This window comes from Bemisia tabaci, chromosome 9 (assembly GCF_918797505.1).
Source record: "Bemisia tabaci chromosome 9, PGI_BMITA_v3".
Lineage (NCBI taxonomy): Eukaryota > Metazoa > Arthropoda > Insecta > Hemiptera > Aleyrodidae > Bemisia > Bemisia tabaci.
Genome location: NC_092801.1, coordinates 42,289,348 through 42,433,526, shown reverse-complemented (window position 1 = coordinate 42,433,526; position 144,179 = coordinate 42,289,348). Strand labels below are relative to the sequence as shown.

The 144,179-nt window shown below is 37.9% G+C and overlaps 4 protein-coding genes and 3 long non-coding RNA genes across 20 annotated transcripts; 5 read left to right on the top strand and 2 right to left on the bottom strand.

Moving 5' to 3' along the window:
- Nucleotides 1–2,306: 2,306 nt before the first annotated feature.
- On the top strand, nt 2,307–12,159 carry LOC109041552 (thioredoxin domain-containing protein 12). Its single transcript, XM_019057936.2, has 4 exons — nt 2,307–2,596; nt 5,456–5,572; nt 8,873–9,019; nt 11,537–12,159. Exons 1-4 carry the CDS (start codon nt 2,512–2,514, stop codon nt 11,785–11,787), a joined length of 600 nt encoding a protein of 199 aa, XP_018913481.2. The 5' UTR covers nt 2,307–2,511; the 3' UTR covers nt 11,788–12,159.
- Nucleotides 12,160–25,706: 13,547 nt separating this feature from the next.
- Nucleotides 25,707–45,273, bottom strand: Dip-B (Dipeptidase B). Of its 2 annotated transcripts, none has more exons than XM_019057915.2 (13): nt 44,862–45,273; nt 42,527–42,583; nt 39,899–40,040; nt 37,581–37,723; nt 37,071–37,179; nt 35,239–35,366; nt 34,376–34,551; nt 30,898–31,091; nt 30,094–30,276; nt 29,152–29,244; nt 28,486–28,612; nt 27,079–27,191; nt 25,707–26,373 (listed from the first exon to the last, which is right to left on the bottom strand). In XM_019057915.2, the coding sequence occupies exons 2-13, from the start codon at nt 42,580–42,582 to the stop codon at nt 26,248–26,250; spliced, it is 1,590 nt and encodes a 529-aa protein (XP_018913460.2). In that variant the 5' UTR covers nt 42,583; nt 44,862–45,273; the 3' UTR covers nt 25,707–26,247. The 2 variants fall into 2 exon arrangements, with proteins under 2 accessions (XP_018913460.2, XP_018913461.2); XM_019057916.2 differs by having other exon boundaries at nt 44,783–44,921.
- On the top strand, nt 32,106–77,347 carry LOC109041545 (alaserpin). Of its 12 annotated transcripts, XM_019057922.2 has the most exons (9): nt 32,106–32,302; nt 46,311–46,444; nt 47,826–48,005; nt 48,780–48,981; nt 50,268–50,476; nt 51,721–51,891; nt 52,386–52,521; nt 65,218–65,411; nt 66,714–66,826. In XM_019057922.2, the coding sequence occupies exons 1-8, from the start codon at nt 32,281–32,283 to the stop codon at nt 65,373–65,375; spliced, it is 1,212 nt and encodes a 403-aa protein (XP_018913467.2). In that variant the 5' UTR covers nt 32,106–32,280; the 3' UTR covers nt 65,376–65,411; nt 66,714–66,826. The 12 variants fall into 12 exon arrangements, with proteins under 12 accessions (XP_018913467.2, XP_018913468.2, XP_018913466.2 ...); XM_019057923.2 differs by lacking the exons at nt 65,218–65,411; nt 66,714–66,826 and adding an exon at nt 76,615–77,347; XM_019057921.2 differs by lacking the exons at nt 65,218–65,411; nt 66,714–66,826 and adding an exon at nt 74,826–75,774.
- On the bottom strand, nt 55,217–76,732 carry LOC109041547 (uncharacterized). Its single transcript, XR_002009968.2, has 2 exons — nt 76,592–76,732; nt 55,217–55,501 (listed from the first exon to the last, which is right to left on the bottom strand). It is a non-coding gene; the product is annotated as an uncharacterized lncRNA (long non-coding RNA).
- A 16,829-nt stretch (nt 77,348–94,176) lies between the features above and the next one.
- LOC140225497 (uncharacterized) lies at nt 94,177–107,007 on the top strand. Its single transcript, XR_011900570.1, has 3 exons — nt 94,177–94,309; nt 100,401–100,556; nt 106,345–107,007. It is a non-coding gene; the product is annotated as an uncharacterized lncRNA (long non-coding RNA).
- An 8,341-nt stretch (nt 107,008–115,348) lies between these two features.
- On the top strand, nt 115,349–120,976 carry LOC140225376 (uncharacterized). Its single transcript, XR_011900496.1, has 2 exons — nt 115,349–115,608; nt 120,410–120,976. It is a non-coding gene; the product is annotated as an uncharacterized lncRNA (long non-coding RNA).
- Nucleotides 120,977–125,510: 4,534 nt separating this feature from the next.
- LOC140225416 (luciferin sulfotransferase-like) lies at nt 125,511–132,489 on the top strand. Of its 2 annotated transcripts, none has more exons than XM_072304275.1 (4): nt 125,511–125,679; nt 127,423–127,703; nt 129,755–129,854; nt 132,070–132,489. In XM_072304275.1, the coding sequence occupies exons 2-4, from the start codon at nt 127,502–127,504 to the stop codon at nt 132,404–132,406; spliced, it is 639 nt and encodes a 212-aa protein (XP_072160376.1). In that variant the 5' UTR covers nt 125,511–125,679; nt 127,423–127,501; the 3' UTR covers nt 132,407–132,489. The 2 variants fall into 2 exon arrangements, with proteins under 2 accessions (XP_072160376.1, XP_072160375.1); XM_072304274.1 differs by lacking the exon at nt 129,755–129,854 and adding an exon at nt 129,573–129,672 and having other exon boundaries at nt 125,513–125,679; nt 132,070–132,474.
- The last annotated feature ends 11,690 nt before the right edge of the window (nt 132,490–144,179 follow it).

Sequence of the window (144,179 nt, the reverse complement as noted above, 5' to 3'; positions counted from 1 at the left end):
TATGGGATTTTAATTTTTATCAGTGGCGTGGCGTGCTATGCGGTATATCGATTGAGTTAGCATTTTCAACCTATGAGAAAGGATCCATAAACAGGGTGTGTTTGCAACGAACCCCTCAATAATAGATTCGTTACCATAACTTCAATCGATAGTCAATCATTTGCGCCTCGCCACCGATATCATCACATCATTTGGTCCAAAAAGGCCGATTTTAAACGATCAACAAAATGAATCCCATGCGGGAGAGAGTTAGGCAGTTTGCAATGCAAGCAAAATTGGGACTTATATTTCTCAATTTGATTGCAATACATTTCAATACACCGAGCTCCTTCAATCCAGTGCATAGACAACATGCACAACGATCTGGCATCAGCACTAATTTTACCATGTAATGGAGATGTTGCATGTGTGAGGAATTTGCGATTTGACTATTGATTCTTATGTGAAAGTTCGCGAGAAACACGATGGTGCCACTGGTTTTCTCTGAAATCATCTCCCAAGCTAAAAAAAGCTCTCAAGTTGAGGCGAAAATGGAAGGGATATCCCACGCTATCCTGAGAGTCCAGCACTACAACAAAACAAACCCTCCATGCAAAGATAGGGAGCAAATACATTAGCAGTGTTGCCGTGTTTTCAGTTTTGGAGTCCCCAAATAAAGTGGCAACCCTGCTAATGTATTTGCTCCCTATCTTTGCATGGAGAGTTTGTTTTTATGTAGAGGTGGACTCTCAGGATAGCGCGGGATATCCCCTCCATTTTGGCCTCAACTTGAGAGCTTTTTTTGAGCTTGGGAGTTGATTGCAGAAAAAACCAGTAGAACCATCGTGTTTCTCGCGAACTTTTACATATGAATCAACAGTCAAATCGCAAATTCCTCACACATGCAACATCTCCATTGCAATTTGTGCTACTTGGATGAAACGATTGCAACAGTTACGTGAAACCTACATGAAGTGTCAACTCTCCTCTCTTTTAAGGATTTTCGAAGGATGAGAGAATGAGGCTTAGGCGTCATGTCGCAGAGCGCCAGAGAGGATTGAGAAAGTGGCAATTACGTATGTATCAGAGAAAAAAATAGCGGAGAAATTTTCAGTTATAAATGTTGAACAGTTTCTAATCTAATAATAAAATTTTCGAGTGGAACTCTTGAAACGTTGAATTAGAGTGAAGTTGAGTACCTTCCATACAGAGGAGGTTACATTTTAAGTTACATATGAAAAGGGGGGAACGAGCCATCGAAAAGAAGCTTTGAGTAGGAGAAAGGTTTAGAGTAAGTCCTTGTAATTGAAAATTTTATCATATTGCCACTGAAAAAAAGTGCCTGGCTCATGGCCCAAGCATGATGATTCTTGAATTTGCCGCCAAGAATTTATTTTTTCTTGATTTAAGCTAAATTTCTCTTGATAAAAAAAAAAAAAAAAAAAAAAAAAAAATATTGAGTTAAGCAAAAATGTAGCGTTTATATTATGCAGAAAATTCTCGATACAAGAAAAAATACTACTTGGTGGCAAATTAAAGGTTATTTTTTTTTTTAGAGGTTTTTTTTCGTGGTGGAATTTTTTTTTTAGTTTTTTCTTTAGTAGATGGTGTTTGGTGAGTGGTTTTTTTTAGTGGTTTAACAGGAGTAAAAACCACTGAACTCAATGGTATTTGGAAAAAATACATCTCGCTCATTCTTGTTTTCTTACGTTTCACTGCCGGAACAGCTAGTGTACAGTCATTGTGAACCCTGCCACTGTGCTGGGAAATTTGACAATCATGCAGGATATAAAAATGAATACTTTTTTATTGTATGATCTACTTCATTAGCAATATTCGTTGAGGACGTGAGAATTTAATTGACTGCACAAAGAGTGTCAGTTATGCCAGTTTCTCGTTTCATCGCAGTTTCCATTTTTGCAGTGTAGTCTAGCAACGGCAAGTTTCAAATCACCACGTTTCGTCAGTTTAATCGCTTTGTAACGAGAGAATTACAAAGGAAAATAGTAAACCAAGGAAATGCGAAAATATTCTCGCTGCTGGAAATATTTCAGTCTGATAGTGGGCCTTATTTTATCGCATGCTCCAACGCAGGGGCAAAGAAATTAAGCAATTGCAATAATGAATTGACTAGAAATTCGGGCGCGGATGTGAGATAATTGAAAAGATGACAAAATGCCGTGGAACAATGCAAAATTTCGGACGATTCCTCAATTTTGTTTACGTTTTGCGAAGAATTATCGGAGGAAGAGGCCGATTAGAAACTCGAACTGTCAACAATTTAAACGCCACCGTGCAATTTTCAGAATGAGGTTAGTTTAGTTTTGTGTTGCTTTCTCAGTAAGAATTTTCATTTTCTCATGACTGCTCTTAGCCAGTTTTCCGTCTGCTGAGTTGCAGTGCGTCACCCACACATAGTGAGAATCATTTTCAGTTCATTTGAATTTCGAACCGCGGTACGCGCTTATTTTTAATGATCTGCACTGGTTATTAGTTCCTCTGGTTACATTAAGGCAAAAATAAGCAACAGTCATGTATACTAAGTATTTATTTGCTTTAGCTTTAGTTAGTGCTCTTATCACTTTACAGGATGCAGCAAGAGAAAGCATCGATGGAGGTAAGCTTTTTTAGGTATCAGTGCTTTAAAATTAATCATCAAGTTTTACAGTCAAACTCACTATTTTATTGTCTCAAAAACTTTGTGAAGGGATCGTGATGTGGTTTTGGTTTTGGTTTGGTGGGGGGGGGGGGGGGGGGGGGGGGGGAGGCACCCCAAAGAAATGAGATTATAATGTGAAGACATCAACGATGACTTCCATAATTTCAATGAATATACCCGAATCAAGCGATTGCTAAATCAACTTTTTGCTATTAACACACTTTTACGCATATTAATATCACTTTTATTTATTCAGACATAGAAATTAGCTCTTGATTTCAAAATTTCTAGAATTTCTAGAGATTATAATAGCCATTCAACCATTTATTTTGCTTTTTTAAACTTCCCAATTGGCGAGCCGTACCTCTATCTCGGAGTGCTAATTGTATGATGTGAATGGACGTTTAAAATCTCGTGACATAATCGGGCAGATTTCGAGAAATTGCTCCATTACAAGCTTCAATTTTGATCATCGTAGTAGAACTTAAGGCAATTTAATAAAAAGGAGGGCTGGGGAATTTTTCTCTCCTCCTTCCATATAGCACATAGAATAATTAAAATAAAGCAGGAACTAAAAAAGAGGGGGGGGGGGGGAATTGATAAAAAGTCCCTTATTTGGCCAATAACCGTCCTCTGCGTAAAATAAAAATCTGTTCGCATGACTCAACTCTGATCGAACCCTGATCAGTGACGCTCCTTTAAAGTTGGTAACACTGCGTTTCGCTCATTTCAATGTGCGTAAAATAATCGATATTTTGTCAAAACAGGCTGCTTTACTTAGGATTGGTCGTTTTTAATGGATTTAAATGGAAGGAAAACGGGCTTTGGCAGGTGCTATTTTCGAAATACGCGCTTTGAAATTTTCATAGTAAATGCAACTTTTCTACTGATCTTGATCCACTTTTTATTTATTTGTACATTGAATCGGTGTTGATCGGTTCACGTTTTTATTTTTTGTTCGAATCAAGTCGATCGAATACATGCCCTCTCTTTACACGCACACTTCCTTTCATACTCTTTTTTTTAACCGAAAAATTCGCCTTCTGCTGCGTCTGCGGCAATTGTTGTTACGAGTATGCGGTGCGTGCTGGTTTCAGGTAGTTACATACTCGACTCTTTGAAGGCGTTTTGTGTGCGAGAGCAATTCGCCAGTTCTCCAACAGGGTACGCCACTTGCGCACATAAAACGCCTTCAGAGAGTCGAGTATGTAATGACCTGAAACCAGCACGCACAACATATTCGTAACAACAATTGCTGCAGACGCAGCTGAAGGCGAATTGCTCTCGCACATGAAACGCCTTCAGAGTTTCGTGTATGTAATGACCTGAAACCAGCACGCACAACATATTCGTAACAACAATTGCCGCAGACGCAGCTGAAGACGAATTTTTCAGTTAAAAAAAAAGGGTTTGAAAGGAAGTGTGCGTGTGACGAGAGGGTATGTATGATCGACATGAATCGAACGAAAAATGAAAACGTTAACCGATCAACACCGATTCAATGTACAAATGAATAAAAAATCGGATCAAAATCAGTGGAAATGTTGCATTTACTATGAAAATCTCAAATCGCGTATTTCGAAAAAAGGATCAGTCAAGATTTTGATTTTTCGCAATTTTACGTGTACACGTGCCATAGACTTGCCCCCTGCAAACCATTTTTGGATACAATTTTGTCGTTTTTTTTTTTATCTTTTAGATAAAAAATCTCGGCAGATTTTGAATTTTCAGCAAAAAATAGGACGATAGCCCCTGCGCAGGAGTCTAAGGAATCATTCTAAACCCAAAAATCGGCAAAATTAAGAGAAATGATAGCAGAATAGTGTTTGGAAAAAAACCTCACATTCGATACAGAAATCGGTCAAGGGTCAATTCCAAGCGAGCTTACTTGGTTCCGACCCGATCGGCGAACTTTTGATTTTGACGCTAATAATTTAGTCCATGTAACCCCTGTCGATTTTTCTCGATTTGGGATAGAGAAGAAAATTTCGAGATTTCAGTCGCATCCTAAGTAGTTGGAGGAGTAGAATCGATTCCGCACGGTCCCGACTCTCGGCGAAGCTCCCTGAGCCGAGAAACAGTCAAAAACTGGTCAAAAACGAGCATTTCTGACCACTTTTTGACTCTTTCTCCGGAGCGTTTTCAGCGGATAGCTCTAAGCGAGGGACTCGCGGAGCTTTTCGGACTCGAAAATCGCACTCAGCGGGTCAATTCCAAGCGAGCTTACTTGGTTCCGACCCGATCGGCGAACTAACGATGCAAGTATCAAACATGCTCATTATCTGACCGACCTCAGAATGCGGGTATTAGTATGGAACTCAGGAGTTAAGAGGAAACAGGAGATATACCAGGGGGAAAGCGGGAAACAAGCCTAAAATAAAACATTAAAAGCCCGAGACTTTTTGACTCAAAATTGAGTCATTTTCAGTCGGAAAATAAATCATTAGTTAAAAAATATCTAAGAAAAAACTTGGGACCTACATGTTATTGCGGCCGAGATCCGAGAAAAAGAACCATGGGTATTTAGTGTTGTATTTTAGCCTTGTTTCCCTTTTACCCGCCTTGTTTCCTCCTGTTGCCATTACCTCAGGCTGCTTCGTAAAAATGTGTATCTATGTTAAGAGGAAATGGCCATTTCAGGTTTTAGCATCACCGATTCAGTTATAAACGGATCCTAGGACTTTTTCCTGAATCAGCCCGCCTTGCCACTTCGGGGTGACTGAATCTACCTTTGCCGCAGAGAGCAAGAAAGGAAAAAAAGTGATATGATAAAAATTGTGAACCAAAGTTAATAAGCACCATGTTCGCATTTCTCAGGATTCGGGCCGAATATAAAATGGTACAACTCTCTGGAGGAAGGAATACTGGCAGCGCAGTCAGACATGAGACCGATCATGGTCATCGTTCACAGGTCGTGGTGTCCTGCCTGCAAGAGTGAGTACTGCGTTGACATTATTTTCACGATCGTTAGAACAAATCTAATTATAAACGGACCGTAGGTATTTAGCAAAAAGGAACCGGCGAAAATGGTGTTTCTTCATAATTATCTGAAAAATCTCCCATGAATAGCAAATGTAGTTTTTGCTTCCCACCAAAAAAATGGTTAATTTTAAAGGAACTAATCTTGTAAATTTTAACACTGAATAGATATTAAGTATTTATGAAAGTAAATAAGAAGTTGCACGATTTTGAAAACCGTATCGCGCTTGTTCCTTTTTGCTAAATACAACCAGTGGCGTGGCGTGAATAATCGATTATCGATATCTCGCCATTTGAAGCTATGGTAAAGAATCGATTACTAAGGTGTTCGCTGCGAACACCCTGATAATCGATCTTTTTTCATAGGTTTAAATGGTAGGTCAATCGATGTATCGCAATTCACGCCACGCCACTGAATACAACCCAAATAAAGATACAGTGCAAATCGAATATAACGATCTTGAAGGGACCAGCACTTCCCGTCGTTATTCGTAACTGATAGTTAGATTTTACGCATTCACCTCAAATTTAATAGCAAAGAGTAAAGCTCTGCTGGCACCAGGACGAGGTTTCCTTATTCGCAAGAGAAGAAACACCATTATTTTTAACACTACATTTTCATTTTTTTTTTTTTTTTTTAAAAAAAAATGTATTTTATTTTATTTCATTTGTGTGTACACTGGTGTTTGTCACACGCGGTGTACACTGGTCAGAAACTGTGCACACTGCGGGTGGTAGGTCTGACACCGATAAATTACGAATATTCAACGATAAAATTCTCACATTGGTGTAGGCGCAAAGCGTAAAGCACGCGCACAGCCTTAAAGGTGCTAATATGCGTTTCACACCGATCGTGCTGTTTTGCGCAATGCGTGAAGTATCCTTGCAGTCATGTAGGCGCTAAAATACGTTTCAAGCCGACGGAGTGGACCACATTGTGTTTGACGGAATACGTGAAGTATTCACACGGTCTTGTAGGCGCTAATATGCCTTTCACGCCGAACGCACTGTGTTTGGCACTTTCATTCAAACGAGCGGGGTCGAGCAGTTCTCATTTTGCTTGGTGGTTTGTGCTGATACACGAAGGCCAAAACCCCATCACAAGGTGAAAAATTAAAAATAAAACAATCAAAATCACTTGTTGCTAAGGTGGAGTTTTCGCGCACATTGAGTTAGTTAGTTATTATAATTTTAAGACATTCAGCGACTCAGGCTATTAATGTCTTTACAGATAATTTTGAAAATAGGAGTATAAACGAAAATTTAGATTTAATTGATTGAAATTCTCTTGATTTACATATGTATGGATAGTCTTAAACTGAGAGTATCGCCTCGTTGGGCCATTTCTACCGTGCTAAGGGAAAACGCTGTATAAACATTCGATAGTTGCCAAATTTCCCCAGATTAATCGTGCATTTTTAAGGAGTGTTACTCATATTTTTTTTTTTTTTTTTTTTTTTTTTTTTTTTTTTTAATTTTCAGGTATTTTAGATCAAATTACGAACAAAATCGTCTGAAAAATTTGAAGCAAAACATTCAAAAAATTCCAGTGAATTTGGTTTTTATTGAGGGGACTCTGGCAACATCTGAAGACTTAAGTTTAAGACTTAAGACTTAAGTTTTTCCTTAACACGGCAGAATGCTCCGGTCGTTGTAGTCGATAGCCTAAGCTGAAATTTCGAGGAAAGTTTGTCACTATGGCCGATATGTCGCTATATGCGGTGTCGTCATAAACAACACGTAAATACAATGGTTATAAACAGCGGGACCGGTAAAATTGCGACGTTATGTCCGAAAGGTCGATATACCAGATGTCGTTATGTTCGATATCTACTGTAATTAGAATGGATATGCATTTTCAAGCATTGCCTATTATTAAAAAGTTTGTCCGATCTGCAAGTTGGACGTATCCGTTACAGCCTACCGGGTGCGTGGCGTGCTATGTGATACATCGATTAATGTGCCATTCACGCACCTCTGGAAAAGGATAAACAGAGTATCCGCAACGAACACCTTAATGATCAATTCTTTACCATAGCTTCAAATGGGGAGGTATCGATCGAATTCACGCATCACCACTGCGGCCTATATACGCTCAGGAAAAATTTTCGCGAAATTTCCGTTAAAATTTAAGTTTCTATCAAATCTGTACGAAAAGAGGTCCAGCGGGCTGATTGTTGAAATTGATAGACAAAGCCATAGACAAAGGAGACAACACGGATGTGGAGGGATCCTATGGGTGAAAGTGGGTGGTTGCAATGAATTTAGGAGGTAGGTAATAGACTAATTAACGGGGACCCACGAGGGACCCTATAGTTAGTCCATCGTTTACTCCCTTAGTCTGTAAGAATCACCCATTTCAACCAATAGGATTGCTTTATACTCCCTATGTCTTCTTTATCTATCGCTTTGTCTATCAATTTCAAAAATTGAACTTCTATTGAAATGAATTGAATTCTATTGAAAGTGATATACAAAGCCATAGACAAAGAAGACAAAAAAATATGGAGGGATCCTATTGGTGGGAAGCGAGTGGTTGCAATGGACAAAGGAGGTAGGTAACGAACAAACTAACGGCAACCCACGAGAGACCCTTTTGTTAGTCCATCGTTAATTCCCTTAGTCTATGAGAACTACTCAAATCAATCAAAAGGATCGCTCCGTACTCATTATGTCCTCTTTGTCTATCGCTTTGTCCATCAGTTTCAACAATCCGCTGGACTCTGGATCCGAAGGACTTTTTTCATAGGCCTTGTCTCCACGAGCCGTTTCGCGAGATTTGTCCCTGGGAAAAATCCCACTTACGAAGTTGGGAAAAATATTGAGTTAATCAATATTTTTCCCAGTACCAAGTATGGTACTTGTACCCCTAGGATCCACTGAGAGAAGAAGAAGAAGTGAAAACGAATTGTGCGATATTTTATTCATTACAACATTGTTCATGTTTGTTTAGTTAAAAAATGTGTCTAATTGTCAATTGATTGCAATTATTATTTTAATCCCGGTTAAATACTCGACTCTAACTAATTTATCTTCCCGCGCAAAATCAGTCGCAGGACTGAATGAGCCCCGTCCCATGGAGACGGTAACTGGGAAAAATCCCAGAAGTTTCATTCCTGCGATTCGAACTTGGGAAAAATCCCATGAAAACGTCCCGTGGAGACAAGGCCTCAGTGTTTCTGCTAAACGCAGCCATTTGTAGTACACGTAAAATCGTAGCGCCAACACTATTTTCACAATGCTTTTTTCTTGCAGAATTGAAGCCGGAGTTAGTGAACTCTCGGGAGTACTTTGATCTGAGCCAATACTTTGTCATGGTCAACCTGGATGATGAATCGGACGCCCAAGACGCCAAAAGACTCGTCCCCGATGGTGGATACGTCCCACGTATCTTGTTCCTTGGTAAGAACACACCAATGCCGTCTTTACGAAATAAGTATTGCAATACGACCGGAATACATTTTACTCTCATTTTAGGATCAGCATATCGATGGCCAAATCACATATGAACTGCATTTTGCAATTTGGAACTATAAATTCTGATTCTTTTGGAAAAACTCTTATATGCATAGGGAAACTAATGGCACATACGTCGTTTTTAAACCGGGCTAGAATGTATAGTTCCGAATTGCAAAATGTAGTCCATATCGTCACCTTCCGGCCAAAGTATCACAAGCGCCATGCGACGTTTCAAAATTTCCGCCACTTCTTTATTTTCTTACCAAGTTATTGTTCGACAAATCGGTCCGAAACTTTCACTGATTTTCTTCATGCTGCCGATAAAATTCAGTGGAATATTCAAACAGATTCAACCGACAATTTCTCTGTGAAAAAATAAAATGGTGGTAGAAATTTTGAAACGTTGCATGGTGCTTGTGATACTTTGGCCGGAAGGTGACGCTACCTCCGTTTGCGACGTTGCCAACTTCCTATCATACTTCATTTTTTCTATGGAGAATTAGTTAACGTAATTTCTTGAAAACTTCCTTGATTTTTGGAGAATTTGCAAGGGTCTGAAATTTGATGAATTTCCTGTTTAAGTGGAATCCTCTGAGTGAACTGAACACGAAGATACCCTTGATTCATAAATCGAGCAATTATTAGAGGAGATATGACAAAATAACCGATTCTGCTAAAATACATGTGTTTAAATGGGAAATGCCGCCAGATGACGTCACAAGGCGGCACATTTTCTCACTTTTAAATCAATTTTTCTCCAACTTCCCGTGTCAGAAAAAAATTATGAAAAATATTGCGAACTCAGCTCATTAGGCACTTTCAGATGAAGCAATAAAAAAATTGCGTGCAAATTCTCCAAGACCAAGTAGATACAGATGGATTGCATTTTGCAAAAAGGAACCAGAAGCAATGCAATGTCGGTAAGATTGTACAACTTCATCCATTGCAATATAATTATTGAAATCCTGAAAAAATATGAAATTTACATGATGATTTTTGTCCTAAATTTACAGTTTTCAGCGATTAAAATAGAAACTGTTTTTAGATCGACGTCTTCTTCCAAGACAAGAGAAGCTGCACAATCTTGGCAACATTGCAATATGCTCCTGGTTCCTGTTTGCAAAATGCAATCCAAGTGTAACAAATGGCTTATTACATTTCTAGGTGCATTTTGGCCCTAGGGCCTGTCATCAGTAGTACAAACAGGCAAACAACAATCAACATAAACCACTTTTTTATACCTGAATCTATTTGGTCTTAACACCGATCCAAAGTATAATTAATAGATTCAATATGTGATCCCTCGAAACTTAATATTCTGCATACATTTTGAGCAATGAAGCTGCCTTGTTTGTTGAAATGGCAATAAATAAAAATAAAATAAATAGAAGCTGAAATTGTGTAATATTGCAATGGATATACGTGGCTCCGCACTTTAGCCATTGATATATGTTCCCTAGTTTCCCTACACAGATAAAAGATGTCATAGATGGTCTAAAAATGTACGTCGTTTTCAGTGGCGTGGCGTGAATAGCGATATATCGATTGCTATGCCATTTAAACCTATGGAAAAGGATCGATAAACAGGGTGTTCGCAGCGAACACCTTAATAATCGATTCTTTACAATAGGTTCAAATGGCATAACAACCGATATATCGCAATTCACGCCACGCCACTGGTCGTTTTACAATAAGAAACTACTATTTCTAGCTCCTTGGCGAAACAACGTATATGCCAGTAGCTTCCTTTTGCAGACACGTGTTCTTAAGTATGAGCTAGAAATAGTATAGTTCCCTATTGCAAAACATAGTCAAACTATAGAAGAAACCAAAAAACAGAAGTAGATGGGTCCTCAGCGCTTGGGAGAAAGATTCGATAGTTGACAGATTGATTCACAATTTCTAGATTTTTTCGCGATTTTTTTTTCATATTTGGACGTATTTCTACCAAAGAGACCTATGTGGAGGTGAGAAATGTGGGGTGTGCTCGTTAGTTCTCTTTGCGTAAGAGTGAATGGGAATAATTGTGCGCCAGTGACGTCAGCGGCAATGATAGTGCGCACTCTAACGACGGGGAGATGGTCGTCGGGGCGCTTTAACTCGTGAGCCCTGTCCACAACGCTCTCTTGCCATGCCCGCGGCTCATGAGTTCCGCATTCAGTTGCACATAGGTCTCTTTGATAGAATGCAACATCCCGCTTTTCCAATTCTTCAAAAGGAACCACACCCACTTTTACATTGCTTCTTATGCACCTTCCACGAGCACACCCCACATTTCTCACTTGCACATAGGTCTGTTTGGTAGAACTACGTCCATTTCTTTTTGAATTTTTTTTTACTTAAAAAACAAATTTCTTTAGATAATGAAGCATTTTTTAACTTAATTTTTTTTTCTCTCTCTCTCTCTCTTTAAGTGAATTCCTTAAAAAAATCTTTTAATTCTGTTATTGAATTTTTCAGACTGGAACGGTGAACTGCGACCAGAATTTTGGAACAAATATGGCTCCGGCAAGTACAAGTACTACCACTCGAGCGCCCAAACCGTGACGTCACTAATGAGGAGCGCTCTCGAATACTTCACCCCTATTTCCGACTACTACAAGCAGCAGTACTACCAACAGCTGCAGCAACAGCAACCCCAGTACCAGCCATATCAGCAGTACCAACAGTACGCTTACCAGCCTGTCGAGCAGATCAACTCAGATCTGTGAAATCTGTTGTTTCCTAATAATATGTGTGAAATAAGACGTATTTGTGCTGAAAGGACCTTTGCTTAAATTAACTAAATGAAAAAGAGCTACGAAGCGCGGATATCCAATGCACTTAGTTCCTTTTTGATTTGATTAATTTTTATATTGTTCCTTGGACATAAAACTTAAATATTAAAAAATGATCACAATCGGACCTCCCAAACAATTTCGTTTCGAAAAGCTTTTGTAAATATTTTTAGATTGTAAAGATCTCTTAGATTGTTTTGCCTGAAAAACATTCATTTTAAAAACTACTGTAAGTTTATGTACAAAATATTATTTAAATAATTTATTCGATCGCTCTAAAATGTTAAATAAATTTAATGAGCTTCATTTCCTCGTGTTGAAAATTATTTATCTTGACTTCCCCTTGAGGATAGCATTAAAGGACAAATAATTTTAGATTTCAAGGTTTTTTTAAGAAACATGTATGGCTTGGTGTTGACTATCAAATGATACCTACTGTAATTTTCGATTTGAGAAAGAGTAAGAACTAATCTGTGTACGTAAGTTCATTTGATTTCAATCATATTTCATTAAATAATTATTTTTTTCTCATATTTTATTTTTTTCATGCAAAATTCAACGAGACCAAGAATAATACATTTAAAAGCAAATTATAAGGAACAAACATCATTCATGCAAAAGGAATAAATGCTATTGATTGCACTCAAAAGAAAGGAAAAAAGAAAGGGAATGAGTATGTAACTTGTATAAGTTGAGGTTCCATTTAGAGCTATCTACGTCGATTGTTTTCTAGTGCCTTCAATTCGGTGAGGTGCAATTTCTAATACATCGCCGTTAGTTAGATGTTGACGTATCGCACGTTGCTTTTCCGATCATCATACAATATGAAGTTTAAAAATGAACTTATTGAGTAAAGAGTAGCGCTATTTCATTTACATCATTCTTGAACACAGACAAATTCTGCTAAATTCTTTGTAGATTCTCAAACAAAATTTTTGAATAAAAAAGCATAATACTTTGTAACATTATAACCACTTTGTTTAAAACACACTTCATTAGTAAATGATGCCTCACCGATGTCTAATTAATGGGGCGCTAATATGCACCATATCAAAAAAAGTCATTACTGCACCAAAAAAAGATATACCCACTGGATTGACAGTCAACTTCATCCTCCACCGGTTGATCAAGTGAGTCAATGGGTTTTAACTGAGATATATACATATCGACGGTGAACATACGGGACCACGTTTCTCGGTTTGCGACGATGCAGACTGCCTGTCATACTTTAATTTTCAAATGGAAAACCACTCATCGTCGATTCTTTAAAACTTCCGTAGTTTTTATTCTCTTAGCAAAGAAAACTCTGCGAAAATTCCAAGGCAGAATGTTGGTTTGTCAATTGTCTTCTTACAAAAGAATAAAATGAAAGGAAGATTTTAAATCACTGTAAACGAAATACGTGGTCCGGTAGTTTCACCGCGTCGATATTTTACTATTGTGCAGATTGGTAACCCGAAAAGATAATCCTGAGTGGAGTTTGTGCAAGACTAGGAGTCCGAATCAGTCCCCGCTACCCACATGAATATTATCCAGGATCCAGCCGTTTAGGAGTAGGAAGCCGACTACAGGGGTATCTACGCCTGAAGTCGGTGTTGGTCTTCTACTTCTACCTTCTACCTTCAATTCCCGAAAAAATTCCTAATCTTTATCGTACATGTCCCAATAATAATCAACCCTCAAACGGAAAATGTGTCTATAGTTGACAGTAGGCTCCTCAATAAATTGTTGAAAAAAAAACTATTTTTGAAAACCTTTGCTCCACTCATAATTCTTGATGCTACTAGATTTCATTTGTTGAACATTTACTGAACATTGGTCAAATTTTCGTCTCCCAAATTTATACGTGAATTCCAAGCCCATTTTTTTTTGAAAATGGGCTGATTATGAGGATTTTTTTTCAAGCTAAATATTCACATACAAGACACTTTTTGCTGATTCTTCACGTAAAATACTTCATTCATACTACGTAGATGGCACCGAAAAAGTACTGAATTTTTTCTGCTTTAAAGGCAATGAATTTATTAAAGTGCGTTCAAGCTAGGTTCGTATAAAGCAAATAATAGATTTATAAAAATAATTACAAATAAACAAGCGCGGTAAGAAATAAAAATAAAAAAAGGAACCCGAATTAACAATCAACATAAAAGCATAGAAAAAATACTGCATTCTTTTTGGATTTTAAGGAGCTAAATTTTTAGTGCATGTACTGAAGAAGGGCTGCAAACGTGCTTAATATTTGCCGACCAGATTTGGTTGACGCCAATCAATGCGACGCAAGGTTGCTGATTTGGAAAGTTGGCAGTTTCGAAAACGCCTTCAAATGTGGCGTGATACCTCACGCGTTCCGGAGAGTACGTATAGTTGTATCACTGCGCCTTAGCAATGCGATGGAAGATTGATATTAATCAGCCTCCACGCTGCGGCCCTGTCAGTTTTCCTTTACCGCTGTTGCACATTTGACCGCAAAGACTACTAGTGTTTAAGCTAGGTTTGCATTAAGCAATTCGAAAATTTTTTTAGAAGAATTAAAAATAAACACGCACGGAAAGAAATATAACTAAATGTTAGAAACTCAATTTAACAATAAACTTAAAGGCACCGAAAAAGTACTGAATTATTTTTCATCTTATGTACTGATTCCTTTGCAAAGATGCTTAAAAAGTACTGTTAGATTACTTAATTTTTGCAGGTCAGTTTCAGTAGATACCCTGTCAGAGCTAAACTGATTCACTTATGAGCTTATGCCCTCTAAAATTGCGTGTCCTCTGAGTGTGCCACCAAGTTACAATCATGGTAATTTAGCTCTCATCGTATAAATTGAGAAAACTGAGTGTTATTTTGGGTTCCTATTATTTAGTTTAACTTTAAGTTACACTTTAAGTCCTCGCGGTCAAAACTGCAACAGCGGTAAAGGATCACTGACAGGGCCGCAGCGTGGAGGCTGATTTAATATCAATCTTCCATCGCATTGCTAAGGCGCAGTGATACAACTATACGTACTCTCCGGAACGCGCGAGGTATCACGCCACAGTTGAAGGCGTTTTCGAAACTGCCAAGTTTCCAAATCAGCAACCTCGCGTCGCATTGATTGGCGTCAACCAAAACTGGCCGGCAAATATTAAGCACGTTTGCAGCCCTTCTTCAGTACATGTACTAATAAATTCAGTTCCTCAAAATCCAAAAGAATGCAGTATTTTTTCGATGCCTTTAAGTTGACTGTTAAATTGAGTTCATATTATTTAGTCATATTTCTTCCTGCGCTTCTTTATTTTTAATCACTCTAAAAATTGGTCGAATTGCTTAATAAGAGCCTAGCTTGATCACTTTAAGTCCTCGCGGTCAAAACTGCAATAGCGGTAAAGGAACACTGACAGGGCCGCAGCGTGGAGGCTGATTAATATCAATCTTCCATCGCATTGCTAAGGCGCAGTGATACAACTATACGTACTCTCCGGAACGCGTGAGGTATCACGCCACAGTTGAAGGCGTTTTCGAAACTGCCAAGTTTCCAAATCAGCAACCTCGCGTCGCATTGATTGGCGTCAACCAAAACTGGCCGGCAAATATTAAGCACGTTTGCAGCCCTTCTTCAGTACATGTACTAAAAATTCAGTTCCTCAAAATCCAAAAAGAATGCAGTATTTTTTCGATGCCTTTCAGTTGACTGTTAAATTGAGTTCATATTATTTAGTCATATTTCTTCCTGCGCTTCTTTTTTTTTAATCACTGTAAAAATTGGTCGAATTGCTTAATAAGAGCCTAGCTTGATCACTTTAAGTCCTCGCGGTCAAAACTGCAACAGCGGTAAAGGAACACTGACAGGGCCGCAGCGTGGAGGCTGATTTAATATCAATCTTCCATCGCATTGCTAAGGCGCAGTGATACAACTATACGTACTTTCCGGAACGCGCGAGGTATCACGCCACAGTTGAAGGCGTTTTCGAAACTGCCAAGTTTCCAAATCAGCAACCTCGCGTCGCATGATGGCGTCAACCAAAACTGGCCGGCAAATATTAAGCACGTTTGCAGCCCTTCTTCAGTACATGTACTAAAAATTCAGTTCCTCAAAATCCAAAAAGAATGCAGTATTTTTTCGATGCCTTTAAGTTGATTGTTAAATTGAGTTCATATTATTTAGTCATATTTCTTCCTGCGCTTGTTTATTTTTAATCACTCTAAAAATTGGTCGAATTGCTTAATAAGAGCCTAGCTTGATCACTTTAAGTCCTCGCGGTCAAAACTGCAACAGCGGTAAAGGAACACTGACAGGGCCGCAGCGTGGAGGCTGATTTAATATCAATCTTCCATCGCATTGCTAAGGCGCAGTGATACAACTATACGTACTCTCCGGAACGCGCGAGGTATCACGCCACAGTTGAAGGCGTTTTCGAAACTGCACAAGTTTCCAAATCAGCAACTTGCGTCGCATGATGGCGTCAACCAAAACTGGCCGGCAAATATTAAGCACGTTTGCAGCCCTTCTTCAGTACATGTACTAAAAATTCAGTTCCTCAAAAATCCAAAAAGATTGCAGTATTTTTTCGATGCCTTTAAGTTGACTGTTAAATTGAGTTCATATTATTTAGTCATCATTTCTTCCTGCGCTTCTTTATTTTTAATCACTCTAAAATTTGGTCGAATTGCTTAATAAGAGCCTAGCTTGAACACTTTAAAGTCCTCGCGGTCAAAACTGCAACAGCGGTAAAGGAACACTGACAGGGCCGCAGCGTGGAGGCTGATTTAATTTCAATCTTCCATCGCATTGCTAAGGCGCAGTGATACAACTATACGTACTCTCCGGAACGCGCGAGGTATCACGCAACAGTTGAAGGCGTTTTCGAAACTGCCAAGTTTCCAAATCAGCAACCTCGCGTCGCGTTGATTGGCATCAACCAAAAACTGGCCGGCAAATATTAAGCACGTTTGCAGCCCTTCTTCAGTACATGTACTAAAAATTCAGTTCCTCAAAATCAAAAAGAATGCAGTATTTTTTCGATGCCTTTCAGTTGACTGTTAAATTGAGTTCATATTATTTAGTCATATTTCTTCCTGCGCTTCTTTTTTTTTAATCACTCTAAAAATTGGTCGAATTGCTTAATAAGAGCCTAGCTTGATCACTGTAAAGTCCTCGCGGTCAAAAGTGCAATAGCGGTAAAGGAAACACTGACAGGGCCGCAGCGTGGAGGCTGATTTAATATCAATCTTCCATCGCATTGCTAAGGCGCAGTGATACAACTATACGTACTCTCCGGAACGCGCGAGGTATCACGCAACAGTTGAAGGCGTTTTCGAAACTGCCAAGTATCCAAATCAGCAACCTCGCGTCGCATTGACTGACGTCAAAGAAAACTGGCCGGCAAATATTAAGCACGTTTGCAGCCCTTCTTCAGTGCATGTACAAAAAATTCAGTTCCTCAAAATCCAAAAAGATTGCAGTATTTTTTCGATGCCTTTCAGTTGACTGTTAAATTGAGTTCATATTATTTAGACATATTTCTTCCTGCGCTTCTTTTTTTTTAATCACTGTAAAAATTGGTTGAATTGCTTAATAAGAGCCTAGCTTGATCACTTTAAGTCCTCGCGGTCAAAACTGCAATAGCGGTAAAGGAACACTGACAGGGCCGCAGCGTGGAGGCTGATTTAATATCAATCTTCATCGCATTGCTAAGGCGCAGTGATACAACTATACGTACTCTCCGGAACGCGCGAGGTATCACGCCACAGTTGAAGGCGTATTCGAAACTGCCAAGTTTCCAAATCAGCAACCTCGCGTCGCATTGATTGGCGTCAAAGAAAACTGGCCGGCAAATATTAAGCACGTTTGCAGCCCTTCTTCAGTACATGTACTAAAAATTCAGTTCCTCAAAATCCAAAAAGAATGCAGTTTTTTTTCGATGCCTTTCAGTTGACTGTTAAATTGAGTTCATATTATTTAGTCATATTTCTTCCTGCGCTTCTTTTTTTTTAATCACTCTAAAAATTGGTCGAATTGCTTAATAAGAGCCTAGCTTGATCACTGTAAGTCCTCGCGGTCAAAACTGCAATAGCGGTAAAGGAACACTGACAGGGCCCGCAGCGTGGAGGCTGATTTAATATCAATCTTCAATCGCATTGCTAAGGCGCAGTGATACAACTATACGTACTTTCCGGAACGCGCGAGGTATCACGCCACAGTTGAAGGCGTTTTCGAAACTGCCAAGTTTCCAAATCAGCAACCTCGCGTCGTCAACCAAAACTAGCCGGCAAATATTAAGCGCGTTTGCAGCCCTTCTTCAATACATGTACTAAAAATTCAGTTCCTCAAAATCCAAAAAGATTGCAGTATTTTTTCGATGCCTTTAAGTTGACTCTTAAATTGAGCTCATATTATTTAGTCATCTTTCTTCCTGCGCTTCTTTATTTTTAATCACTCTAAAATTTGGTCGAATTGCTTAATAAGAATCTAGCTTGAACACTTTAAGTCCTCGCGGTCAAACCTGCAACAGCGGTAAGGGAACACTGACAGGGCCGCAGCGTGGAGGCTGATTTAATATCAATCTTCCATCGCATTGCTAAGGCGCAGTGATACAACTATACGTACTTTCCGGAACGCGCGAGGTATCACGCCACAGTTGAAGGCGTTTTCGAAACTGCCAAGTTTCCAAATCAGCAACCTCGCGTCGCATTGATTGGCGTCAACCAAAACTGGCCGGCAAATATTAAGCAGTTTGCAGCCCTTCTTCAGTACACGTACTAAAAATTCAGTTCCTCAAAATCCAAAAAGAATGCAGTACTTTTTTCGATGCCTTTAAGTTGACTGTTAAATTGAGCTCATATTATTTAGTTAATTTCTTCCTGCGTTCTTTTTTTTTTAATCACTCTAAAATTTGGTCGAATTGCTTAATAAGATCTAGCTTGAACACTTTAAGTCCTCGCGGTCAAACCTGCAACAGCGGTAAAGGAACACTGACAGGGCCGCAGCGTGGAGGCTGATTTAATATCAATCTTCCATCGCATTGCTAAGGCGCAGTGATACAACTATACGTACTTTCCGGAACGCGCGAGGTAATCACGCCACAGTTGAAGGCGTTTTCGAAACTGCCAAGTTTCCAAATCAGCAACCTCGCGTCGCATTGATTGGCGTCAAAGAAAACTGGCCGGCAAATGGACAGCTTTATGCAATAAGGAACTAGGGTCAAATTTTCGATTTTTTTTTTATGATGAATTCCGTATCAGGAGGGTATTTACTTACTATTGAGAAAAAGAAAATCCTCAAAAACAATTTTTATCCCGCTTCAGCGACCCCGCAAAAATTTGCCGTCGCAGGATCACGCGAAGTTCATTTTGCAATTGGGACCTATACTATGGTTCCCTATTGCGTAATGCGAAACTCGGATTTCCCATTTTGCAATTCGGAACTATAGACAGGACGGCATAATGCTTTCTCGGCATTCTCGGCTCCTGTTCGACCGATCTTGCTGATTTTTGGTATCCGGGGTATTTTTCGACGGGAAACTCGAATTTCTGGTCAAATTTTGAAAATTCAAAAATCCAAGATGGCGGATGTGGCCTAAAATGCTATCTCGGCTCCTGTTCGATGGATCTTGCTGATTTTTGGTATCCGGGGGTATTTTTCGACGGGAAACTCGAATTTCTGGTCAAATTTTGAAAATTCAAAAATCCAAGATGGCGGATGTGGCCTAAAATGCTATCTCGGCTCCTGTTCGATGGATCTTGCTGATTTTTGGTATCAGGGGGTATTTTTCGACGGGAAACTCGAATTTCTGGTCAAATTTTGAAAATTCGAAAATCCAAGATGGCGGATGTGGCCTAAAATGCTATCTCGGCTCCTGTTCGATCGATCTTGCTGATTTTTGGTACCGGGGGTATTTTTCGACGGGAAACTCGAATTTCTGGTCAAATTTTGAAAATTCAAAAATCCAAGATGGCGGATGTGGCCTAAAATGCTATCTCGGCTCTTGTTTGATCGATCTTGCTGATTTTTGGTACCAGGAGGGTACCGTAATAGCACACCTAGTCTTAGAGATGTTTTTAAAACGTGTCAATGACACCAAGCCTCATTTCTGAAATGTTTCACGTGATACTTTAAAAACCCGAATGAAGTGTCAAACACGAAGCCACTCTGTGTTCAACACATTCCCATGTCACCACATTTTATGTGTCTGTGAAACATTTGCAGATTGTGTCACCGAAATGTTTCGAATTCATTTTTTACATATTTCAATGACACAATGGGCAAAGGTCTCCGTTGGCAGTGCATTTTTGACACATTTCTGACACATTTGTAAAACAATGAGCCTTTAACTCAGATTTTCCTCTGATTTTCTAAATGTTTATGACACATTTTCGGTATAATCACTACAGTCCATGTAGTGTTAAACACGAGCCCACTCTGTGTTGAATACATCCGCATGTCACTACTTCTTAACCGTAAAAAAATTTTCAGACATCTGTTTTAGCAAATGTCGTGGAGGCATTATAGCTATCAAATCAAGTGCCTGGGCGGCCTGATTACAGACTATGCCTAAGGAGAGTATGGAACTATGGGTTCACTCCATCAGTATTAAACTATCAGAGGGATTAGGACGTCCTCACTTTAGAAAAGTATACGCAAAGCATGATGTACGGTTTCAATATTTTAGATAATCCATAACTTATAAGCTCTTATGGAGATAAATGCGATGCATACCAAGAATTTAAAACTATTTTTAACTCTGCATAATTAAATAGCCAAAAAGTAAACCTTGAGACAAAAAAATAAACCAAAATTTGGTAAAATTGGAAAATGAAACGTCAACGCTCTCTGGTGGGTTCAGTTTGATCTAGGAAAATTTTTAGAAAGGTCTGAGAAATGTTTTCAACTTGTGTTCACCAGGTTTTAATGACAATCAAGGCACTGTTTTGTTTAACTGATATATTCCTGACACATTTCTGAAATAAATTTCCTTACCCTTATGCGTTTAAATTAATTTTATAAATGGTTATGACGTACGATCGCCGCGGATCAATTAAATGAGAGTGATACGAGTATTTCAACTGGAGAGCAATGAGGGAAATTCGTACACGAAAATCTGAAGGCGTTTCAAATACCATTCCGTCACGTTTCATACATAGATTCAACATATAGCTGTACCTTATCAGATTAAAAATACGAAATATCTGCCAGTTGTTTCTGAAACATGTTTTTGAAGGATCTTGGAAACGTTGCTAAATTGTGTCAGAAATATGTCAGGTTTATTTCTCAGAAACTTCGAACTTCCAAGAATTTCTGCAGCAACGTTTTAAATATGTTTTAGAAATGTTTCCAAAATATTTAGTTGATCTCCTTTCCCAACATATCGTACACAAATCTAATATGAATCTGTGCCTGGGTCGTTAAAAAAAAATTGACACAATTACAAATTTTTTCCGATAGATGTCAATAAAGGTTCATTGATTTTCATATAAATTGTGGCAGAAATGTTCCGTAAATATGTTTCAATCATAGGCTTAGCTGTGGCAATGGTTTTGAAATGTTTTTGAAACCTTTCTGATATAGTTTATTGAACGGACTGCAATATATTGACAACACATAGCTGACACAATTCTTACACATTTTTTGGGTGGGTTATTTATGCCTTTTTGAAATAAGTTTGAAACGTTTCCAACTTATTTTTAAAAAAGTTTGAATGACCGCAATTAGAAACATTTTCGATTTGTTTTCAATACGTTTCAAAGACACGCCAACTTGCCCATTTCATGTATTCGTTTTGAAAATTTGTTGGAAACATATGTCAATGACTGATCCGAGATTGACATAATTTGAAACATTTTAAAAACATTCCATTGTGTAACTGTGCTATTAGGGATTTTGGACGGGAAACTTGAATTTCTGGTCAAATTTTGAAAATTTGAAAATCCGAGATGGCGGATGTGGCCTAAAATGCTATCTCGGGCTGCTCGACCTATCGTGGTGAATCTTGGTTGTATAGGGGGTATTTTTGGCCGGGAAACTCAAATTCCTAGCCGAGTTTCGAAAAATTGAAATTTTTCAAATTTTGACATTGAGCTTGTTCAGTGATTTTTGATTTTTGCGTTTTTTGAAGTATTTACTACGCATAAGCCACAAATAATTTCTCCGATATTTTTCGCATTTCAATCCACGAAAAACAAGTTTGAGGTTGCGTCTTCTGAGCTCCCCTTTAAACGTGTGTCCGAGGAATGAAAGATCCCCCAGGGGATACTTACTCAAGTAAGGTCATTTTCGGCCACATCCACCATCTTGGATTTTCGAATTTTCAAAATTCGATCAGAAATTCGAGTTTCCCATCCAAAATACTACCTGGTACCAAGATTCACCGCGGATAGATGGAGCACGAGCCGGGATAGCATTTTAGGCCACATCCGCCATCTTGGATTTTTGAATTTTCAAAATTTGACCAGAAATTCGAGTTTCCCGTCAAAAAATACCCCCGGTACCAAAAATCAGCAAGATCGATCGAACAGGAGCCGAGATAGCATTTTAGGCCACATCCGCCATCTTGGATTTTGAATTTTCACAATTTGACCAGAAATTCGAGTTTCCCGTCGAAAAATACCCCCGATTACCAAAAATCAGCAAGATCGATCGAACAGTAGCCGAGGATAGCATTTTAGGCCACATCCGCCATCTTGGATTTTTGAATTTTCAAAATTTGACCAGAAATTCGAGTTTCCCGTCGAAAATACCCCCGGATACCAAAAATCAGCAACATCGATCGAGCAGGAGCCGAGATAGCATTTTAGGCCACATCCGCCATCTTGGATTTTTGAATTTTCAAAATTTGACCAGAAATTCGAGTTTCCCGTCCAAAAATACCCCTTCATCCCGAAAATCAGCATGGTCGATCGAACAGGAGCCGAGATAGCTTCTTAGGCCACATCCCTAATCTTGGATTTTCGAATTTTCAAAATTTCACGATTCACGGGTTTGTTGACCTATTCAAGGGTTTATCGATCAATTCACGGATTTTTTCGAACGAATCACGGGGTTGTCAATCGATTCACGGATTTGTCGGATCGATTCGCTGGTTTTTGATCGATTCACGGTCGTCAATCGAATCAGTGCCGATCAAATCACGTCAATCGGTTCATGTTCCAACTTTTCGATCGATTCATGTCGGTCATGTCGGAATCATGACACCGGTTTTTCAATAATTTGTCGATCGAGTCGGTGTTGATCGATTCATGCTTTCATTTTTTGATCGATTCATGTCAATCAAATCTATAAACCCTCCGTCCAAATTGCATGTTAATATTTAGCCACCATTCTCGAAATATTAGCAAGTCGGTAGGTATCCATATTTTTGGCACACCCTGTTTTTGGTAGAATATCTTTCCGCAGGGAAAATGCACCTCCCCCCTTCCTCGTATGATGGGAGGAAGGGGTGTTTTCTCTGTTGGGGTTACCTTACAGTGTGTAATAGTGACACCAGGGTCGTCTCCCCTATGCAGTCAGTGCTAAAACAATCTATAGTTCCTAATTGCAAAATGAGCTTCCCTGGATTCTTCATTTTGCAATAAGGAACTATAGCCTTTTTTTGTAATTATTGGCAACAGTGTGATGTTTTTGACGAATCTGTCAACACAGGGTGTTAAAGGAACTCCATAGCTATAAAATGAACCATCAAACCGCAACATTGATCGTTTTGATGAAAAACGCCAATGGTTTTTGCAAAAGTTGCTCTCCTGAAAACCTACCGTTCTGCCTATAGTTCCGAATTGCAAAATGCTATCCAAATATTAAGCACGTTTGCAGCCCTTCTTCAGTACATGTACTAAAAATTCAGTTCCTCAAAATCCAAAAGAATGCAGTTTTTTTTCGATGCCTTTCAGTTGACTGTTAAATTGAGTTCATATTATTTAGTCATATTTCTTCCTGCGCTTCTTTTTTTTTAATCACTCTAAAAATTGGTCGAATTGCTTAATAAGAGCCTAGCTTGATCACTTTAAGTCCTCGCGGTCAAAACTGCAATAGCGGTAAAGGAACACTGACAGGGCCGCAGCGTGGAGGCTGATTTAATATCAATCTTCAATCGCATTGCTAAGGCGCAGTGATACAACTATACGTACTTTCCGGAACGCGCGAGGTATCACGCCACAGTTGAAGGCGTTTTCGAAACTGCCAAGTTTCCAAATCAGCAACCTCGCGTCGTCAACCAAAAACTAGCCGGCAAATATTAAGCGCGTTTGCAGCCCTTCTTCAATACATGTACTAAAAATTCAGTTCCTCAAAATCCAAAAAGATTGCAGTATTTTTTCGATGCCTTTAAGTTGACTCTTAAATTGAGCTCATATTATTTAGTCATCTTTCTTCCTGCGCTTCTTTATTTTAAATCACTCTAAAATTTGGTCGAATTGCTTAATAAGAATCTAGCTTGAACACTTTAAGTCCTCGCGGTCAAACCTGCAACAGCGGTAAAGGAACACTGACAGGGCCGCAGCGTGGAGGCTGATTTAATATCAATCTTCCATCGCATTGCTAAGGCGCAGTGATACAACTATACGTACTTCCGGAACGCGCGAGGTATCACGCCACAGTTGAAGGCGTTTTCGAAACTGCCAAGTTTCCAAATCAGCAACCTCGCGTCGCATTGATTGGCGTCAACCAAAACTGGCCGGCAAATATTAAGCACGTTTGCAGCCCTTCTTCAGTACACGTACTAAAAATTCAGTTCCTCAAAATCCAAAAAGAATGCAGTACTTTTTCGATGCCTTTAAGTTGACTGTTAAATTGAGCTCATATTATTTAGTTACATTTCTTCCTGCGTTTCTTTTTTTTTAATCACTCTAAAAATTGATCGAATTGCGTAATGTAAGCCTAGCTTGAACACTTTAAGTCCTCGCGGTCGAAAACTGCAACAGTGGTAAAGGAACACTGACAGGGCCGCAGCGTGGAGGCTGATTTAATATCAATCTTCCATCGCATTGCTAAGGCGCAGTGATACAACTATACGTACTCTCCGGAACGCGCGAGGTATCACGCCACAGTTGAAGGCGTTTTCGAAACTGCCAACTTTCCATGTTGGGATTCTTTTGTCTAATAGATATCATAATATAACTGGGCGGCAAATATTGAGCACTTTTGCAGCCCTTCTTCAGTACATCTACAAAAAATTCATTCTCCGACAAGGAAAAAAATCAGTCCTTTTTCGGTACCTGTATGCAATTGCGAGAAAAATGACGAAGGCAGGAAATTTGAAGCTAATCGGTGACCGTAGGATCAAGTGGCTTTACAATCTGGATGTAGGGGGAAAATACGTCATTAAGAATCATTGCTTATCCGATTTCATATTTTCCAGGCCGTTTTAAAAACACCTGTGCCATGAGGCAAAAAATTCCAGCCCTTCATATAGAACTACTGTACTTTTTTGGTACTTCAAAACCGCCCTTAAATTTACTGCTAATTCCGGACTTTCCATATCAGTAGATACGTTGTTTGAAGACTTGAAAAGCAATAAACAAATCCCTTGATAAAAAGAAGTCATCGCTTTTGAAATCTGTCGATGTGGGCTTTGGCCCATGTGGCTTTTCCTTGAAACTGGCTCGAACTGACCTTATTGTCGTGTTATACAATTAGGAATCATAGATTAGATGAAGAATTTTTTTCATTTTAAAATCGTACGTGAAGTTGAATTAAATAGGAAAATGATAGCTGGAAATAGGATATTTAAATTATGTTTTGTCTTATTCAAAAATCATTCTCTTATGACACAGTTTTCTTTTGAATAGGTTACATGACACGGTTTTCTTTTGAATAGGTTACTAAATGTTTAAAATGTGATTGATAACCTTTACCTTACTGGAAAATAAGAGCAAAAGAACACAAACAATTTTAATAAATGTAATGATGACTTTTCGCTACTATGTAGTTTTATTTATTTGATAAAGTATCTGAAAATTTAACTCCAAAAACGGCCGTATCAAAATTACATTCACAGTAGACTGATTTTTTAAAAATACATAACAAATAACTAACGAAAAAAAGGAGTTAAGGAACCGAATATTACAAAAATATATGATTGACTAATTTAAGAATGTAACCTAGGAGGCAGTAAAAATTACAAAATGGAAGTTCTAAGAGTAAGGAATAGATTGTGAGCATTTGACTTGATTTTATAAAAAATCACAGATTCAGTTACCTAAATAAATAAAACAATACACTTCAAGATTCTTCAAAACTACCGTATTAAAAATAAAAAAAAATTGGAATACACAACAGCAGATAAAAGTAAATACTTAAAACTTGGATGGATGTGTTAAAAAATGAGAGGGCAAAGTTGGTAGGCGGATACACGATATAAAGACACAAGCAAATGAAGATTAAGCAGATGACACCTCATAGTAAGTCCTCCACAGATTGTTTCCTGATGATTACAGCAGGTAATTTTCTGCGAGCGCTAGAATTGGAGCTCCGGTTGGATCATACGGGAAATCGCCAGCACTTCCAGCAATGTCCAAATGCGAGTATTTCAATGGAGTTTCGGCTTTTAAACCGTGCTGATAGAATAAAACAGAGAACATTTTTTAAATAAATAATAGGCCACACACAGAAATGAGAGTGATACAGGGTTGCAACAAAATTTAGGAAATGAATTTACACGTTTTGGTGCATGTTTTCCTGTCAATTGAAGATATGCTTCCAGATGATTAAAGGCATAATTTGAAATATTCACAAAACGAAATTTGTTTTCTGAAACGTCAAACCCACTCAAGGAAGCAAGTAAAGGTGACTTAACAGTTTTCCCCTGACCCTTTCATCAATTTCTCTAAATTTTCCAGGTTTTCTCTAACTTTTTAGAATTCTCAGAAATTTCCTGCTTTTCCTGGTGTTCCCTGGCTGTGGAAACCATGAACTGATGTGATATCGTTTCACTTTCTTCTTCTTGATATTGTATAATATTTTAGACAATTTAAAAAAATAGATTGTATGTATACCTACTTTCTTCAAAATATGGATCTAACAATATGCAGTGATTTCTGGTTGACAGAGATAAAAGGATATTAAAGTAGAATAATAAGAAAGTACTTAAAAAGACAATTAAGAAAATACATAGTTTTTCATTCTAATTTAAAGGAAAACAAGTCATAGACACCCACTTTTTTTTAAAAAAAAATTCATTTTCTGAAAGTACAAACGGAGTTAACTAAGTTTCTAGGATTTTTGCTGATAGAATTTCAAATACAAAGTTTATGAATGCATACCTCTTGAAGGCCGGATGCCATTATTAGAAAAGCAGCAGGGCCTTGATGTCCACGGCATGTTTGAACAGATGGTTTACTATGAGCTTGCAAGATTTCGGAGTATTCGTGACTCTCTGAAAAACAATCGGAATAAAATTAATGGGACTCACAAAACAAGTATGATAAGGAGTGAACAATTTATCAGTTTCCTAACTTATTTGCAACATCCATAAATTAAAGGACTTTTGAATCTAGACAGTAAAAAAACCGAACCAAACTTTAGAACCAGCCAACATATTGGGTTCTGTTTATCAAGAGTATTACAAAATGACTGATTGCAATGATTTGAACCCCATAAAATTGCCGTCAATGGACATGACAAGGAAAGAATTAGACTTCTAAAGGACACATTTCCTCATCAAAATTTTATGCGAAACACATTGAATGTACCAAAAATTTCCAAAATTAACTCAATAATGAAAAATTAACGCTTAAATAGTACGTAAAAATTAGCCATTGAAAACAATTCATACCTGTGACAATTAACTTGAGCTTCATCTCATACTTACTAGGCGCTCAGCCGATAGGCAGCGCATTGTGATTTCGACTTGCCTCTAGAGTACTAGTATACTAGTGCTAATTCGTTTAATTGGCGCACCAGCTCATCGATGTGTAGGCTTTTTGGGGGGGTCCATTTTTAAAATAAATAAAGCTGTGAAAACTGTATTTTATGCTTTTAACGTAATGCGCAGGTAGTTTCGATCGTTTGTCTATAAGAAAATTTCTTAGCGGTAGAGTAATTCTTATCGAAATTGATCGCTGAACTCAAATGAAGCCTAAAAAAAACGCGCCTGATGAGCTCAACGGTGGCTATATTTTCGGGAAACGAAAATACGCGTTTACGGTTTCCTTGGTAACCTTTGTTTGCTATCAGCTGATGTTTTATTTCCATTACCCAGCCAAGTCGACGAAGTTTATAATTCCTTTCTTCACTAAATACATTGACTAACACCTGAGCGCTTTTCTAATACGACGGTATTAGAACTTTCCCGCTTGTTTTTCTTCTCATTTGATACATGGCATATCTAAATTTGTGTAATATGTAAAAAAAGTCACTATAGAAGAAAATTCTTCCATCGTAAAACATACCAAAAGTAGTTCAGCGTCTGCTTTGACTACAGTAGACTATGGTTTATCAAGAGTGAGAAGTGTGAACTGACATAAAAAAAAAAAAAAAAAAAAACACTAGTTCATGAATTGATTTTGGATGGCTGTAGTGCAGGCATTGTATTCTGAGTAAAATTCTGATACGGTAAAGTGTCTAATTTCATACCACCTATCTGGTAGTCCATTTTCCATACATTCATTTGTGACATTCATAATAAAATAAAACATAAAAACAAGCCGCGTTGCTTGCACCATTGGTACCTTTATGGGATGAGAAATCTTCACGTTGCAGAGTGCTCGACTCGAAAGGATCTCCAATTTTCTGCCCACTTTCAACCAGTTGGGAGTTTATTTTACCTTCTCTTGCAGGTCCATTACACATGACAATCTGTAGCAGAGTAGAAAATAAATATTATTATGTGTCCTTACCACCTTCCTTCAGAGTATATGAAGCACAAATTTGCAATAAGAGAAACAGCAGATATTCTGAAAAGTTTGGAAGTTTTAAAGGGTTCTGTGAAAAACTTGAAAGAATGTTTTGAGAGGAATTTTTTTCAAAAGATCAATAGATTCTTATACATATATGTAATGAACCACTAGATAAGATGCGACTCCAAACATTATGATATCTGTTTTCTCATCAAAATTGCACGTAGAACAAGATTTATGCGACAAAAATTACTGAAATTTTGAGGAGGGAACATACACCAGAATGAATAAATTCGTACTTTGTTGGGTGGTTCATTCTAGGGTTTCTTGATAAACAGTACATCAGGAGTTTCAGTCCAGTTGTGTACTTTTCATTTGAGCTCACATTTTCAGTTGCAGTTTGATATGAGTGCAAGTAGACACAAATATACAAAAAAATATCTCCTTGCTTTTACTTGAAGAAAGGGAGAGAGACAGAAGGTAAATATAATTACTCACTGAGTAGCATTGAGCGTAGAGCCACGCATGTCCTGTTAGTGTTGCAATTGTATATAGATGAGGGTCTGGAAGACAACTGGCCAACTCTTTTGCCTGGATTTTGAAAACAACAATGTATGATTATTGTAATAGGAAGTAGAAGGTGTTGGAAAATAGCATTTTATGATATACACAAGTTTAAAATACAGCTGTCACAACTGAAAAATATTGACTGGATTTTTTTTTTTTTGTAATTTGAAGATAACACAGTTAGAAATACAATAATGTCTATTGAGAGGTGGGTCATTTTCTGAGCTTCCCCTGGAAATTGTAACTATTGAATCCAGACTTTCAACCATAATCTCCCTTTCAGGCAGGCATGACACGGTGTAAATATTGTTAATTCTATTTAAATGTAAATATAGTTTAGAATTCTTAATTTTTACAAAGTTATCTAACTCCTTCCTTGCACATCTTGCCGTGACATCAGGTATTTTGGACAAGTAGGAATTTTTTTGTTGACAGATCCAAAATTTAGTGATGAGGCAAAAATGCTGGATCCCAACAAACAGTCAGAAACTTTTTGCATCCCTGTGTTATTTATCCTTCAAAAATGTTGAACTTCCTTCCAGTGATCAAGACGCATCTTAAATAAAGATATATAAGAGCAGTATTGTGTTTTTAACTGGATTTCCAACAACACAAAAGCCCTAAGTTAAGTATTTTATTTTTTAATTTATAATTGTGACGAAACTGAAAGTAACGAAAAAACAAAACAAACAGAACCCAAGGTAACAAACTTTTTTTGTGAGTTTGAGTTTTTTTAAATACGGTTTTCTTTCTTTCATTTACATTTGTGATTTACTTTATGACAGAAACAAAGCAAATTCACACTCTTGAAATTGCTCTTGTGGAATGTTGAATGTGATCTGTTTAAAGAGAGTTGTTCGAAAGAGATTTTACCTCGCATAAGACATCTGCCATAGCCATTCGACCCTCAGCATCAGTGTTTCCAATACGGACCCTTTTGCCAGCACGGGAGACAATCACCTCATCTGCAGTGTATGCATTTGATCCAATGCTATTGCGCACAAGACACAAAGCACCAATGATCTCAACATCAGCCGGTGCTAGAATGCTTACCAACTGAAACACCAAGACATTTTTAATTATATACGTAATTAATGTAGAAAATATTTACTGAAAAAAAAAAAAAATAACTATCATCCAACAAACTTCAGGCATAAGTAGAGGTATTAATCTGTCATTGGTTTTTTATCCACTACTTTTAAGTTTCGATAGATTAAGAAAACTTTAAGAACAATTTCTTCAATTTTAAATTTTAAATCACAAAAACCTAAATTTCATCAACCCGCTTTGTCCAAAAAGAATAAAAGAACAAGGATATTCTGAAGAGAAATTGAAAGGGCTTGTGCAATGTCTGCTTATTCGTTATTTGGCTGGGAGACAAGGATTTTTCTAGAGTCATTTTGCGATTGCAAAATGGGGAATGATTGCTCACAGAAACTCTTTTGATCCTATTCCTTTTAAATCTCTTTGCACAAGTGTAGATGCTATGAAGAATTCAGTTAAAAGAAATCACCCCAGTATTATTAGGGTTTTAAATAGAAATTATCTTAATTAAAAATACTTATACTATCAGCAAAAGTTTGAGCAATTGCTTACATTGCAGATTTTTGTTTTGAGCATACAGAACTATGGTTACTCGCCTATTTCATGAGGAAGAAGTGATGAGGAAATACAAACCTGCATGAATCCCGCAACAGCAGCTGCTCCACACTTGTCTCGTGACATTCCAACAGATGCTCCGTTGATTTTGACATCCACACCGCCTGTGTCAAATGTTACCCCCTTTCCAACCAGAACAATGGAGCGTTTTACTTCTCCACTTTTTGGTTTATATTTCAGCCATACTACCCTTCCTCTGTGCCTTTCAACACCTGAAAAAAGAAGCAAAAACAGTATTTAAAAATACCATCCTGTTGGCGCAGCGTGAACTAGTGATAATGGTCTTTAATTATTGTGAGAGGACTCAATCTTAATAATAGCATACCTCTGAATTTTTTGACTTTTTAAAATTTTGACAAAGTGTGGTTAAATTAATTGTTTTACTTGTCTATAAAGGCAAAAGAGTTGTGACCGGATGTGTGAAAAGGGCCCGCCTCTTCTAGGAGGATATTTTCCATAATCTTTTTTTCATTTGCATCAAGGAAGACAATTCGGAAAATTTAGTGCAAGTTTTTTGACCCTATAAGCCAAAAATTGAAGTGGATGTGAGTTCTGAAGTTCCAAGACAAAAGTTCTCAGGCTGTAGAAAATTCCAACTTACAATCTGTAGAAAAACGTGGTTTCAGCTTTTGCAAAAAGTTGAAAAAAATTTTCTCCTGGAAGATGAGGTCCCTTTTTGATCCCTGGGAACCTTGAAGGAACAACTGTTTCTAGCTCGTTCATAAAAACAACTAACTGCAAGGAGAACTGATGACACATATGCTATTTCTAAATATGAGCCAAAAATAGTGATTCCTTTCGGCAAAAATAATCCAATTAAAACAGTAGGATCACACTTTTTAGGGATTTAAAGAGAGCCTGGGTGCCTATTTTGACTCCTTCCCCTCTTCTCTACCCTGGAATAATCACCTTGCAGCACTAGACACACTGAATCGCAATTTGTAAACAGTTCAATGTCAGAACCGACAAATATAAATAGTCCGCTTAAGCAAAGTTCTTAGAAAATTTCGGGTTGTTTCGGCCTTGACAGAAAACAATGTGGAGCCTCTGGGAAACCCATTTACGTCAAATCGGCCAACTTTCCACGAAAAGGCGCCGTGGGTGAGAATTCGACGCGGCTTTTTTAAGTAGGTGATGTGAAAGAGAGCTCCTAATCAGGCTAATTTCAGTTCAGGGTAATAAACCAAGATAGCGGCCGATCGGGGTCAAAAGTCACGCTATCTCGGACATTTTCCGCGGATCTTGTTTACTTGCATCGAGGAGATGATAAAAGTTTGGTCTTCTCGCACGGTGACTTTTAGTCGGCATCAAAACACTCGCCAACTCGTCCACTCGCGGTTTTTTCGGTGAGACAAGTGACATATACGTGGGCGCGCCGGGAATCGAAGAAGAAACGCGAAAATGGCGACTCGCAATCCTACAGGTGAGCCTAAAAAATATTTTCATTCTCGTGAATCTTCAGCGATTTATAGTGAGAAATTTTTCCGCGCAGGGGGCGCTCTCTGCTGTAATATCGTCAGCTTCTGGCCAAAGTTTCACAAGTGCCATGCAACGTTTAAAAATTACCACCACCATGTTATTTTTTTCAGAGAAATTGTTCAATACAGCTGTCCTAAAATTTCACTGAATTTTTGTTGCATAGCCGATAAAGTTCAGTGAAATTTTCAAATGGATTCAACCAACGATTTCTCTGTAAGAAATAAAATGGTGGAGGAAATTTTGAAACGTTGCATGGTGCTTGTGACACTTTGGCCGGAAGGTGATGATATGATTTTTGTGATCATGTTGTTGGAGTTCGTACAGCTTACCATGAGCTGAAGCTTTGAGTAAGAAGGGGAATACACTCCTTGACAAGGTTCAAATTCAAGGCCTCTGATACATGTTGCCTGATCAAAATTTCAAATAGAGCATAGTTTGCGCAACAAAAATTACTAAGATGGACCAGAGGACGAAAAGTTGATGTTCTTCTGAGCATTCCACATTAAAGGGGAACCGCAGCGACAAATACTTTCACAATTTATACCCATTTCACATAAGTGATGGCATTGCTGCCAGATTGTGCTGAAGAATCAGCATTATTCCCCCATTTAAACCCATATTATATATCTCACTTTAATGGCACAACCTGCCAACTTTATGATGGCTTATTTCATTCTTCTTTTTTTTTTGGGGGGGGGGGGGAATAATTAGAGGAAAGCTTCCTTACCACAATTTTTAAATTTGAAGCAGCAAACAAAATTTTGACAGTTTACACAATTTCCAAAAGGTGTGGAAACAGAGACGGAAAATTTGTAGAGGGCTTCCACAATTTTAAAAATTGGAAGCAACAATCTCAATTTTTGCACTACCCAGAAAAAAAGGAAAACAATTGATTGAGGGCTTTCCAAATAAATAACGTTCCCAGGATCAAGTGATCTAGGTTATTATCGACTCCTGCGGTGGACAAGGTACGGATTGAAACATTTTGATACATGTATCTTAAAACCAAAAACTCACAGAGAAAACTATCCACGCAGTAAAAATTACTGAAACCAACTCCTGAATTAACGTTTTTATTACACATTGGTTAAAGAAAATTTGAATTCTCTGCTCACAAGAAAAACAATACTCTACGTGAGTCAAATTGCGCACTTCAGCAGTTTAGATAGGTGTTTAAATCATGCATTTTTCTTTCTTTTTTATCCTATGTTATTCAAAGTGTAAAAAACTTGTTATAGCTGAGCCAAAGCATCAAGATTGAGGTTGCTGTAATTTCATATCACAGAGACTGTCTCAGTAACTCTTAGTGTGCGATTTAACTCAAGTAGATTATTGTTTGGTCCATGAGCAGGAAATTTGAATCTATGCATAAAAAAAGTTAGAATCTGGGATAGGAGTTGATTTCAGTAATATTCGTTTTGCAAATCTTTTTCAATGTGAAATTTTGGGTAAGACAGATTTTTTGAATTCGTGACTTGTAAACTGGTCTCTTTACTCCTGACTTTGAATCAAACTTCCCACTCATGAAAAAATTAAAAAAAAACAAAAGTTTATGTGAGTCAAATCAAGCATAAAAAGTTACAATAACAGTCACTGTGGTATGAAAATATGTCTACCTGAATTACAGTGCTTCGGCTCAGCTATTGCACGTTTTTACCCCAAAGTGTTACATTCCTGAACCCCCAAGACCTCTTTACTAAAAATGTCGCATACCACTACTGACTATTTGGATCGAATTTAGCAAAAAAGAACCAGGGCACTTACAGTGTTTTCAAAATGGAGCAACTCTTCCTTTCATTTTAAAAATACTTAATTATGCACAGTAATCAAAATTCTCACAATTACTTTCCTTTAATAAAATTAACAATTTTTTAGTGGGAGGCCAATACTATTTGCTGTTCTTGGAGATTTTTTAGATAACTATGAAGAAGCAAAATTTTTACAACCCTGTTATTGCGCTGGTTTCCTCTTGCTAAATGCGATCTATTTGAACCTGGTAAGCAAAAATTGTTCTTACCGCTAGCTCCTCGGTTAACAGCAGCAAACAGAGGGTACTCTTTCTGGAGTTCATCGACATCACTAACAACACGGATTTCAACATTAGACTTGTCAAATACCTGCTGAACGTAGGCCTCAGCAGCAGCTGGGGTCATTCTTTCGGGATCTCCCACTCCAATATCTCTTGCCACCCATCTAAAAAATGGAAAGTTGTTAAAAAGGGACAATTCATTCCAAACATATTGGATTGATATAAAACACAGTAGGTTAATGATTAAAAGGAAAAAGAGGAAAAATACAACTTGGTAGAAAAACAGAAAAGCCCTAGAATGTAAGTGTTGAGAATTATCTTCTTCGTCTTCCATTAATCTCTTAGGCACAGTCCTGAAGGTAACTTAAAGAGTGCCCCCAAAATTAATTGAACGAAATGAAGGCTAATTTGCAACATTCACACAAATTAGTTGATACTATTTCATGGGAAAATTTTGTGCAACTAAGCATTTTTTAGAGAAAATGTCTTAGAATGCTTTAAAAGAGTATGAGATGAATTGCGTACCAAATTAATTTTCTATGGTGCCTTAACCCCCTTACAATCTACCATATTTTGCTTCTTGCCCAAAAACCTATGCTACATGCATCAAAATTCAAAATTCCCTCCCTCATAACATCCATACTTGAAGCTCAGATGATCCAATAGTAGTCACCGAAATTTTCAAACCCTTTAAGCAATTAAATTTAAAAATTTAAGGTTTCCTGTTCCCCGGCATAAATAGCCTGGTTGGTGATTGTCGTAAATTGAGTAACTGACTGATTGAATTGACTTGAAAAAATTCAATTCTCTTTTTATGATAAAAATATAAATTAACATAATGATTAAATTACCTGGCACTTTCTAAAGCCTTGGCTGTCTCCACTATCCCTTTTATTTCAGGAGAGGTACTTGGATTAAAAATAGCTAGCTTCGTAAGTTTTGGAAATTTATTGGGTTCATGCTCTCTGAACTGAATACCCTGTGAACAAATGAAAGGAAAGAAATTGGTTTTGACGATAAGAAAAATCTACTGATATGAAACAATTAAAAAAATTGAAAAAAAGACATATAGACGGTGAAACTACCAGACCACGTATCTCATTTACGGCGGTTAAAAATCTCCGCTCCCATTTTATTTTTTGAGAAAGCAAAAATCAATATAATTTCTTGGAATTTTTAGAGTTTTTTCGCTTAAAGAGGAAAAAAACACTAAAGTTTGCAAGAATTGACGTTGAGTAGTTTTCCATTTAAAAAATAAAATTTGACAGGAAGTTTACGAGGTCGCAAAGCGAGATATGTGGTATGGAGGTTTCACCGTCGATATTTCATTTCAATACTGAATAATAAATGAAATAAAACAAACTTGACTTTGATGTTTGAACTTTGATTAGATTTCACAATAAACTTTAGAAGTTTTGGATTCCTCCCTTAATACTGAAAAGTTAACTAACTATAAAATATAAAACATGGAAGAACAATATTTTGAAGGATCTGATGGTTAGGAATAATTTTTAAACCCATAGATGAACAAAAAAAATAATAATAAAAAGAAAAAAACTTTAACGAAAGTGACCAAATGGTTTCATCACAGTAAATTGTCCTAGTATGAATTCAAATGGAATGGAGAAGAATAATTTTTTTCGCGACATTTCTAATAACTCGCTTCCTCATTTATTCCTGAAATAGTGACTGATGAACAATAACATGGAGCAGTCGTTCTGAATAGAATATGCAGGGTTGCCACAGAATTTAGAAAATAAAATTCCCTGACATTTCCCGGTTTTCCCTGACTGTGGCAACCCTGAAAATGGTTTGAAAATTTCCTAAAGAGCTAGCCACCTTCGTCTCAATAATCCCTTGCTTATAATATTTGTTGTGGTATCCTACCTAAAATAATTTTACTTGAAACTGCAAAGTACTTGCATACGTTGTTAAGCTGAGCACCAAGAGCTATTTGATTACATAAAATGAGAGCTAGTTGCTTATTTTCCAGTAAGATGGATGAGACATGCGACACATTGACAGATCAGGAGCTTAGAACTTGTGTCAAAACATTAATTAAGGCTGACAAATCACTTGCTTGTAATAGGATAATGACTCTTAAATGTCAGATAAAAATTACTGATAATTAGCCCCTTCTCAGTCTTGCCTGGTAACCAACTTAACGAGTCATTTAAGATAGAGAGAGAGGTTAAATCCTTGGAATAAGAAAAATAAATTATTCAATGCATTACCGTCCATAGAAATAGGGATCTTGGTACATATGGGAAAATTTTTTGGGGAGCAATTTACATTAAGTTATGTTGGAAAATAAGTTACTGAGTTTTCAGCATAATGCTCTCTCTATATCCCTGAGAAAAAGTTCAAGAGGCAGTTTAGTTCATTTTTGTGACGAAAAAGGGAATAGAGTTCCATCATAATTTAACAAGTTTGAATTACACCATTAAAAACAATTTTTACTATAAATGGCTCTGGTTTGACGTTTGTGGGCAGTACTGGGTGTAGCTTTTCATAAAACTCGCCTCTGAACAGATAAGGCGCCAATCTCTTCAGTTCTAGTTTCTTAGAACCAATGCTTTTGTTCCATTGACAGTCACAGATATTACTTCAAGATTCTCCTAGGTTGGAGAACGATACAAAACAATCATATCACGGTAAAAATAGAGTGACTGAAAATCCTTACACTATAAAGAGCTGACAAGGCACCCAACAGAGAGACTAATTGACATTTTGGGAAATCAGGATGCTGTGGTAAGATTAAAAGTGGCTTTGTGACTCCTGCTGAAAGGGCTCTGCAACAAAAATTTTACAGATTACAACATGGTGAATAGGTTGCAAGTAATCAGGGAACATTAAAACCTACTTGCAATAACTGATTAAAAAGTTTCAAAATACTTGAATGGTGGAATTAGGATGGAATGCTGTCATACTAAGGGAAAGCACTGTATGTACCTTCCAACATTGCCACAAGTCCATCATTACAGATATTTTCTGAAAAACTTATGAATAATTGTCCTCCAATTTTTCAGCAAATTTTATCGGCAATTTAAAGGAAAAATATTTGTCATTTCTTTCGAAAATTAAAAAATTCAGCTTTTCCTTAATGCAACAAAATCAGTGGATCAGTTAACTAAGCTGCTGAAGAAAATTGGAGTACTGAGTAGAATACTTCCAGCTTTGATGAAGTTTGTACCTTTTTATTCCATGAGCAGCTGCTTCGTGGAAAGAACGAACATCATCATAGTCACCGAGAGTTCCAACCGGGGAGTAAACCAGTCGTCGGGATGGAAGGGTTGTTTGAAAAACACCACCTTGATCATCTACTGTCCGGTCAATCTGAAAACAGACGAGGAAAAAATACTATGGAGTTTAATACTTTATCTACTTACAATAAAAATGTGATAAACTTATTCTTTAAAAGGCACAAAACACATCTTCAGTTTAAAAGTAGAATTTGAACCCGCAGTAATGTTGTAACTGATAAATTTTCAAATTGTCAAACTCATACGCAGTCATCAACTTTCACCGGTGTAGTTTTTTCAATTTTGACACCTCTCAGCTACTGCATTTTAGAAGATTCATTTTAAATTTTTTCACTGAATGAAAACCAAATTCTTTTCACAGGAAGAGAGTTAGCTGTTTTTTCCTTGTTTTTAGTCTTTTTACTGACTCATTTCACCTCCAATTTAACAAACAAAAAAAAACCCGACACCTTACACAAAAAGTAGTAAAAAACAGTATGATGGCAGTTATGTATGGAATGATTTCCGTAACCCTTGCGCGGGGGAGCGCTGCAGTCGCGGGCGGGTGACTGATTCGCGGGGGGGAGACATTCTGGCGGGGGGGCGTATGTGAATCGCGCGCGGGCACCACTGTTGTGCGCGAGGGTGACTGATCCGGGGGAGGGGGCCATTGTTTCGATTCATCGAAGAATCGATACACTACAGTGTTGCCAAGCCTATACACCAAATTTTCATGTCTATGGTTTTGAAATGGACATTACAAGTTCGAGTTTGTTCTGAAGATGGAAGAAGAAGAAGTTACTGTTGTTTGTTTACATAGTTCACGAGGAATATGGGGTTAGGTTTTATGCTTCAAATTTATGCTGACTTTAATTTCGTGGATTACTGAATATCATAATACGTAATTTGGTGAAATTAAACGCCTATTGATTTGGAGATGGCTGCTATTGGGGGAATAGGTAAGTACGTAGAACTAATTTTATTTTATCGCTGACAGTCTTCCGGAACTGTAATTTGGGCAGCCCAAAACATTGCCATAGCAGATAACGTAAACAATCTGTAATCAACGTAATCAAACAGTTAGAACATGATTTTCTGTTGAATGGCGTTGTAAACTGATATGAATTTTGTCGACTCATTTTTTTCCCTAAACCTACGAAACACCAAGGAGGCCATTTCTTGGACTTTGGACATGAAACGACTTAATCTGTTTTTCCACAACCATACATCATTGCACCAATATTTTTATATAGGTATTGGAAGAACTTTCAGACATTATCTTCCATAAAATTATAATGTTTCAATATAGCGATGTGTAAGATTGTTTACGTTATCTGCTGTGGCAATGTTTTGGGCTACCCAAATTACAGTTCCGGAAGACTGTCAGCGATAAAATAAAATTAGTTCACGTACTTACGTATTCCCTCATTAGCAGCCATCTCCAAATCAATAGGCGTTTAATTTCACCAAACTACGTATTAAGATATTCAGTAATTCACGAAATTAAAGTTAGCATAAATTTGAAGCATAAAACCTAACCCCATATTCCTCGTGAACTATGTAAACAAACAACAGTAACTTCTTCTTCTTCCATCTTCAGAACAAACTCGAACTTGTAATGTCCATTTCAAAACCATAGACATGAAAATTTGGTGTATAAGCTTGGCAACACTGTAGTGTATCGATTCTTCGATGAATCGAAACAATGGCCCCCTCCCCCGGATCAGTCACCCTCGCGCACAACAGTGGTGCCCGCGCGCGATTCACATACGCCCCCCCGCCAGAATGTCTCCCCCCCGCGAATCAGTCACCCGCCCGCGACTGCAGCGCTCCCCCGCGCAAGGGTTACGGAAATCATTCCATAGTTATGATCAGAGACCGATGTTTGTTTGTGAAGAAAAAAGATGGGCGTTGTCCAGCAGCAATCTGAAAATTCATTAGTAGATACATAAATCAAGCAGTCCAGAAAGTATGGAATTGAAAAAATTTTTTAAAGACCGTCCAACATCATCCGAGAAACCACCATTTTAACCGTCTGGCAAATTTTTCTCTCCTTTTAAAAGATGTAGACATAAATCGAATATGATATTGTGTTGCTTCAGTGCACCGTTTCTGCAACAATCTTACAGCTCTTTGAGATTATTTTTCCTTTTAGAGTGTTCTCAGCTTTGTCTATGGAGACAATGAAATTAAAATCAAGACAATGAAAGTTTTATCTTACACAAAATTTAGCAAAAATTTCAATAAAAACTACGTAAGTAATAATCACCTCAACGGCAACATCCAAAACATTATTCAGGCTTTCTAGTTCTTTGACAACTGAGCATGTTGATGAGACGCGGGATATAAGAATGATGCCATTGTAACTTTCTGATTGCAAGTTATCCTCCAGAATAATTTCATACGGTAATCTGTGAAAAAAGCAAAAAAAACAAAAAATAAAAATAAAAATAAATTTCCTGAGCATTTGATTGTATCCCGCACTTCAAAAATGTGCATGTTACGAGCGTACATGTTAGCTGTACTTACAATTCAGGAATGTTTGGTGGGGGAATGGCAGCAGTGGCTGCGTTGGGTACTACAGTTTTTATTTTACAATATCTCTTCGGGAAAAAAAGAGGGTACGAAGATATAAGAAGTAGGAAATATTAGAAAATATAAAATATGAAAGAATGGATAATTTAAAGCAACTTATCAACTTTCAACCATCTTCATTGTCTCCAAGATTTCTTAATACCTAATTAATGAAAAAAGAAACAGAAAATAGAGCGAACTCGAAATTTTCTGTTATTTGTTTCTTTAAAACCATTCTGGAAAATTCCCAGAAACTCTTTGTAAGAACTGTGTGTAGCTTTTTAAAAAACAATGATTGAAAATAACACGTGAGTAGCCGCGTATGTAATAAAAAATACAGTCTTTTTCGCGTGCAGCTCAATATTTGAATTCAGGCGTAATGAGATAACTATTTGACCACGGGTGTAAGCATATTGCCGCCAGCCGGAATGGAGGTGTGTCACACTGTAAAGTAGACTGAACTGAGCTCCGTATTCTTGCTGGCGCGAAACTAAGACTACGCATCATTGTTTTTAACTATCTTCTCGGTTTTTATCATAATTTAAGCTCAGATACTTGAACCGCCATTAATTTTTTCCTGATTTAAAAAATAGTGTAATACCCAGAAGGAACAAAAATATCGCGTTGAGTTTTCTGGGTTTTTTTTCAAATCATCACGGAGAATTCCCAGGAACCTCATTAAAACTGTGTGCAACTATTTCAGACAAAAAACATTGATAGAAAATAAAATATGAGATGTGGTTGCAATCGGTGATGAAAACGTTTATTTTGCAAGCAGCTGTCGATTGTTTGCATTCATTCACGGCAGGCGTGGCGAGATAACTATTCAACCACGGTTGTAGACATATTGCCGCTAGCCGGATTGAAGGCGCATCACAGTGCGAGGCCGACTCTTGGGGAATTCTCAGGGTAGCGATGAATAAAAATTGCCCATGATCACAATTATTTATTTTTTTTTCAAAAACTCGTTAGAACCCGATTCTAGAGTGTTTTTGTGGTTCATTTAACCATTGTAGGTGCCAAAATCGGAAAATGACGGACATTTTTATGAGCCACAGGGCCTACCCATTTTGACTTGCTTGGTAAAGCTGAGGTTAATCGTGCAAAGACTGTGTGACTTGCAGAACTGGATTTAGGTTTTTTGCACCAAGTGTAGACATTTTTTCGCTCCTCCCCCCCCCTGCATTGGCAAAAAATACCCCCCCCCCCCCCCAAAAAAAAAAGAAAAAAGAAAAAACAGAATAATTTAATAGGTTATTATTTTGAGACAGACAAATTATATATATTTTGAGACAGTCATCTTCTCAGCGAAGACATCATACTCGTAATTCTAATAAATTATAAAGAAAAATAATAAAAATTATAATAATTTGGCGCCCAGTACACCTGTGCACTTAATGCACTTGCCTAATCTGGCTCTGGTAATACGAGTTGTAGCATCCATGCAACGCTCTAAGTTTTTTATCCATCCTTTTCTTACCCATTTCTTCCATCTCTCTCTTAAATTCTCAGTTTTCAACTTTTCAGGCCTTAAGCCGCTTTTTACAACTTATCAGAACAACCATCTAATTAATCTAATCAGTGCAACGACAAGCTGATGCAATGCGAACCTATGGGCTGGAGAGATTACTCTCCAGCCCTTACAAGGTGTGGATGAGCATGAGCAAGAAACGGTTCGCATTGCATCAGCTTGTCGTTACACTGATTAGATTAATTAGATGGTTGTTCTGATAAGTTGTAAAAAGCGGCTTAAGGCCTGAAAAGTTGAAAACTGAGAATTTAAGAGAGAGATGGAAGAAATGGGTAAGAAAAGGATGGATGAAAAACTTAGAGCGTTGCATGGATGCGACACTAGTGTCTGCAAGTACAAACAAAATTAGCTATTCAGCCATAATTGGAACTTAACTAGGTTGTTAGTCACTACATTGATTCCATGTAAATGATTTAAACAACCATAATCAATGTCTAGACTTCTTTCGCTTTTTTTTGGTAATGTATTTATGATTTCTGCAAGGTTATCAAGAAGAAGTGAAATTTAAGAACATAATTATAAGTATTTGATAAGAAATGGTCTTATTTAAGATTTGTTTTTCATATCTTTTTCGCTAATTTCTCAGTTTTCAACCTTGTAGAGAAAGTGAGAGGAGAGATTGAGTTTCTATCAAGCTGCTGCTAAGGAAAAATTACTCGCATGAAAGACAGCAAGATAAGGGGTTATCTGAAGTTGAAAAGATAAATACAATTCTGCGAAGCACATGTGAATATTGCCAACTAAGATAGAAGATGAATGGACGAATGCAGGATATGAAAAGAGGAAACTCACTTGTTATTAACCGATGGAATGAAATCGGTCTTCCCTGGTTTACCATCAAGAGTCATCCTGTAACAATCAGCAAGCTAAAAATTACAAATTGAGTGAAACTGAGCGAAAGGATTTTTGGCATAAAATTTAACGCCAAAAAATTCCGTTTCCATTACGAGAGATTCTGCACAGACTTTTTAGTATTATTCGATATAATTTTCCTTACAGCAATCAGAGCATGATGAGCTTTTAAAATTAAACCCAAGTAGGTACTACGTGCCTATCTCAAGGAAACCAGGGCTGAAAATTGAATTTTTTGGCCACCTTACATGCGATTTCAAGATGAGATGTGCTGTGACTAAACATCGAAGGAAGCCATTCAGTAGATATACCTTTGATTTAAACCTATACAGGGTGATCCAGGGTTAAACGGCCAGACTACAGGAGCGTGTTCTGAGTATGGGTAAAACAAAAACACTTTTTTGTTGTATAAAGTTTTTCCAAAAGTGCCCCCAGTCGGACCTAATGTTCTCCCAAAATTTCGGAGTGTAAATCGTTTTCCCTGAATTTAGGCAATGGTTGTGAACCAAATTCCATGAAAATTTGAACTCTCCTGTACTTTTATGCCCTGAGTTTATACCTAAATGATAAAAAAAATCAAAATCTCAATTTACAGAGAGGGTTTGGGGGTGTTTCGGCTCCTGCAGTCTGGTCGTTTAACCCTGGATCACCATGTATACTTCCAAAGTTATGAGACATCCATAAGAAGAAAAAGCATGCCGCATGGTTGGTGAATGAAACACAGTGTTTCAGTTTGTCTTCATACAATTTATCAGCTTCTTTTCGGTTTACTCGTAAGAAGAGAGTACCTGTCATAGCTGTATTCAACTTCATACCGTAAAGAATTCATCCTCAAATTATCAATGAAATACTTGCGTTCTGACTTTCCTCATAGAGGAAAATTTGAATGAGGAGGAACTGAAATACGGTATTCAACATACCGTCACCTTCCCGGCAAAGTATCACAAGCGCCACTTTGCCAACTTTTCAAGAGACACAAAAAACTGAATTGCGACCGTAAAAGACGGATGTTTGGCTTGAAACTTGAAATATAGATCCAGCACACCTCCCTGCTTCGAATTTTAATAAAATTTCTTTAGAAAAAACGGGTTTTTCTTTGAAAATTGGCGCTTGTGATATCGGCTTCTCGGGGCACTCTGAGAATCTATTGGCGCTTGTGATACGAAAGCCCATCAAATTTAACGGAGTTTTTTCCATATTTCTTCATTTTTAATCTAAAAAAAAATATTATTTTCGTATGTAAATGCATCTTATTAATTCAAAACTACCCATAACTCAACTTTAATAAAAATAGCGCTTGTGATACTTCGGCCGAAAAGTGACGAATCGCTCCAAGTCATTCCAAAAGTTGTTGATACTAATATCGAAAATCAATCTCAAAGATGAGCGATTATTCCCAACTTGGCGCTTGTGATACTTTTCTCTTACATGGCGCTTGTGATACGAAAGTTCGTCAACTTCAATGGAGTATTTTAAATATTTATTTATATTTAGTCTAAAAAAAATATTATATTCGAAATAACGAGATGTAATTACATGCGAAAATAATTTAGTTTCAAGTCATTCCGAAGACTGCCGTGACAAAAATTGTAAAACAATCAGAAAGGTAGGCGGTTGCCGAACTTGGCGCTTGTGATACTTTTCTCCCAAATGGCGCTTGTGATACGAAAGTACATCAACTTTAATCGACTTTTATTCATATTTCTACATATTTGTTGTAAAAAAAATGATTATTTTCGTATGTAAATGCATCTCGTTATTTCGGAACTATTCATAACTCAATTTCGGTAAAAATGGCGCTTGTGATACTTTGCCGGGAAGGTGACGACCTTCAGTGTTTTTTCCTTAACTTTATGATGGATGATTCACAGTTTTCTTTTTTAAGCTAAAAGGGGGATGATTTGATGATCATGCAATATTAGAAACTTATGCACAGTGGCCTCTAGTGCGCCAAGCCACCTGTCTTACTGCCTTAGACCGAACAACCATTACTATGAACTGAGAAGAGCGTTGAAATATATAAAGTGGCCTGTGGATATCCAAACGCAAACTTGAAATAGCAAACAGTAACGGAGATAGAGAAATAACGTTACATTAAATTTTGAAGTTAGTTGAAGTCTGGGGTTTTGATGACGAGATTAGAAGTACGTAGGTGGGACCCAAAATTGAGGAAAAGATTAGTAAAAATTCTATTACCCAGAAATTTTGAGTATTTATTCGGCGACTGACGAAAAAACTGAAAGAAAGAAGCGATGGTTTTTGGAGTGAAACTTACTTGCAAGTCGGTGATGATTCGGCGTTCGAGTCAAAATCCACGAGCAAGAAAGTGATAACGTTGAAGTGCGGTGATTATTGGCGGTGATAAGGTACTCTATGGTGATTGATAAGAGGCGGAAAGCTCGACGTTGTTTACAACAAAAACTTTGGACCAAATCTACTTGAACTTCAACAAGGAATGGAGCAAATTGCAGTCAGATTCCTTCATTCGGCAAAGAGGCAAAGAGCATGATAAGTAACAAGTTGTCTAGTATCTCGAAAAAAACATTTTATTTTCCTTACAGATTTTCTTTTATTGTGACTACTAGACAACATCGGAATGAGTCATGCAAGAATAATCGCAAAGTTTTGTTCACTACGTGGAGCTGCCTCATGAATGCTTTTAAAGTTTCAAGGCTGAGCGGATGCACCCACCCGGCAAAATAACTAGTTGCAAATCGTTGAAAGGAAACTCAAGATCACATCGCACATCGCGCACGACGCCCACACAGTATTGTTTTTACCTTGACGTTACCTTTTTCGTAGTGGTTCACTTACTCAGGGAGTTTTCTCTTATCACAATTTCAGTTTATGTGAAAGCTTTAAATTATCTGTCACCACATTCCATCTACTTATTTGTCAGTTCCTAATAACTCTTATCAGTGTCGATCAAACCCCGGCCCATTATCATACTCGCAGCTTTCCACTAAGCTCATAGTGTGATACAATCTGTTTTTGGTGTTGATTTTCCTCCGAAGTCATAGATAACAAGAGGTCCACCGAATTTAATGTTTCTTGCATGAACGCTTCAGGTACGATTCTCTCTTTTTCTTGTCCATGTGAAATTAAATTAGTGTGAATTGCAATAGCATTCCTTCCGATCAGCTGCCTGTCAGCTGGATACATGATGTTTGTAATGGTATAAGGCATTGTGCAGTCACCGCAGGCGCAGGGTTGCATACATGGAGAAAATTTAGTAGAGGGCCACAGGTAACCTGTAGTAAAAGTGAGTCATAATGACATCATCATCTTGACATCATACGGCTTCTTTATCAAATCATTGTAGTGTCTGTCTGATGTCACAGAGTTGTTGAGTGGTCTGACATCACTCTGATACGATCTGATGTAATAGTGATGTCATTTCGACATCCGAATAATATCATTTTGATATCACCCAGACATCACTACGTTTGGTTGAATGCCACTGTATGCTCACAGGCAAATTTGTTGTCTACATGTATTTTGATAAGTAGATATCCATGTAGAGTCCTCGCTTCATAAGTTTACAAGCTAGTAGACTGCGCCAGAAGATCTGCCATCTTGGTTCTATCATTTACTTTACGTGTAAAAGAGGCGCTATACATTCCTCTGTCTCAGTTTACAAGCGCGTAAACTTATTTTGCTAACGATTTGTTTGTAGTGCTTAAAATCTCATGATTTTTAATTTTCCATCTCTTGTTTGTTCCAGCCTGTTATTTGCTGTTGACAATCTGTCTAAATTTTCTAGTCATAATGGCAAAAGCCAATCAAACGGAAGTCAGTGATGTTGGTTTCAAAAACTTCGTCCAGAGTGTCAATGACATTGAAGCAAAACTTGGAAAGGTATGATTATTTTTTTTTTTGTTACCAGAATTTTAACAACGGCATGAAAGGAGACATTAGAAATTTGGCCCGACCGTAAGTAACAAGGTGGCCCACCATTCTGGGGAGAGTCAAGGACAATTCATCTGAATAAAGACCTAGAGTTGAAATTTTTAATTCGAATGAGAATTTTCGAAATTTTTTTGACTGTGATGTCCTTGCAGGATTGTTTGGACCTCGGACTATTCTACCACTTTGTTTTAACTACATTCATCCAAAGAATAGGGTATTAGAAAAAGAGGAAAAATAGAATTTGGCGATCTAAAGAGCTATCGAGCAGTAGCTTTTTAGGTCCCTAAAGTCTGTTTTTCCTTCCTTTTCTAATACCCTATTCCTTGGATAAAGATAGTAAAAACAAGGTGGTAGAATAGTACTAGCTAGCACTAGCATAAATTTGACAATCGATAGGTACAAACAAAATTAGTAACTGCTGGAACTGCCACCCTGGATCCATCAGCTTGAGTATGTTTTGAAATTTAAAGTATGATCATTGAAAAAAAAAAAAAAAATACTTGGTTTATTTTTCTCCGTAAGGTGATTCGTCAAGCTCAAGTGACGCGGTCGAACTGGCATGCGATATATCGCATCTTTTAGGTCAAAAATCTCAACAGATTTTGAATTTTCAGCAAAACAAAATAGGATGATAGCCCCTGTGCATGAGCCTGAAGAATCATTCTAATCCTAAAAATCGGCAAAATTCAGAGAAATGAAAGCAGGATAGTGTTTGGTAAAAAACCTCGCATTCGATACAGAAATCGATAGCTGAATCGAATGCAAGGTTTTTTTCCAAACACTATCCTGCTTTCATTTCTCGGAATTTTGCCGATTTGTGGGTTTAGCATGATTCTTCAGGCTCATGCACAGGGGCTATCATCCTATTTTTTTTGCTAAAAATTCAAAATCTGCCGAAATTTTTGACCTAAAAGATGCGATATATCGCATGCCAGTTCGACCACGTCACTTGAGCTTGACAAATCACCTTAACTCCTCTTTTTTCTCACCAGCAAACTCATGTTCAACAGTGATTGGTCAGCTTAGAAAAGTTAATATATTAATTATTGAATTCTTAGACCCCTCGACATAGTAAGAAACTATGTATGACAATACATATTTTCTCATCAAAATTTTGTTTAGAACATGGTGAACTAATTAAAAATTTAGTTTAAAAAAGAGAATCAAGCTCTCTGTGATTCAAATTCTTTATTTGCCTGGAACTGAAGTCTACTTAAATCAAAAGATTTCATGAAATTCGTCCTTAAAATTTACTGACTCATTTCTGTTATTATCTATGCATGCAAAATTAAAAGACTGATGGTCTAATTCTATTCTCTTGATTTTCTAGCAACTGCACGGCAAAGATGAGAACTCTGTCATCTGCGTTCCAAGCGCTCAGATCCTCCTGGGTCTTCTGTATGCCGGTGCTGGTGGCCAAACTGCTTCTGAGCTGGAATCTCTCTTTGGAGTAGACAACAAACAACTTGAGACACTCGCTAATTTCCAAAAGTTCACTTCCCACCTAGAGGTAATCTTCCAAATGTTTGAGTCACAAATTTGTTTCCAAACTATGTGGTATATTTTTGCAATGTATACAATGAAGTAAATTGAGATGCAGAAGAATTGCATTTATCGGTTCCAACTGTTTGTTATGACCATACATAGTTTTATCGTATGAAGTTAAAGTTAAGTGACAATAATAATCAACTTCAGAATTTTGGAAAATCTTTCTCTTTTGCAATTCTCTGAAATGAGCTTTAAGAGCTGTGAGATTCAGTTTATTATCAACTTTCTCTGCTTAGAAAACGTAACAACAGAATAAATTTTGCTTTGCACCTTGATGTTAGGCTCTAAGTATTATAAGTGGATGGATTTGACAAAAATCAATGTACCTGAGTAATTACATGAGACATAGCTTAAGTTTCTCTATGTTATATTTTTGAAGCAGAAAATGAAGCAATGCCAAAGCTTGAAATTTTGCAAGATTACTCTTAATAATCTGAGATAAATTTTCAGTAAGTCTTAAGGCACAAAGTAGTTTAGTTCTCCAATTATGATAATAAAAAAAAAAATAAAAAAAGAAGAAACAAATATGAGAGAATATCAAACAGCATGAAATGCAGTTAAGCTTAGTCTGTCAACATGTAGCTCTGTTTTATTTTAATTCTTCACTTTTACTTCACCATTATCTTGGGTCTTTCTATTTCTATAATTATAAATTTTGAAAAGAGAGGAAAAAAAACAAACAAAAAAAAGAAAGCCTCCATAAGTTTTGTATAATTTGATTATTTCTTTGCCTCAGGTTCCAGAAATTAAAATTGCCAACACAGGGTATGTTGCAAAAGACCTAGAACTCAAGAAAGAATTTGTCGAAAAAGGTCAAAAGTACTTCAATGTCACCGTCAGCCAGTTAGATTTCACAAAGAAGGTAGAAGCTGCCAAAACAATCAACTCCTGGGTAGAATCCAAAACTGAGAAGTTGATCAAGGATCTCATTAAAGCAGGTAAATACTCGAAAAATATGTCGAAAACCAAAAAGAAGAGCGTTCTTACATGGGCCGACTTGTACCAGTTCAACTGTCATTTCTTTTCCAAAACAAATGATGGTTGACCTGGTTTGAGGAAGCTAAACTAGCTATAGAGCTGTAGGTTGTAATTGATACCTTTCGTGATATAAAATGAAATCATTATTTCGTTGGAATTTTTCAGAAAACAGAACATTGAATAATAGGGTACAAAAAGTACTTAGGCACTAAGTTTCCCCACTAAGTAGGTCCTTGAAATTAGTTTTTGTTGTTGTAGAGAAAAAAATTAAATTTGCAAAGCATAATTTTTCTAAGAGCGTTTTAGAAGACACCCTTTTGAATGATGAAATACCGGAGTAGTCTTATGGATTAAAGGCCGAATTGGGCAGCTTGGAAACATCTGGGAACTGCATTCAATATTTTCCATGGGGGAGAAATTTTTCCCTTTTCTCACATTTACTTGACAGTTTTATGATCGTGAGGGAGAATTGTGATGACTAATGTCTCCTTCTTCAATTAAGTATGCAACATTATTGTCGTGGTAAGATAAAGAGGTTCTCAAAATCTTTGGAAGTATTCCTTGCTGTGCTAAGGAAAAATGCTGCATGAACATTTGAGAGTTCTCAAATTTTCTCCGAAAAAATGTTTACATTCGAGGATAGTTTCGAATATTTTCTCTTGAAATTTTCAGATAATTTAGATCTGATCTCGAGTAAAATTCCCTGAAAAATTTTAAGAAAATCATTCACAGATTTTCCTGAAAATTCAAATTTCATCAAAGAAAATTTTGCATTGTCTGAAGGCTCATATCGATGGTGAAACTACTAGACCATGTACTTTGTTTGGGGTGTTCAAAAATTTCCTCTCCCATTTAATATTCTGAAGGAGAACAAATCAATATCATTTTTTGAAATTTTTCCAGAGTTTTTCTGGCATAGAGAGGAAAAAATACGGAAATTTTCAAGAATTGACGTCGAGTAGTTTTCCATTTAAAAAATAAAGTATGACAGGAAGTTTACAATGTCGCAAACTGAGATACTTGGTCTGTTGGTTTTACTGTTGATAAGTCGTTCTACCCTACCACAGCAATTCTGGACTTTGCAGCAGGCTGAAATTTCCTAACAGTGCAGAATTTTTTCATTGTGATGTTCAAGAAACCACTATCATCTTGCAAATTACTTTAGTTCACTCCATTGTTTTTACCCCGGAAACAATTTTCTAAAGTTTTTCATTTGATATTGATGGAAGTGTTTTGATTATTTCAGATGACCTAAGTGGCGATGCAAAGCTGGTACTTTTGAATGCCATTTACTTCAAAGGCAAATGGGCACATCCTTTCAAGCACCATGATACCCGTGATGCAGACTTCTACCTCACTAAAGATAAAACAATCAAGGTCAAACAAATGGCACAAACATCCAGATTCCAGTATGCAGAAGACGCTGATTATAAATACTTGATTATGCCTTACAAGGTAGAACATTACCCTGATTTTTATTTTTTCCGCACAATTTGTCCTTAAAAGTACTAGTTTACAATGGGCCTGTCGCAAACTTTTGCTAGAGCAAAAATAAGAGTTGTTACTCATAGAAAGTATCTCAAAAATAACGATGAGCGCATCGTCAAAGTCTGGAATGCACTTCTTACTTCACAATTTGCGTAAAAAATTTGCGTTTTTTTGAGCTTCCCGCTTCAAAAATGATACCATGGCACAGGTGAACATTTCGTTAAAGGAGTCATTCCATCCAACCCCTGCTTAGAAGGATATTACGCAATATTCAACATAGCCAACGCCAATCCGCCAAAACACACGTGATGGGACGATGATTCTTACCACCTGATAACAATCGGCGTATTTACATTCACATTTTTCTTGCGTTGTTAGATATCTGCCTTGATTGCCTCATGCTCTCCTCAATTTGTGCGCGGGAAGGTTGGCCATGTTGAGCAGGGATTGAATGGAACGACTCCTCTATCGAAATGTTTACCTGTGCTGTGGTATCCTTTTTGAAGCGGGAATCTTAAGAAACGCAAATTTCTATGCAGACAGTGAAGTTAGGAGTGCATTTCAGAGTTTGCCAATGCGCTTATCGTGATTTTTGAGACATTATCTGTAAGGAACAACTCTTATTTTTGCTCTAGTAAAAATTAGCAACAGGCCCATTTTAACATATCGCTATATAATGATTTTTGGATGTCTGTGTAATCAGACATTAAGACCTCTGTTTGTAGTTAAACGCCTTTTAAGCAGGTATCTCAGTAATAAAAAAATGACAAGGTTTTGGCTAATAATTTGAATCCTAAAAAGAATTCTTGCCACAGCTAGGGAATATCAGGTGAATCATGAAATGTCAGGGAATTTTGAAGAGTCAGGGAAAACCTGGAAATCTTAGGGAAAATGACAAAAGTGTCAGTGAAATGTTGTTACATTATTCACATTAATATGCTTTCTAGAATGGATTTGATGTTTTGCACAACAAATTTTGCCTACAAACTGTTTCAAATTACATCTTTTGAATCATCCGGTGTACCTTCAGTCGCCAGGGAATTTATCAAAATGTGTCACGAAAATTCATTTCCCAAAATTTTGTGGCAACCCTGAGCTCAAAGGGTTTTGCATTTTAATTTTCTTTCCCAGCAGTTTCAATTCATGATTAGAAACCAAAAATCCTTTTTCAAGGTTTTGAATTTTCTTAATGGATTTTTATGATTCACCAGGGATCCAAGTTGAGCATGATGATCATCCTTCCTAAAGATCACGAAACATTTGAGAAGAAAGACATCTCAAAAGCAAATCTAAGTTCCTTAAAGTTCGAAGAATTCCGTGTCCAAGTACAACTGCCTAAATTCAAGATTGAATCCACCATCGACTGGATTGATATTCTCAAGGTAAGTTGTTTATTGCAGTAGCTGGATGTACATTTTTGATCTTGCAAACTGAAATGCTAGCTGGTAAAGAGACACCTTTCGTGAAACATTAAATTGGAAATTTAGTGTTCTAAAATAAAAAAAAAAATGATTATTGGGCAACTGGCATCATAAAATGCCTTCATAAGGTGTCCTTGTCACCCAAGTATATTCATTCATAAAATAGTTTCTCCTCAATTATATATGGTGAAAAATATTTTTAATGCTAGCAGTCAAAAGGATTATTTCCCTTGGAATGAGCCGAACTTGTGCCATGCCAGTTGATATTATTTGTAAATAAGTGACCGAAACTCAAATCAAATGTGTCTGGTTTTTTTTTTCCCTGCAGCCAAATAGATCTGCCAAAAGATCTGAAAAATTTTCTGCCAAAAGATCTGAAAAATTACTGGTTTGTTGAAGTTATTTTTTTTTTTGTAGAGGCGTGTCTAATATCGATCCCCTGTTATTATTTTCAGGAAAAAATTCCTACTGCATTCGACGGAAGGGCTAACCTTCAAGGAATTTCTGACACTAAGCTCTTCGTATCAAAAATGATTCAAAAGGCATTTATCAAGGTCGATGAAGAAGGAACAGAAGCTGCTGCTGCGACTGGTGAGTTTCCGTCATGTTTTAGTCCTTGGTGCTTGGGTTTCTTACACGGGTCTAGTTAAAATATTTCCATTGCCTCAGAATATAAACACACTGGTCTTTCATGCCTCCAATATCAAAGTTTTGGCTCTATGTTTCTCTTTGAAAGAAATTTGACTCATATTTTTGCTGATTCCTGATTTAAATCTTCAAAAGTGTGAACTCCATGTCCTCACCCTCTGGCCAAAGTATCACAGGCGCCATGCGATTTCTAAAAATTTCACTGAATTTTATCGGCAGCACAAAGAAAATTCAGTGAAATTTTCTGACAGCTTCGTTAAACAATTTCTCTGTAAAAAAATAAAACGGCGGAGGAAATTTTTAAATGTCGCATGGCGCTTGCAATACTTTGGCCGGAAGGTGACGATGTGAGAATGAGGTCAATATCTTATTTTGATTCATATTTTTGGAATAAAACTGTTTACAACTGCTTCTTTAATATCTTTAAGATCATCTTTGAAAAGTGTTATCAGTTGATGCAAAAACATTGGAAATGATTCCATGGATGTGATTGTGTCAAAGAAAAAAAATTAAAACATGCTCAAATTGTCATGATTAGTAGACACTTATATTGTAGGCTGTGGAAATTTTTTCAATGACTAACATAACTAAGGGTTCATTCATATAAATTCAGGTTTGCAATTGATTTGAAGGGGTTGCAATAGCTCTTCACTTCACTGAGGCATGAGAACTTCCAGAATTCAGATTGGTTAATTTTTAACTAACTTTTCTAACTTCTAGGATATAATTTTGCATGGTTTCTTAGGGTTAATGTATAAATAGGTTTTTTGAAGTATGAAAGAAGAAGCTGATAAAATCTTAAACAGTTTATCAGTAAATGTAAAAATCAGTTTTCATTCATTGACTCTTATAACTGAATCTGCCCTAATTTTGTCTTATTTTTCTCAGGAAAGGTCAGTCAAGACTGAGTCCTACTATCAGTGGTATTTTAGGTACCAAAATCAGATCCTTGAGCTTTTTCAATTCATCCATTTTTTCAAAACAAAAGAACTACAGAAATATGTCTTTCATTTAAAAAAAAAAAAGTCCCAGCTTTATAAACCGTATTAACAAACATTGTCTTGTCTGCGATTGTTTTGTTGCACGTCTTATGCTTAGCTGTTTCTCTGCTTTGCGATTGTTCTAGCCGGCGTTGTCAGAGCTAAACGTATGGCTCTTGAAGAACAGGAGTTTATCATAGATCGCGCCTTTGCCTTTAGCATATTCTTGGAATTACCCGGAACTCTCGGAATGAATGAAAAAATTACTCTTTTCGGTGGCTTTGTAAAGAAGCCTGAGTTTGAAGAAGACAGTCCGTCTTCATTCCATGACGAACTGTAAAGTTTCAGTGTGAAAGAAAGCCCTCAAAAACTTTATCTGCATCAACTTTTTGTCAAAGTCTAATTTTGAAGTCTCTTCAATATCATAAAGCAACAGTTATGACCTTACCAGGGCAAAATCAGGCATTACCCATGATCTATTTCAAAACTAATCCATCAGTATTAAAAAATGAAAATCTGTAGAATAATGATCTACCCACACTTAACATAATTACAAATGAAACAAATAATGTTATAGAAGAAGGATTCATCAATTCTCATGTCTCAGTAATGTAAGAGAAGCAGGAGATGTTGATCTGCAGAGAATTTCAGACTGTAATACTCCATGGTTCCTCCTTCGTTTTGCTGAAAGAAGCATCAATAGATTATGGAATGTAATTAAAATTGCGTTTGACCGCAAATGTATAATTTTTATTGAAGTTGAACGCATTTTGGCCATCCTTAGTGATGTGTCTCGAATTTTTTAATCTTCCTCAAAATAATCTTGATGCTCTCTCTGGAGTTGACTTTGCCTAATTTTAAATTTCGTTCTTCATTGGACACAACTCACACATTGATTGGTCTTTTAAAATAGACCTCATTCTACGTTTTAATGATGTAATCCTCGTCATAGCGTATTTTTATAAAGCATGACCTAGAAGCACTAAAATATTTTCAATCAGTATTTTTCTAATTAGTATGTGTGGCTGGCTGTGACATTTTTATATTTCTTGTAGTATATCTTGTTCTGATTGCCATTGGGCCTTTTAAAGTGTGAACATTAGCCGTTTCCTCTCTAGAAACTGCGCTCAATATTCATTGGTGCTTTGGATAGAGTGCTCCATCTTTGTGAACAGTAAAATTTATCACAACTAAACAGTGGCTTGTATTTTTTTCAAAAAAATATATATCTCTGTAAAATTTTAGGCCCTTAGGTACCAAATTCCTCCGAAAGGCATTTGATTTGTTTTGAAAGGCATGGTAGATGTAGGTATGTCAGTCATTTGAGTTAGGAAAATATCCAGTTAGTAGATGAGTGAAGTACTTGAAAAAGTTCCCAAGTATTCATCATCTTCCTCTCATTTACTGATCTATTTTTAGCGCATTCATCAGAACAAGTGCCAAATAAAGTATTATTTCTCTTCACTATTAATGGTAAAACTTAAAGAAACTAGGGCTTTGAAAGCTTGCTCGAATTGTAACTGTCTGGCTCTCAACAAAATGAAGGTTCTTTGGGCCCTATGTTAGGTATTCTAGGTTACTAATTGAACTAACCACATAATTACGTTACAATGGCAGTGCTTTAGAAATAAAACATAAATGAAAAAGCAAACGCTATAGTCTCTCTTAACTTTTAAGTCTAAATAAATAATCTCATACTTTACAGTAAAATCCAAATGAAATACAAACCCTTATTTTAATAACAAATTTGACATGAATTGAATAATCTTTCCTTGAGGTGAAAAAATGAAGGGTAGGTGAGGGGAGGTAATCCAATTTGGATTTTTTCTTTGGTCCGGTTACCAAACCTGGCCAAGAATCCATACGTTCACCAGAGAAGAGACGAGTTACCCTCATCTCAGAAATAAACCTAAACCGTCATCGATCCCTCAGTTCATCAAACTCTGAAAACAAAAAAAATAAAAAAAATTAGGGCATTTATTTTTACCCTTTTAAGGATGTATTTTGTTTTAATGTAGATTTGGATTTTTTAAAATATCTGTCTTTAAGATTCAGAATACCATTCCAAGTTCCACTCAGGGTTTTCCTTCTTGCCAGGAGCTTCCATCGACCCCAGAAATTTCCTTCCTTGAAGTGTTTATTAAAATTCCTAAATCTCCGTTTCATATTCTAAATCGTGCTTTTACAGAATTGGTGATTTTTCTGTGTGCAATAAATTCAGTATTCAACTGAAATTCTGATTATAGTGGGAAAGAACTCATCCAAGCACGATATTCCCCCCCAAGAGAAATAATGTTTACAGCAACACTAGCCAGGACCAATCAGGAAAAAGAATGATAAAAATTTCAGTTGTATGCTGAAAATTTATCGCCCATGGCAAAATCACCAACTTGGTCTGAACGACTCGTGTGTCCAACCACAGTCTTTTCGTGTTTTCTAATACTTTGCTGATTTTCGTCTAAGATGAGCTGTATTGTGACTGTTTCTAGCGATGATAGCCAGTCGAGGGTTGGTTTTTCCGGATGAGACTTTCATTTGCGACAGACCGTTTTACTATCATGTCCGGGCAGACGTCGGTGCTGAGAATCATATCGATCTCTTCTCTGGTGTAGTCATTCAGCCTTTTTTCCCTGATGACGAAACCGACTCTGTATCTCGCGACTCGATGTATGAAGATTCAAACTGTGAGTCTGCACCGGAAGATTCGGAGTCACGGGATGAACTTTAAGATAATAATTTTCAACCCTCTCTCATCCGTTTGATAATCACCATTACTTCAACAGTTTTATGATTTGTGTCACCTCGTTTTTCTTAAAAAATTTGAGTGTATCGATTTTTCATTTCGTCTCTGTAAAGTTTCAATCACTTCCGTTTTCTTTTTTGAGTCTTGAATACCCCTCTTAATTTGGGCCTGAAACTTTACGGTTTACTAAAAATTTGCTTTCACAACCCCAACCGTCATTAGTTAAACTTGCAAAAAACTAATATTTGAAAGTCTCTTCATAAATATAGCACCAAGTCATTTTATGCATTCTATTTAATGAAATTTTCTTGAAGAAATGATGCCTTCAAGTGCTTTTTTTCCCATTGTATTTATACCGAATTGTGCTTTCTTTACCTCCTTAAGAAAATAGAGGTATTCGATCGTCAATCAAACTCAGAGGTTCCAGTTTAAATAGATATTCATCATAATTTTATCATTACTCAAGTATTATTATGCTCTGGTTATATCAATGTTCCTTGCAATTGCTCATAGATACTTTAATCGTTGAAGAAATGTCTATGATTTAAACCGTCCAGTTCCTAACAGAGACATTAAGGCAGAGAGCTAGGCATTTTCAAGCCTGAGAAGAAAATGAAGTCGTACTGTGCCTGTGAGATAGGCAAATAAATAAGAATGAGAACCTGAATATTGTGTTCTAGGTGCGGTAACTTTGTTTTAAAGTGGTTCTGAAGAGACTAATCTACCAAAGTCCTTTGGCAGTAAGAGTAAGACTACTTGGTAGTAGTCCTTGGAGAAGTAACTTTGTTTTGACTCGAGAAAAAATGGTGTTTTTTTTGTCCTGAACCTTACCCAGATTTGAATATGAAAGCATTTACAGCTACCAATAAAGTTTAAGTTCAGCGAACATTGTATTACACCATGTCTAAAAGGTAGTAGCACTGAATATATTAGTATGTGGAGTGTAGCCAAGTGCTAGAAAAAATTTTACATTATTTTTAGCACTTGGCCACACTCCACATACCAATAATAAAGTTTGTCGAGCAACTAAGTACCTGTGTGAGCTTAGTAAAAATTGTTTTCACTTGAGTCATTCATTCAGATCCAACAAAATATTGTCTCTTTCATCACAAATATTTTGAAAATTTGTCGACATTGAATTTATTAATATCTAAAAGATTTTAGGTAGAAAGTTAGTGAAATCTACCCGGCAGTCCTCTTTTGAACTCAGTATTTTCCGAGCGTACCAGCAATCTATAGAGTTTCAAAAATTGTGTTAGTTTTTTCTATCAATATTGAACCCCTCTCAAATCAGGGCGACTTCATTTTCAATTTTCAGTGCTCTGTCTTCTTATTTGTAGGTCTGTAAGCTGCTGTGCTAAAAAATTCATTCTCTGAGATAACACCATTGATTAATTGTCCAGGCTTATTTGTAAATGAAGCAGCAAAGATTAGGTTCAATTTTTAACATCAATTAAATCTTGCTGTCAGTAATTTCTGTCTTTTCAGAAAATTGCCATTTTTTTACAGTTCCTAAGGGAGACTCCGCAATTTGCACAAATTCTCATTCAATTTATTCTGTTCTACTGTTCTACTGTTCTGGGAATACATCTGTTCCAGTAGTTTTAGAGGGGGATGTCTTTGTTATCTCCGTTCGGAAATTGACGTGTGTCACAGATAAATTTGATATTTTAAATTGAATCAGGTACAAATTGAGACAGCTTGTGTACTCTCTACTGAAAAGCGCGATCTTTTCTTGTAAATTTACAAAAAATCTTTGGGTTTTTTATTTTTATTTATTTTTTAGCTCCGTCAAATTCTCTTTTATGAATGCATCCCCTTTTAAAACTGCATGACTGATTCAACCGTCCAAGGTTAGGCCTTATAAAATATGCCCATATGCCTGACTTCCAAATTGTTTTTCAAATTTTTAGCAGTCGAACTGCAGTCTTGTTTTCTGACTTGTGTTACTTCGGTTTATGGTTAACTTTTGTTCGGAAGAAATTGTGTTCTTACTACAAAATTGTTTCTATCTCTGTCACTCTAAATCCCACCTGTAGACCCTGTAAATGCATGGTGTGTAAAAAACTTAGCGGCACTCTTTGCATGTCCTGAACAAACACATAACAAACCAACACCACATTAAAAATAATAGAAGCCTTTGAGTTACTGAAAAAATTGTTGAAACCGTTTTTAAAGTATTTCAGTGACTTTGTAGTGAAGAGCACTTTTCATATTTTTTCATGTTGAAAATATTTCTTTCTTGTATGTTTTGCACTAATATTAGGTTAGTCTGACAAGAAGTCAAAATTGTCCGTACATTTCTGTGAAACTGACAATTTGTCTCTCACCAAGTTTCGATGTAATTGAAGCCGCCAGTGGATGAATGAACTAGTTTCATTCTTAAAAAATTCAGGATTTGATCCAAATTAAACTTCACAACAACAAAAATTGATCTCAAAAACTAATATAGACAACTCTTTCACACAACTTTACACTTTCATCATGTGCCGTATTTATAATTTTCGAACTTTGAACTCGCATTTTTGAAAATGAAAAGGATTCTTTATTTCCCAGGGCTTCAATTGCATTTTCCTTTTAATAATAAGATTTTATTTTTGAGTCATTGAACTTCCGTTCATCCAACGTCTATCATTAGGTTGAAGTTCCTCTAGAAAAGGAACAACATATGCACTCCAGCCGATCAAAGTCTCGATAAAACTTTTCTTTATGATTTATGTTCAATTTGAATTTTAAAAATAATTAATTTTGGGACTCATCTTGGAACTTTGAAAATGAAAGATTAAACTTTTTTACTCCAAATTGCTATAGGGATCAACTTTTTTTGAAGATATGATACATAGTTGCTATCAAAGAATAATGAAACAGCAGAAGTGTACTCTTAATTTACGAAGTACAAACCGTGACATGTATTCATGAGTGGAATATAAAAATAAAAATTGAACACTCGATTTTTCAACGAATAAAATGGCGATACACATTGTTTCTCTTTGGAGTATGAAATTAATATATTGATGATAATGTAGTAAAAAAATAGAAGAACAAAGAACATTTTAGAACAGTCAAAATGTGCTTGCATGGATGTATGTGCCTTCAAAATTTATTCTCACTCATTATTTATGGAAGTACTTTATATCCGTCAGATGCGTTGATAAACGGAGGTTTATCTTGTCTTGCATTATAAAATGTTTTTCTTGGTATATATTTTATTACTGCTTAGTGTGTATGTGATATGCATCTAACTTTTCGTGCAATTTTCCTCAAAGGAATTAGAATAGATGGTTGAAAAGAATGATTTTTTTCTTTTCTTTTTTTCAAACGCTACTTGAGACTAAAGATGTTATTGCTGCTTTTGATTTATCTACTCAGTGTGAACGTTTAAGAGTTAGTATCAAGGGTCATTCTCATTTTATATTTTAGATATATTTTGGCGTAACTGTAATTTGAGCTGAAAAAAAGAAGGAAAGAAAAAATTTAAATAAAAAATAACCCGCTCCTGTACACTCTATAAGCCTAATTATTTTTTCAGGGGGTTGACGTACTAAAATACCCCATCCCTCCAAAAAATAGTAATTTTAAGGCAATGACTATTTTGGTCCCATCAACTCAGACCGTGAAGAAGTATCATCAGGTGTAAACTTTTTGCAATAGAAATTTTAAGTACCTCGCTCGTTATCCACGGCAATTCATTTGAATACGGAAAACTGACAATTTTCATTTTGCTCCTTATTTGTATGCATTTTTCCCACAAAATTCAAACAATTATAATGATGTCCTGCCAGATATTTTTGTGGAATTGTGTCAATCGGTTCACGTTTTTATTTTCCGATCGATTATTTTCGATCGAATTCATACCTTCCGTAGGCATCCAATGGACCACTAGACAAGGTACGAATCAAAGGATTCTGATACATGTTTCTTAACCAAAATTTCACGCAAAACACGATTCGCGCAACGAAAATGACTGAAACTAGCTCTCAACGAAGATATTAACGTTTTTATAATACATTGGTTACAAGGAATTTGAACTACCCGCTCACAAGAAACTCAATGCTCTTCGTGAATCAAATCGCGCACTACAACGGTTTCAGCAAGCTTCTCAATCGAGCAATGTTCATTTCCCACCATGTGTTGTTCAAACTATACCTACGCAATTTGCTACAGCTGAGCCAAAGCGTCAAGATTGAGGTTGCCAAATTTTTATATCGCAGAGACTGTCATGATAAACGTTTAGCGCGCGATGTGAATCACGCAGAGCATTGAGTTTTCATGAGCGGGTGGTTTCAATTCACGCATCAAGAATTATTAAATATCTTCGTAAGGAGTTGATTTTGGTAATTTTCGTCGTGCGCATCGTGTTCTACGTGCAATTTTGGTTAAGATGCATGTATCAGAATGCTGAAATTCGTACCTTGTCTAGTGGTCCATTCCGATTCGCGGATAATGGATTCGCGAATAAAGAGGGACTACTGTATTAATTTTGTGATCGTAGGCTTTAACTAGAGGGTAATCTCTTCGACCTAAACCACTAATGACCGTTGATTTTTCAGCAATGATGATGTGCTTAATGTCAGCGCCCTACCCCCAGGAAGATCCAAAACGATTCATTGTCGACCGCCCCTTCTACTATGCTCTTCGCGTAGACTACGGCTCGACGCATGCTCACCTCTTCCAAGGGGCCGTGCGTAAACCCATTGTTTGAAGCGGCCGCGCAGAGTAATGCTCCAATGCCCTGTAATCAAAATGCCCATTCCCGGTTTCCTTATTCCAGTATTGTAGACCTAGTCGTTAAGTATCTAAAATCCTTAAAATAAATTAACATAGGCTAGGGTAACATGTGGTAATGTAGTGAAATTCAACAGCTAGCCCAGTTTGTGTTTAACACAAGTTGAAATCCAAGTTTCAGTCGCAGAAAAAGAGATGAAGATTGCTGTCTGAGAGTCAAACTGCATTCTTAAGCCACATTTGTACCGAAGTATTCTCAGAGGTTGATTTTGTTTTTATTGATTCAGGAACGTCTATACGTCTACCCGTATAATTTCTAGCATGCTTAAAGGAGCTATTTCACTGAGCTTGGATTCACGTCTCACGCTTTTTACCCGTAATTTTTTTCTAAAACGCAATGACCACTCGGCCAAAGTCTAAAATCCATCGCGACATCTGAATTTCATTCCTTCCAGGGGTGCAGAGAGTTCTTCGCCTTTCCATCGTCCGAACTGTCCTTCCCATTTTTAAAACCTATTTTCCCCCCAAAAAATAAAGTCCATTTCAATGACACTTTTTATGTCTTGTATTCATAAATTTCCTCAATTTTCCGAAAAACATACACATTTTACCGCAATTCTGTGAAAAACACGCTTTTACAGCGATTTTTGATGAGACACGAACTGCGGCCTTCTCATTTTTAAAACCCAGCTTTTTCCAAAATTTCGAAGCTCATTTTAATGACCTCTTCATGCCTTTATTCCTAATTTGCCTCAATTTTGCGAAAAACGCGCACATTTTACCGCAACTCCACGATTAACATGCAACTTTTTTAGCAATTTTTGAAGAGACACGAACTGGTCTTCCCATTTTTGAAACCTATTTTTTCCTAAGAAATTTCAAAGCCAATTTCAATTATTTTGTTTTGTTTTGTATTCCTAAATTGCCTCAATTTTGCGAAAGAAACGCTCATTTGACCGCATTTCTATGAAAAACACGCAAATTTTACTGCGATTTTTGAAGGAACACGCTGTTTTAACGCTATTTTGAGCTGTCTTTCCCAATTTTCACAGCATATCCATTTTTTCACGCGATCGTGACAGTGGATGCGTCGATCGGGAACTTTCTGCTCCTCCTCCTATCCCTTCTTTGTTACTTTTATAGTTGTTATCACCAGCGTGCAAAGATTGAAACTTTGTTCCTGATTACCCAAACGTTCAAATCACAGGTCCAATGTCTGCTAAGTCTAGCTTGTATCAATGGGCCTGTTGCAAACTTTTGCTAGAGCAAAAATAAGAGTTGTTTCTTGTAGATAATGCCTCAAAAATCACGATGAGCGCATCGGCAAAGTCTGAAATGCACTCATAACTTCACAATCTGCGTAAGAAATTTGCGTTTTTTTAAGCTTCCCGCTTCAAAAACGATACTACGGCACAGGTGAACATTTTGTTAGAGGAGTCGCTCCATCGTCGGCGATATTCATCATGGCCGACGCTTGCGCGCAGTTCCGCGCGTAATTCGAGGAGAGTTCAAGGTCAATCAATTCGGGCGTGGAAAATATGAACGTTAACACACCGATTGTTATCTGGTCTAATCCAGTTCAGGTGTTATCTCGTCCCATCAAACGTGTTTTGGCGGATTGGCGTCGGCCATGATGATTATTGCCAACGATGGAACGACTCCTCTTACAAAATGTTCACCTGTGCCGTAGTATCGTTTTTGAAGCGGGAAGCTCAAAAAACCGCAAATTTCTTACGCAGATTGTGAAGTTATGAGTGCATTTCAGAGTTTGCCGATGCGCTCATCGTGATTTTTGAGGCATTATCTGTAAGAAACAACTCTTATTTTTGCTCTAGCAAATGTTTGCAACAGGCCCATTGGACCACATTTATTGCAATTAGGAACCACAATTATTTCAAGCTCATCCATAAAAGCATGTACCTACCTGCGTAGGAAAACGTATGACACTTATGTTGTTTCTAAAATGGGTAAGAAATTGCAGCTCCTCATTGCAAAATGCAGTCCAATTGGAATCTATATTTACAGAGGAAACACCGTTCTATCTCAACTTGTGTGGTCATTGTGTTTGAATGGGATAAGTTTAAGTTCCTCTCGCACTTAATCCAAGTGCAAAGCATGAAGTTGAATTTTTGGGTTTTAACACGATTTAGCATGTTGAATCTCTAACTATATACGAATTTTAATTCTTGGAAAATACTAGCCTTCCCCTGAATAGCCTATCTACATATAATTGTATTGAGAACAATGTGAGATTGTAAGATTAGATGAAAACTTTTGCGTATCTCAGCTCCACAGCAAAAACGACCTAACTCCAGCGCTCATGATTCAGCGTTTTTTCTCCACACACAGATACTGTTCTATTCCGAGAAACCCTGATAACCATAATGTATTTTTCAGTGTGAGTTCTAGCTGGAATGCTACAATTATTCTAAAATTATGAGGAATGAATGTCCTTTTTTCTTGCAATACAGCATCTCCAAAAATTGAAAGAAGAAAGTCTAGTATGGAGTTACGGCGTTTTTGCTTCAAACGGCAGACCTCGTCAAAAAGTTCTCATATTTAACGCCTTTCGAAAGTATTTTTAATTTGCAACAATGAGCAATCCCTGCTCCTTTCGTTTTATTGCTTTCATTGCAAGAGCTGCAACGAACTACACCTCTAGAATGGCCGACCAGTGTTAGAGACCCGGAACGTTTTGAAGTTGATATAGGTTAGGTTTACTTGGGCTCACACAGCAGGCTGCCATCTAAACCCATGTCAGACGCTGCCCACATTTTGCCGAATATTGTTGAATAAAGTGATAGCAATGAAAAGATTGCATAATAATCGCACCTCCAAAGGTTTTCTTAACTCAAAAAATAGGAACTTTGAAAGCAAACCTCAAAAAAAATGAAAGTTTACATAGGTTGAAATTTTCACATGTAATCCTTATGGGCAAGGCGCAGCAGAAATGGAGATTGAGGTTAGCTATACTTGGGCTCCCACCCCCCTCCTGCCTTCAAAAACCGGCCCTTGCGCGTTACGCAGGTTTGCTATCTCGCGGCCATTCTAGAGGTGTAGTTCGTTGAAGAGCTGTAACTGAAGAACTGAAGTCTAGTTGCTCTGGGGAATGGCTGTATTTGAAATTGTAGTTTTTAGAGACTTCACTTAACCAAGTCATAATTTTAAGTACCTGTATCATCTTATGATAGTTGTTGCCTATGTTACTTTTAAATTATGTATTTGATTTAATTTTGTATTTTATATGACAGTTCTATTTTTAAAAATTTCAAAATATAAAGAGAGTTTTCAAAAAATCACCTTCTAAAAAGTGTTTTCAATGATTCAATTAGTTAATCTTCCGCCAAACTGAAAAATTCTATTGAAAATTGCGGAAGCACTTTCTTAATCGTAAGCAAGGTCCAAGAGATGTCTCTAAATTTCAGGATACATTCGAAATATTCCTCCTAGAAATCTTCTACGTCGACTGTAGGGTTCACGGATATTTTCCTTTTCTTTATTTTTACATCAAAATGTCCAACACTGTTAAGGAAACCCAACAGTGATGTGGAATGTTTGGTTCTCATGTATTTATGTTTCGAGCCTGTTGAAGTTGGTTTCCCATTTGTAACTGTCAACTTTTCTGTCACTTTTGAATGTATTCAGTTCATTAAAATCCCCTGCAAATCACGGGTTTACTTTCATTGTTACTGCTTCATCATTCATATTCGGAATCAACCCTATCCACAAAAAATATTTTGCATTTAACTTGTCATGGAAAAAAGAACCTTCACGATTCACAAGCGTTTTTGGTTTTTGTTCGAATACAAACTAGAAGTGGAAGAAGTATTTCTTCTTCCAGTATATTCCGAGTCAGTGGATCAAAACGTTGATTTAATACAAAAAAGTAAAGAAACGACTCTCAAAGAATGGTTAAATAACAAGCTCATCCTTTTCTTCAAATCAAACGAGTATATGATCAATGAAAGAAAATTGCATAAAACCTTCATCAAAGTGTGCATCCAATAGTTACACAGCCAGAGTGGCTATTTTTTAATATTTTAGAGGGACTAATTTCTCACAAAAGTGATGCCCTAACTTTCTAAGCTTTTTTTACTATTATTTGGTACTAATGATAACTCGCCAGGGTGCAACAGGTTTGAAGCTTCAGTAGTAGAAACTAAAAATATGCGGTTATTTTCCTCTTTTCAGTATTAGTCGGAGTTCGTGCATCATTCTCTAACTCAGAAATCAAGGAGTTCTTGGTTAAGAGTCCATTTTACTATGCCCTTCGGTTTGACCGAGGTTTCGAACATGCAACCTTGTTTCAGGGGGCATTCACTGGGAGAGTTAAAGAATCGTCCCCTTAAATGAAAGAAGCAGTGAACATTAATGAAGTACATTTTGTAAGTCCTAGAAGTCCTTTTTTCACCTGCTTAAAACTTATGAAACCCGCGTAATGAATCAATGGAAATTTTTTCAATGAATAGACATAATTTTAGCATCATTCAAGGTCTGAACTATTCTATTGATAGTTGTGATGCCCAATTAGGCGAGATGAACATAGTTTTACGTCAAGGGGATTAAAAATTGACAAGACTAGAAGTTCTACTTCGCTAATAGCTGAGATCAGAAAGTGAGGTGATTTCCACATCAGACAAACAAATAATTTCAGTATGTTGGAGTTGTTTGCCAACGTTCGTTAAAAATGTAGCATAAAGCTGAAAATCTCAATAAATTTCAAAAAACTCCAGCATACTGTCCTGCGATGCGTGTGTCCACCGCTATCAGTTAGTGTAAATAATTTCAGCTAACCCCGGTAGCATTGATCGTGATAAGTTGCGATTTGATCGGCGAGGATATCGCGACTTTATCGACATCGATTTATCGCAATATTATCGGATGAAACTTGCGACGAATCACAATTTCATCACATTAATTTACAATAAAATTGCGATTTTATCGACCGAAAATCACAATATCATGGAACAAAAAATCGTGATGAATTGAGATAAATCTTCGATCTCATCGAACGCAACTTTATAGAGATAAAGTTGCGACAAGATCGAGGATGATTGCTCAGATTTCGATGATCCTGGCAATCTTATCGCCAAGAAATCGTAATAAATTCGCAAAAAATCGCAACTTGATTTCCAAATATTTCGATTTTTCCGCACAAGAAAATTCTACTTGGGAAGTTTGTAGCGCATGAACCGCTGTTTTGACCTGTCACTGTCTTGGGTGAATCATTTGGATGAGACCAACATATCATACTATCGTACTCTACACTGAAAAAAAAAAAAAAAAAAAAAAAAAAAAAAATATGGTAACATCTACTTTAAGTCTACTTGATTTTAACAAAGTGATACAATTTAGTGAAAATAACCAGAATCATGGGAGTATTCACTAGAGCTCTGCTGATACACACCATAATATGGTGCGTAAATGCTACTATAGAGTCTGTTTTTTCTCACCATACTCTCATCACTGTGTCAGAGTATAGTAAAATCTACCATATTTTTTCAGTGACAATATAATAATTATAAAAGTAACGCCGGAAGCGCGAGGCGTTTCGGGGAGTTGGACCGCGAGGCGGTCAAGGGGCTTAGCTCCCAAATTGATAAAAATAGATCGTACTAATGAGTCTAAGAAAACGCACTTTTGTCTATGAGATTCAGCTATAAGTCATATTTTTTGTCTGATTTCAGCCATGGCGGTTGAATTCTTTTCTATGCCAATACCTGAACCACCACCAAAACCATTCCATGTCGATCGACCATTTTACTACAGTGTCCGCGCTGAGACTGCCTCTGGATCGATCGATTTATTCCAGGGCGTTGCGCCAATGCCCCACGATTGAACCTCAAAGTGTTTAAAGGAAGGCCATCATGTTAAGGCACTTAGTAAATCTCAATTTTGTGAGCAGGTGCACTTCGAAAACTCAAATGTACAAAAAATCCAGCCCCTATTTGTTTCAACTCTCAGTGTTTAAGGAAACTCCAGAAATTCTCAACCCATAGATTAATATCATTAATTTTTTGGATACAGTATTTATAACTTGAACAAATTCTAGCTGACTAATGTAAAAGACGTTAGATTTTTTGAATAAACTACTTGTAACCATCGAATTATATAAACATAAACAAAAAAATTAAAATAAAACATATTTATCAGACCAATTTCTCAGTCTATGAATAATTCAGCAGATATTTATACCTACTATTTTTTGCAATAAGCAGTTCATCGATTTCGAGGAGGAAAAGTTGGTTTACATATTTTCTCTGAAAATTTAGGACATTTCCAGAACATTTTCTTGATTTTAGAACTTTTTTAAAGAAAAATCTCCAATTTTAGCATCCCTCTGTAGTCTATTAGGTTAGGTTTTTGCACGGGCACAAGATTTGACAGAGAAATCTGGCGAAAAATTCATAAGTACGTCCGTCCTGAATATCACTAATGATTTTGTCCGTGGAATTTTTAGTGTATTTTCCGAAGAAAACACAGCTAAGTATTGTTTAGTTTTCGATCCGTACTTTTCAAGTGTTTCTCAAATTCTGTGTACCAAAACGTGACGTACTTCAGCTTGATGTGAAGTTTAAAATTTTTGGAGGACAGTCTTGAATGTATTAATGAAATACAGAAATCATCAATTATTCGATCGACCATCGAAGCATTCTCCAAAACTCTGTAGAGTGTAAGAACCACCTAACCTCGTTAAAATTTGATGCTTGAAAAATAATATTTCATCTCTCACCCGAAAGTGTGTACACACATTTACAAAACAGAGCGTCTATGGTTACAAATTCTGATTCTGGATCGGTAAAATATTTTGGGGATGCATGGGGTTATTAACTGGCTGGATTTTAATTTGAACAAATTCGACTAAACGCTTCGATTTGTGTGGCTTTGGAATGGATTTAGATTACTGAAAACTTTACAAGAACTGGATGTATTTCTGCCGAACGGGACTATGTGCATGAATACATGAGCTCTAAGACCCATAAGAATTTATGCATAACAGGGCTCAAGTTATTATGCACATAGTTCCGTTTGGCAGAAATACGTCCAATTGTGGTCACGTAAAATGGGGAATTAATGGATGAGAGGTTTAGAGACCAGATTCAGAGCACGTGTATTAAACGATACACCAATTTAAATCCTTACTATTAACATGGGTGCCAGTGGCGTAGCGTGAATGATCGATTATCGATACCTCGCCGTTTGAAACTATGGTAAAGAATCGATTACTAAGGTGTTCGCTGCGAACACCCTGATAATCGATCTTTTTTCATAGGTTTAAATGGCATAACAATCGATACATCGCAATTCACGCCACGCCACTGATGGGTGCAGAACGCTCGCGAAGCAACGATTGATCGGTCGTTCCCGAACTGCGTAGGCAGTGGGAAAAGTATTTAGGCAACGACCTTGATCAATGTATAATATAAAATTTATAACGTTCTGATCGCACCATTTTTGCTTACACTTTTCGAAGTTGAGCACGCGCGAGTTTTAGTCTGTGCTTGCACAGATAACTTTTTAAAAAAAGTTTATTTGATTCACAAAAAGGAATTTATTGAATATAAATTTCGATACAAGAAACTTAATATAATTAACACAAGGGAAAGCACGGGGACTAATCAGCTGTCAATTCGCAGTGGAGGACAGATCAAGAGTGGTCAGAGAGAGAGTCGCAAAATATGACGATTCATATTTTGCGAAGGCAGGAAAAAATGCTGATAAACAAAACGTGACTATAAATGAGCACGTTGCGATGATAAAAAGAATTATATCTGGGCCTAATTAGGCTGTCATACATAACTCGCGCCGCCCAACGCAATTCCAAATTCGCGTTGGACTAGAGATAGAATTCCGCTAGCGGGCTCGGTGAGACGGCGCAATGCTTGAAGTATCCAACCTGTTTTGCAGGCGCTTCCTGAGACCGTTTCCCGCGCAAAATTCAAAGTTTTTTTCCTCCACCCCTCCGGAGGATGAGGTCCCTTTCTACAGACCCTGTCAAAATTGAACGTATTTCTGCCAAACGGAATCATAGGCGAGTGGGAAAGATGGGGTGTGCTTTATAAAGCTGCATAAGAAATCTCTTTTCGGCTGACTAAGACTTAATGCAACGGTGACTTACACGCAAGAATAGATAAGTTGGGCGGGGCAGAACGCGTGATACAACTATATCCACAAATGAAGGAGAATCTCTTCTCGGCTGACTCAGAGATAGAGACTTTAACGCAGGAGTAGATAAGTTGGATGGGACAGAAATCGTGATACAAGGATATAACTATTTCGACTCCTAAGTACGTAAAATTGCGTATCCACAAAATGAAGGAGAATCTCTTCTCGGCTGACCTAGAGACTTTAACGCAGGAGTATATAAGTTGGATTGGGCAGAACGCGTAATACAACTATTGCGACTTCCAAGTAGGTTAACTTGCGTATCCATTAAATGAAGGAGAATCTCTTCTTGATTCAGAGACTTTAACGCAGGAGTAGATAAGTTGGATTGGGCAGAACGATTTATACAAGTATTTCGGCTTCAAAGAAGGTAAAATTCCGTATCCACAGAAGGGAGGAGAACATGGTGTTCTCATCATCCCCACTATTTGGTTCGTCAAAGCCAACTTTCAGCTCGTGTAACCAAACTTTCGCTTCGTATATCGAAGTTATGAGGTTAAAAGAACTGATGAAAGAAGTTCGGTCACGTGGGCCGATCAATAACACAAATAAGAAAATCGATTTTTTTTTCTTCATAATGAGAGCACGCGCCAGCGAACTGAATTCTACTATAAGTTATATCAAGGATGTTGATATTTTGTAAAACTTAGTGCGAATCCACTAATTTTTGCAAAACTAGTGCAAAAGCATTGAATTTTTGAAAAAATTATTGCGAAAGCGTTCAAATATTCCAAGTTAAGAAGTTTACTGTGAAAGCGTTGAATTTTTAAAAAATTACGGCCATCACATTCAATTTTTAGAAAATTACCAAGAACGGGCAATTTTTGGTGAAAATTACTGCGAACGCACAATGTCATAGTGCTTAGGCCGATTCCCTGGTTCCTCGAAACTGCGTGGGTCAAAGAACTTTCTGCACGCCTGCTATGAACTAAAATACACCTAGGTATTACCCACTATAACTAATATTATATACTAATATTATAACTAATATTTTTATCAGGGGCACGAATGAGGGATTTAGAATTTCATTTCGTCCAATGGAAATCTGACATTTTCGTTCCATCCTCCAACATTAAGTACAGACTCACACATTGATATTTTGTAATCTTGAATGTGTTCGACGTCCTACCAAAATCATGGATTATTTTTACTTATTTCGTTGCAGCTTTTCAAATCATGCCTGTATCTTTGGAATACTATGATTATGACTTCAACGTGAATCTTCCATTTTACTTCGCAATTCAAGTCACCATTAATTCGATAAAAACCTATCTGTTCCAAGGAGCTGTTAAGAATTTTACCCTTTAAGCATTTAAAATTTCAAACAGGGTACCTCCCCCCCCCCCCCCGCAAGCACAAAAAAAAGATATGGAGAAATCCCATATTGATTAGAAACTTTTTAGATACCTTGGTTAAAGCTTCTTTGTTGGTAATTCGTTCTGAAATCCGTTCGAATCTACAGTAGGCCCAATAATCATGCTCTATTTGTAATTATGCAAGCAATTTTTTCGCGATGACAACATTTTTATTCTCAAGACATCTGCTTTGATTTGTAGTTGTAACGTCACAACATTGCACGATTTTTTTCTTGCGACTGAAGCCTGACTCTGCATTTCTAATTTCAGCCTTCATTTTCAAGACTAAAAGTGGAGTGGAATATTTTGACGATCCAAAAATATTTTTCGTTGACCGACCGTTTAACTATGTGATTCTTATCCCTATTGGTTCAGAAAAGGCTCATTTGTTTCAAGGCGCAGTTATAAATCCCACAATCTAGAGACTTTTTAGATATAAATTATTGAACCTCAGAATACCTATTGTTAATAGAATACCTGTGAAAATTGTTAAGTGCTTAGCTATTTCTTTTTGGATAAAGAATAGAGCTGTGTGAATAAAATTGAAAGCTGGTTGAAATCGAAAAAAATTGTGCTCCAATAATTGGTCTCCGATTATAACCCAACACGCGGAGTGTATTGTAAATTTAGAGTGAAATACGCAGTTAAATTTAAAAATAAAATGGCTTTTGAATTTTCCTTCTCTTTTAATTGCAGCTTTTGAAATAGTGCTCGACAGTCTGATGGTATATCATGACGAACCAAAATCTTTCATTGCTAAGCGCCCGTTTCATTTTTCAATTTTGGCCTCTGTTGGTTCAGAAAAAGCTCAATTGTTCCAAGGCGCTGTGAGAAAACCAATTGTGTGAACGTCTCAAGTTTATGCACCATAAATCCTTAAATAGTTTATTGTAACAAAAACTTAGACTTTTATTGTGTAAAAGTTCCTAAATACCTAATGTTTTCAAATAAATCATGCTATCAAATTCAGAAAAAAATTTCCTACCTTTATTTATGTTTTCCAAGAGAATCAAGAGAACAAATAACTCGTAAATAATTAGCTTACCATGAAAATTCTGAGGCAGACACAACGCATTCGCCTCAAAGAACTGTTGTGAAATATCGGCATATCGTATGTACTGTTCCTCCGCAAGGGAAGAACGCGTATATCAAATTTCAAAACTGAAATACTCAACGCAATTGTACTTAAACTGCTGTTGAATTTTCTGTATTTAATTTCAGCCATTAAAATGCAGCTCTATAGTGGGATAGAACATTATGATGAACTAAAATTATTCAAGGTTGTCCACCCGTTCTACTATGCAATTTTGGCCGATGTCGGCTCAGAAAAGGCTCATTTGTTCCAAGGCGTCGTGAAAAAGCCTATCATCTAAAGGTCTCGAGATTATATATACCTATTAAAGCATGTACACATTAAATGGCAAATTAAGACTAAAGTTTTATGTAAAAGCTTCCTGGAATCTAATTTTTCTTTAATAAAGCGAAGTGTTCTCAAATTTTATTTCTTAAGCTTCCTTTTGTATATCAAAAGAACCAAGAGTTGTAGATAAGATTTTAAGCGTACCTTTTTAAGATTTTTCTAAGTACCTTGTGAAGAGGAAAACTGTCAAAAGCTCTCAGGGGTTAGGATAGAAGCATTAAGGATACCTAACCTTTGATTTATGGCTCCCGATTAAAATTTACCTTAAATTACTTCATTTATTTTCATGCTCTAATCATACAAAATTTAAAGTAAAATTATGATTATTTTCTCCTTAAAGAGTTCCCAGCCGCTTTCACAGTTACCTCTCTTTTTTCAAACATTTTCAATTTATCCGAAAAATGGACAGCTATTTTGGCTTTGCATGAGGCGCTTAAGTAATAGATAGTTCTTGCCATTTTTTTTCAATACATTATTTATTCTCAATTCAAATATGAAACTGTCGCATAAAATGACGAGTAAGAATGAATCTCAAAACTTCGTCCTAAATTAAGTACCCGAGCTAATATCTCAACTTATCATTGGTCACTAAACAGTATAATGCCTTCAGAGTTTTGGATTCAAATTTAAAAAAAAAAAGACGAAAATTCCGCAAAAATGTTTCATGTCATGAACAGTACTTTCCACAAGACTGCCATTGATGTAGGACTTTCATCGCAGTCGAAACAAGGTCTGGGGGTTTTGCCTCTGCGCACAGTGGATTGAGTATAAATCGGAGAGGTCGGACGTATGATTTAACAACTTTAAAAACGTATATATCTCCATGAATTTAAAATATTGACGTTTTAAAAGTAGTTTCATTGGTTTCCTCGTGAAATTCTCTAAAGGAAGCACTCCTCTAGATTGAAATTGTGACGAGATGAACGTAAAATTTTACAATTTATGTCAAAAATGTCATGTCCGACTGCTTCAAAGACTCGGTTCATTGTGCTACGGGGCGCTTGTCTCCCTATCCTATCATGCGTTAAAGTCTCCAAGAAAAATAACACTGAATCAAGGATCAAATGGACGTATTTCTGCTGAAAGGAACTATGTTACACGAATAGTTCCGCTCAATAGAAAAGAACAAACGAGAAATTTTGGTGAAGCTCATCAAAACCTTTGCAGCATTCATCATGCTCATGCATTATATTTACCACTGCAGAGTTTTCCCCTCAGAAACCATGTGGGTGCCGACTTCTCATTTTTATTATTTCGTGCACCACTACAATTATGAAATGATTTTACCTCGTAACACGCACGGTCACTCTTGCCTGAAGTTAATTGGATCGCATTTTCCAATAAAAGGAAACGAGAGCATTCCAATGTTGCTAGGATTGTGCAACTCACATTATTTGCAAGAAGTGACTAAAATCATGGAAAAACTTACATGTACGAAGGTATAATTTTCGTCTTGAATTCATAGATTATTGGGAGTAAAGATAATAATTGCTCAGGTGATCGCTTTATATGTGCAAGGTAACAAAAAATTGCACATTTTCAGCGAAATCGGAATGCTCTTGCTTCCTTTTTGCAAAATGCAGTCCAAATTCAAGATGGGATTTTATGCAATTCACCGCGCGCTCAGAATCTTCAAGAGAGGGGCTCCTTTCTTTAAGTATACGTGGTGATTCTCTTGTTCCTTTATCCGGGATAAAGTTTACAGCTTTGAGCACGCCAAACGCATGTATTTTACAGGCATTCTAGGGGTTTTGGCCTTTTTGATATACACTACGCCCGCTTGCAAAAACTTGACATTCCTTTAAAATGTTTAATTTTTGGGAATATGTTTCAAACTCAGCTGCTATAACAAATCAGCAGAAATGAAATAATGTAAGACCAACAGTTACAACTCTAGTCCGACAGGCTTGAATCCTATGAATGCTAACATGTTCCGATGAAGGTGTATAAGAAATCGAGAGAAAAAGAAGAAGAAGAAGGGAGATAAGTATAGCAGCTCTTGTTTAAATTATAGAGGTTTTAAGAGGTGCCTTAGCGACTTTGGCCATTTACAGCTTCACAAAGAGGATCAAGAAGAAGAAGATGCAGAGAAATGGAGAAAAGAAGAAAAGAAAGAAGGAGATAAAGAAGGATAGGTAGAGAAAGGGAGGGAGACGATTAAGGAGAAAAAAATGAGAGAGATTCGTATATAATTTTTATTTATCGTCCTCTTATAATTTCTCTCCTTTTTTTCTATCGTCTTAACATTCTCCATATTTCTTCTTGATCTTTTTCTTGTTTCGATTGTTGTTGTTGTTCTTCTCTCGTCTTCGCCTACCGATCTCTAATTCCGCCCCATGCGACTTTGGGAGCTCTAAGCTATATTGAATTTATCGTCATCCCGCTGGCGCAAGGACGCATATCTTAATTTCCGCATGAGCTCCAGAAAGCATGGATTTATATGTAAAACTGCGGGCCGATTATTAAAATTGATAGACAAAGCTATAGACAAAGAAGACATAGGGAGTATAGAGCGATCCTATTTTTTGAAATGGGTGGCTCTTATAGACTAAGGGGGAAATGATGGACTAACTATCGGGTCTCTCGTGGGTTGCCGTTAGGTAGTCTCTTACCTACGTCCTTTGCAATCACCTGTTTCTACCAATAGGATCCCTCCATATCCTTTTTGCCTACTTTGTCTAATGCTTTGTCTATATCAATTTCAATAATCAGCCGCAGGACTCTCGTGAAAATTGAGATACGCCCTAACGTCATAGGGACAAAGTTTCCATCCAATCATAGCAAGGTCCAAAAGACCCGCGTTGGGCAGAGGTGAACAAAGTGAAAATTTACGCAAACTTTTGTGTGGTTTTTTTCAGCCATGCGTATCACGGTCAAATCGGTCAAAGCCCTAGAACCTGTGGAGAAACGATTCAAAGTTGATCGACCGTTTTACTATGTGCTTAGCATCAACTGGAACAAAAGCAGGAACTCATCGGAACTGCCTCGAACATTTTTATTTCAAGGCGTCGTCAGCGAGCCCAATCACTGATTCTTGTATCTCAAATAAATTTGAATCGAAGACTGTGATCGTGAACTTGTAGGGTGCATTCTAAGTGTGATAACCTCCTCTCACATTCCTGCCTCTTTTCATTCGCGAAGGAAGTTCTGTCGTTAGAAAGATTAGTTCAATTCTGAAGTTGTAAATATAAGCCAAGAGGATGAGCAAAATATTGAGCTTGAGAACCAGCTATCACTTATCGGCCTCTGTTTCGCCTTACTTTAATGACATAAGACTTTACATTGGTAATTACTCAATTGCTACAAGAAAGAGACATTAGAAAATTGTTTCTTATTCCACTCTCTAGAGCACACCCCATATTTCTCACCTGCACATAGTTCTGTTTCATAGAAATACGACCAAATTAACGGTGAGAGGGTGAGACTTCCAAACCACGTATCTCAGTTTGCGACGTTGCAGACTTCCTGTCATACTATATTTTTCAAATGGAGAGCTACTCAACGTCAATCTTTAAAAACTCCCATAATTTTTCCTCTCCAAGAAAATCAAATTCTGAAAAAACCACAAGCAATGATGTTGATTTATTCTCCTTTAAAAAAATAAAATAGGTGCGTAGACTTTCAAACACCGCAAACGAGATGCGTGGTTCAGATGTTTCACCGTCGATACATGTATGTTCAGGATTAAAGTTTACATAATTAATTTCCTTTATAATTAACAATTTTTTTAGTGAGGAGTCAAAACTATTTGCTATTCTGGGAGATTTTTTAGATAATTACGAAGAATTAAAATGTTTACAACACTTCCATCGCGGTGGCTCCTTTTTGCTATATGTGATCCAATTATTACTAACCTTAATTATCAATAATATCTTAATTATCCAGTAATATTTTGCAAGACCTAGACCCCTCGATTTTTCGATTTTACCCTGTGGAAACTGTATGCAAAAAAATATCCATCGGCTACTGGTTGAAAAGAGGTCACAATTTGGGTCAGCGGGGATTTTTCTGACACCGGGCCCAAACGATACCTTATGATACAACCTTATGATGCATTGAGGACCGATAAGAACATTGATAGCATGAAAACTGCAGGAAACCGACAATTTTACTTCCATTTTTAAAAATTTGACAAAGAATCCTGAGTTGTCCACGATTTCTCCACATTTTGGACCACTGTACGACCGAAATTTTTGGAACTGAACACAGCTATATGCAGAGGGGCTCATTAAGAAGATTTACAGCCAAAACCCGTCAAAGGTGTAACTGTTTCGTCCTTTTTTCCCGTCTTTTTGCTGTAAAAATGCTGTCAAGAATTATGGCGATTTGACAACTTTGCCCCCCATTTTTTCAAAAACCGTGCGTATACTCAAGCTAAAATTTGTACCACAGTTTCAGGGGAACCATAAGGTATCGTTTGGGCCCGGTTTCAAAAAAATACCCGCTTACCCAAATTGTGCCAAAAAAACGGTCGTTTTTGGCGTCGCTCTTTCAATGACAAAGTAGAAATTTCCAAAAATTGCCATCAAGAAACAACTATTTCTAATTTCTCCATCGATTTATTTTTATAATCATTATTGAGGTAGAATCTGACGTCAAGGAGCTGCGTTTGGATTTGACTCACCAAATTTTCTGTTTGGTTTTCAGCATTCTTCGGAGTGGCACTGTCGGCGTATATTGAGCCAAAGGATCCGCTAAAATTCGTTGTTGACCGGCCATTTTACTATAAAGTTCAAGTTGACACTACTTCAGAGATTACGCATTTATTCGAGGGAGCAGTTGTTCACCCTTACGCTGACACGTGACCTTTTCCTCAATATAAGCTATAAGGAACAGGAAAACCATTATTCAAATATTATACAAATTTAGTGTCAATTAAATTTAAAGACGCCTTAAAAGCTCCTGGGATTTCAGAAAAATTTCAAATACGAGACACATTGAAATGTGCAAAATACACGCACGAGTATCAGAATTTTCCTTTCCAATTGAATTCTATACTTTTTTTTTGTATACAAGATCTGAATTATTTAATTTCTGTACACGTTTCCTTTCCAGAATTTCACGCACTTTAATGACCTATGTAGATAACACAAGATATCTGGATTTTGAAATTCGGGAAGCTAAAATTTAGTGAATCACCCATGTACTAAGTTCAAATTGAAATATTTTTTCACCTGTTCTTTTTTTAAAATTCCACGTAAAACAGGAAGATGCCATAATTAAAGTTTAAAAAATCATCTGTTGTAAAGAAAACAATAATTTTTCAAAAGTCATCTCACTTTAAGTTAAATTCATTAATGTTATTGTAAGACTGTATATCAAAGAAAAAACTTAATTTCTGTAAATCTGAAGTTAAGTAATTCGACGTTGCTGATTGATATTCACGTGTTTTTTCTCTTCCTACGTGCGATGCTCGAAAGATACCATAACTTTATTCACCGAAAAAAAAAGGATGCTGACTTAACAGTAAGGATGTTAAAAAGTGTGCGACAACTTAAAAATCGCTGAGTCAACCGCCACAGCAGTTACTGTAGCAATGTCCAGATGTAAAGCTAACTGCTGTGGCGGTTAACTCAGCGGTTAGTGAGTTGTCGCACATTTTTCAACTTCCAAAATGTTAAATCAGCACCATTTTTCTTTCGCGGTGTTTTTTGTAAAATGCATTCGGCCAAATAGCAAAGGCCAAGTGCTCAACCTAAAACAGCCCATACGTGTTCATATACCTCTCCTGGTTCAGTCCCCACTCTCAGTTGGGCGTATTTCTGCCAACCGTAACTATGTGCATTATGACGTGAGCCCTGTTATGCATATACTCTTAAAGGTCTCAGGGCTCATGTCTTAATGCACGTAGCTCCGTTTGGCAGAAATACGTCCAGTTCATCTCAAAAAGTACCCTGTAGTCTTCCTTCAACAGACTCACGGCTGCCAATAAAGACATGAATTACTAATGAGGGCGAAAGAAAATCGCCTTCAATTTCCAGAATATGCAACCAGGACATCCGATGAACACGAATAATTGCATCCCAAGCCACGCGGCGATTAATCGCCGTGTGTATTTAGGCCCTAACCGGATTATGTATAACGCAATTCTACGGCTTAATTTGACACGAGCTTGTACATAAGCTACTCGCAAGTTTAAATGCGGAATACTTTAGACATTTTCCGACACATGAGGAGAGCATGAACCCTAACGTTTTCTTAAACGGAAACCCTTCCTTCGTGGTGCGTCGTTGAAAGGAGCAAAAATCGTCTTCTGAAATAAGTTACATTGGCGGTAATTTCCTCCAGAAGGTTGAACCATTTCAAAAGAATTTAAGAAGATACGTGGAATTGAGACACAGTGAAATTCCAATATCAAGATTAATACTGCTATTAATACTGCCGTGCTAAGAAAGAACGCCGCAAGCACATTCGAATTTTGCCATAGGTATTTCCTCTCAGACAATATTTATGTCGAGGACTGTCACCAACTGTCACAAATATTTAATAAACACTGTAGAATAAACTGCGAACAAAATTTTCTGAAAAAATAAGGAGATAAAATGGTGTGCACCAGTTTTCCCGGAAATGCGTAATTTGTCTGAGGAAAATTGGTAACGCTTGGAGGCTCAGGCTCATACGGTGTTTTCCCTTAGCGCAGCATAATAGCCCAAAAATCGTTCACCAGGAAAACGGTAAGTTTCATTGAATGTGTTTCATTTATCGCGAGGAACTCACGCCGTGAATTCAAAATCCGATGTTAAGTTTTGAAAACTTTTAAATTTTAAACGACGAACCATGGATTACAAAGATATATCCTTGTGTCGGGTGACTGCTATCTATGACGGTGGGAGCAGGATAATGATGAAGAACTTTCTGATGGTGAATAATCGTATTCATTGGTAGGTATTTTTGCAATGGCTGATACATTGGCGATGAGAACAAGTACATACAAGGGCAAGAAACTATCCGTCGCGGCGGCCAGCCGGCGCACGATAGATCGAGTCAATGTGAGAGCTCGGACAAAATTTGGAAACTTTAAAAGCTCATAAATCCAATCATACGGAACTTAGAGGTGCTAAAAGTGGTTCTGTTGGTTTCCTCGTGAAATTTTCTTTCAGAGGCACCCCTTGAAATTTAAAATGTCCCACCTATAATAGTTACCCGACTAATGTCGTCAATTCTTTCGTTCACGATAACTATCGTTAGATTTAGGTACGTTAGCCTATTCAAATTTTGTAATTTTGTCCATATTAGTCTTATAAAAAACTGTATAGATTTTTGGTTAAATCGGACTTACCGTTTACTTATAAACGGTAATTAACGTAAGTGCCCTACTTACGCTGTTTTTCACTAATCTGTTTTTATGAAAGTTCCATTCCTTGGTTTCCCTGGTAACCTTTGTTCGCTTTCAGCTGATGTTTTATTTCAATTTTTTTTTTTTTTTTTTTTTTTTTTTTTTTTTTTTAATAAATCATTGCTAGATTAGTTGTAATTTTTTTTGCCAGCATTTATTCTACCTCCCCCAGCTCATTTTTCTAGCTCCATCACCCACTCCCTTCAACTCATTTTTCTATCGATTTTATCATTTTTTTATGGCATGTCTTGCTCCCCTACCACCATTTTTTCGGGGTTATAGATATTTTGGCGGCCTCTAGACCCGTGACTCCAGTCACGGGCATTTCGCTAGTGACTATATAAACATCAAGATTTGCAGTTTTAGTCAAACAATTCAAGTCCGACCCTTTAATTGACGCGATCCACTGTGCGGTGGCCAAGCGAGCGTTGTACAGCTAGAGAAACTAGGCAGTCAAGACAAGAGGGGCAAGCTGGGATGGAATGAGAAAGGTCAGGACTCCGGAGAGAATGCAGCCGATTCTTAAAGGAGAACGCCACACGAATCTTCAGACGTTGCCAAATTGCCCCCCCCCCATAAAATACCAACTCTCAGTCAAATCTGTGACAGTTTTTCGTCCAATTTTTTTGAGAATTTCATTCGCAATTAAATCTAAACAATCTGAAACCTCCAGGAGAAAATATTCATAACTCCTCCTAAAAATAAATATTTGACAGGAGAAAATTTGGCAACTCTCGGATGATGATACGGCGTTTTTCCATGGCACGTCAGGATGGCTGGTAGGCGGCAGGGCGCGGCGCCAGGTTGGTAGTGGTTCGCGGAGTCGCAGTGGACGGAGGCGCTCAGTGGCGTCTGCGGGCCGATTATTGAAACTGATAAACCAACAATAATACACAAAAATAGCTCGAATAATTCAACTAAAAACACAAGAAAACAGGCAACTAAGGCTAAAAAACAATAGCAAAAAGCCTCGGACGCCTCGGATTGGTTCCAAAAGTGAAGACATGTATATATATAACTTCACCATTTGTTATCACAAATGGGGTGTACTACAGACCATACTAGTCTATTTATTCAAATGTTTAAAATAGTTTATATAAACTTGTTTCCTGGTCAAAGAGGGGGTTGAAACCACCCCCGAAGCGTCCCAGGCTTTGTCTCAATTGGTTTTTCTCTGTGGTTGCCCGTTTTCTTGTGTTTTTTTAGTTTAAAAAGAACGTATGTATGTACTCATCAGATTCCTTACTTAAGTGTATCAACAAATGAGGCAGAATTTGTAGTTCCTAATTGCAAAATGTCGTCCAATGAATTCGATCATTAGTTGGACTGAATTTTGCAATTTGGAACTATAAATTCTGGCTCCTCTATAAAAACACTTACGTGCATAGAGAAACTAATGGCACATACGTTGTTTTTAAACCGGGCTAGAGTTTACATTTCCAAATTGCAAAATTTAGTCCAGTTTATAAATCGAATACTTACCGCCTCCTCCACGTTTCTTGACTACAGTGCGGCGCGCCCTTGAATGGCCCCTTCCAGACCGCAGTCCGGTCACGGCCCTTACCTCCCGCCCCCCGCCGCCCTTTGGGGCCCAGGCCCCTTCCCCCCCTCCCGATTCTGCAGTGCTAAAAGAAATAACGCCGTGCGGGCCTTCGGACGTTGCCGAATCTCCTTCAACAAGTCGCGAATTTCTGTAAAAATGTGTGAAAATTTCCTTTCCAATTTTTCAGAGACTTTAGTTCGTAGTTTGATCCGAACTGTCCGAAAATCTCAAGGAAAAATATTCATGACTCTACTCAAAAATAGATCTCTTCCGAGCGGGTATACGGCAACATCCAAATGTTCATATAGCGATTCCCAGCGCAGCGTCGCGTCGCGTCGCTATCCTTAGTTGCGCCAAGCAACTGTAGATAATCTGTAAACAGTCTGCATGTCGCACAGTGGATCGAGTCAATGGGAGATCATAGAGAAAAAAAAGGAGGTGTTTGCATTTCGGGCATCTTGGAATTTTTTGATGACTTGATGACGTAGGTGGGTACAGGCGACGTTTTTATCCTGTCGATTTTCTTGGAAATGGTGTAATTTAAGGAAAAAATTCATTCTGTAAAAAGTGCTTGAAATTATATAATGAGTTGATTTAAGTAAAAAAACCGGACATTATGGTCCGTTTTTCATATTTAGCTAAACGTCGCTGTACCCACCTACGTCATCAAGTCATCAAAAAATTCCAAGATGCCCGAAATGCAAACACCTCCTTTTTTTTCTCTATGATGGGAGATGTCGGACACAATTTTGAAACTTCGAAAGCTTACAACTCCGAACTTACAAAACTTAGAGGCCTTAAAAGTAGCTCCATCGGATTCCTCGTAAAACTTTCTTTCAGGAGCACCCCTTGAAATTTAAAATGTGACGAATCAAACATCAAAATTTGCAGTTTTAGTTAAAAATTTCATGTCCGACCTCTCTGCTCGACTCGATCCACTGTGTGCGTGGGGGGCCCGCAGACACCCCCCCCCCCCCCTCCCGAACCGGTTCATCGCACTTCGCGGGTGTTCGCGGCGGTTTGCACCCTCGCTCCTCCGGCGGTGCACCAGGCCAACCAGTCCTCTACCTACTTTCATTCTTGAATCACTGTTTAGGTACGGCAATTAAGACGCGGAATGCCGCCGCGGAATCTGACGCGGCGGACGACCCGAGCGAGCGAGGCGTCGAGTTTGTTTCCGCTCCGCCGTGCCCGGCAACTAAGCAGCGGAATCGCCTCCAAAATTCCGCCGCGTCCGTCGGCAGTCTCGTCATCAGTATCCGATGATAACTCACGAGTGTAGGTGTGTTGTGCCTTGCTACAATGAACATTCACCACGTTTCAAAAGCTCCAATATTTTTCACGAGAATACCAGTCAAAATATCCCTTTGTAAAATTTCTAAAAGTATTTTTGAATGAGCAAAACAATTTTTAACGCACGTTGGCAAAAAACTCCAACATACAGCAATAAAATGTTTACAAAAAGTTCAAGATAAGCTCCCTATCAATAGTTTCAAATTAACGAATAAAGCTTGAGCAGAGAGTTGCAACATTGCAAGCAAAGACACCCATTTTTTTACTTTCAGCCATGATGTTCAAAAAAAGATTGGTCGATCAGGTTTCTCTATAGATATATAGCAACGTATAAATAAATTGTTCAGATGCCAAAAAGCCATAAAATAGTTATTCCGTTTTGTTTTTATAGATTTATTTCCTGGAAAAAAGGTGTCATGTTTCTTTTACCTATTTGTGTGGTATTATTTGCACCTGGCACGAGGTAGGATTGCCATGCGTTGATATCGTGCTGAAAAAATTTTTTCTTTCATGAATCCAATAAGTCACGATGGCCCGCAATTTTCCATTGGTTTCTCCACCGCGATCCACGTTTCGGCACATAGACATGAAAAATCATCGAAAACCTCGGCGGACGAGGCGGAATCTCCGAGGGATTCCGCTCCGATCTGTTCTCGACAGATCGGAGCGCCGTGACGCCGCGGACGCCGCGGCGTCGCTCCGCTCCTTAGTTGCCGCTCCCATTGAAACGCGTGTAACAGATTTCCCTTGCGTCCGCCGCGTACGATTCCGCGGCGGCATTCCGCGTCTTAATTGCCGTACCTTTAGTGCACTGCGTGATTATTTTCGCTCGTCCGTCCGAATCCGAGTTGTCGATTCCAGTTGCGGCTATGTCTCGTTGTCTATATCGAGTGGATTCCGCTTTCACACCTGTGCCCCCTTTTCTTGTGTTTTTTAAGGCCTCAAATAAGAAAACGAAAATAGTGTATAGATTTCCGAGGACATTCCAAGAACACTTATTGTGTATTATTAGGCAAGGACATAGTCGATCAAGTCCTTGATTTTGTAAAAGAAATCAAACCTTTGCTGACAATGAAGTTTGCACCGAAGGGAAGTGAACGTGAAAAAAACTCATCTTATGTTGTGTGCATGGAGGAAAAACGATGAGTAGTTTTTACCCTCGAGAACATTCAGTAGCGTGCTCGGACTACAGATTAATTCATGCCGAAAAGTGCGTGATTTGCCGCGCAAAAATCGAACGAACTTCAAACATTGTATATCATGACAAAACTTTTGAAAGAAGCTTATATAGTGTTGTGTGCAAGGGGAACAAACGGTGTATAGTTATTTTTATCCGTGAGAACATTCAGTATCATCTATCATAACAACAATTCATTTTTCGTGCGCAAGAAATGTCCTGCTGGAAATGTGCGGATGCAGTATCAAAACTTTCTTCTCTCTATTCGGGCGATCTTGCTGTCTGTGATCCGTTCAAAGTTGTATATAAAATTTCCCCGAAAAAAAAAAAAAAAAGTTAATAAAAAATCTCTAGCCTTATGATACTTACGCCATAAAAAAGACAAAAAACAATTACATAAGTTGGGCTAGGGAAGGTTAGGTTAGGTAAGGTTAGGTTAGGTACGGTTTGGTTCGGAGCGTTAATCGCAAATAAACCGTCAAGTGTACCGCATAACGCGTGGAGGCGCGTTAACGCGCTTCGCCTGCGCCCGTCAAGCGAGCGGCGCAGGTACCGGGTGTCCTCGAATTGACTATAAAAAAAATGGACGGGAGAAATTGGAACTATGCAGTTTAAATATTCATTATGAAAACGCATGGATTCACTAGTAGATATCATATGCTGCTGCAGGTGCACACATGGAAAAATTATACGGGTGTATGCCTTATGATTGGTTTTTTCTATTTGTTCAGGTAAAATTACTTTTTGGGTTAGGTTAAGTTGTTTTTTTAGGTTAAATTTTTTAGGTTCTATTTTTTAGGTTGAAATTACGTGGTTAATATTCATTATAAAAATGCTTAAACTCACTAATAGATATCATATGCTACTGGAAGTACACACATGGAAAACTATAGGTACGAGTGTATTCATGGTTGGTCTTTTCTATTTTTTTTTTTTTTTTTTTTTTAGGTTTTATTTTAATTTAAAGACTTTACAACTATACATGATATTTAAGGTATTTTAATACTGATGTGTAAAAATAGCTGTTAATGATAAGGTAGTGCCTAAATAAAAGTGTGGAATCAATGCTTTTTCGCTATTAATTTTGATCCTTTTCCTGTAGAGACAATTTTTTTCTATTTTTCTGATTCGAGTTTCCAAGTGTATGTTGCTCTCCAAAATATACGAGAAAATGAATCGAGATTTCAAATCTTTATTTTAGGGGAGCAGACATAGCACAAGTTTTTTCAAACTCCAAGCTTCATCAAAAGGCCAGGTTGGATAGCACAGCCTTTTTAAGACTAACTCTCGTCGTAGTGATTAGGAAAAACGCTTTCTGACTGAAGATTTAGAGGAGGCATTTTTGATTTTAATATCGTATATAAAGTCGACTTCCTATGATTGATAATACTGAAAATTAAATATTTTGTACCTTGTAAAAATATTAATAATTTACTCGAAAATGTATCTGAGAAGCAGAGTTCTCATAGTGTATGAGCAGAAAACACGCTAATCGGCAATTGGCAATCAGAGTGTAACATTATAGTCGAATGGAAACGATAAGTACTTCAGTGGCGTGGCGTGCTTTGCGATATATCGATTGATCTGTCATTTAAACCTATGGGAAAGGATCGATAAACAAGGTGTTCGCAGCGAACACCTTAATAATCGATTCTTTACCACAGGTTTAAATGGCATAACAATCGATACATCGCAATTCACGCCACGCCACTGAGTACTTATCATCCAGTTTTTTAATGAGGGATATCCTGCCGTGCTAAGGAAGAGCGCCGTATGAACATTCGAGAGTTGCCAAATTGTCCCGGATAAAACATGTATTTTTGAGAGCGATTATGCGTATTCCTCCTTGAAATTTTCAGACATTTTAGACGAAATAGCGAACACAACCTTCTAAAAAAAATTGAAGAAAAAAATTCACGATTTTCTCGGTAAATTAAGGTTTTATTGGAGAAAAGTGGCAACGTATGAAGGTTCATGCGGCGTTCTTCCTTAGCAGTTAGCACGGCATGTAGATTGAAAGAATGAACCATTATTTGGCTACTTTTTTACTCGTTCCGGGTCTAATAGTGACCCTAAGGCTAATTTGAGTATTGTTTCTTTGGTACTCAGGATACATACATTAAGCCGCTACTTTTATAGCGCAGCCTCGCGCTCTGCGACGCCCAATCGCCATTGCCCCCTATCCTTTCCTCTTAGAGACCATCAGACAATTGGCACCTATAAGGTATTGGTATTCAAGATACTGTCTTATAACTTTTCCAAACGCTAAAAGTGGCCTTCAGACCTCGACTAGATCCGGAAAGGGTAAAAAATCGCCGAACAAGCATCCGATGCGTTAGATAAAATTTTTAAAATAAAATTGCCTGTTGAGGTAAACTCTGCTTGCCATTTTTACCTTTTAAGTTTGTCTAGTAGTAAATGAATTGAAACAATAAATGACGTGGTATAACTACACGCAATTTTAATAAAGAACATCCAATAAATATGACCTAAAATAAATAAATAAAACTTTTGTACAAATTAATCAGAAACAAACAAAAGGAGTATCTAGAGATTAATAATTTTGAAGAAATGCAATAAAAAGTGGCTATTGATAAGTACAAACAACTTCATCAATCTGAAAAATAAAGTTATCACTTATTCGATTTGATGGGCTCAATAGGAGGCCTGGAAGAAGAGACTATTTTCTTCCGAATGGAGAGTGGAATTATAACTTATGGTCCATTGTGCTGATTTAGTACATATGCATTTTCTCATGACTCGACCGAAAAAAATAGGGTGTTGAATTGACACCCTAGTTTTTAAAAAATTTGTGACGACCTCAAAACGTTCTTTTCAACCATCCCTGCTCCTACTTTAACATCCTTGGGATGCTAAGTTAACTGCAAGGACAGTTGAATCGCATTTAGCAAAAAGGAACCAGCGCGATTACAGTGTCTTCGAAACTATGCGACTTTTGTTCTTTTAACAATAATTAATTTATGCACAATATTAAAAGTCACACCATTATTTGCCTTTAAAATTAACAACTTTTTGGATGCAAAAACCATTTGCTATTCTGAGAGGTTTTTTAGATTCAGTTAAGACAAAATTTTCGAGATCGAGGTACATTTTTTTTAAAAAAAAAAAAAAAAAAAAAAAAAAAAAAAAAAAAAAAAAAAAAAAAAAAAACCACTATAGGTACTAATTCAACGTCCTAATTTTGGAACTTGGAAACGCGTGGAGGATATGGCGTTTTTCCTTAGCACGGCAGTATTGGTGCGACTACTGCGACTCACCAAAATTGTAGCGAGTATGAGTTTTTTAAATTTGTTTAAAATTGTTTCATTACTTAAGAAATTCCTTCTGATCAGTACTGCATATTGCGATTTGGAGCTATAAACTCTAACTAATCTAAAAAAAACACTTATGTGCATAGGGAAACTAATGGCACTTACGTTGTTTTTAAACCGGGCCGAAATTTATCGTTCTTAATTGCAAAATGTAGTCCAATTTGATTACATACATAGAACATAACATATGTTACATACATATGTTTTAATACATAGTTTTGCGGTGTAAATACATCCAATTTAGCTTCGGGTGAAGAGAGGTGCCCAAGTAGCATTTCTCAACGGAAAAATTGAGAAACTGAATATTCCGATTTTATCGGCGATAAAATCGCCAGGATCATTCACATCTGAGCGATTATCCTCGATCTTATCGCGATGAAATCGCGCTTTTATCGCCCGACAATTTATCGCGATATTTTCGAAATGAAAATCGCGATAAATGGCGATTTAATCTCGATTTTATCGATAAAAATTAATCATGATTTTATCGAACCAAAAATCGCGATTTTTTGCGATTTAATCGCCATATATCGCGATTTTTAATGCAATAATATCTCGATATTTTGCCACCGATATAATCGCGATAACCAACCGATAAAATCGCTATTTATCGCGATCAATGCTGCTCGGGAGTAGTTCCTTCTGATCAATTTAATTATACACAGTTTTGCGGTATAAATATCGTAGGTACATCCAACTTAGCTTCGGGTGAAGAGAGGTGACAGTCTGGTGTTCAGTAGAGTACCTGTATAGGGAGAGTACCGACAGATCGGTTCATGGAGGGCTTAGGGCCCAAAAGTGCAGCCACCCTTCTAACCAACTTCTAACGCACAAAATTTCACTGCCAGTCTGCAGATTCCAATTTTAACCAAGATGGTTAAGAATGTGCAGAAATGAGCGTTCTTCTGCGAAATTGAGTAAAGTTATGCAAAAACTGAGTCAAACACGTGCTTAATAAAGGACGGTTCGTAACAATAGTATCAGTAAATCGCTCTGGATAATTGAAATTCATAGGTTGGCTGCCCTTTTGGGCCCTAACTTTATTCGCGGAGGCATCGGTGAAGGCCTGATGGACTTTCGGAGTTTCAGATCTGTCGGTACGCTCCCTATACAGGTACTCTAGGTACATCCAATTTAGCTTCGGGTGAAGAGAGGTGACGGTCTGGTGTTCAGGGGACGTGTTTAAATGTGTTGAGTTTTAATTCCGGTGCGGCCCTTACTTTCGCAGCAGGCTTTGAACTTTCCTTCCCAATGATCGTTGGTGGATTCGCAGTATGGGTTGCCGTAGTATTTGTAGCAGTAAAATCCGAGCTCTTCACCGCAGGCGCTCGTGGCTTTCCCGTCGTGCCACCCACCCCCGATCCCGCTCCCGCACCTCGTGATTCTCTTCCCCTCCCCTCCCCTCCCCCTCCCCCTCCACCGAGCTGCCAACAACCAGGAGGACCACCAAGAACAGACCCAAACTCAAGTGCTTCATCTTTGTTTTGTTTCCTGAAACACACATCCCAACAATTTCTTTATTTTTCTATAGAATCTACAGCGAATGGAGATGTGCCATGTGCAGGCCCGCCACATCTCATCTCAGGCCCTGGTACCAGTTTTCTGGCCCGGGCCCTTAGCACAAAGGGGGGTCCGGGGGGCCTCTCCCGGGAAATGTTTGAAATTTTAAACCTATTTGGACGCATTTTGAAGCTCTTATGATGGAGATTTTCCATCAATTTCTGCAGAATAATTACGCCTTTTTTTTACTTTCAGCACCAAAAACTTTCGAATTGTTGCATTCAAAACATCTATAAATTTTTTTTTGAGGGGGGCTGACGATACTTTTCAATTCTATGGGGAGCCGGGTCCCCCTGGCCTCCCCTTTCGTACGTCTATGGCAAGGGAGGTAAGCCATTGAAGTCGAGGATGCCCAGAAAGGAGCCTTTTAGCATCCGACAACGGAAGAAAATGAAACGCAGTTACTAAGCATATCATTCTACATATACTCAAAATCTTGAAAATCTCTAAAAAAGTAAGACAAATTTTATAGTGTCCTAGCGTGTTTTTGAAACTTTATTCACCTTTTGCGGAATTTTTAGGGTAATTTTTTCAATTTTCCCTACGAGACAAGGGTTACACATGAATTCGTAGTGGTTTGTCACCTGCGTCACGGGACCCTCCAGGGCCCGGGCCCCGGTACCAAGGACCCAGTATCCCCCCCCCCCCCTTGTGGCGGGCCTGTCCATGTGTGGGGAATTTGCGATTTGACTATTGATTCTTACGTAAAAGTTCGCGAGAAACACGATGGTGCCACTGGTTTTCTCTGAAATCAACTCCCAAGCTCAAAAAAAGCTCTCAAGTTGAGGCCAAAATGAAGGGGATATCCCACGCTATCCTGAGGGTGGTGTCCTGGTGAGAAATAGTTGCTTCAGACGCCGTGGCACGCTGCGGCGTGGCGGGCGGGCAGAGAGCGCGAAACGCGCATTGGCGCCTACAAACCTAACAGGATACTTCACGCATTGCGCAATGCGTGAAGTATCCCTGTTAGGTTTGTAGGCGCCAGTGCGTCGCCGCTCCGCTTTGAGTTAGGCTCTAATATTTAATCTCGCGGAGTCAGCGTTTTTCAACTCATAATTTTGAAATGTTTGCACACTCTGCATGGATTATTCTTATTTTAATTGATGAAAAAAATATGTTTTAAAGGAAAATATAATGTGTTTTTTGTAAATATTTAGGTAGTTCCGTATCAAACTTAATGATTTCCAAAGCACACAAATTTCTACACAATTTCTTATAGCCTTGTATAGCCAATGGCGATAAAGTGTAAAGCCCAGCGATAGGAACTATAGCCCGACTGTATACTTTTTTATAGCTTCGTATAGCCCGGCTATATCATTTGCTCCGCTTTCTACAGCCAGCTATATGATTTTTAATAGCCTTCTTTAGTCGGCTATAAGAACTCCTATGGTATCTTGAAACGCAGCTCCTATCGCCAATTTTTACCAGGCTGATGTAGACGTGGACTCTCAGGATAGCGTGGGATATCCCCTCCATTTTGGCCTCAACTTGAGAGCTTTTTTTGAGCTTAGTAGTTGATTTCAGAGAAAACCAGTGGCACCATCGTGTTTCTCGCGAACTTTTACATAAGAATCAATAGTCAAATCGCAAATTTCTCACACATGCAACATCTCCACTGACAAAGCTTCAGACATAGCCAACAAAGAGATAGACAAAGAAGACATAAGGCGCTTGGAGGACAAGGCTTTTAAGTGCAGTTGTTTTTTTTTTTTAAAAAAATGAGATATTAATGATTTCAAGTAAAACTAGTCTTAATGCATAAATTGTGAAAAATTCATCCTAAAGTGCTTCATCTTTGTTTTGTTTGTAAAACACACATATGGACGATTTATTTTTTTCACAAAACACAGCGAGCTGCTTATGGATTTTGATTGACAGAGCATGTAGATTTAAACGACAAAGGGATAGACAAAAAAGACACGAAGCGCTTGGAGGACAAGGCGCATAAGTGAAATTTTAAAAAAATATTGAGATATTAACGATTCCAAGTTGAACTAGTCTTAAGCCTACAAAATTCGCTCACAAATTCCAATTTTCAAGCATCAAAAAGTGAGTTAGAACTTTCTTTCCGCCATTAGAATCCATGTGCTTTCGAAACTTCAAAATCGTGTTTTTCGAAATAGCAAAAACTGCACTCACGCGCCTTGTCCTCCAAGCCTCTCGCATGGGGGAAAACGGAGCCGCAGTGTGGAATGAAGCGTAAGAAAGAAATGAAAGATTGGAAATTTCAGTGAAATATTTCATAGAATTTCACGAGACTGTGAAATATTTCATAGAATTTCACGAGGCTGTGAAATATTTCATATTTTTCAGAGTTTTCATATTTTTTAGAGTATGCAACCCGCAGTCAAACACACAAAAATAGAGGAAAGTCACAATTTTTACATTTTGCGAAACATGAAAACAGGAAATGAACCAGTCTTTTTAAATATCTTTCATAAATTTCTGAAATTTCATGATTTAATATTTCGTGAAACTTTGCCACCCTGTTCGTACCATCAGTGATGGGGTTGCAATGGACAAAGGAAGTAAGTAATATACTAACTAACGGCAACCCTTGCGAGGAGCTATAGTTATTAGTTAATGCATCAGTTTCCCCCTTAGTCTTAACCAACAATCCGTTCCAACCAATAGGATCGCTCTGTTTTCCCTTTGTCCTATTTTTCTAACACTTTATCAATTTATGGGTTTCAATACTTAGCCCACTGAACGGAAAGAAAACACCAACAATTCCATGATATTCCGAAACACAAAGTGAAGGTTTCCTCGATTTCCCGTGAAATCCAGGACGTAATTCCACAGACAAAGAGGAAAAAGGGAAAATGAAACGATCGCATTGGTGGAAGCAGGTGGTCTCAATGGACAAAGGACGTATATATTGGACCTATTAATGGCAACCCATGAGAGATCCTATGATTAGTCCATCATTTTACCTCAAGTCTCCCGTTTCAACAAAAAGGAGCACTCCAGTTTACCTTTGTCTTCTTTCTTCATCGCTTTGTCTGTACATTTGAAGGATAAACTCCCTGCCTGGATGATAACATTTGTCATTTAACATTACCATACTCTGGACCTCCTTCAATCAGCAATGATACAACTCTTTCGAATTGAAAGTGTGTAAAGTTGCCTAGCCTCATTTTCGAAGGCGATTCGAAATCTCAACGTCTGATTGTAGCATTGCTAGTAGTGGCAATGGGCATAGGTAGTAAGTAATGTGATAACTAACGGCAACCCATTAGAGACCCCGTAATTAGTACATCATTTCCCCCTTTCCCCCGTCTCAACCAATAGGATCGCTCCAATTTCAATTTATATTCTTTGTGTATACCATTGTCTATCAATTTCATCAATCAGCCCTCAGAAATGTGATAACCAGAGAGGGGAGTTGTAAGGTGAATCTACACCAGAAAGAGGTAAACATCGAGATATCGAACAAATTTTGCTGAGATACTAAAATCGCCTCAATTTTTGGAAAAATTCTGCTTAGAGGCAAATGTTAGCTATTTCTTTCCAAAGACTCTATTTTGTAATTTTTATTATCAAGTTTATAGTAATCGGACTCAAAATAATGCATACGCTTACTAGTCCGGGTTCTTATGTACTCTCGTGGAACGGTAAGTGAAGCAAGTGTGGAAAATATCTTAATCTCTTCATTTCGATGCGTAAAAAAATAATTTCGATTTTGTCAAGCTTAATTTTGCGTCTAACCCCCCCAAATCAAGATGGCGGCAAAATGGGGGCTCGGGGGGTGAAAATTATGGAATTTGATTTTGATGTCATGATTGGGGTCAATTCTTATGTAATTTTGGTCGTAGAGTCCGAATTTGAGGTTCAAAATACTCTCCGACCCAAAGGGATGCCCCAAATCCAAGATGGCCGCCAAAATCTCCAAGATAGGGTCAAAACTGCGATACATATGTAAAAGTGCCAAGTAGGGTGTCCTTGGTAGGGTTCTTTGGGTCGTAGATTTCACCTATGATGTCAAAAACTTACCACAGATCCATTGAAGCCCAAAAAAATCAAAATGGCGGCCAAAAGGGCTGCCGTTGCGGAGTGAAATATTTTGTTGAGGCAAATATCGTCGAATGAGGTGTCACTGTATAGGTTTTTTGGGTCGTAGATTCCAAAAATGAGGTCCAAATAACAAAATAAGCTGATAGAAGTTCTCCATACGCCAAAATGGCGGCCATAATGGCTGCCGCCCAGGCATTGAACGCGTTTGAACAGTAGGGTGTCCCATTTTGGACGTTACAAGAAAAAAAAATTGCGAAATCCAACAGAGATACCTGCCAATAAGTTGTCTCATAGTTAGAAAAAAAAGCACAAAAAAATCTCAGGGTCGTAGCTAAAGGTTGAGTGGTCCCGCAAGGTACTTAAGATGTTTCATCGATTTCTCATCTTGGCAATCTTGGCGATCTTGCAGATTTTTTTTCGGTAAATGCAATCGAGGTAAAAAGTCGCAAATGCGGATAATGAGACTTTTGATACTATATTTTAAGAGAAAAATAACGGTTTGGACCCACGAGGATCAGAATCCCTCGTTCTTAGCTCTCAAAATGCAAAAATCAGCGATTTTAGCATTTTGTAGTCAAACCGCTGCTCGACCGTCGCTCGACTTAAATGTCGCGGCATTTGACGCGCTGTTTCACAATGATCCCATTGTAGGAGTAAAAAGTCCTTCAAGTATGTTCATTAGAGGTGTAAGAGGGTCACTTTGGCCAATTTTTGTTGCTTTTAAACATTGAGCTCATTGTTTAAAATGTTTTTTGTGTTTTTTTTTTGTTAATATAATTTTCCTGTTTTTCATCATTTTTTAAAATGGTTTAAAAAGGGCGATTCATCTCACACCAAAATTGAACTCCTTTGGCGAACAATGTACTTAGGTGCATACTTCCTCTAAAAAAGTTTTTGGATTCAAAGCCTCCCAAAAAAGCCGATGTTGCCATATTTTTTCCCCGGAAAACACAAAAAACCGACTACCTATTTCAGTACTTGGAGGCTGTTCCTCACCGAGCTCATTGAGCAAATTTCAGCAAACCTTGAATTTTCATACGTTATGACCAGATTACTAGTGATTATGTACATGTGTTTATCTATACAGCCTCCCACCGCGGCGCGACGTTGCCACATACCATCGATAAAATTCGATAAAAATCCGCGTTTCCCTAGATTTGAGCCATTTTTTCGGATATTGCTCATGGAATACTAATGTAAAACTTAAAATGCTGTATTCAGAGATGGAAGGGGATCATACCTTGTAGCAATAATCATTATTTTAAGATCCTGCGCTTATTGACGACCCATTTTTAGCGGATTTTTATCGAATTTTATCGATGGTATGTGGCAACGTCGCGTCGCGGTGGAAGGCTGTATAAATAAACACATGTACATAATCACTAGTAATGTGGTCATAACGTATGAAAATTCAGGTTCGGTTCAAAATTCAAAAAATTTGGAAAAATTTTGAATTTTCAATTCAAAATTCGGTTTGCTGAAATTTGCTCAATGAGCTCGGTGAGGAACAGCCTCCAAGTACTGAAATAGGTAGTCGGTTTTTTGTGTTTTCCGGGGAAAAAAATATGGCAACATCGGCTTTTTGGGAGGCTTTGAATCCAAAAACTTTTTTAGAGGAAGTATGCACCTAAGTACATTGTTCGCCAAAGGAGTTCAATTTTGGTGTGCGAGATGAATCGCCCTTTTTAAACCATTTTAAAAAATGATGAAAAACAGGAAAATTATATTAACAAAAAAAAACAAAAACAAAAACAAAAAACATTTTAAACAATGAGCTCAATGTTTAAAAGCAACAAAAATTGGCCAAAGTGACCCTCTTACACCTCTAATGAACATACTTGAAGGACTTTTTACTCCTACCACGTGTATCAAAGAAAACAGTTGTATCAGGATTCAGGATGGACTCGTTGCAAATGAGCTCCCAATTACAGAAAGCTCTCTTCCACCCAAAATAATGAAAGGTATTCTGCTTTCAGGGACCTGAAAGCACACTGCTGAAACACTTGGGGATATATGTGAATCTCGAAGAAAATGAAGGTGTGCTACTTAAAACGAAAATACTTGTCTCGGTTGACTATATCCATCAGGTTTGTCTTCAGTTACGTCTCTTTTCCCTTCAAAAATAAAAAATAAAAATTATTAACATGAGGTCTGATCATTGAAAAATATACCTAGCGCCAAAAATAAAGCGGCCTTAGAGCTGGATTACATTTTGCGATGAGAAACGAATATATTTAATTACTTATGCCTGTTTGTAGAAATAACATATTCACCTGGTTCCTCAGTATTGACAAGTAGTTTTATGAATGAGCTCTAAATAATGATCATTCGCTGGTACCTATCTCGGCGAAGGTAGAGAATTGGCGCGTATACGTAGTATACCGCCTTTGCGATCGTTTCGAACCCTGCTCGATACAATAACCGAGTCCCTTAGTTCCTTACCGAAAAGTGACTACCGCGAACTTCTGAGATTTTCCAAAGCATGTAAAAAGTTTATTTATCCGTCAATAATTATGATTTAAAGTTGTTTCCCATTCTGGGGCTTTCTAGTTTATGTGCAGTGAATACCAAGAGTCTACGTTACTTGGTTTTTTTAAAAAAAGCCTAAGAGTACGACGCGCTGATTTAAAATATGCATATATAAGCAGAAGCAAGCGAACTGATTCGAGGATGACTGACCAGTTCGGCACTTTAAGAATGAGAATTTAACTCACTCCGTTTTGTTCAAAACGTACGCTTTGACAGATCTCCACACGGCTGTTATGATTTTCAAAAGTTGGTACCCGTGCTCTGATATTGCTATCTGTGTAAGTGCAATCTGTGATGAGCCTCGAGACTCATTAGACCATTTGCTAAACGTGGCTCATACAGGAATCCACCTACCCCTCTGTTCCCCACGCTCCTGACCACTGCGTCGGCGTCCCGACGAACAATAGCTGACGGTCGCCAGGCGGCCGGGACCCTCAGCCCCTCGCCCAATTACTTACGCTTGATTAACCATTTCACCGTCACGCTAGGATTCATCCAATTTTCAAAAAAAATTGTTCCGCGTGTGTTTAGCAATTTATTCCTTACTCTCCGTTAAAACACAAATAAAAAGAGACCTCATTCATAAAAATCGGCTGAATAGAAGAGAAGTTACAGTAATCGAAATCCGAAGAAATCAACAAAACTTCTCCATTGAGAAAATAAAATAAAGGGGAAAAAAAGAAATGTATAAATTACAATTAAATATAATTAACCTCAGAATTTGACAAGCAATTCAATTATATACCTAACGGAGAAAAAACTGGGAGAAATTACAAAAAATTCGCCTCTTGCAAGGGGCTTCTTTGTAAGAATTTTGACCTGAAGACAAGGGTCGAATAACAGCAGAACTCCATACAATACATGGTGTGCCTGAACGAGTTAAACATTTTTTATACGTCCAAATCGAAAAATCTTTATATTTTTAACTACAGTGTCCCTTGAATCGTTTAAGCCCAAAAAAAAAAAAAATTCCGTCGAGATTCTGGAACGTAAAGGCGCTTTAAAAGCATTCTGGGGCTATAATAGCTAAATCACCGGTAGTAAATCCCGTTATATTATTAAAAAGAAATTGACTCCATAGTTTAATCCCTTAGTTTCTTGAATACGAGTATTTTAAGCACTTAAACATTTATACCACCAATTTTAGCCATGGGGTGATTTCCTGAGAGCCGATAATATCACGAATTTCTCATAGAACCCTTCAACAGTGGCTTGCTTTTTTGGCAGCCAATTCGGCCATCGAACCGGAGTTTAAATGGAAGCTGATAATAACCCAAAGCTCTGAGAAAAATTTTGAGATGAGCATAAGAACGGTTTGTTGTAAGTAACGAGGAGAGGCGGGCAAAGCGGCTAAAATCCGATCTAATTTTTACAGTTTTTCTGTTGAATTAATGTTGCCGCGGGCTTCTGACTGTGTCCACACATAGTTTCTGTTCAGCATATCGATACATAAGTATTTACACACGTAGAATCTAATTGTCACGTCGAGGAGTCGACAAATTTTGATTTTTTCGATTTTATACGGAAAATTGATGGTTTTTCGGGATTGAAATCATTATTGTTTCATGAAAAATAAATGCACCCAAAATGACTATAGCATATTGATTTTTACACATTTGCACTCACGAAATTGGTCGGTAAATTCAACGAGTGGGTGCATCGACCTGGTGTATCAATTTTCTGCAATTTTTTACGGCAAATCAGTAGATTTTCAGGATGTAGATTGCTCACTTTCAATGCATGAATGAATAAAGCAACGACATGGTTGAACTTCTTTGCATGGAAAGACGTTTAAAATAACAAAATCAAGACATATTTAATGCAATTGCATTTATATCGAGTCAATTTCTTTTCAATAATATAACGGGATTTATAGGTACTACCGGTGATTTGGGTATTTTAGCCCCAAAATACCTTTAAATCGACTTTATCTTCTAGGAATTCGACAGAATTTTTCCTTTCTTCGCTTAAATTATTCCGTAGCACTTTTCTTCAAGAATCTGATAAGATTTTGCTTGAGGCAGATCAAAAAACTTAAATTCGATCGAATAGCTTTCTACATTCACAATACACGGTCTCGTCAAGGTGCGTCGTTGACCTCGCAGTGTTGGATCGTGAATTCTCTTGTTGTGCTGCTTGCCTATTTTGAAATCTCTGTAAATGAAAACTAAAGGGGTTGATATGTGCGAGTTAATGACGCGCCTTATCAACACATTGTGTTGGAGTTCACTGCTTGTTTTAGTTATGCTGACCATGAGATTTGCGCAGAAAATGGAAACACCGAATGGATCGCATTTCTCAAAAAGGAACCAGCGCTATTACAGTGCTGCAAAAATGTTGATTTTTCATAATTATCTAAAAAATCTCTCAGAATAGAATTTCGTGGTTGCGTTTTGGACACACAGCAAACCCATTTTCAGGTTAGAAATCGGCAGAGGAGGGCAGCACTTTACAACTCGAAAGCCCTGTTTTCACTGGCTCTCTAGAGGAATAATGTCACTTATAGTCCAGGCATATTAGATCAAAAATCGGCGATTAGAAAAAAAAATTTATATATAAGGTTTTATGTGCCCAAGTTGTTCATTGGGGTGCCAGGGACTCCCAGCAAAAAGTCCCCAAGAATCCCCTGTACGCTCGACCCCCCGCCCCCCCCAAAACCCCCAAAAAATCGACCTTTCCTCGGTTTTTCGTAAATATCTCAAAAAGAATTGGTTTTAGCGAAAAATGAGTTATCTAGTGAATAAAAGTTCATAAAATTTCCAATAAAAATGACTTCTATGAATTTTTTTGTAAAACGACTTTGAACCCCTCAAAATGGCTGCCGAAAAAACGGGCATTTACGGAAATTTCAGTTTTTTCCCGAAAATGCCCATTTTTCTTTGAAACGGCTGCTCTCATGTAAAAGTTAATGGCGGATTCTGAAAGAGCGTTGAATTTCACATCAGAAACGATTAAAATCGATCATTTTAGACTCACAGTCGATCTACGGAAATACGATATATCGAAGCTCTTCCGCCCGGGCCTAACAAATCAAGTACTAGGTAGTTAAACATTTGCGGCCGGGGTTCTAATGACACTAGAGTCATACTTTTTTCACTCGGGGGTCGTTTGTATTAGCCTTTTACTCCTTTTTAAGGCCATTATGGGTGGGAAGGGAGTAGTGATTGTGGGGGGGGGGGGGGTGTCACCCATTACCCTTCCTCCGCTTAGCCGCGCAACGGTTTAACATACAGGAACGATAAGCATGGTCCAAGCCTGCGAAGACGTCGATGTGAAAAGATGAGGCCACGTTTTTTGTTTTGTCTTCGCATTGTCGCATTTTGGAGGAATCGTAGCTGCCAAATGACAGAAAAATGATTAATGCTGAAATACATGGCCCGAGGAGTGGAGGGACATTATACCTAGCAACACTGGACGAGCCCTTCTTATCTAGAACTCGGGGGGCTTATATGTAGCTCGTTCAGGGGCTTCGGTTTCATAAAAATTCCCCTTTCGCCTCTCGTTGCCCCCCATCGAATTTATCTCGTCGGGCTCCCGGCTCCTTCCTATGTTTTGCGATTGCGATTAGTTCGAGAACTGATCTCTAGCGGTTGCACGGACTTCCACCCTCGATCCGCGTTGTGGCTGTGTCATTCTTATTCCAAGCATATTATATATCTGCATATTTATTATCATATTATTAATAGGCAGCGTCCGATTAATATATATCGGACTTCATCATGCAAATAGAAATATCGAAAGTTTGAACGAACATCGTTTCATCAGGTTTAAAAAAGGTGCAGTCACGGCTAAAACAAGTAGTCTCGAAATTCTACCGCCGACAGAAGATGCCGCCAAATTGCACGGTTTTAGAGCATTCCTTCAAATTCAAACGTGGCTCGGTAATGCACTCTCGCCTTTAAATTGGGGGTGGAAATTGGATCCGCAGCTTACTCCTGTACGAACCACTTTAGGGCCTGCACCTAAACAAGTTTTGCACGCAATTTTCTGTGGCTGTGTTAAGGGTTGCAGAAAATCGTGCGGTTGTAGAAAAACAGGCCTGAAATGTTCAAACGTTTTCTTGCATTGCAACGGCATCTCGTGTGATAACTCGCTTGTGCTTAATACAGACGAGTAAGAAGAAGAAGAAAAGGTCAATATGGATGACGCGAGGGCAACACTAGAATTGAGCGGCAATAAGGCGGAAGAAGAAGGAGAAGAAGATAAACAAGAAAAAGAGATGGAAAAGAAGAGAGAAAAAGTTGTAAGCAATTACGCACTTAGGCCAAAAAGACGACGATTATTCTAAGACTTCTCTAAGTTTTACAGCTGGACATTCCTTCAAAAAAGTTATTGGGCAACCACTTGCTCTCGAACAAGTAATTGTAATTAATTAGAATACACTGCTTTACAATGATTATTAAGTGAAACAAATCGAAAATATTATTTGTGATTAATATACTGATCATTTGTTCTTTAGCACGGTTTTATAATTGACTCTATTCAAGCTCAAAGTAGTACATGAACACCTTACGCTTAAAAAGATAATCATTCAAAAAATCTGAGTCCCCCCCCCCCCCCCCGCTTACAACCATCTGTACTGGAGCTGGAGGTATCGAAGTGAAAAAGTGAACATTTAAAAATGTGTTTTATTGCTTTACTAGAGACAAATCGAAGTGAAAAAGAGGAATCATTTAATTATAAAGTAATGCTCTATTTCTATTTTTCAGCCCCCCCCCCCCCCCCCAACTCTCAATGCACAATTTCTGTTTTCTGGATGGGAGAATCCCGACTCTCCTCCCTCTTCAGATGCATTACGCGATAATTGAACGCTTCCTTGCTCCAGCAGAACCGTAAACTTAAATGAGTAGTACCCAGTACTTGATTTGTTAGGCCCGGGCGGAAGAGCTTCGATATATCGTATTTCCGTAGATCGACTGTGAGTCTAAAATGATCGATTTTAATCGTTTCTGATGTGAAATTCAACGCTCTTTCAGAATCCGCCATTAACTTTTACATGAGAGCAGCCGTTTCAAAGAAAAATGGGCATTTTCGGGAAAAAACTGAAATTTCCGTAAATGCCCGTTTTTTCGGCAGCCATTTTGAGGGGTTCAAAGTCGTTTTACAAAAAAATTCATAGAAGTCATTTTTATTGGAAATTTTATGAACTTTTATTCACTAGATAACTCATTTTTCGCTAAAACCAATTCTTTTTGAGATATTTACGAAAAACCGAGGAAAGGTCGATTTTTTGGGGGTTTTGGGGGGGCGGGGGGGTCGAGCGTACAGGGGATTCTTGGGGACTTTTTGCTGGGAGTCCCTGGCACCCCAATGAACAACTTGGGCACATAAAACCTTATATATAAATTTTTTTTTCTATTTTTCCTATAATGCCTGGACTATTACTGTTGTCTTGCCTGAAACTACGTCATTTTTTGCGCACTTAAGGCATTCTTGTGTCTCGTTTTGATACAAATAAGATACATTGCTGTTTTAGCTACCTATTTCAGTGATTTCATCTATAAGAGGGTAGACGAATTTTGAAAGAAACTCGATTTTGAAAATTTGACACTTACTGCTCTCTTCGCTATCACGGCAGCATTCTCATTGTAATTCCGGTTTGGGAAGTGTCATTGAGCCTCATGACTTTTTTTTGAACATTTTGCACAGCGATTCTTCAACAAATGGGACTACATTCGAGTGCCAAACCAGGCTTGGGGCGAAGAAAAATCTTCCCACCAAGAAAATAACTCCGAGGTCGATCGTGTGAAGAAATGTGTCGACTTATTTCTCACTTTCTGCGAGCATCTCCATCAAAACACATTGGTGAGTTTAGTATTATTCACTGAAGGTAGGTCCTCAATGCATTGGAGAGGTAAAATCTGGTCGTCGATCGATCAATGGACCACTAGACAATGTACGGATTTAAGCATTGTGATACATGTTTTCTGACCAAATCACGTAGAACGCGATTTCGTCACCTTCCAGCCAAAGTATCACAAGCGCCATGCGACGTTTCAACATTTCCGCTGCCATTTTTTTTACAGAAAAATCGTTCAACGAAGCTGTCCGAAAATTCCACTCAATTTTCTTCTTTCTGCCGATAAAATTCAGTGAAAGTTTCAAACAGATTTAACCAATAACTTTATTGTAAAAAACATAAAACGGCCGCGGAAATTTTGGAACGTCGCGTCGCATGGCTCTTGTGATGCTTCGGCCAGAAGGCGACAATTTGGGCAGCGAAAATTACTAGCAGCATCTCCTGACTAAGATATAAACGTTTATATGTATATACATGCAGCATTGGTTATGGGGATTTTGAATTCCCCGCTCACAAGAGGAACAAAAGTCGACTTGAATCAAATCGCGCACTACAGCAGTTTTGACAGACTTCTTAGTCGAACTACGTCCATTCCGCACCTGATAATGTTCAGTGTTAACAACGTGCAACAGCTGAGCCGAAGCACCGAGTTTGAGGTTGCCATATTTTCATACCGCAGAGACTCTGACGATAAAGTGTAGTGCGTGACTAGACTTTGGGAGACTTCTGATTTTTCATGAGCGAGAAGCTGAAATTTCCGCATCGAAAAACGTTGACTATCTCAGTTCGGGGATGGTTTCAGTTATTTTTGTTGCGAGTTTTGTGTCTAATGTGAAATTTTGACAAGGTACCTAACACACGTCAAAATGCTGAAAGTCGCGCTTTGTAAAGTGGTCCTTCCTTAATCTTTAGATTCTAGGACATTTCTTTAGAATTTCTGAGTGTCACATTACGGTGTCGCACATCCGATAAGGGTAGGTACACAAAATTTTGTAGCGCAGTATATTTTATTTTGCATTTAAATGTTAGTTCATGTTTTAGTTTATGTTGAAAAGTTTTTTGAGAATCCGCCATGAAACGACTAAAAAAGACAATTCCCCATTAGTGTTCCCCATAGTGTGAATTGAAGAGTTAAAATGTTTTTCAACTTGTATTATACGGTTGTTTTCAATTCGCCTTCAGGGGCGCCCGCAGCAATTGTTGTTGCGAATACGTTGCGCATGCTGATCTCAGCTCATAACTCTTGACTACTTGACTCTTTGAAGGCGTTTAATGTGCGAAAGTAGGGCACCTTGTTGGAGAATAATACAGGGTGAGCGAAAAGTCCCCGACCCCCCCTCTAACTTTTGAACGAATTGAGCTAGGGAAATGAAACTTTGGGAATGTTCCTATCTCAAAGGGGACCATCTTTTGAGGGGGTCAAAATTTTGGTCCCCCCCCCTATGGGGGGGACAGGGGCCCCCCAACTTTTTTTTTTCAAATAGCAACCCCTATCTTGTGATACCTCATTTGAAAGAGCATAAAAAACTAAGAATTTTGGCGCAAACCGCAGATCAATAACTCAATTTTTGACCGAGTTATGATAGGTCAAAGGTCAAATTTGACCTATTTTCAAAAAATCATAACTCCGGTTCAAATCATCGTAAAGAAAAAAATAAAACGGGAAAATTTACCAAATTGTGTTTGCTTTTACGTAAGAATTGCAGAAATCACTTCGATGTAATTTTAAGGGGGGGCTCGGACCCCAAATACGTCAATTCAAAGGTCATTCAATTTTCCCGCGAAATAAGCCAATTTCCTCTGGATTTGCCTCCACATTATCTCAGTAAGGTCAAAATCAGTTCAACATTACGTTGGCAAGTCTCCGAATTTCGGGAAAAGTTAAAAAAACGAAATTTAAGGTGATTAAATTTGACCGTTTAAATTTCGTTTTTTTAACTTTTCCCGAATTTTGGGGACTTGCCAACGTAATGTTGAACTGATTTTGACCTTACTGAGATAATGTGGAGGCAAATCCAGAGGAAATTGGCTTATTTCGCGGGAAAATTGAATGACCTTTGAATTGACGTATTTGGGAGTCCGAGCCCCCCCTTAAAATTACATCGAAGTGATTTCTGCAATTCTTACGTAAAAGCAAACACAATTTGGTAAATTTTCCCGTTTTATTTTTTTCTTTACGATGATTTGAACCGGAGTTATGATTTTTTGAAAATAGGTCAAATTTGACCTTTGACCTATCATAACTCGGTCAAAAATTGAGTTATTGATCTGCGGTTTGCGCCAAAATTCTTAATTTTTTATGCTCTTTCAAATGAGGTATCACAAGATAGGGGTTGCTATTTGAAAAAAAAAAGTTGGGGGGCCCCTGTCCCCCCCTGAGGGGGGGGCCAAAATTTTGACCCCTTCAAAAGATGGTCCCCTTTGAGATAGGAACATTCCCAAAGTTTCATTTCCCTAGCTCAATTCGTTTAAAAGTTAGAGGGGGGGTCGGGGACTTTTCGCTCACCCTGTAGAAGTGAGATTGAATAAATCGCTCAATCCCTACTTCGATCACTCTCCAACTGATAGCGCTACTTGCGCACATAAAACGCCCTCAGAGGGTCAAGTATGTAATTAGCTGAAATCAGCTCGCACAACATATGCGTGACAACAATTGCTGCAAACGCAGCAGAAGGCGAACTGTTCAGTTAACAAAAATAATGTGATAGGAAGTCTGCATGCAACGATAGGGTATGTATTCGATCTACATGAATCGAACGGAAAATAAAAGCTTGAACCGATCATTCGATCAACACCGATTCAATGGACGAATAAATAAAAAAGCTTATCAAAATCGGTAAAAAACTTGCATGTACAATGAAAATTTCAGATTGCGATATCCCAAAATCAAGTTCAGCCAAGATTTTGATTTTTGCAAGCTTAAGTCCACACGTACCATAGACTAGCCCCCTGCAATCCGTTTTTTGGTAAATTTGTGTCGCATTTTTTTTCCCCCTCTAGACGACTGTGCATAAGCAGCGCATTCCATTATGTTAATAGTAACTCCTAACTACAGTTATAATCGTGTTTTATAGACGAACGTGGTGCATGTGAAAAATTGAAGGCGCTTCGGCCGCACTAGTCCACGAATCAGTAAGTAGACGTAGAAGCGTATGGCGTGCAGTTACTTACTTTCAAGTAAAATACCGCCCTCCCTAGTAAAAATTCGCGATAAGAGCTGCGTTTCAAAATACCATAGGAATTCTTATAGCCGGCTAATGAAGGCTACAGAAAATCATATAGCTGGCTGTAGAATGCGGAGAAAATCATACGGCCGGGCTATGCGAAGCGATAAAAAATTATGCAGCCGGGCTATAGTTCCCATCGCCGGGCTTTATTCTTTATCGCCTGGCTGTTGCTTTTTCGCCATCGATTATAAAAGGCTATAAGAAATTGTGTAGAAATTCGAGCGCTTTGGAAATCATTAAGTTTGATACGGAACCACCTTAATATTTACAAAACACACGTTATATTTTCCTTTAATACATATTTTTTTTCATCAATTAAAACGAGAATAATCCATACAGGATGTGCAAACATTTCAAAATCATGAGTTGAATAACGCTGACTCCGCTAGATTAAATATTAAAGCCTAACACAAAGCGGAACTGCGATGCACTGGCGCCTACAAACCTAACAGGGATACTTCACGCATTGCGCAACGCGTGAAGTATCCCTGTTAGGTTTGTAGGCGCCAATGCGCGTTTCGCGCTGGCTGCCCGCCTGCCGCACCGCAGCGTGCCACGGCGCTTGAAGCAACTATTTCACACCAGATGTATTGCACAGTATCATACGAAACTGAAGGCGCTCTAATATATAAGGAATGGCAGGCATCCATCAAAAGTACGGAGCTTTCCTCGCAAAATAAATCGAGATACTACGGCCCAAAAAGAGAGCAGTGGTACAAAAACTCACTAAGTCCTATTATCCGTAATTAGTGACGTTTAGCATACACTTTATCGCCTGGCTGTGAGTTGCTTAATCGCCATCGAAAATGATTTTTCTCCTAAATACCCACCAAGGCTGCTGTCACAAGAGTAGCCCTTACTGTACAGAACGACTGTGTGTGCAATACGCAGAGACTGCCGAGTGCATATAGTCTCTTGGGAGTGGGTCACTGGCTGCCGACTGTCCATTTAGCCCGCGAGTGTCATTGGTTGTCTTGTTAAAAATGCCCTACAAGGCACACGGTGATTTGGTCGCGTGGGGATTCGGCCGGTCGGATTTTTCGTGGGGATTCGGCCGGTTTCTAATTTATTATTGTGTGGAAAGTTTGGCAACAATGCACAGAACAAACATGGATGAAACGTGGTATAAAAGAAATCAGCCATTTAACGTAGTGTACTTACATATCTGAAGTTTACAGTCCATTTACAGTTGATAACCGGTCCAAACATTTCTTAAGGTCCTTGTGCTCGATGTATTATAGCAAAATGTTCGTGATGCGATCATTTAGGTCCGTTTATTTTTTACTCCGTTTCTTCAGCGGCATCCCGACGTTTATTTCCTGGACTTCTAGTAAAGATTGAGTGGCATCTTCTCTTAAAGTTTTTAACAACATATGAAAATTTGGTTGTTTCGTGTTAACGAGTCTTTACTAGAAGTCCACGGAATAAACGTGTCGTCGGGATGCCGCTGAATATTATGAAAAGGGGTAAAAAATATACGGACCTAAATGATCGCATCCCGAACATTTTGCTACAATAAATCGAGCACAAGGACCTTAAGAAATGTTTTGGACCGGCTATCAACTTTAAATGGACTGTAAACTTCAGATATGTAAGTATACACTACGTTAAATGGCTGATTTCTTTTATACCACGTTTCATTCATGTTTGTTCTGTGCATTGTTGCCGAACTTTCCACACTCTGAATAATAAATCAGAAACCGGCCGAATCCCCACGAAAAATCCAACCGGCCGAATCCCCACCGGCCGAATCCCCACCTAATCGGTGATTTGGCCCGCACAAAAACTTGGAGTCCCCATGGGCATTCCCGGTCTTCCCCAATGACATTCCGATTTTCCCCACGGATGCCCATTACTGCTCATGAGCTCCCATAGGTCCCCATGTAATTACCCCATGTATTGATTCCCCATGAAATTTTCATGGGGACCCATGGGACATTTTTAACAGGGAAAATCCATAATTTTGGAAATCATGTCCACAGACTTTCTCAAGGTTGAAGGTTGCTCCCTTTGAGCTTTTGGCGCATGTCCGATGAAATGCGTCCATCCCGAAGTTCATGACGGGTTTTCCACTTGCCGCAAGTCAAAAATAGAAACGGGCGAAAAAAGTGGTACAACAGTATTATGCGCCCTGCTGACGTCATCAACGGGCTCTACAATGACGTGATCAGCCGGAAACATGCACACCAATATTGCCGAGCACAGCTGGAAATGGTCTAAAAGAGCAAAAAATCACCAGAATAAGCCGATTGGAATGAGGTGACAACGACCAGGGTGGCAAAATATCATAAAAAACAAAATCTTGAAATTTCACGTGAAATATTTCACGAAACTTCAAAAATGTATGAAAGATATATTGAAGAATACTGGTTCCCTTTCGTGTTTCGCAAAATGTAAAAATTGTGATGTTCTTCTAATTTTGTGTACTTGATTGCGGGTTGCATACACTAGCCCCTGAAAAATATAAAATATTTCACAGCCTCGTGAAATTTCATGAAATATTTCACTGAAATTTTCGAGCTTTTTATGTTGTGGAAGTTCACACACTATTTGTATTGTGTTGCAGACAATATGCAGCCTTTAACGAGTGAGTTGGTGCCTGAGTTCATTTTGAGAGGTGACATCTGCAACGCATCATGATAGATTTTACACAGGAAAGCTTACTTTAACGACATTATGAGCTTTGATCGCACACTTCCTTACGTTGGTCCTTGTATTCATTGAAATAAACGATAATAAATAAATTCAAATTGTATTTATAGTAGTGCCGGGGCTGATCATAATCAGCCGGACTATCGTTTTATTATTATTACCGCTTTTTCCCTCCAAATCATATCATCATTGCAATGGAGAAATTATTTGATTCTCCTGAATTATGAATCCAGGTGCAGGATCGGTTGCGCCGGTCACAGAATCATGCTTGATTCTTGTAGATCAGCTAAAAATAATAAGATCTGTCCAAACAGCAACTTTCTGCGTTCAATATTAACCGGGCCGCGATACCGCCCCTTGAAAAGTCGAGTTTTTGACGTCATCCACCGCAGAAGTGACACCCTTGGTTTCCTCCACTTTGCCTTCATCAGTCGGTGTGACGACCATTTGCACAGGTTGCTCAACGTGCCATGGCCGGATTTACCTACTTGCCGCCCATGGGCCGCCTGTATTTTGCCGCCCTCTGCTCATTCATTTTGAAACATCAATAAAAACCATCAAGTGAACGTGCCGGAGGGAGAAGAGTGCATAAGACGCGTTCACTCGTCTTGGACACATTTTTTGCGTAAGCCCTACCAACACTATATACCAGCAAAAGTTCACGGAACTTCGCGCGAAAGTTCAGTTCCGTAAACCTATGTCTGTGGGGACAAGGCCTTTCATTTGTAAGAAATGAACTAAAAAATTAAGAAAGAACAAACTGTGGTTTAATAATTTTAACTTTCGCCGCCGTGCCGCGCTGACCACACCGTGTTTGGCACAATGCGTGAAGTATTCATGTAGTTTTGTAGGCACTGTGCGTTTCACGCCGCGCCGACCGCTGTTGACCGTACTGTGTTTGACGCAATGCGTGAAGTATTCATGCGGTCTCGTAGGCGCTAATATGTGTTACATGCCGACCGCCGCGTCGAGGGGTTCTCCTTTCCATCTCAAGTCCTCGCCATCATTTCTCTTTGCGCCGCGCCGCTCCAGGCCAAATTACGTGTTTGGTTTCTCTCATAACTCAACTAATTAAAGGTGCGCAGTCTTTTGTACCACCGAAATACGACAAAATTAGAAATTAATGAACTCTCAGGAAATGAGAGATTTTGTCACCTTTCCTTGTTTGTAATGTTTTTCTGAATCCGATTTTTTTGTACCTGCATTTAAAAAAATTGCAATATTTGCCGCCCCCTAATTTTGCCGCCATGGGCTGCGGCCCACGTGGCCACCCCCTTAATCCGGCCCTGCAACGTGCAACTCGGATGAAAGCAAGGGTGTCACTTCCGCGGTGGATGACGTCAAAAACTCGACTTTTCAAAGGGCGATATCGCGTCTAATATTGAGCGTAGAAAGTTGCTGTTAAGACTGATCTGATTATTTTAGCAAATCTACGAGAACCAAGCACCAAAACAGGATTCTGTGACCAGCGCATCTGACCCATTGAGCGCAGAACCTGAGATTCGTAAGACACACACGACATATACCAATCGTTTTACTGAAACACAATTTTTCTCTTTTCGCAGGAAAGGGAAACTGAAATGAAATATGATCTACTGCTCAATTTATGTGGAATAACAATTGGATCCATAGTCAGAGTTAATAAATTATTGCCCGAGAAGATTCAACCGTTTCGAGGATATTATGATTATTAGATAAGCAACCTCATTCTCCGCTGAGATAGTTCTATTGAATCAAAACAGTTTAGAATGAGGTCGAGGTTAAAATTCGGCTTGAAAAGTAAGAAATTATGTCCGCAAATCGACGGTGCAAGTCGGCAATCACATAACTCGTTTGCGGTGTCTAAAAATCTCCGCTTGTATATTATTTTTTTTAAGGAGAACAAATTGACATCATTCCTTGAAGTTTTTGCAGAATTTTCTCCGCATAGAGAAGAAAAATCATGGCAGTTTTAAAGAATGGCCGTTGAGTAGTTTTTCGTTTAATAAATAAAGTATGATAGGAAGTCTGCGACGTCGCAAACCGAGTTATGTGATTGCCGACTTGCACCGTCGAAATGTCGCTGAAGAAATATCGATGGTGAAACTACCCAACCACGTACCTAGATTTTTGTCGGGGTTGAGTAAGCTTCAAAAATGAGTTGTAAGAGATGTCCTTCATCTATGCTCTAAATATTTTTGTCGAACAAAATCGGGAAGTTACTCAAAAACGTTGTTAAAATATCACATATCGACGGTGAAACTACCAAACCACGTATCTCGTTTGCGGTGTTTAAAAAATCTACGCTCACATTTTTTTTTTCGAAGTAGACCAAATCAATATCGTTCCTTGAAATTTTCACGGAATTTTCTCCGCACAAAGAGGAAAAATCACAGAAATTTTCAAGACTGGATGTTAAGTAGTTTTTCATTTAAAAAATAAAGTATGACAGGAAGTCTACGACGTCGCAAACCGAGATACGTGGTTTGGTAGTTTCACCGTCTATCTTAAGCTCCACGATATCTCAGCGCTAATTCGTAATTCACATATCTCGCCCCGCGCGCCGTCGCGTCGCGAAGTTATCGCAAACAGGAAAAATTAGGAGCCTTTAGCTGAGGCAAATCAAAAGGTGTATCCGGTTCAAGTATAAAAAGATGAGATTTTCTTGAAAGGTAATTAAGGCTGTTGCACCAAAAAGGTGCAAAGAGTTTTAGTGAATCTTCCCTTATGAAATTGGCACTCCCTCATTTTCACCAAAAATCTCAATTATTTATTTGTTTCCGTGGGACCAAAAAAAAAAAAAAAGCAAACACTCATTCTTCTAAGATATTGAACGTTTGCATCTGAAAAAGTAATGAGCAAAAATATAAAAAAATATGACAAAATCCTCCCCGCCTCCATCCTATTCCCGTTCTCATAACCCACGCTAATCTCGCTCATCGACGCGCGGGGTTGGGAAGTTGTCCGTTTTTTCGCTACGTCTTTCAACTTCAAGACAACTTTTTTTCAACTTGAGTAATCTATAAATGCAAGGCACACACTAAATGTTCTACTGAAGGCTACAGAAGGCAGCCTTAGGCTAGGTCCGCTTGAGGAAGTGACAGATAGGTGCGCGTCAGATGTCAACAAGTAACGGATAATATAATGCGGACAAGAGGTGTAATCGATGTTGCATACGCTTGTATTGGAAGGCGACTCGTCCACTGAGGAAAGGAAAACCTTTTTTTTAAAGAGTATTAGGATGATCATTTAACCCTAGTCTGCCTGAGCCTCTGAACCAACGAGAAAGCCTGAGCGGGGTCAATTTGACCCCAGCTGAAAATCAATTAGTTAGCTATGTTTTTTTCATGTTTTTAGTTAATATCAGTGCACTAACCTTACAGGCCTTAACCATACAGTATACCTTAAGTTTTAAAAAACACGGCGTAGGGTATGCAACCATTTTATCATACACATGTTGCCATGTTGTTCTCAGCATGAGAAAAAAAATCATAGGGCTACTAAATACTGAAAACGAAAAAAATCTGAAAAATTTTGCTTGTTTTATAAGTTTCTGAAAAAAATTAAAAAGAGAAAAATTAATACACCTTCAAAGTAAGCTTTTGTGATGCTAAATGGTAAAATATATGTTATAAGGATATCTGACCCCGCTCAGGCTTTCTAGGGGTACTCGTGCATTTTTTGATCTCTCATGCACATTTTTTTTTTTTTCCCCCTTCAAAATCGTGTTCCTAGATGTTTTTGTAGAGCTATTTGTGAAGGACAAAAAATTTCGTGCATACCACGAGAAATGGCAAAGAGTTGAAACTCCCGTGGGGTCAATCTGACCCCACTCAGGCAGACTAGGGTTAAGAGGGTAACCTGATACATACCTATACTTTCTTACAACGGAGTACCTGATCTGTCATGGCGTTTAAAAGAATAGTAATTTCTAAAAACCTGATGACTGCTCCAGCTGTAGGATCAACAGAAGCTTCCAGTGAATTAATTTAATCACGCTGTTCAATATGACTCTTCGCCAGGCCTTACATCGATCAAAATCTTCAAGTAACAGGCTAAAAACCTTAATTTGAAATTCATATACCTCGAGGTAATAGTGTTGGTTCCTAATTCGCAAAACACATACGTAACTCGGTTTTTCCTCTGCGTGTCCTAACTGTTGGGGCTATTTTCAAAAATGTTTAATGCGTGGTGAAAAGCAATTGATTGTTTCTACCTCCAAGATTTATTACCTTTCAATCATCACAAAAAAGGAACGAAGTCGGTTTTATTGCTCTCCTGAAAAATCGGGTTTTCCGAGATACGTGGTATGGTAGTTTCACCATTGATATTGTGTTTGCCATCATAGAGTGATTTGATTTGATTGACTTTAAGTTTGGTGTTCGTCTATTCAATAATGCCTCTTTGGATCGACATGATGTGTAAATTGTCAATAAAATTGGCTTTCAAAGAAGAAATGCAGAGGTGCGAATCAGAGGGGCATAATTGCATTGTAAAGTTGCCACGTTACACCTAAAAACGTATGTCTGTTCATTAAGGGGTGCATGTCTCATACTCAAAAATTCCCGGAAATTTGTCAGGGCGAAATGAAAAACCCTGAAGACGTTTAAAATTCTGGAGTAATTGATACAATTTCTGGTGAAATATTGCGACGTTGTACTTAATGCTACGAAGCGTTCATGTGAGCAAGACAATCACTGCTTCCTCTACCTTTTTTTCAATGGATAGTGTGAAAGTAATTATTGTCTAGGTGCTAATAATTTAAAAGATAGCACGGGAGAAAGAGTTGAGTCAAATTTTTAATTTTACTAGGTGGAGTGCATGTTTTTGTGGCGTAAACGAAGAATTGAAGGCTCTGTCCGACTCTGTCATTTTTTGAAATCTCGCAGTAAAACCCGCTGCCGCGCCGAGCGGGTAAAGTGGTGAGTGCCTGCAGAGTGAACAAGCAGGAAGCTCCAACGCATTGGCGTCGGAGAGCGGCTCTGGGGGCAGTAGTTGTAGTCAAGAATGAGGGCCTAGACACATTTTGTCATTGATGTACAATCCGACAACTGTCGATTCATGTTTTGTAACTTAGCAGATTTACGTAGCCGGTGTATAAATGTGTATTGGGCTTTGATATGGCGAATACATGGCATTATCACTTTTTGTATACTTTTAATTTTGAAAGCTCTTTGGAGGTCCGCTTCTTAAAAAATCTCTGGTTGATAAGTCGTTTAGCGAGGCTGCAAAAAATTTGCATTTTTATATCTGAAAGTGTAGGTATTGGTTTTTTGTATAATTGTTTTTTTGGATTGCTGGAAAAGTAACGCATACTTCTATAATTTAGGACTGAGTCAGGGAAATATAAGGTTCGTTAAATAGTAAATATTCCTAGTACCGTGTGACACTATTGTTAACGAAAAGTTTTTGCAACTTGTCAAAGAGGTTGTTGAATGATCTTCGAATAACTTTTGATGAGCTAGAGGTAATGGTTCTATCTGCAGCTCGTGGACTTCTGTACGATATTGTCCAGAATCATCTAAATTTTCAAAAAGTGTCCGCTTGTTCGATACCCAATTTGCTCATTCATGCATACAAGGAGAAGCGCATGAAAGCTTTAGCAGACATTTTGGAGATGAATCAAGAATTAGATGAAGAATTTATGACTTAAATCACGGCACCTTAATCACGGGATGACCTTAATTACGGCAACTATTTATTGTCCATGAGATGCAGATGGTTCCATTTCCCTAGCTCATCAAAAGGTATTCGAAGATCAATTTCATCAGCCACCCGTACGAACCACGTTTCTAGTGACCCGTACTTGCTTCGCACGTATGAAACATACAATCAGAGAAAACAGAATTCATCTTACAATAATCAATAATCAGTAGGACATGAATCGTTGCGATGTATAATACGACATTATAATGCGGCATTACTATTGTAATTCATTTTAATGGATTAGGGGCATTATAAATCATTATTGCATGAAAATTGTGCATAGAAATTGCCAGTCTAAAGTTTCAAGAATGAGAAAATAATCAGCCCATGAGTGGGTCCAGAATGAGGGAGAAGGAAAAGTTGAAATAATTTTACTGGAAGGAGGGATAAATGAGGTACTCACCGAATTTATTCGTACAGAACATTCAAAAATCCCGTGAAAAAACAGCTCACAAATAAAAGCAAATTGCCATAGAAACTTCTTCACGAAATCACACACACAACGAAGAACGAGGCGCTACAGACGAGTCCGTCCAGGACAAGTTAAAAAATTCCCATGAGCCGAGTGCCGTAGGTTAAGGGCCCGTTCGCCAAAACTAATCGGAACTGTATGAATGAATTGCTCCTTTTAAAAATCAAAACAATATCGAATTGCGATATATTACACAGTTAAGATAGGGCTATGTCCTGTCGTAAGCGGCGACATACAGTCGATATCATTTCAATAATCGCCCCAATGGCCACGATAGTTGTTAGACGTTTACGGTTTCCCTGGTAACCTTTGTTTGCTATCAGCTGATATCAAGTAATATGACTAGGAAGCTCCAACCCAGTGGTTAAAGCTTCCTTAACCGCGAAAACTTTAAAATTCAAATTTTCAAATTTTGAACGTAAAGTACATTTTTTTCCATCACGAGATAAAAGCACAAACAAGTTTTGAATTGTTGACTGTATCACCATGATTCCAAAAATACAATACACAACATAGCATTGACTAACAATAAAACAGTATGCAATAAAATAAAGTCATGACAAGGAACATAGCCGAAAATGGCGCCGATTCCCATCAACCAACGCGCGGTCTCTACAATGTAACATGCTGCATTGATACTCCCCAGCTGGGACCGTCCGGAATAGCAGCTCTAGTGCAAGCACCAGAGCCGCTAAAACGCCTTCATTTCTGTGCTTATGCAACACGGACATCCATGGAGCTTCAATCGTTGCATTCAGGCGTTGTAGGTACTGAAATTCGCTTGGTGTTCATGGCTTTGCTTGTTTATCTCATACCTGAATGTGATCCCAACGTCATTCATTGCGCCGATTAAGTAAACCACTGCTGGTTTTTATCGTAACATTTTATCGATTTTCGAAAAAATGCTTTAATCGTTTAAATTGGTCACAAAGTTGCCCTTCCAGAATATGGGCTGCGACTCTGCACTTCCTGAGCTAAGAACACTTCAAGGAAAACACTTTGAGCGCGTATTCTAACATATTTGTTTTTGCATGAGAGTTAAAAAGAAGTTAGATCGGAATTTAAATACGCATCAACTTACGCGGTCATTTCAGAACCAGGAGGCAGGACACAAAACTTTTAGAAAAAAACGCTCTTACGTCGAATCTTCACTCGCACTTTTGGAATTTTACCCGTGAAGTTCTATAGATAATTTTTCAGCTGTGATAGTTTTTTTCTAAAAAAGAAGAAAAAAAATATGTATTTGATTGAAGTGTTCTCAGCTCAGGAAGTGCAGAGCCGCATGCCACATTCTAGAGGGGCAATTTTGTGATCCATTCAAACGATTAAAGCATTTCTCCGAAAAGTGACAATGTTACGATACAAATTAGCAATAGTTTACTTAATCAGCGCAAATGGGTGACGTTGGAATCGCGTTAAAGTATGAGATTATGAGAAAGTATTTAAGTATTTTGAGAAGTATGAGCGAATTTCAGTATCTACAACGCCTGAATGCAGGTATTTAAGCTCCATAGCTGTTCGTGTTGCATAAGCACAGAGGTTAAGGCGTTTTCACTCTGCAGGCATTCACCACTTTATCCGCGGCTCGGCGTGGCAGCGGGTTTTACTGCGAGATTCCAAAATGACAGAGTCATACAGGGCCTTCAATTCTTCGTTTACACCACAAAAACACCCACTTCACCCGGTAAAATTAAAAATTTGACTTAACTCTTTCTTCTCTGCAATCTTTTAAATTAGCACCTAGAAAATAATTACTTAAGGTGATTCGATGGACGCCATATTTTGTGTCAGAACGCCATGCGATATATCGCATCGATTGGTTCCATTTTTTCAGCTACTCGTCAATTTTCTCTAATTTTGAGATCGCAAATTTGTTGCCCTGAGACTGAAGAATTCACTTACCAATTTTCCAAAACAACTTCAACGTATTAAGGGCATGGTTTTTTAGAGGAAAAATATCGCATTCGACACTCATATCGAAACTGCGCTCGAATGCGATATTTGTCCTCTGAAAAAACCACGCCTTTAATACGTTAAATTTGGTTGTAGTTTGGTTGGTTGTATGTGAATTCTTTAGCCTCCTGGCAACAGAATTGCGATCTCAAAATATGAGAAAAATGACGAGTAGCAGAAAAAATGGGACCAATCAATGCGATATATCGCATGCCGTTCTGACACAAAATATAGCGTCCATCGAATCACCTTAACATTATCTTGAAACGATCCAATTGGTGAAAGCGGTTGGGTGAAATGGACAAAGGAGGTAGAATAGACTAAATAACGACAACCCTCGAGAGACTCTTTAAATAGCTTATAATCCCCCCCCCCCCTTTAGTCTATAACAAACACCTGTTTCAATCAATTGGATAGCTTCATTTTTTCGTCGTCTTTTTTGTCGATCAATTTCAATGATCAGCCCGCCCCCGCAGGCTTGCGAAAGGGGAGGGCATCATGAGCCTTAGTACGTCACGAAATTCACAAGAAAAACACGACCTAATTTTCCGGGATTTGAGACTTTTTATTCTCAATTTATGATCTAAAGTTTTTGAATATTTTCAGGAAAAATATTCGCAATTTCCTCGAAAAACAAATGTTTGTTTTGGGGAAAAATTCGGTAATATTCGAATGTTCACATGAAGTTCCTTTTTACACGACAAAGTAGACAAAATGTGAAAAGGAAGGGGGAGGGGAGGATAGCGCGAAAGAATTCCGCATGGAGTGATTTTCCATGCTGTGCAAACATGGGAAAATGGACCTTTGACATGAAGAGATAAACCACCTAAGTCAATTAGGACTCAATCTCAAGAGACGACCAAGGTGTTTGTTTTTGTGAAACTAAAATGAGTCAAAACTCGATACAAGGTTAATGCGTTTGATAAAATTAATTGACCCCGAAATCGGCGATAACTGAGTCGCGCTTTCCAGGTCGTAGATAACTTCCCGATATAAAAACGCGGAAAAGCTCCAAATTTTGTCATTGTGTTCGACAGAATCCAGCCCGACACTTCATCGCTGTAAACGGTGAGTAAGGTTTTTTCTGTTTTTTTTTTTTTTTTTTTTTTTTTTTTTTTTTTTTAATTTTTTTTACAAAAGTGTGCAAAAGTGCCGCGCCGAACTCTCGTTCCCTCGGTTGAAAGGAGTTACTTTTCATAGCATGACAAAAAAATTTCCGGTGTCGCCCCTGGACAGGCTCTATATTAAAATTTGTACATAACAACCTATCTCATAGAATCAATCGTTGACACTCAGTTTTGATCGAAAAGACGACCCCTATTCCCTCGTGGTAGTCATCGTTGGAAAACATTTTTCAAAAACTTTTCGAACTCGGCGGAAATTGGTGAAGAGAGAGGCTCCATCTCGGAGATTTTTAATTGAAATTTATACCGGAAAAAGCTAAAACGACCGCAGTTTTTTTATTTTGTTGAATGCTTCAACTTTGGTCATAATATATAGAAGATTGAAAAAAAATTTAGACGATTTAGTATTTCTTTTTGAAAAATTTTCTCCTAAATTTGACCTCTCACGAATATTACCGAAGAGATTACTCAAAAGGGTTTTCTTTTTGCGAAAAATATGACGTTTTTATTTATTTATTTTTTATTTATTTATTTTTTTATTTATCTATTTTTTTACTTAACTTTGTGTTCCTGAAATACACGTTTACAATAGTCGCAATGTTCTGTCGAGTGACCGTGCTCTCAAAAATTTAAGGAGGGGCGGGGCTTGTGGCTCTCATAATTCGACGTCTTCAGATCAAAAGGAACTATCTTTACTGTGACGTGGGTCCTTGAACCCATAAGAATAAATGCATGACAGAGCCTGCTTGTAACAATGGAGATAGTTGGTTTTGAATTGAATGCGATCCATTACATCCATGCATCTCTTCATGCGTCATCTTTCATTTCCTACACCTCAGTGGGTCGATTATTGAAATTTATAGACAAGGAAGACAAAAAGGAAAATTGAGCGATACTATTGGTGGAAGCGGGTGATTGAAATGGACGAAAGAGGTATGCAATGGAATAGACTAACTAACGGCAACTCACGAGGAGGGACCCTGTGGTTAATTCATCATTTTCCCCCTTACCTATAGTATGGTCTATGACAACCATACGTTTCAACCAATAGGGTCGCTTCATTTCCCCTTTGGCTTCTTTGTCTATTATTTTGTCTACCAATTTCAATAATCAGCTCGCTGGCTGTGGTAGTTGGCTAGTTTTGCTTTACATTTATTAGGAAACAGCAAATCGCAGATCTCGGTTTAGACACGTCGTTCAGACACAAAAAAAGGAACCTTTTTTGGCATAAGCTATTTCGTTGCAATCAAATTGAAATTAGTTGCGATTCCTCTTTACATTGAACATTGCCTGTGTTTCTGATGAGTGGAATTCATCTTTTCGATCATTTAAAATCGGCATTCATTGACCACTTGATGTAAAAATATTGCAATCTCATGGCGAAAAATTACAATGTTATAGCATTTAAGCGCGCCTTTATGTATGACCGGATCTGTAAAAGAGACTTAATCTTCAAGGGGAAAAATTTCCTTAGCTTTTTTTCAAAAATTTAAAACACGTTTTTTCTTGCGACCGAAGAATTTTTGCCTTGGAACTCCAGGACTCGTATTTTTTTCAATTAATGAACTTTCAGCGCTAACCTTGCGCCAAAATTTCCTGATTCGTTCCCCGCCTTGCATTTGAAAAAAGTTGATATAAATTTTCTTTCGGTAGATAAGGTTTTTTTTCCCCTCTTTCCTCGAGGATTTTCAGATTATTAACTCCTGTGGAACAATACAACATTGGCAGGCATACAAAAATAATCCAAAATGTGATACAATTTTGAACAGTGCGATGTGTTAACCTTTTTGGTGACCAACCAGGACGTGGAGGAAAATTGCGGTGGCCTGGAACAATCTTCCAGAGGAGCGATTATTGAAACTGATAGACAAGGCGGTAGACAAAGAAGACATAGGGAAAATGGGAGCGATCCTATTAGTTGGAGCGTGTACTTGGCATAGACTAAGGGGGAAATGATGGACTAACTATACGGTCACTCGCGAGTAGCGAGTTACCGTTAGTACTGCCGTGCTAAGGAAGAACGCCGTATGAGCCATCAGGCGTTGCCAAATTTCTCCTGACAAATCACTCATTTTCAGGAAAATTTTCGAATGTATGTCTACCAATTCCTCGGATAATTTTGTTCGTAATTTGATCTAAAACGTCTGAAAATTTCAAGGAAGAATATTCATAATTTTCCTCAAAAATAAACATTTTATCGAAGGAAATTTGGCAACTCTCAAATGCTCATACAGCGTTCTTCCCTTAGCACGGCAGAGTAAGTCTACTACCTACCTAGTTCGTCCATTTCAACCGCCCGCTTCCACCAATAGGATCCCTCTATTTGCAAGGTGTCTTTGTCTATTTCTTTGTCTATCAATTTCAATAATCAGCCCACTGGTCTCCTTTAGGTCCGGTCATCATTGAATTTTTCCCTTGCATTGTGCTACTTGAGTTTCGGGACAGACTTGGCCTAGTCAATAGGAGAAGTCGGACAAAATCTGAAAACTTTGAATGCTTATATTTTCGAACGTATAAAACTAAAAAGTTTAAGGGTGGTTCAATAGATTTTTCGTGAAATTTCCTGTGAGATATGTCCCTTGAATTTTTTGGCGAAATGAACATTGAAACGTCACCTTCCGGCCGAAGTATCACAAACGTCATGCGAAGTTTCAAAATTTCCGACGCCATTTTATTTGTTTATAGAGGAATTGTTCGACGGAGCTGTCCGGAAAGTTCACTGAATTTTCTTTTGTGCTGCCGATAAAATTCAGTGAAATTTTCAAACAGATTCAACCGACGCCCTGGTAAAAGTGAGTCAGCCTGACCTCAGGCTATGTTTCATAAACTACCCTGAGGCTGACTGGTTCAGGTTGATATCAGTCTGACATCAGTCTGACATCAGCCTGAATCACTCTGACTCAGGGTAGTTTATGGAACATAGCCTGACGTCAGGCTGATTCACTTTTACTAGGGCGATTTCTCCGTAAAAAAATAAAATGGCGGCGGAAATTTTGAAACATCGCATGGCGCTTGTGATACCTTGGCCGGAAGGTCCCGTAGGTATATGCATAGGGCCGGATTAAGGCGATGGCCGCATGGGCCGCGGCCCATGGCGGCAAATTTTGCAATTTTTTTAAATGCAGGTACAAAAAAATCGGATTCAGAAAAACATTACAAACAAGGAAAGGTGACAAAATCTCTCATTTCCCGAGAGTATATCTCTAATTTTGTCATCTTCTTGTGATACAATAGACAGCACCTTTACTTAGTCGAGTTAAGACTAAGAGAGAAACCGAACACGGAATTTGGCCTGGAACGGCGCGGCGCAGAGAGCAATGATGACGAGAACTTGAGATGAACAGGAGAAACCCGCGGCGCGGCGCGGCGGTCGGCATGTAACACATATTAGCGCCTACAAGACTGCATGAATACTTCACGCATTGCGTCAAAGATAGTGCGGTCGCTGCGGTCAGCAGCGGGCGGCGTGAAACGCATAGCGCCTACAAGACTGCATGAATACTTCACGAAACAAAGTGCGTGCAGCAGCGGTCGGCGTAAAACGCATAGCGCATACAAGACTGTGGGAATATTTCACGCATAGCGCCAAACACGGTGCAATCAGCGCGGCGTGGCGGCGGAAGTTAAAATTATTAAAGCACATTTATGTTTGTGATTTCATAATATTTTTGTTCATTTCTTGTAAATCGAAGGCCTTGTCCACACAGAGATAGGTTAACGGAACTTATTAACTTTCGCGCCAAGTTACGTGAATTTTTGCTAGTAGTGTTGACAGGGCTTTCGCAAAAAATGTGCCTAACACGAGTAAACGCGTCTTATGCACCCCTCCCCCTCCGGCACGTTCACTTGATGGTTTTTATTGATGTCTCAAAACAATTGAGAAGGGGGCGGCAAAATACCATAGAGTACATAGAGTCGTAATGTAATTGGGAGAGCTGGCGCCACTTTTAAGCATTTTCCATGTCCCGAATTCCGAGACTCCTGTGTGACGCCGGGTCACTTTTTCGATACATAATCGATTGTTTGCGATACACGGGTACCCGGCCATCCGATGAAAACAACAACAACAACAACAAAGGAGATAGGAATTACCACGTATTCCACACCGCCATTTTGGATCGAAAATGTATCGAAAAAGCGACCCGAACTCGGCGCACACCGGGCTCGGAATTCTTCGAGCAGAACATGGCGCCAGCTCTCCCATTTACATTACGACTCTATGTACTCTATGCAAAATACAGGCGGCCTATGGGCGGCAAGCGAGTCAATCTGGCCCTGGGCCCTGGGTATATGACCCTTGGAATTTAATCTCTGGCGAAATAAACACTAAAACTTGGAATTTTGTCCATAAAATTTAATGTCCGACCTCTTTTTAGCTCTCCTCTATTATTTACGACCTCTTCTATTATGTATTATATAGCTCGTTACACTACTCAGTTAGCACAAAATATTTTGAAAATATTTACAAAATATTGTCACCTTTATCAAAATATTTTCATGAAAATATTGTAATTAAAATATTTTTAAAAATTTTTTAAAACTCTTTTGAGGAATATTTTGAAAATGTTTACAGGCAATATTTTTAAAATAATTTAAAAATATAGCCTGTAAACATTTTTTAAATATTCCTTAAAAGAGTTTGGAAAATATTTTAAAAATGTTTTTTTAAAATATTTTTAAGTTCTTTATTTTACTGTAAGTAAGCTAAGCAAGAAAGATTAAGAATTTGTTTCCTTTGATTTCAGAACAAAAACAACCAAACAACCATGAAATACTTCAGCCTGAGCCTGTTTTTCTTCGTGCTGGCGGTGATCGGATCCCTAGTGGAGGGAAAGAGAATCACGCGGTGCGGCAGTGGAATCGGTGGCGGATGGAACGATGGGAAGGCCACCAGTGCGTGTGGCTCCGAGCTCGGATACTACTGCTACAACTACGCCGCCAATCCATACTGTGAGACGCTCGACGATGCCAGGGAACAGAGGTTCAAGAGCTGTTGTGAAGGCAAGGGAAGGAACGGAATCAAAACCCAAAATATTTAAAAAAAAAAAATCCCCAAAAATTTAATATTTTAAAACTATTTTAATTTTTTTTTAAAAATATTTTAAAATTATTTAAATTCCTCGAACATCGGACAACTTAATTCTACCTTCTGCTTGACCGAGTCGAACCAACTCTTCTTTCATTGTATCGCTTTTCAGATGCAATGATACTTTTTTTATGCATTCATACTTTTTCAGTACCTGTTAATTTATTTATTTTTTGTGTGTAAGTATTTATTGATTTTTTATTATAATCCTAGATGTTACTGTCAATTGACTGTGTTGTTATTGTCTTTACTTTCCTACGTTCTAAAAACTGCTGTTACAAGGTGAAATTGGACCGCGTTTAGCAGAGAGGAACCAAGCCGCATCAGCTATCTTAATATTTAATTTGAAAAATAGAATGAAATTGTGAATCAACCACTGTACTAATTGCGAGGGGCGTTGGTTCATTTGAAAGGTGTTGTTCTCAATGCTTCGGGAAAACTATAAATTATTTTCTGGGGTTCGTCCCCGATTTTTAAATCCCTAAAAACTCATAAATTGGATGAGGGGAAGTGGGGGTTTTTTGTTTTTTGTTTTTCGGAAAAGTTTTGTTGCTACGCATCTTACTTTACTGTTTGCTGTCTTTTTATCAGCTGTTTTCATTCAACAATCATCATTAAGTGAGGTTACTTCCAACACTCAACTGCCATCAACTTACATTTTTCTGTTCCCGCGGTTTTTTTTTTTTTTTTTTTTTTTTTTTTTTTACGGTTTTTCATGGTTGCTTCCATCTTTTTCCTATTGCCAATTTTTCCTCATTAAGTCAATAACCTCCAAGTTTTTTTCTCATTTTAACATACCAAAAAAAAAAAAAAAAAAAAAAAAAAAAAAAAAAAAAAAATTCCGATCAGAACTTTTCACGCTGTTTCTTTTCAATGTGTATAAATATGTTTATTATTAATTTCCATTTTCATTTCATCCTTTTTCTTCTGATTTATTTTTTTTAATTTAAAAATTGAACTTTTCAGTTATGATTTTGTTAAAATAATAATAATTTTTACTAATTTTAATTTTAAATTTAACAGTTGTTATGAGTGAAATTTTCAATGACCGAGGCGGTCGTCCTCCAAAACGTGGTCGCGTTTTCCAGAATTCTTCGCATGTTCGTTTAGTGAAGCAAGAACTGAACTCTGTTATTAGTATAGAAAATCAAAGTTTCATTTCTTCATTTCGGAAGTATAAAATTGATGATCAGAACTTTGATGAAAATTTTGTTACCAAATTTTCAGTCGGTTCAATGAATATAATTTGTCATCATTGTGATGCTCGCCATTTTCAGGGTGAAATGTCCAATGGTCATTTTAATAACTGCTGCCAAAATGGCTTAATTTCTTTACCGAGTATTTATATTCTCCAAATTTCATAAAGCGTATCAGAAATTATAATAGTGCTGTTGCTTTTGCCTCTTTCTCTGTAAATCGAATTGATATTCCGGGTGATGGACCTTATTGCTTTAAAGTTCAAGGATCCATATATAGGTAAGTTTATTTAATATTTACCGTTACGTAACGTACTTTTTTCAGTTTCTCAGTCCGTCCCTCCCTCCTTCCCACCCCTTAACGCATCCGGAATGCAGCTGCATTCCCCGGAAACCAGAAAGCAGACTGAACATGGAAAAAACGAAGAAGAAAAAGCGGAAAAATTAGATGAAGTTAAAACAGGAGCAGAAAAAGAAGAAGAACCAGAAGGAACAGCTACTGAAGAAGAAAAAGAAGAAGCAAAAAAAGAAAAGACAAAAGGAGGAAAGAAGAAGAGCAAAGTTGTAGGAAATATAGGAAGAAAAGCAGGACAGAAATGGCAAAAGAAGAATCAACAATTTAATCGAAAAAAAAAGCAAAGTATTTAAAAAATAAAAAAAGATCTTCTTTAAAATTAGTTTGAAAACAAATGTAAAACCTAAAAAATAATTTTGTATGAAGATTAAAACAAAATTTTAGTTTAAAGTTTACTAAATAAAATTACAATTTTTGAAAACATTTGTTATATTTATTCTCTCAAAAAAATAATTAGACCCGATTCAAAGACAAAACAGAAAATTAAATGAAAATAAATAAAAAAAAAAAAAAAACATGTGAAAGTGAAAAGTGTACAGGAAAAATAAGGGGCTGCGAAGCAGCCCCATAAGCCCCTAGTTGCTAAATTAACTACCTAGGCAATTTAATTTTTTACGTGAAAACGGTTGTGCAGATTTCAGTGAATTTTCTACATAAGATGAAATAAATCTACAATGGGATCATTGTGAAACAGCGCGTCAAATGCCGCGACATTTAAGTCGAGCGACGGTCGAGCAGCGGTTTGACTACAAAATGCTAAAATCGCTGATTTTTGCATTTTGAGAGCTAAGATCGAGGGATTCTGATCCTCGTGGGTCCAAACCGTTATTTTTCTCTTAAAATATAGTATCAGAAGTCTCATTTTCCGCATTTGCGACTTTTTACCTCGATTGCATTTACCGAAAAAAAATCTGCAAGATCGCCAAGATTGCCAAGATGAGAAATCGATGAAACATCTTAAGTACCTTGCGGAACCACTCAACCTTTAGCTACGACCCTGAGATTTTTTTGTGCTTTTTTTTCTAACTATGAGACAAAGATATTTTGTGGTGGCAAAAAGAATCATCTTGCATGAATCAAGCACCTTTATTCAGTGATATCGATATCGCGATATTGTCAGCACATCGGATTAAAATTTTTTATACATGCCAGCTTCTTCCTACAGGTGACGATGTGCTTTGGTGACTTCCTCCTCTTTCGTGTCTTTTCAGGTGGTTTTATTTTACAATTCAACTACTTTAAGAATCTGCTTTCCAGTAAATGTATCACTGACGTAGATTCAAGAGGATCAAATCATTTGAGACGGTATGCCATATAATTACTGTTCATGCAGAGACGATTTCTTTTTTTATTATTTTCCTTGACAAAAAATCCTTGGACTTGTTCCGAATTATTCTGTTGCATAACATTAAGCTCAGCAGGAAATGAGATTACTCATGAGGAAATCAAAAAGTACCGACTGTAAAAATTTTAAGTTCGAGTACACATAATCTAGACCTTGAATCCAATATTAAAATCGAAACTGTTCATCTACAATTACTTCGTCACCTTCCGGGCAAAGTATCACAAGCGCCATGCGACGTTTAAAAATTTCCGCCGCCATTTTATTTTTTTACAGAGAAATTTCTGGTTGAATTTGTCTGAAAATTTCACTGAATTTTATTGGCAGCACAAAGAAAATTCAGTAAAAGTTTTGGACAGCTTCGTTGAACAATTTCTCTGTAAAAAAATAAAATGGCGGCGGAAATTTTTAAACGTCGCATGGCGCTTGTGATACTTTGCCCGGAAGGTGACGACTTAAACTTTTAAGCGCTCAGCCGATAGGCAGCGCTTTTTGATTTCGACTTGCCTCTGAGTACTAGTATACTAGTGCTAATGCGTTTAAATGGCGCACCAGCTCATCGATGTGTAGGCTTTTTGGGGGGGGGGTCCATTTTTAAAATAAATAAAGCTGTGAAAACTGTATTTTATGCTTTTAACGTAATGCGCAGGTAGTTTCGATCGTTTGTCTATAAGAAAATTTTTTAGCGGTAGAGTAATTCTTATCGAAATTGATCGTTGAACTCAAATGAAGCCTAAAAAAAACGCGCCTGATGAGCTCAACGGTGGCTATATTATTTTCGGGAAACGAGAAAACGCGTTTACGGTTTCCTTGGTAACCTTTGCTTGCTATCAGCTGATGCTTTATTTCCATTTCCCAGCCAAGTCGACGGAGTTTATTCTTCCTTTCTCCACTAAATACATTTACTAACATCTGAGCGCTTTTCTAATACGACGGCATTAGAACTTTCCCGCTTGTTTTTTAATTTTTCCCCTCAACCCTTTTGTATTTTTACTGATATTTCCATGTAAATTTATTACTGTTACTGCCTTCTTTAGAGGTGTAAATGGCCTTAGATGCTAAAGCACCGCTTTAAAATAAAATTATTTTACTACTACTACCTATCTCCCGGAAAAGTATACTCAGGAACATTTGCCTGAGGGTCGGTATGGGTATGATCAGGGCCACATTCACATTTCTAGCGCCACAAGGCTGAACTTCATTTGACACCCCTAAAAGTAAATGCTTTCTTGGAAAAGGGAAATGTCTGGGACATAAACCACCCTCCTCCCCCCTAACAAGAAGGAATATGTTGTGTAGTAAAAAAATAATTGAAGTTGACCTTTGAAATTGGGAGAAAAATATTCATAAGTTTATACCAGGAAATTTGTGTTTTATCGAAGGAAATTTGGCAACACCTGAGGGTTTATACGCCGTTTTTCCAGAGCACGGCAGAATATGCCTCCAGCTAGGTAGCTCATTTAGCTATGGCATTCTGATGGTCGCAAAATAGAATTTGTTTCGCACATACATTTTTTTTTGGTGTGTGTGATTTCGTCCCAAATTTTAGACAAATCATTATTCAAATGATTCAGCTGAAAATATTCATTTGAGATAATATGATAATGATGCATGTATTTCCTGCGCATCAAGGATGCCCTTGATGATTTTCTGCAGTCAATGAGATAAAACTTCGTTCCCAAGGGCATTTTGAAGTGCTCATCCGGGAACGATTTTCCCTCATTGTCTTCCCTCATTGTCTTCCCTCATTGTCTTCCCTCATTGTCTTCCCTGCATTATCTTTCCGCATTGTCTAGCTTGGTCGAACAATGTGTTGGGAGTAGAGCTTTTTTTTTTTTTTCTCTCTCTTTTCTTCAGGGACATTCCCCATCTGACTTTATTCAGTGGGAGTAGAGCTTGTATTCGAATTTTTCAAAAATTGGAGATCACGTTAGTCTTTCAATATTTTTAAATCGAGCCACCGGCACTCATCCAAAAGTGGGAATCGAAATTTCAAGCAGTTGAATTTTATTAAATACAGCGCAAAAATTTGAAATGTAAGTATGATACTCCGTTAAAGTGCTTGTTTGAAATGCTCTAACATTTATTATATTATGACTCGCGCTGTGTCGATTATTGATTGATAAAAATATTAAAATCAGATACTAATTTGGTCGTATTTCTGCCAAACGGAACTATGTGGATTGAGACATGAGCCCTGATACCCTTAAAAATATATGTGTAACAGGGCTCAAGTCATAATGCACATAGTTCCGTTTGGCAGAAATACGTCCGTTTGAAGATTAGAATATGAGAATTAAGATTAATATGCCCATTTCCCATTAATCAACTAAATTTGAAAATAATGAACAATGCGATCTGCCAACATTTCCGTCCAAGAAAAAACGCCGTACGAGCCTTCAGGGGTTGCCAGAATGCCCTTGTTATATTAAGAATTTTCAGGTAGATTTAAGAATATTTTTTTTTTCAATTTTTTAAAGAATTTTATTCGCAATTTAATCTTTATAAGATGGAGTCGTTGTTGATTGTGATGGATTGTAATTATATGTATGCCCGTTTGGTATAGACATTTTTTAATTGCTTATTTGGATATTAACTTTTCTTATATCTTCCTCTGGGCAAATCTGATCTCAAGTCATAGTAAAATTTAAAATAATAATATCATTCTGTTCGCATAACTAATGAAAATAAGCCACGTCAACTTACTTGTGGCGTCGAATCAAGTGTGACACCTCCTTAGAGGTAATTGATGTAAACCCTGGTAAAAATTGGCAGTAGAATCTGTGTTCCAAAATACCATAGACCTAAAGCCGGCTGTGAGATTTTCAATAGCTTCTATAGCCGGCTGCACCATTTCGTATAGCCTTTTATAGCCGTTGGCGATTGAGCAACAGCAAGGCAATAAAGTGTATGCTAAATGTTACTAATTGCGGATGCTAGGACTGTTTTTGGATTACCGCTCTATTTGTATAGTATCTTGATTTATTTTGCACGGAAAGCTCCGTACTTTTGAAGGATGCCTGCCATTCCTAATATGTTGGAGCGCCTTCAATTTCGTATGATACTGTGCAATACCTCTGGTGTGAAATAGTTGCATCAAGCGCCGTGGCACGCTGCGGCGCGGTGAGCGGGCAGCCAGCGCGAAAAGCGCCTTAGCGCCTACAAACCTAACAGGGATACTTCACGCATTGCGCCATGCGTGAAGTATCCCTGTTAGGTTTGTAGGCGCTAAGGCGCGCTTATCGCTGGCAGCACGCCGCTTCGCTCTGTGTTAGGCTCCATTATAATCTTGCGGAGTCAGCGTTTTTCAACTGATGATTTTGAAATAATTGCACATCCTGTATGGATTATTCTCATTTTAATTGATGAAAAAAATATGTATTAAAGGAAAATATAATGTGTGTTTTGTGAATATTATGGTGGTTCCATATCAAACTTAAAGATTTCTAAAGCACACGAATTTCTACACAATTTCTTATAGCCTTTTATAGCCGATGGTGATAAAGTATAAAGCCCGGCGATAGGAACTATAGCCCGGCTGCATACTTTTTTATCGCTTCGTATAGCCCGGCTATATGATTTGCTCCGCTTTCTACAGCCAGCTATATGATTTTCTATTGCCTTCTTTAGCTGGCTATAAGAATTCCTATGGTATTTTGAAACGCAGCTCCCATCGCCAATTTTTACCAGGGAATTAGAGTAGTAAATTGAAATATTGTCAAATTTGACCTAAGAGTGGAACAGTTTCCTTTGATGGCTGATTGTCTTGTATGCTACAGACCCGCATCCTAGGAGCATCAGAATCATATTCTTCCCACTCTATTTGCCGGATTCGAGAAACAAAAAACTAAATCGAAGATGTTCCCACACAAAATAACGAAAGTTAGCCCAGGCACGAATGAAAGACTTATGAGCCACTTCGGATGCGACTCGGACGGTTTCGTCCAAGTCGGTGATCAAAAATGGATATTTCCAGCCGAATATGCCCGCCATGCATCTGGTTTCTATCAATTTCAGCACAGCTCTGATGATGTTTGGATCATGACTTTTCCTCGATCAGGTTATTCTTGTTGGATTTTCGGTCATAAATCTCGCTCAAAAATCATAAAACACAAATCATGAATCATGAATCATGAATCATGAATCATGAATCATGAATCAATCATGAATCATGAATCACGAATCATAAATCATAAATCGTAAAACATAAAACAAAAAAAAATAAAACAAAAAAAATATAAAACATGAATCATAAATCATAAATCATGAATCATAAAACTTGCCCTGAGAATGAATCGTCACCGAAAAAACTGATATTGCTGATTTAACAATTCTGTAGTTACAAGAAGTGTCCGACGTGTTTCGATGTAGATTTTACAATAAAAAATGTTACTTTAACCACCTCCGTAGTTGAAGTAGATTTCCTTTTTTGTAAAATGTGCATTTGAAACATGTTGGGAATATTTTTTAACTATTTAATTGTTAAATCAGCAATTCCTTTCTTCCCGTGATTTTCACCCACCTTCTCCCCGAAAAAACCGTCGGTGATCTTCAGAAATACGAAAAGATCTGATTTAAGCCCTGGTGCCCGATTAGAGGAGGCTGCAATAAATTGCAAGGAACTACATGATTATTACTACCACGAAGGTGCGTTTTGTGCGTTGCCTATTCTCTAATTGGAAGGAGCTCCTCGTACTAAAATGTTTTCCGATGAAATTGAAATAAATTGCAATTTTTCTCTTCATTGCAGATTAACTATTTTCCCAATACATAAAGCTCATTCTATTGATCTTAAAAGTCGAAATTCACGAACCTAATGGTACAAAAATGTTGCAATATCATGGTAAAAAATTGCAATTTCATCGCACTAAATTGCAATTCAATTTCAATACATACTTTGATTTCACTGTGCCGGACGCGGATTTCGGTCAATTCGTCGCTCCTCTGACGTAAGAGCGTATCTCGATTTCTAGTCCAGTGGCGTGGCGTGAATTGCGATGTATCGATTGTTCTGCCATTTAAATCAATGGTAAAAAATCGATTATTAAGTTGTTCGCTGCGTACACCCTGTTTATCGATACTTTTCCATAGGTTTAAATGGAATAACAATCGATATATCGCAAAGCAACCACGCCAATGATTTCTACATGAGCCCCAAAGAGCAGTGATTCATAGTTATAACAGGGCTTACGTGGAAACGGATATACGCTCTTACGTCAGTTTAGAGCGACGAACTGTGGTAAAATTTGCTTTCAAAACAACGACTCAAATATTTCTGATAATTTTGCACTTTTTACGATACGTGTTCCACGATATAATTTATACAATTTTGGGTAGATGCTTGACTTACAATTAGCTCACTGACGTAGTTATGGATTTTAAGCCCCCCACCCCCACCATATTTATAGAGAATACGCAGGTGTCTGAAATTTGATGAATTTCGTGTTTAAGTGGAAACTATTTCGTGAACTGAACACGAGGATGCCCATGATTCATGAATTGAACAATTATTGGAGAAGATATAACAAAATGATCTAATCTGCTAAAATACGTGTGTTTAAATGGGAAATGCCGCCAAATGACGTCACTAGGTGGTGCATCTTCTCACTTTTAAATATATTTTAATACTATATCCCATATCAAAAAAAGATTATAATACATACTGTGAAATCAGCTCTTTAAGCACTTTCAGACGAAGCAATAAAAATATTTGCATGCAAATTCTCCATTACCACGGATGTGCATAATATTTTAGTAAGTCTGTGTAAAATAACATAAAATACGTCAAATTACATGAACTTATTACCTATATTAATGTCATGAGCATCATAACTTCCCAACAGTCTTTATTGCTATCGTGAAGACGTTATCTTGGATCCCTCTCTCCCTCCATAACATGTCAAACAAAACTGATTTGTCCTTTTTGTAGGTACAACATTGTGTCAAGAGTTAGTATGGCTTCTAAAAAACAATTTGGATTTTAAAAAGTCTGCAGAAATCCACCTATTTAAAAGAGCGCCCTTTTTTGAGTAAGTATGTTGAACCTTAATGCATCAACGATGCTGCATACTTTGCTATGCTACAAAAAAAACTGAGTTTTCCTCTTTGTAGGTACAACATTGTGTCAAGAGTTAGTATGGCTCCTAAAAAACAATCTGGATTTTAAAAAGTCCGCAGAAATCCACCTAGATAGAAGAGCGCCATTTTTTGAGTAAGTATGTTGATTCTTAATTCATCAAGAATGCTGCATACTTGTAATGTTACATGCCAGTTATTTTATCAAAGTAGCAAGTACCGCCTTGCTTTGTGCAACGGAAAGACATTAAACCAGTGTTCTGCCTTCCCCAGGCGCCATGCGCCAAATGCGCCTAAAAATCGGGCCTTGGCGCCTAAAAAAATTTGGGAGGAGGGGAGGGGGTTGGGCCATCGTGGCGCCTAAAATATTTGACAGATTGAACTCGCAATCGGGAAGCAGCGGTAGCGATGAAGCGTTCTCTATACGCACCGTTTGCAGCATTGCCATGGCCCGTATGCAATTTAATTTGGTTCCTAAAAAATAGTAGGTGGCTCCTAAAAATTGGACTTTCCTGCCAAGTTGGTTCCTAAAATTTTAGAAGGAAGGCAGAACACTGCATGAAACCTACGAATGAATAAACAGTTAGGTATTCTAAAATTATGTCCATCAATGACTGTTCGAGAAATTAATAAAGTTTCTTTTCACGGCGAGGAGCATCGTACATAATATTTGAACTATTTGACAGCGGCTAGGTTGATTTTAATATTTTCAAACCTCATTCAGTGCTTTGTTGCCTAAATTCTCTTTAGCACAGTGGTCTTGAACAAAAAAAAAATAAACATAAATGTACCCAAAAACGGTTTGCAGGGGGTTAGTCTATGGTACGTGAGGCCTTGACATCTTGAAAAATCAAAATCTTGGCTGATCCTAATTTCGAGATAACGCAATTTTAAAATTTGCATAGCAAATGCAAGTTTTCTGCTGATTTTGATCCGCTTTTTTATTTATTTGTCCATTGAATCGGTGTTGATCGGTTAACGTTTTTATTTTTCGTTCTATTTATGTCGCTCGAATACAAACCCTCTCGTCACACCCAGACTTCCTATCATACTCTTTTTTTTAACTGAGCAATTCGCCCTCCACTGCGTCTAGGGCAAGTGATGTTACGAATATGTTGTGCGTGCCGATTTCAGGTCATTACATACGCAACTCTTAGAAGGCGTTTTATGTGCGAAAGCAATCGCCTTCAAATGCGTCTGCAGCAATTGTTGTTGCGAATATGTAGTGAGTGCCAATTTTCAGTTCATTACATACTCAACTCTTTGAAGGAGTTTTATGTGCACAAGTAGTGCAATCTGCCGGAGAACGAATGAAGTAAGAATTGAGCAATTCATTCAATCTCACTTCTGCTGTTCTGTGTTATTTACGTTTCAAAAAAATGAAAATCAATTTTCACGTAAAAAAAGAATAAAAAATCAGCTTAATAGTTGATGTGGCTTTGTTCCACTCTGCTTAACGCGGTCCATTAAATGCTTCCGATGTCAAAGCACGGAGGACGATAATCGCTCCTCTATAATTTTTTTTTTAGCGGTTGTGTAGTTTTCTCAAAACTGATGGTTTACATTTTTCCGAGCGAGTTTTTTCATCTCAGCGGTGTTCATCCTCTTGAGGGAACTTAAAAACGTACCTATATAGAGAGCATCATGGAGGGTATGGATTCGATCGAAAAATGAAAACGTGAATCGATCGACATGAATCGATCGACACCGATTCGATCGACAGTTAATTCAAAAACACCCGGATCGATTCGATCGACATGAATGGATCGAAAAATCAAAACGTGAATCGATCGACGTGAATCGATCGACACCGATTCGATCGACAAAATTCGATCGACTCACGGATTTGTCGATCCATTCACGGGTTTGTCGATCGATTCACGGGTTTGTCGACCGATTCACGGGTTTGTCGATCCATTCACGGGTTTGTCGATCGATTCACGGGGTTTGTCGATCCATTCACGGTTGTCGATAGAATCGGTGTCGATCGATTCACGTTTTGATTTTTCGATCCATTCATGTCGATCGAATCGATCCGGATGTTTTTGAATTAACTGTCGATCGAATCGGTGTCGATCGATTCATGTCGATCGATTCACGTTTTCATTTGTCGATCGATTCATGTCGATCGAATCGACACCGGTTTTTTAACAATTTGTCGATCGAATCGGTGTCGATCGATTCACGTCGATCGATTCACGTTTTCATTTTTCGATCGATTCATGTCGATCGAATCCATACCCTCCGAGCATCATCAGCATTTCTAAAATACAGACGAATAAGAGCTTTCCGTTTTTTTTTTGTTTTTTTTTTATAAATAATATGCCTATTTTATTTTTAATATTATCCAGGTTTAACATCATCTGTGGTCAGAAATTTGTTCAGGACGTATTAGACCTAAATAACCATGATCCTGCCTCCATTGAGCACCTGAACTATCTCGTGACTCCCAGATACAAAACTTGGGATGGCCTGATTTCTCCGCGAATCATCAAGACGCATTTGCCTTTCTGCCTTCTATCACCATCCCTGCTAAGTGCAAGCAAAGTTGTCTACGTAGCACGGAACCCGAAAGATGTTCTCATATCGTATTATCATTTGTGCAAGCTTCTCAAGTACGATCATTTCAACTACCGTGGTGACCTCAAAACATTCTGGCAATTCTTCAAAGAAGATCTAGGTTTGTAATCGTAAGGCTTATTATTGAAATTGATAGACACAGCTGTAGACATACTTACAGCAAAGAGGAAAAGTGGAAGAGTCATACTGCCGTGATAGCGAAGAGAGCAGTAAGTGCATAAATGAAGTTTTGAGGAAAACGGACTCAGAAGTTTCTGACCGGAATATGTTATTGAAAGAACCATCCGTTCTTTGTGAAACCGCCACTAATCACCCAAAAGACTCCTAGAAATCGAATTATAAGAACCATCCGTCTCAACCAAAAGGATACCTCCACACTCAATATGGTCTCCTTATCAATAGCTATGTCTATTCATTTCAATAATCAACCCACTAGGGAACATCAAATAATCTCACTGTAAGGCCGACAAGATACCCTAAAGTTGGTCCATCATTTTCCTCCCTAGTATATACGAACCACCTTTTTCAACCAATGATCGCTACAAAATCATTACGTTTTCTCTACACGTCGCTCAGTCTATCAATGTCAATAATCAGACCAATGGGAAGCATTAAATGTCACAATAAGATGAGGTAAACTAATTTTATTTATTCCATAGGGGCCACGTGGGCGGCCCCCGGCATTGGCTTCTTAGGGAACAGGGTGATGGACCCAAAGTTAGGCTCCTTAGTTCCCAGGGAGCTAGCCCCCGGCTTTGGCTTCTTATGGGCAAGGGGGCTGGCCCCCGGGTTAGGCTCCATAGTTAATAGGGGGCTGGAACCCCCAAGAGGCTAAACCTGGGGGCCAGCCCCTGGCAACGAAGGAGCCTAACCCGGGGGCCTTAGGCTGGGCCTCGTAATTTGGTCCGCGGTGGTAGTGCGCATCCCGAATCCGGTTGCCCCGAAAAAGCACCGGAGTGCTTTCCAACAATGAGCCCTGGAAAGAACGGCCGTAAACGGGTGCAGTCGAATGCGATATTTTCCCTCTAAAAAACCCACGTCTTTAATACATTGAATTCCTTTGTGAAATTAGATACATGAATTCTTTAGTCTCATGACAATAGAAGTGCGATTTCAAAATTCGAAACGATGACAAGTAGCTGAAATTATGGAACGAATTGATGCGATGTATCGCACGTTGCTCTGACACAAAAAATGACAACCGTCGAATCACCTTAAGCGTTACAACTGAGGTTTTACTTTTTCGCCTTTAGCCATTGATATGTGAAGAGTGGAAATTCAAAATCTGGAAAGTGTCATCCGGTATTGCTAAAATTGTGCATCTTGCTCCGTAGCGTAAAAGGACCTGAATACTTCCCTTCATTACAGTTTAGTGAAGAAATGTTCTATAACTTTGACCTTATAGAAACTGGTGCTCAATCGTAGCAACACCTGGGGCACTTGCCAGGTTTTTGAATTTCTGCTCTCCCTATAAAAAAGATAAAAAAGCACTTGATGAAAAGATTCTCAGGTTTTGATTTTACTTACTCAGAGGAGGAATAGAGGAACATATTTTGACAAGCTCTTTTCCACACCACCTTAGGAAAGCCCGATCAGGTAGAGGATACGGTGCTGCTCCTGGAGGTAGAACTTACGGCGCGTTTTTTTTAACGTGGTGTCGCCAAGAGCCCTAATCCACGGGAAGGGAAAGAAAAGGGAGAGGGAAGAGGAAAAGGGAGAGGAAAGAGGAAGAGGGAAGGGGAAGAAGAAACAAAAAAATACACTCACCAACGCCGATGCATCTCCACCTGTCACTTCTCCATGCCGTTTTTGATACTCCTAAAAAACAGCTGTGCCCGCAGAAGACGAAAGTAGCGCCCTCCGCAACTGAGTATGGAGGAGGAATAAAACAGTATCTTACCTTCGGTTGCGGGAAGATCCAGCAGCAGCAGCAGCACCTGGAACAGAGGATAAAAAAAGAAAAAGAAAAGAAAGAAAAGAAGGAAAAAAAATAAAAAAAAATGCGACGATCCCGGTACGATGGCACCCAGCAGCAGCACCTGAAACAGAGAATAAAAAAAGAAAAGAAAGAAAAGAAGGAAAAAAAATAAAAAAAAAAAAAATGCGACGATCCCGGTACGATGGCACCCAGCAGCAGCACCTGAAACAGAAAATAAAAAAAAGAAAAGAAAGAAAAGAAGGAAAAAAAAAAAAAAATGCGACGATCCCGGTACGACGGTGTCCACCAGCAGCGGCCTCCCCAACCCCGGCTTCCAGCGTCCCGGTTCCTTTCCCACCTCCTCCCTTTTTTTTTTTTTTTTTTTTTTTTTTTTTTTTTTTTCCACTCGTGGCTTGCTGAGATCCTCCGGGGCGTAACGCCCCGGAGCCGCCGTCGCCGGCAGGGGGCGCCGCCGGGACCCCATAAGGGTCCGCTGGGCGCCCCCACCCCCGACCCCCCGCGAGGGGGGTCAAAAAGCCCCCCCTTGCGGGGGGGCAAAGTGACCCCCCTCGCGGGGGGTCGGGGGCAGGGGCACCCAACGGACCCACGGGGTCCCGGCGGGCGCCCCTGCCGGCGACGGCAGACCCCGGGACGTAACGCCCCGAGGATCTCAGCAAGCCAGTCGCGGAGAAAAAAAAAAAAAAAAAAAAAAAACCCTAGTCCTCCCCCTAGTCCTCCCCCCGTGATCCTACTCCGCGGCCCCTCCCCCCTTGGAAACCCTGCTCCGCGATCCTACATAAACCCAACGGAGTCCCCCCTCTCCCGGGAACCCCCTTTGGGAAACCCTACTCCGCGATTCCGCCCCCAACCCCACGAGCCCCCTTTCCCCGGAATCCTCCCCCCTTGGGAATCCTCGTCTCGCGGTTCTTCCCAACCCCACGAACCCCCCGTTCCCCGGAATCTCCCCCCTCAGCGAGCCCTCCCCCAAAACCCCCGCTTCTTCTGCCGCATCTTCTGGAACAAACAAGATAAATCGAGAGTTATTAGTATGGTTTGCAATGGGTGACAAAACTGGCTTTTAGAATTCTCTATTAAACCCCTCATTATAATTAGAAGTTTTCTTGTTATCAGCAATTAAATTAGTTGGACGCATGTATGCTAAAAGGAACTATGTGCTTAGGATTTGCCTGCAACATAGTTGCTTCTAGCCTAAATGTGTCCAGTTCTCTCTCGCCAAAATTTTAGTTGATGCATTATGCCATAATGAATCAAACGTTATTTTTCCAAATTATAACTTGAATTGCAGTTTCATACTCTCTTTGGACTTGCAACATCATTGGATCACATTTTGCAATGAGAAACCACTATCTCTAGCTCTCATAAAAGCACATATCTGAATAGGGAAACCAATGGCATGTGTGTTATTTCTAAAATTGGCAAGAAATAATGGTTCCTTATTACAAAGTGTAATCCAATTACAAGTTTGCATTCAGTTGTAGTAATTGAACTGCATTACGCAAAAAGGAATTAATATTCTTGGCTCTTCAAAATTCACCTACTTATGTTGGAAAAATGAAACTCGTGTTTTTTCTACGGTGAACCGAAAAAGATAATTTATTTTTGCGTAATGCAGTTTAATTTCTCCCAGTTAAATGCAATATTATTTGACTGAATTAAATGAGAACCATGCGCAGAACTGGAAGAAATAGCAAATACTTCTTATATCCCTTTAAACAGCAGAGGGCATTCACCTCAAGTTAAAGTGATTCGACGGACGCCATTTTTTATGTCAGAGCGACGTGCGATATATAGCATCGATTCATTTCATAATTTCAGCTACTCGTCATTTCTTGCGAATTTTAAAATCGCACTTCTCTTTTCATGAGACTGAAGAATTCATGTACCAAATTTCGCAAATAAATTCAACTTCACAAAGGCGCGGTATTTTTAGAGGAAAAATATCGCATTCGAGTGCAGTTTCGATGTCAGTATCGAATGCCATATTTTTACTCTAAAAAAACCACGCCTTTATTACGTTGAATTTGTTTGTCAAATTTGGAATATGAATTCTTCAGACTCATGACAACAGAAGAACGATCTCAAAATTCGAAAAAAATGACAGGTAGCTGAAATTTCAGAACGAATCGATTCGATATATCGCACGTCGTTCTGGCACAAAAAATTGCGTCCGTTGAATCATCTTAAGGATACGACACGTTTAAAATATAATTATTTTTATGGATTTTATGAATGAAATTAATTAAAAATTGATTGGATAAAATTTCAATCATACTAGTAATTACTACTTTCTAAATTATAGGGAAATAATACACATTTAGGAGGGCACTACTTCCGTCCTCAATGACTCAACATGCGGAGCATCCATCCTCTTCGTTTCTTTCCGACCTGAAACAGACTAAGAAGAAAAAAAAAAAGGAATGATTAGTTCTTAACCTAAACCTAACTTGAAAATAAAAACTTTTATAACAAATTAGTTTTGATTTTTGCTTAATATATTTGTCAAAACTCATACCTCCTCTTTTCTAATACTAAATTCATTCCGTGCAAATACTTGGAACTTAAGGTGATTCGATGGACGCCATATTTTGTGTCGCATCGATTAGTTCCATTTTTTCAGCCACTCGTCATTTTTCTCGAATTTTGAGATCGTAATTCTGTTGTCAGGAGACTGAAGAATTACCTCACCAATTCTGACAAACAAATTCAACGTAATAAAGGCGTGGTTTTTTTAGAGAGAAAATATCGCACTCGAGTGCAGTTTCGATATCAGTATCGAGTGCGATATTTTTCCTCTAAAAAAACCACGGCTTTATTAAGTAAAATTTGTTTGTCAAAATTGTTAAGTGAATTCCTCAGTCTCCTTACAACATTATTGCCATCTCAAACTTCGAGAAAAATAATGGGTAGCTGAAAAAATGGAACCAGTCGATGCGATATCGCATGTTGCTCTGACACATAATATGGCGTCCATCGAATCACCTTAGTGCAATTGTTTTTAAGCTATTTGTTCTCCTGAGCTATTTATTCTGTGAGCGAATAATTAGTCATTTCAAGTGGCTTTTTGAACGCAGCATAATTGGACTGCATTTTGCAATTTGGAACCATAAAGTCTGGCCCGGTTTAAAAAGGACGTATGTGCCATTAGTTTCCCTATGCACGTAAGTGTTTTTTCAGATAAGCCAGAATTTATAGTTCCAAATTGCATTATGCAGTCCAATTATAATTGTTCTGATTTTAAATACTTAAAATATCAAACATCATTAATGAGCGATTCAATGATCAAAATGTGACTTTATGATACGTCTAAATTGGACCATGCTGCACAGTAGAGGAATTGATAATTTGTCTATTTCAGAAATATTAGCAGTTTGCAAATAAGTGCTTTTGTGAGGGAAAAAGAATTAGTAGTCTCAATCGGATGTATTTCTGTTAAACGGAACTATGTGCATTATGACGTGAGCCCTGTTATGCATGTATTTTATGGGTCTCAGGGCTCATGTCTTAAGGCACATAGTTCCGTTTGACAGAAATACGTCCAATTACAATATGTACTTCAACTGCAAATGGTGTAAAGTGGCAGATACACTTGCAAGTTAGAAGCGCTTGTTAAAAGTGGAACATCAATAGGAAACCGGGATTTCAATCGCTCGACGTCTAAGCTATCAAAATCTTCCTTTCTTATTGGTGTTTCACTTTCAACGAGCGCTTTTAATTCGCAGGTGTATCTGGGTCTTCAGAGGAGGCGCTAATGAAAGATGGAAGAAAGAATAAATAAAAAAAGAGAAATTAATAAGAGGTAGTTACGAAATAAAATGAAGAGAGCAAAATAAAATTAGGTATGAACTGCTTTCACTGCACCCGTTTCTTGCCAATCTGAAAGAAGAAGAAAAAATGGAAAATTAGTTTGAGGTATTTAGAATATATGAGAGAAAAAAAAGAAAAATGAAAGAAGATGAAACAACTTTCACTGCGTTCGTTTCTTATCGATGTAAAAAGAAATAGATAAAGAAAAAACATGATAAAGATTTGAAAAAAAACACGGAGAGAAAAAGTAATATGATGTTTGAGAAAAACTTATACCAATTCTGTAAAGCAATTCTATCCGCGATCAGTATGCTGAAAGTAGCTTGTGCTCTGACCCTGTCTCTTGTCAATTTAGAAGAGATAAATATACGAGAAAGGAGAAAGAAAAATTAGCATGAAGCCCTTGAAGAGGAAAAATAAAAATTTAGTCCCATAAAATAAGTTGATTTCATTCAAAAAGAAAAATGCCGGAAACTTCAATACTGTTTTTCCGATCTGGAAAAATAGAAAAATGAAGGAAGCAGAGCTGCTAAAGATCTAATGTAAATTAAAATTATAGCCTGTGCGCAATTTTTTTCTTACTAAAACTTTAACGAGAGTTCGAATATCGATAGCTGAAGGTTGAAAATACTTATCTTTGACTGTGACGTCGCAAATCTCTGCTCTTGTTTTATTATTTTCAACCAGAACTAATCAGCAGTTTTTCATTAATATGAGTTTTTCACTCATTCTATAATATTTACGGAGAATTTGAGGGAGATTCCTCGGTTACTTTTCTTTTCTGAAAGTGGAACACCATCGGAGATTTTCAAACGTGGAGGTGTAGTTGCGCATTTTTTATTTAATCAATGTATTTTGATGCGATTCTGGATGCAAAATAATGACCTGCAACAAACAAAAATAAAAAAAAAAAGAATTATTAAAAGTCTAAAAGCATGAAAATAATTGGGAAATTAATGAATAATTGAATTGATTATTAATCAATTTTAACCTAGCAAATATGACCTTCTTCTAAAAATTCTGGGATTCTGATTTCGTTTATTTTTTTGACTAGGCGCTAAAAATTACTCAATATTCAAGAATGCAAAAAAATGACCTAAAAGAGAAATAGCAATAATATAAGTCAAAAAGCATAAGAGCGATTGGACAATTCGACTAGATTTTGCAATTTGGACCTATAAATTCTGGCTCATCTGAAAAAACACCTATGTGCATAGTGCACACTAATGGCACATACGTTGTTTTTAAACCGGGCTAGAATTTATAGTTCCATATTGCAAAATGTAGTCCAATTAATAAATACTTTGATTGATTACTTTTAAACTTAAACCAAACGAATGTTCACTTCTATTAAAAAATCTGCGATTTTGAGGGTTGATTCTCGTTTATTTTTTCAGAATAAGCGCTGAAAATTACTCAAGAATTCAAGAAAGTTTTCACAATCTAAGGGTTTTTTTTGGTTGTGTAGATCTGTGCAAATTGCAGGAAAACAATGAAGGTGATTCGATGAACGCCATATTTTGTGTCAGAACGGCATGCGATTTATCGCATTAATTGGTTCCATTTTTTCAGCTACTCGTCATTTTTCTTTATTTTGAGATTGCAATTCTGTCGTCAGGAGACTAAAGCACTCACTTACCAATTTTAACAAAGAAATTCAACGTAATAAAGGCGTGGTTTTTTTTGAGAGAAAACATCGCATTCGATACTGATATCGAAACTGCTTTCGAATGCGATATTTTCTCTCTAATAAAAAACCACGCCTTTATTACGTTGAATTTCTTTGTTAAAATTGGTAAGTGAGTATTTTAGTCTCCTGACAACAGAATTGCGATCTCAAAATTGGAGAAAAATGACAAGTACCTAAAAAAATGGAACTAATTGATGCGACATATCGCATGCCGTTCTGACACAAAATATGGCGTCCATCGAATCACCTTAATATACTGTTGATCCATAGAATTCGAATGAATTGGAATAAATTATTATTACTTTCCTTTTTCCTTTTTTATTTATTTACCTTCTTTTTTCCTTTATCTTTTTTCTGAGAATACGAGTACCTAAAACGATGATTAATAAAAATTTAAACCTGGTACGGCCGTAGTAATGATAAAATACTATAGAATATACCTAAAATTTATAATTTATAAGCGAAAAAATTTCAATTTGAAAAATGACTGCTTTATTTAACTTTGAAAAATAAAAATTAAAAATTTGAAAATTCAAAATTTGAAATTTGTAAATTAAAAATTTAAATTTGAAATGTTTAAATTGGAAAAATAAAATTTGAAAAATAAAAAATTAAAAATTAAAACTATCAAAATTTCAAGTGTATAAAAATAGAAGGTATGATTAAGCTATAAGGTCCACTTACATATTAGGAGCTTAATCCAAATTGAGTTACTACAAATGTTGGAATTCCGGTTGCTGACTGCAGTGTACCACTAAATCACTGAAGCACTGAACCACTAAACAACTAAGCCACTGAACCACTGACCCTCTGACCTGTTCACCCATGGAACTTCTTCGCTTTCTAAACTCACACTGATTAAACTTTAGGGAAGGGGTCTCCCTTTTGTAAGCTCGGTTGGTCTGTAGCCACCTCCAAAATTTCCACCCCCCTCTGCTGACCCCTCCTGCAATTAGGATGTAATTTAGAAACTATTTCCTCGTTGTCCTGTGGCGGGAAACCCGAACTTTACGGAACAAAAGGACAAAAATGCATCCCTTTTGTTCCATTGAGGTGGAGGGACCTCTTTATTGTAAACAGGATTTGAAAATCCCCGTTCTGTTTTTCAAGAAACTTCGAGACTACAAAACAATGAAAAAGGATCAAATTGTGTAAACAATAAGAAACGAAAAGAACGCTGTGAGGATGTATTTTTTGGGAGAAGGGAGGGGTAAAAGTCCGTAAAAGTTCAAAACAAAAGAAAAATACTTAACCCAAAACCCTTTGGGGAAGGGCGAAAAAGAGAGGAAATTTCTAAATGAACTGTTCCAGAATGTTCCAGAAATAAGAGCGTCTATAATGTGATGATAATGGGGAAAAATTAATCAACGCAGAACTTTATTTTGCGTTCAAAACAACGTAGTTTTTTCTCCGTTCTCAAAATTGTCACGGAATCACCATGCGTGCACTGAAATAAGAAGCAACTTGCAACAGTTTTTGCTCTAAACTGGGAGGTGTGACTTGCAAAAAAGGTTAGGTAATTCCAATTGGACTTCATTTTGCAATTCGGAACTACAATATTTGTCTCATTTGTAAAAACTTTTGTGCATAGGGAAACTAATGGCACATTTGTTGTTCCTAAACTAAGCCAGAAATCGTAGTTCTCAATCGAAAAATGCAGTCCAATCGGCCTTTGATGTATATTTGATGCAAGCTCATTTTTTGCTTGGATATTCCGTAAGTCGCAAAAAAGTTAGGTAAATCCAATTATTGGACTTCATTTTGCAATTTGGAACAACAATTTCTGCATCATCCGCAAAAACACTTTTGTGCATAGGGAATCTATTGGCACATACGTTGTTCCTGTACAGAGCCAGAAATTTTAGTTCCTAATTGCGACCACCTAATTCACCTAATTCACGGGACCACCTTAATATTTGCAAAACACACACTATATTTTCCTTTAATACACAATTTTTTGTATGAATTTAAATGAGAATAATCCATGCAGAGTGTGCAAACATTTCAAAATCATGAGCTGAAAAATGCTGACTCCGCGAGTTTAAATATTAGAACCAAACAGGAGCGGCGTGCTACCAGCGCGTAACGCGCACTGGCCCCTACAAACCTAAGAGAATACTTCACGCATTGCGCAATGCTTGAAGTATCCACTTAGGTTTGTAGGCGCCAATACGCTGGCCACTCGTTCGCCGCGCCGCAGCGTGCTACGACTAGAGTACCTTTATAGACAGAGTATGGCCATTTCAGTTCCGGTTTTTCATTGGTCGCGAGCGAATAGGCTGACACGATGCTCTTAGGGCCGTAAATAAACAAAGAAGATGGCTGTTATCAGCAAGCAAGATTGAGGTTATGCACATCTTACATCCTCCTGTGATAAAGGTGAAAGGCGATTTAACAATGTTTTCGTGTTTTTTTCGTGTGTTATTCGTAGATATGCTAGTTTAAATTGTTACTGCCGTATAATTGAAATTTTTGTCAAATTTAGCTTCTTATCGATGTTACGGTGAGTCGCCATCTTGTTTGTTTATTTACGGCCCTAAGAGCATCATGAAGCCTAAAAACTCGTTGACCAATCCAAAAGCGGAACAGTTTTCCTGTAGTAAAAAGATACGAATGGCCATACTCTGTCTATAAAGGTACTCTAGCTACGACGCCTCAAGCAACTATTTCATCACAGAGGTGTTGCACAGTAGCATACGAAATTGAAGGCTGGAGTGCCTCGTACATTAACATATTAAGAATGACAGGCGTCCTTTGCCAAGATATTCACAAGACGTCAAGTCATTTTACATTTTCATCCAAAAACGTCGTGAGCAATTGGCGTTTGTATTTACATGTGGATCAATCAACTTTGTGCCTCAATTGGTAGGTGGACTAAAACTTCCCTGCCGAGAAAACGCATGGACGTAAACTACTAGAAAAACAGGTGCGCGGACAAAAAATCTTGACATGTAACCCAATAACCAATACCACTAATCGACGGTGAAAGGCGGCAATCACATAACTCGGTTTGCGACGTCGCAGACTTACTGTCATACTTTATTTTTTAAATGGAAAACTACTCAACGGCAATTCTTTAAAACTGCCTTGATTTTTCTTCTCTGTGCGAAGAAAATTATGCAAAAACTTCAAGGAATCATGTGAATTTGTTCTCTTTTAAAAAAATGACATAGAGGCGGAGATTTTCAGACACCGCAAACGAGTTATTTGTTTGCCGACTTACACCGTCGTAATGAAATACTAACTAAACATTTTACCGATTTTTCTTCTGATCTCATGCAAAAATTAGACAAATTTTGGGTAAAAATTGCACAGATAAACTCTCGTAAAAAATTGAATTGTTTGAATAAATTTTGCGACTGTGGAATGGAGTTACGCTCTTTTGTCCGGAATACTACGATATAATGCAATTTAGCGTAAACACATCCAATTACATAGTTCGAACAAATAGCCGCGAGTTGATCGACGAATTTCATGAATGCTAATTATCGACGAAGAAAACTTGGAGGTGGAGACTCATCATTCAACGTCAATCAAGGAACGAAGGATGAAGTTCTCAGAATTATCACGCAGATAACTGCGATTTGTGAACGTTACAATGCGCCGGTCAATGACGTCACGTCTGGTAATTTTCTCACTCGCAGGATAAAGGGGACTCAAATTTTTGACTGACAGATTTTTGAATAATTAATCGGGTATCGAACGAAAGCTCGCACTTTGCGAGAGAGGGTTGTCACCTTGTCCTGCCTGCCCAGTCCAGATTAAGAATAATGCTATCAACAGTTTTGTTTCGGAGTTCTTCAAGCACGCTGAGTACATGCAAAGCCTCTCGGACTTTGTGATATTTTTTTGAGCACTGTGCTCTCGTTTTTCTCTTCATTCTTTTGGATTGACCACTAACCGAGGTAAGTACCAAAGCAATCCGTAATATTTTGTCTCTAAAAATTAAAACATGGATTCATACATCAAAAGCTTTGGGAATGTAAGAATGCACCATCAAAAAAGTTTTTTTTTTTTTTTTGGGGGGGGGGGAGGTTGTGTCTTACCAATGGCGCGGCGGTGTCAAAAATGAGTTCGCTCATACCACGATCCATCGGAGTTGAAGAAGATATCGATGATGACCGAGGTCGAAACGTGCGTATCTACTTCACAACTCATAAAAATGTCCAATTATTTTATCTTTTTTTAAACTTAAAAGCAAGAAACCAACCAAAATATCTTCTTTAGACGTCGCCCGAGAAATTTTTGAGCAGATACAAATTCACAGAGAATATTAAGGAAACTGTGGGTTGGCTGCCTTAAAAAAATAAATAAGAGAAGCTTTGCAATGTAGCGATCGAAGATACGCATTTTCTTCCTCGGTTAAATGGCAAAAACTCTGATGAAGTTATTATATAATATGTGTTCCATCAGATTAGTATCAAATAGACTTGTCAGTCCCTGGTAAA

What these genes read in the sequence shown, in the direction of transcription:
- LOC109041552 (XM_019057936.2), top strand. Translation starts at nt 2,512, where the DNA reads ATGTATACTAAGTATTTATTTGCTTTAGCTTTAGTTAGTGCTCTTATC. An exon ending in AAGAGAAAGCATCGATGGAG is followed by an intron (nt 2,597 to 5,455) that starts GTAAGCTTTTTT and finishes CGCATTTCTCAG; the next exon opens with GATTCGGGCCGAATATAAAA. An exon ending in GTGGTGTCCTGCCTGCAAGA is followed by an intron (nt 5,573 to 8,872) that starts GTGAGTACTGCG and finishes TTTTTCTTGCAG; the next exon opens with AATTGAAGCCGGAGTTAGTG.
- LOC109041545 (XM_019057918.2), top strand. Translation starts at nt 32,281, where the DNA reads ATGGCGACTCGCAATCCTACAG. An exon ending in GGCGACTCGCAATCCTACAG is followed by an intron (nt 32,303 to 46,310) that starts GTGAGCCTAAAA and finishes TGTTTGTTCCAG; the next exon opens with CCTGTTATTTGCTGTTGACA. An exon ending in ACTTGATTATGCCTTACAAG is followed by an intron (nt 50,477 to 51,720) that starts GTAGAACATTAC and finishes ATGATTCACCAG; the next exon opens with GGATCCAAGTTGAGCATGAT.
- Dip-B (XM_019057915.2), bottom strand. Translation starts at nt 42,582, where the DNA reads ATGACTCTTGATGGTAAACCAGGGAAGACCGATTTCATTCCATCGGTT. An exon ending in TGTTAACCGAGGAGCTAGCG is followed by an intron (nt 31,092 to 34,375) that starts GTAAGAACAATT and finishes TTCTTTTTTCAG; the next exon opens with GTGTTGAAAGGCACAGAGGA. An exon ending in TGGCATCCGGCCTTCAAGAG is followed by an intron (nt 26,374 to 27,078) that starts GTATGCATTCAT and finishes TTATTCTATCAG; the next exon opens with CACGGTTTAAAAGCCGAAAC.
- LOC140225416 (XM_072304275.1), top strand. Translation starts at nt 127,502, where the DNA reads ATGTTCCCACACAAAATAACGAAAGTTAGCCCAGGCACGAATGAAAGA. An exon ending in CATGACTTTTCCTCGATCAG is followed by an intron (nt 127,704 to 129,754) that starts GTTATTCTTGTT and finishes TCCTCTTTGTAG; the next exon opens with GTACAACATTGTGTCAAGAG. An exon ending in AGAAGAGCGCCATTTTTTGA is followed by an intron (nt 129,855 to 132,069) that starts GTAAGTATGTTG and finishes AATATTATCCAG; the next exon opens with GTTTAACATCATCTGTGGTC.